Source organism: Lampetra planeri, chromosome 65 (genome assembly GCF_965212315.1).
Source record: "Lampetra planeri chromosome 65, kcLamPlan1.2.h2, whole genome shotgun sequence".
In the NCBI taxonomy this organism is placed as follows: Eukaryota; Metazoa; Chordata; class Hyperoartia; order Petromyzontiformes; family Petromyzontidae; genus Lampetra; species Lampetra planeri.
In genome coordinates this window covers 1394583-1517709 of record NC_136171.1, presented here as the reverse complement: position 1 = coordinate 1517709, position 123127 = coordinate 1394583, and the positions used below count along the sequence as shown (strand labels likewise).

At 50.9% G+C, this 123127-nt stretch overlaps 4 protein-coding genes across 9 annotated transcripts; 2 read left to right on the top strand and 2 right to left on the bottom strand.

Annotated features, from left to right (window-relative positions):
• Positions 1-31864: 31864 nt before the first annotated feature.
• On the bottom strand, positions 31865-46697 carry LOC144737131 (uncharacterized). 4 transcript variants are annotated; one of them, XM_078619828.1, is made up of 10 exons: positions 46636-46697; positions 45296-45470; positions 44173-44257; positions 41053-42320; positions 38621-38708; positions 36743-37531; positions 34798-34972; positions 34067-34216; positions 33508-33629; positions 31865-32000 (listed from the first exon to the last, which is right to left on the bottom strand). In XM_078619828.1, exons 2-10 carry the CDS (start codon positions 45320-45322, stop codon positions 31984-31986), a joined length of 2721 nt encoding a protein of 906 aa, XP_078475954.1. In that variant the 5' UTR covers positions 45323-45470; positions 46636-46697; the 3' UTR covers positions 31865-31983. The 4 variants fall into 4 exon arrangements, with proteins under 4 accessions (XP_078475954.1, XP_078475953.1, XP_078475955.1 ...); XM_078619827.1 differs by lacking the exon at positions 46636-46697 and having other exon boundaries at positions 45296-45923; XM_078619829.1 differs by lacking the exon at positions 46636-46697 and having other exon boundaries at positions 37094-37531; positions 45296-45923.
• A 304-nt stretch (positions 46698-47001) lies between these two features.
• LOC144737173 (uncharacterized) lies at positions 47002-63309 on the bottom strand. Its single transcript, XM_078619895.1, has 5 exons — positions 63125-63309; positions 58715-58784; positions 55003-55093; positions 51957-52041; positions 47002-47445 (listed from the first exon to the last, which is right to left on the bottom strand). The coding sequence occupies exons 2-5, from the start codon at positions 58777-58779 to the stop codon at positions 47168-47170; spliced, it is 519 nt and encodes a 172-aa protein (XP_078476021.1). The 5' UTR covers positions 58780-58784; positions 63125-63309; the 3' UTR covers positions 47002-47167.
• Positions 63310-83893: 20584 nt separating this feature from the next.
• Positions 83894-97544, top strand: LOC144737174 (hyaluronan synthase 1-like). The gene is made up of 6 exons (XM_078619896.1): positions 83894-84742; positions 88036-88476; positions 89314-89658; positions 89998-90223; positions 93602-93734; positions 95307-97544. Exons 1-6 carry the CDS (start codon positions 84386-84388, stop codon positions 95971-95973), a joined length of 2169 nt encoding a protein of 722 aa, XP_078476022.1. The 5' UTR covers positions 83894-84385; the 3' UTR covers positions 95974-97544.
• Positions 97545-101377: 3833 nt separating this feature from the next.
• On the top strand, positions 101378-117843 carry LOC144737127 (F-box only protein 6-like). 3 transcript variants are annotated; one of them, XM_078619821.1, is made up of 6 exons: positions 101378-101474; positions 104621-104990; positions 107557-107677; positions 109053-109148; positions 110814-110952; positions 112417-117843. In XM_078619821.1, exons 2-6 carry the CDS (start codon positions 104645-104647, stop codon positions 112552-112554), a joined length of 840 nt encoding a protein of 279 aa, XP_078475947.1. In that variant the 5' UTR covers positions 101378-101474; positions 104621-104644; the 3' UTR covers positions 112555-117843. The 3 variants fall into 3 exon arrangements, with proteins under 3 accessions (XP_078475947.1, XP_078475946.1, XP_078475948.1); XM_078619820.1 differs by having other exon boundaries at positions 101411-101889; XM_078619822.1 differs by lacking the exon at positions 101378-101474 and adding an exon at positions 101896-103139.
• Positions 117844-123127: the final 5284 nt, after the last annotated feature.

The following is a 123127-nucleotide window of genomic DNA, read 5'->3' as shown; positions in this document are numbered from 1 at the left end:
GGGGCCTTTAGGAAAACACGTGGGGTCTTTTAGCAAACCACGTGGGGGCCTTTAGGAAAGCACGTGGGGGCCTTTAGAGAACCACGTGGGGGCCTTAAGCAAACCACGTGGGGTCTTTTAGCAAACCACGTGGGGGCCTTTAGGAAATCACGTGGGGCCTTTAGGAAACCACGTGGGGGCCTTTAGGAAACCACGTGGGGTCTGTAAGAGACCACGTGGGGACTTTAAGTTAGAGGTGAGGTCTTTGAGTGTCTCTTAAAAGTTGAAGGTTGGGTGGGAGGTCGCTACGGGGAAGCCTCTCCAGGTCCTCAAGTTCAACACACATACGTACAAACAGTGAAGTCTGTGGGGGTTGGGCGAATAGACACCTGTGGTAGCCCCCGTGGGGTGGCAGTATTTTCAGCATCTGCTCGCGAACCCCGCTCAATACACTGCTGGATGAAGGATTCTTCACACCACGTATGTGTAGTGTATCAATCTGCGATGCACTAAGAGTTGGAGGCGCATCCTTTATTCTGTTCCATATAGTCACAGGGGATATCTACACACGGTCCGTACGCTACCCGACCAGCGACACCGAGGAGGTGAAGACGAGGACGGCGGCAGCACGACGAGTTCCTTTCCCAGACGAAAGCCCCGACTGAGTGTTGGAGCCTCCCTTTGATCCTCCTCGGTGTGGCCAGGCTCCACCTTCGGCCACGCCCCCTTCTGGCTCTCATCAGAAGGTTCCAGACTCTGCCCACGTGTCTCACTGGCAGACCGGGCTGCTGTACCCATAATCTTCCTCTCTCCGAGCATCGCATGCTACGTACTCTAGTGACTCGTTCTATGTCACTACATCTGTATGTTGAACTTCTTTCGCACCATACATAGACAACCGTGCTAATCTGATGTGGGTATGGAAGGACACCTATCTAAACACAGCAAGCAGTTGGAAGTAAATTTATTTTTAATCTAGTATAGTGTGGTCATATCGTCGTGTAATGACATGATGACACCTGCTGGCTGGGAAAGGGAAGCACGGGCACGGTTAAGATAACATCCAATCGGAGAGGGAGAGGTATCTGGGGCAAAGGTAATGGGCGGGGTTGGCCGAGATGCTCCGGAAACCTGCTCGAAGGTTCCACGAGAGGGCGTTGCCGGAGGCGGGGCCTAGCCACGCCTGGGGAGATATAAGGGCGAGTGGACCTGGGGCTCGGGGTTCGTGGGTCTGGACTGCATCGCTGCTCGCCGTCATCTCTCTCCATCATCCGGCCACGTGGAAAATCTCCTGCGGGGTTTCCATCGCCATCGTCACGCCGCCAGCCAGCAGCGTAGCCGAGTGAGGGCGGTGGGACCACGCCGAGTGATCGGCTGTGTGTAGCCAGTAGAGACGTTAATATCTAAGTGTTGTACTCAGAGTGGTAAGAAACAGGTTGGCCTGTGTTGTGCCCGTGTGAGAAATAAAAGAAGTACACTCTACATGACGTGTTGCGGAAGTCGCTCATTACAGTAGTATAGTGTATAGTAATGTTGTGCATAGTGTAGTGTATAATGTGTATAGTAGTGTATAGTGTAGTGTATGTATGTTGAACTTCTTTCGCACCGTACATAGCCAACCGCGCTAATCAGTCTTGGAAGAGGAGGCGGGGGTAGGGGGGTTGTTTTTTTACCATACTTCACCACGCTGGTCAATGCGGGTCAGTGATGAATGCAGAGGAGGGGATCGGGGGAGGTGGGGAGCCTCAAGGGAACGACTCAGATTATCTCTCGCCACTGCGATGTGAGCAGTGCTGGATTAAGCTAGTGCAGGGCCTGTAGCATATGTTATAAATAGGCCCTAAATAAAATAAAAACATAAATATTAAAACACATACTTTTTTTACTTGCATAGTAAATTGTATTTTTTCATTTCCTATACGTCCAGATAATACGACAAATCGCTAACCTTAAACACCCAGTCGTTCATAAAAGTTGAATGCAGTATAGTACTATAGTAATAGAGCAAGTGCAGAATCACTGAACCGGAATTGATGGCTTGAAAGCATTTAGCGCGGGGCCCTTGAAAGTGCGGGGCCTGTAGCATATGTAGCTACTTTTGCTACAATGATAATCCGGCACTGGTTGTGACACGTAAACCGTGCCTGGGATTGAATTCACAAAAAAAAATTGCTGGGGTTCGTTGCGCAGCGAGCTAACCCACTACGCCACCGCTCCCTTACGCCCAGACCCGCAACATTCCTGCACCTGTTTTTCGCAAATTACACTGCGCGTGTGTGTGCCGTGTTGTATGTAGTGTGTGTAAGGGATTTCTGTCCTTGTGTGTGTCGGTCTGTCTGTCTGTACGTCTGACTGTATGGCCTGTCACACATCGCTCGTTGTGTGGCAGGCCAGCACTTTCCCCAACAGTATGTTAAAGGCTAGTTGCCTGATGAAGCTAGTTGTAATTACTGGCAAAACGTCGTACTCAGATTCGAAATGGTGTGGCTTTCTCTCCACCACACCGGTATGCTGTACTCATGTCATGACAACTTGACACACTTCACTTGCGATGGCACTTTATTGAAGACACGTTCACTTGACATTAGGCGGAGACCCCACTGCAACAGCCCTGAGTCTCCCGCGCATCTCCCTTATATATTAGCTGAGGCCATGCCCTCCTTCCCGAACCTTCTCGCAGACTCTGGACGCTCGCTCCACCGGCAGACTCAACCGTTCTCTTCCGTCACCTGACCACGCTCCCTTCTCAATCATTCCCGTAGTCACCAGTCCCTTCGCACTCACAACTGATACCCCTGCCATTACCTCCCGTGGCCACTAGTGCAATCGCACTGAAGGCTGACTCCCCTGTCATTACCTCCCATGGCCACTAGTCCACTCACACCGCATGCAGGCTCTATTGTCAGTACACTAATGTAGTGTCAGTGTGGGTCTCTTCTGCTTGTTCTCTTCTGCTCGACGCTCGAGGCTTGTGTGTGCATGCGGGTGACGCGCATCGCACACACACTCAGTCGGAGGCGAGGTGGTCGCAGGAGGCACCGTCCTCCCCTTTTATAATTGTTGAGTTAAATCGACCATTTGGGCCCCCTCTCTCTCACAACCATGCTGCCGCACGACCCGGCCCAGACACGACCTTGTCCGCGATGCACCGATGGCAGTGACGGGACAGCTAACTACTGTCTGGCCGCGCAATGATTGGGCGAAGGCGGCAGCGACGAGGGCGGCGACGATGACAGCGACGATGAGACGAGTCCAATCCCAGAACCTGCAGCCAGGAGCTTTCACTCTCCGCTGCTTTTATTCTCCTTGGAATATATACAGCGACTTGGCTCCGCCCAAGCCGCGCCTCCCTTCTCAAACCTTCCAGAGGGTTCCAGGGGCTTCCCCATGAGGTCTACCATGACCCTTGCCCCAGTTCCTCCACCCTGCCGGCACACCCGCGTATATGCTCAGCGGCGTGTTCGCTAAGTGCCCAACTGCAGTTGCAGCTGCTGTACAACAGTCAGTGCTATGTCACTCTACTGGTAATGAATTGGCATGTTCTGTTTGCGTGACAAACCTTACTAATTGGCTGTTTCGGGTGGTGGCGGGTTTAACGACACTTTTATATATTTACATGATCTAACCCAAAAAAACTGTTTTATGGATAAAGAGGATTACATCTGACACTTGTGACGTCGAAGTGCATAGTCCCCCAAAATGTGGGGTTCGGGGCAGCCACCCCGATTCTCCGTATACCCTCGGGACGCTGGCTCTGCCTAGGGCAGGGGTCTGCAACCTTTAAGACATAAAGAGCCACTTGGACCCGTTTCCGAAGGAAAAAATAAACTGGGAGCCGCAAAACCATTGCAACATTTAAAACAAATATAACACTGCATATATTGTTTCTTACCTTATTGCTATATACAGGATCGTGCAGTCAGCTGTCAATCTGAATAAAAAAAGGACTTTTTCACTTAACAATGTAAAATATATTTTTGGCAAATTAATAGCTAAATTACCTGGTTAATGGGATTTTTGCTCCTGAACCTCAGTGCACAGTGTCTGCACATCAGGGCTGTAAGACGTCACCTTCATTTTCACACAGGCTTGCAAGCTGTCATCTGTGAGGCGTGATCGATGTTTGTTTTTAATATAGTTCATGTTGGAGAAGACCTGCTCACATACATATGTGGAGCCGAAGATCGACAGGACTCCAAATGCATACTTTTTCATATTTATATAAGTGTTGGGGATGGCATTCCATGTTTCGAATACAAGTTTGTCCTGTTTGGGAAGGTTTTCAATATCACTCCATTTATGATTCTGAGCCAGAATGGCCTTCTGACGGGCAACATCCTCAAGAGTAGCGGTCAAGCATTTGAACTTGGACACCCATATATCTTTGTCGGCTATATCGGCCAGTTCCATCTCAAGATCAGGTTGACTTACACCTGCAAATGCAGTCATATTCAATAGGGATGGATCGATCGCCAGGGGAGTGACAGGGAAGGATAATGTCGTTTTTTCCTCTCTGAACTCACAGAATCGTTTCCCAAACGAACTTTGCATTGTGGTGATTGCAGACTTGAAATATTCCAAATTTATCGTATCATGACTTTGTTTGAACTCTCTCAAAGAGGGAAAGTGAGACAGTGTACCTCTCTGTAAATCTTTGACAAACACTGTCAACTTGCGCTCGAATGCCAAAACCTCCTCCAGCATGTGCAGGGATGTGCCTCCTTTCCCCTGAAGGGTTGTATTTAGCGTGTTTAGATGTGCTGTCATGTCTACCATAAAATGTAATTTTTCCAGCCACTCTGGCTGTTCCAGCTCAGCAAAGGTGAGCTCTTTGCTGCCCAGGAAGGTTTTTACTTCTTCCAAACATGTGACAAAGCAACGGCAACGTTATTGCCTGTCACCGGGCGGGCAGTGTGGAGCGGAGCGGCGACCTGTCAGCAGCGGCAACGCCAGAGCAGGTGTCACAGTGCGCCTCCTCCCCTCGCTAGCATCCGCCCCGGAGCCGCGGTCAAGGTTCAAAAGAGCCGCATGCGGCTCCGGAGCCGCAGGTTGCCGACCCCTGGCCTAGGGCATATACGTATGTTGAACTTATTTCGCACCGCCGTACGTAGCCAATCGCACGCATTGGATGGTGCGGGATTAGAATCGCATTAGATTGATTCGACTCACACTATGCTCATGTTGAATATAAATACCAGCCTGCTCTACTCCAAATACTGTAGCAGCTCGTAAAACTCTTCATACCGAGTCATTGGGTTCAGGTGATGATGTTGTCTTGCTCTATTTAAGACCGGAAGCAGGTGGATTGCTTCACTATTCTGGAAAATCGCCTGACGATACTGGATGTAATTACCAGCTAAACGTCGTATTCAAATTGTAAATTTTGTTTATTACAACACACTGGTGGGCTGAAGTAGTAACTCATTGGCGCGTCATTTATGTGACAAACCTTACTGGCTGTGTCGGGTGATGGAGAGGTACGACACATTTATACTTACGCGATCTAACCCAAAAACCTTTATTATGATTAAATATTGGTCGGGAAAGCCCACGTGTTAAGCGGGTCATTGGATATTGAACGAATCCCTATCACTTATTTTTTTTTGTATGGCTGATGTAGATGCAGAGCAACAACAATAATTTCACATTCAGGTGGTCAAGCCCAGATAACCACGTCAGGAGCAGTCGTGGAGTGTATCGCTGTGATGTTTTCTTTGTATTTGTGGATCAGGGCATTGCGTCGTTATACGTTGTGTTATGGTCTGTTCTGGATGACCACAGTCACACACTCCTGAAGAGTTTACAATTTTCCATTTGTCCATTATCAAGTATCCGCATCTGCTGCCATTGTTTGTGCAGTGGACGTGATTTAGGGTGGACCATGAGCTTGGTGGAAGATCAAACCCCAGGGATCTTCTGCGTTGGGTTTTTCACAACAAGGTGGTGTTTGTTAGTTTGTGAGTTCTTTTGAACTCCACTGAGCTCTCCAACCTTCATCGGGGTTGAACTCGCATCGTCGAAGGATCAGTGCATGGGTCCAAAAGGCATATCACTTGTGCCCTGGAACAACAACCCCCATACACATTCGCCTGTCTGGACCGTCTGGGATACGCGCTTAAAGGAAAGCAGACAGACTTCAAGAAAATATGGGGAACCCTTTTTTACATCGAAGGACGAATTCCGGTTATCGTCGCAGCAGCGGCTTTATGCTGGCCATCGGACAACGATGGTCACCACATCATGCACTTTCGGGTGCACTTCTGCAGCCATCTTGAACGCTCTTCCGATGATAGAAAGCCACTGGGAGCTATGCACTTTCAAATAATCTAGATTGAAAACTCCTTTATTTAAAACTATTTGTATTTAGTTAATTGTCCTTCCCCACGCACACCTCCGATTAGCACGGTTGGTTATGTACGGTGCAAAAGAATGTCAACATACATACAGATATATGGAGAGTTAGTTAGTTAATCTTCTTCATCCCCTCTGGGACATAAGGCCGCAATGAGTTTCCCTCCACGTCTTCCTGTCCTTGGCAATTCGTTAAACCTCGCGCCCAAGAGAGTTTGACTGCTGATGCCAGCTCGGCCTTCACAGTCCTGCGCAACGTGGTATTGAATATCTTAATTTTCACGGCGGACTTGAGCTGTCTTTGACGTCTCGTACATAGTGCGTACGTTCCACGTACCGATCCTTATCTTGGCTTTAGGACACAGTAGGCTCTCCTTCACACTCCTGACTTCCAAAAGGCTTTCATCGGGAGTGGTCATACTGCATGTAGGTGGGCTGGAGCCCTACTTTGGCCCCAAGTGTTGGCTCTACGGGTCAGCGTTGTTAGCACTACGGCCAACTCCCATCTTGGAGGTACCAGTATGCTGTGGTTTGTCACGCCCCTCGCCTGAGAACAGTCCGGTATGGTTAAACTCTACCGGGAGCCAGACACCCCCCAACAGTATAGCTCTCAGTGTCATTAAAGCACGCAAGCCTCACCACCGCAACAAGGTTACAGCAAGAGTTTGAGGACAGATATATTGATAGCCCTTTTAAATCCCCATCCATACCTCCCTTACTGGCCACGTGAGTTACCTCTCAGGCCAGCATGTGCGGGCTCATCACCCTTCCATGTAAATATCTTCCTCCAAACGATCTCCCGAAGCAGAAGATTAAGTTCTGGATACGGCAGTCACATTTGTAAATGCGATTTGTAACTCTGATCCTTACCCGCTCTGTAGTATCGATAGTTCAATGTGAACGTGCCAGCTTCTTGAGAAACGACTCCTGCTGTGCGGTGTTTTTCTTGGTGTGGTCTGGGACAGTTTTTTTATGCCTTGCCCAAGCTTGATAAATTGTGCTTATGTGATTAATTTAATTATATTTATTAATTTGCTTACCATTTTCTTTATTTTTGAACTCCTATAATTGTTGTTGTATTGTGTTTGCTGTTGTAGCTTTGCTGACCCCGTGCCCCATACTGGGACATCTGTAATAGAAGAGCTTCATAGCTTATCGGATTCCTCCTCCTCCGGTCTAAATCGAGATTCTAATTCTAATATTGAGCATTCGCCATCTCCCACCTTCTCTCACCTCGCCTCCCCCCTTTCGGCTCCCCCCTTTCGCCTCCCCCCTCCCCTCATCCCCCCTACGTTTATATAGAGTACAGCAATCCCTCGCCAACCGCGGGGGTTAGGTTCCTGAAAACCCCCCGTGGACCCAAAACTGCGGTTGGCAAGACTATAGGCTTATGGAAAATAGGGGGTTAGGTTCCACGGCCACGGTTTAATACTCTAATCGAAGCCCAACTACGTATCCTATGCTTTCAGTAAACACTAGAAAAGAGTACAGTACTGACTGTACTGCAGTACCCTGTATTAACAAAATACCTTTATTATGAATAGTGACCAAAAATAATTGTCATTACCTTTAATATTGATCGTGAAGTCCAGGTAACGATGACAGTGTACGTGTACATATACATCAATTACACGCTTGGCCAACCCTGTAGCATTCCAATCATGAACACTGAAGTCAGCGATGCTTTCGACGATTTCACTGCAGGGCAAAGTGATTGTTTCTTGGTACCACGCAACAATAAAACAAAACGATCACACGGCTCCACCATGACTAATGCGGGCTGCAGGCATAATGCGGACACATAATTGCGAGGGTATTTGAGAGGTAGCGACAGCATGGAAGTGTCTTGAACCAGCAGTGGACTGATCATGGCTAAGGCTTGTGATTTTATCTGAGTGAGTTTTTGTAGAATCGATCACGGCCGAGGTTTGTAAACTACTATGAAAAGCGAATATATTGTATTATATTAGGTAAGGCCGCACTGAGCTATGGAGCTCTTATGTCAGAAGCGACCTGGCCACAAAAGATAGCTCATTGAAGTGGCTCATCACGTGAAAATGCATAGCAGCCAAATACTCTAAACGCGTGTTTCTAAACGTAGAGGGAAACCCTGGAGGACCCGGAGAACATTTCACGCGACCAGCCGGCCTTAAGGGTCTGGATCGAACCCACGACCTCTTGCATACAAGGCGAGGGAATTAACATCTCGCCACCACGACGCCTCTAAGTATGTACTTATGTTGAACTTAATTCGCACCGTACATAGCCAGCCGCGCTCATCGGTGGTACCTGTGGAGGTGGGGGGGGAACGGTGAATCACGGGAAGAAGACCAGAATAAGTTTGGGGCGGTGCCCCACCTAAGCATTCACAAGTTTGACTAACACTGCCTATTATATTGAAAACACGTCCAGTGCTTTAGAACACCTGAGCGAGAAACTGAGGAATATGGAAGGGGAGTTCATCGAGATCTGGGGCCCCCTCGTGAATGCCACTCCAGAGATCCTGAGTTTATTTGACTGGACTTGAAATGGCATTGACTCCCTCCCCTCCCTACCCTCTCTTCCCCCCTTCCTTCTCTGAAGAAAAATAATCTGACGCACCACGTACCGCAGAACGCTACGGTCCTACACGTCCACGTTGGTTGTCTGTCCGAGCCGCCGATCCCGCTACGCACCACACTCACCTGTCGCCGAAGTTGTACACCCCCCCCCACACTTCCAGTAACTGAGTGTGAAGGAGGGATCGACTGAGGAGTTAACGCAGCACTGTTTATTGATTGACGGTTTTGTCTTTTCGTGTGGCGTTTGTCTATATACATAAAAAAAGAATTGTGAATATGTGTGTCTGTTCGAAATGTTTAGCATACTTCCCAACATGCAACAAACTTGAAATTTGGCATGTGGGTAGCTTCCAGACTGTACACAATGCAAAAAATATAAAAATAGACTTTTGTATTTTTTTTGGGGGGGGGGGGGCGCAATAATGGATATATTTTGTACGGCAGCGTCACGCAGTGTGCCTGCTGACGTCAGGCATCCCCCCACCCTCCGCGTAGGCCGTGTATTAATCCAAGACAACAATCCAAGTCTCGGGCGAAGCCGGGTAGTAACGCTAGTAATAAATTAACGAATACAAAAACAAACAGGAGTGCTACAGTTCTTATGTTTAAATGTCGGTGGCGAGATGTTAACTGCCTCGTCTGGTATGCAGGAGGTCGTGGGTTCGATCACAACCCAACAACATTTAAACATACAATTGTTGTGCTTAAATCTTGTTCGCCATTCCACGGCATCTCGGGGTGGTAGTTGAGTGGAGCAGTCCGCTCGCTCCACCAGCGGTGGCGACATGTTAACTACCTCGTCAGGTATGAAGAAGGTTGTAAGGTTCGATCCCAACCTGTTGCATATTTCGAGTTTGCATGTTCTCCCCGTGGCCACGTGGATTTTTCTCCGGGTCCCCCGGTTTTTTTCCTTTCACATTTAGAATCAACATCACCCGTTTAGAGTATTCGGCTGCTATAAATGTCCACGTGATAAGCCACTCCCGTGAATTAGTCCCCTTGCGTAAATCGCGTAGGGATTCGGAAGCTTCTCGGTTCTACGCAATTAATAGAATTGCGTAAGCCCCAGAATTGCATAAGTCGATCGGCACTTGCGCCCCAGGCGACAATACAGAGAGAGATCACGTGTCCATGTATCTTGTCGACGCAGCGTTAGCAAGGCGCTTCGCACAATCCTGGCAAAATCGCCCGATTGATACTGGATGTAACTACCTGTGAAACGTCACAGTACTCAAACTGTAAATGTTGTGGATTTAGTCTCAAACACACAACCGGGGAGTGCTGAACTCGTAAACTAATCGGCACGTTTTGTTTATGTGACAAACCCCGACGAATTGGCTGTGTAGGGTGGTGACAGATTAACGACACATTTATACTCTTTGGTTCTTTCGGTAAAGTCACGTAGGCAGAAAAATAGAGTATGGATTCCTGCAGTCACGAAAGCTTCAAATCAAGACACATTTATACTTACGCAATCTAACCCACAACAAAACGCATTGATTATGAACACCCTTGGGGCGTTGCCCTGCTGCGGCTTATGTGGTGGATTGACTCATTGATTCATGACCTTTGGCTGATGTGGTGGATTGACTCCTTGGCTCGTGACCTCTGGCTGTAGTGGATTAACTCCTTGGTTCCGTGACCTCTGGCTGATGTGGTGGATTTACTCCTTGGCTCGTGACCTCTGGCTGATGTGGTGGATTGACTCCTTGGCTCGTGACCTCTGGCTGATGTGGTGGATTGACTCCTTGGCTCGTGACCTCTGGCTGATGTGGTGGATTGACTTCTTGGCTCGTGACCTCTGGCTGATGTGGTGGATTGACTCCTTGGCTCGTGACCTTTGGCTGCGAGATTCCCCCTCCTCCAGGACTGACGTCAGCCCCCCCCCACGCCCCGTGGCTGCTGCTGCTGTTGTTGTCCGTGGTAGGGCTCGTCTCGTGTGTTTGTCTGTGTATGTTCGTTGCCTGGCGACTGACTGGGTGTAACCCTGTACCATCCTGAAACCCAGAGCCCCAAACCAGCATGTCCAGTCGTCACTTTGAGTCCCTATCCTAAGGGGGTCTCCTCCTTCGTGAGAACAATTCTGTTGGGTCACCCATCGTAGAAGTAGACTGGGGAACTTACGGCCCCCTAGGCCATGAGTGTGCGTGTGTGAGTGAATGCATGTGTGTGAGTGTGTGAGTGAATGTGTGATTGAGTGTAAGTGAATGAGTGTTTGTGAGTGAATGAGTGCGCATGTATGAGTGCGTGATTAAGTGTGAGTGAATAAGTGCGTAAGTGCGTGTGTGATTGAGTCTGTGTGAGTGAATAAGTGTGTTATTGAGCGAGTGAATGAGTGTGTGGGTGAATCAATGAGTGTGCGAGTGGTGTGAGTGGGTGTGCGTGTGGAGCTGTAGTGGGGAGCGGTGGTGTAGCGATTAGCGTGCTCACGGCCACCATCACCAGTGACGATTATCTGACTAGTCCTGAGCCTCCCCGAGGTAGACTCAGCCTAAAATGAGTACCTGGTACGGTGTGTAAACATCACCACTGGGGAGACAAAGGCGGCCGGGCGTGGTGCTGGCCACCTACCCCCTCGTGTGCCGTGGTAACCTTCATAGGTGGTCGCTAACAGCACTTGCTGCTCCAGCCAGTTGAGACTATACTGGGGATTTTTGTGCGTGCGTAAATGTCTTGAGAGAGTGTAGTCTGTATGATTTTATTACTACACGCTTTTATTAACGCGTTGTATCCTCAAATCTTGTAACTCTATTTTAACCCACTTCCCAATGTGGTATCGACTGCAAACTTGGTTTACTTATGTCATACTGATGACAATACTATATTCTAGCATTACAAATAAAAAAACATATTTTTAAACATTATTTTTTTATGTTATGTTTCGGCTTGGGTCTAATTGTCCACGCTCAACTGACATTGGCTGCAAATCACCACGGTCCCTTACGTTATGGCAAGCTTCGGGGCCACTTCCTGGAGTCGTGAAGTTCTTCCATTACTAGTACGGTACATTTCATTAAAACGTGTTTAAAAAAAAGTTTTTATATTACTTATTCCCCTGTTCTGCAGTGTGTGAGTGGAGTTAGCATGTACTCCCGCTATTTTAGAGCATGAATGAGTGTGAGTTAGTGGAGTTGGTATCTTCCCTACCCTGTTCTGCAGAGTGTGTATGTGACATTGAGTGTATGTAGTTTGTATGCTGTCCCCTTGTTCTGCAGTGTATGAGTGCGTGTACTTTATATTATTATCCCCCCTGTTTTCGCATGGATTTCCTACGATTTCTCCAGTTACCTCCCAAAGCTAACAACAAAGATCGCCCGTGTAGCCTTCACAGACTGTTGGGGCAAGTGTTGTTAGTGAGTAGCACCTATGAAGGCCGGCACGGCACACGAGGGAGTGGGTGGCAAGCGCCACGCCCGGTCGCCTTTCTCCCCCAGTGGCGATTATTTGACCTCGGGGAGGCCCAGGACCAGTTCAGATAATCGCCACTGGTGTTGGCCGTGAGCGGCGGGTTCGCAGCGCAGCGCGATAACCGCTACAACACCGCTCTAACAAGCCCAACAACACACCCACACACACAGTGTAACTGGTGTAGAGATTGTGTTGTGACGCCGACACACGTTCTCGCTTTACTAAGAGCCTTCATTGTGGACACCAACACTGTTCTTTAGGCCCAAGACTTCGGTTATCGACGCACGGATTTCGCCTTCTCTCAGGCCGGAGCACGCGTACCACACACATGTCGGTGGGGAGCCGGAAAAGCCCTCTGTACCAGCGTGGACGGCACCCTCGTGTTCACCTTCTGAAACGCTCGCTCGTCACCGTGGCGTGCGCGATGACCACGTGACTTTTCTTTCTTGTTATGCGCGCTGCATTTAGCGCCACAGCGCGTGGATTTATAGCGTGTATTTGTTTGCTGGTGACTTTGTGTATTTCATATCGGAATCGCCTCCAGTGCTGTTGCTGCTGGCGGCAATAAAAGTTGTTAAAAAGTCAAAAGTCTCTCCAAGCGTCCGTTCCCCTCGTGTGCGCTCTATCTCCCCTTTTATATCCCTCGAGCCCCCCTTCTGGAAGGTTCGCTCCACCCCCATTTCCTTCAGCCAATCCCCGTCCTCCTCCTCCTCCTCCAACGGTTGTCAACCGTCTCTCCGACAGCCAACCCTCGTTTCCCACCGTTTACGTTTGAATTTCTCTCCCAATAATTTCAAACCTCTGCCCTCAGCCAATCCTCTTTGAATCTTGATTTGAAGCTTTCATGACTACAGGAATCCATACTCTTTGGTTCTTTCGGTAAAGTCACGTAAGTATCAAATAAAATCAATCACGACGTTTCGATCGCAACACAAGCGGTCGTCCTCAGGTGGAAAACATATAATCCAGCAGTGGAACTGCTGAACTAACGAGAGAGCAACGTTTAACCTACTCACGCTGGCTTGTGCCCGCCCTCACAGTCGGCCATATTTGCAGAATACACCACGCCGCCATTGACCGAGCAACCCAACGTTCCTACCAGCTCCCTCCGTAGGAATGTGTTTATGAGCGGGTTTTTTTTTTCTTCATCACTGGGATGTTTATATGCTTAATACCAGTGCATTACCAGTGCAGTGACAACCGACACAGGAGTCTTCAACAATCGTCTTTATTTTTTCCAAGGGGCCGTCCATAAATGACGTCACGCACCGGGGGGGGGGGGGGGTGAGACCTTCGTGACGATGTGTGACCAGGGGGGGGGGGTTTGAGAAATGTGACGTCACATCAAAATGCACGACGCCGTGTGATGCACATGTGGATGCACGACGCCGTGTGACGAAGGGGGGGGGGGTCAAAAATCGTCCAAAATCGCGTGACGTCATTTATGGACGGCCCCTTTCCCGATTTTCCGTTGCACGCGGTGGTGTCCACTACGTCAGGTGAGCATCGTTGGTGGGTCATACAATTATAACGACCGAAAACAACAAGACCAGCTCACCTGACGTGGCACGCGTGCAAACCGGACAGTCGGGAAGCGTGTCGAGACCTCTGATGGGCGCAGGTAGGCCTCTCTCCCTAATCCCTTTCTGCCTAATGGCACCACGGGGTGATCAGCCCCTCCCCACTCAGCCCCTCCCCACCCAGCCCCATCCCTCCCACCCCCCACCCAGCCCCAACCTCCCCACCCAGCCCCTCCCCACCCTCCCCACCCAGCCCCTCCCCACCCTCCCCTCCTCTCTCCACCCAGCCCCACCCCTCCCATTTTTGGATTCACGACGGACGGACGGACACAATAATCCCCTGTGGGCTGGTGGAACCAGGTGGTTCCTACCAGAATTACTAAAACTGGGACCACACAGCAGCAGCAACGTGGCCTTCCTCCCGCGAAAACGTGGCAGGACCCTCCTGAGAAAAATAATCTTGAGACTCAGTGAGGCTTTCTTGGGCAAACAGCCGTCACGATAAGTACTTTTACTGTAATCTTCATCGCTTGTTTACGGTCCTCTCATTCACTTCCTCTTGCTTATCTATGTTGTACCTCCTCTCGGACATTATCTCGGTATCTCTCTGCGAGCCATTATCGGGCGGGGTGGCGAGATGTTATCTCCCTCGCCCGGTATGCAGGAGGTCGTGGGTCCGACCCCAACCCTGACGCCTGCTGCTGCATATTTGGAGTTTGCGGTGTTTCTCTCTCTCCCTGTGGTCGCGTGGATTTTTCTCCACATTCAGAATCAACGTCACGTGTTTAGAGTATTTGGCTGCGATACATTTACACGTGATATGCCACTTAATTTGGGCTATCATTTGTGGCCATGTCGCTTTGTAAAAGAGCTCCACAGCTCATAAATGACGTCACGCACCTGGGGGAGGGGGGGGTCAGACATTTGTGACGATGTATGACGAGGGGGGGGGGGGTTGAGAAATGTGACGTCAAATCAAAATGCGCAACTTTAAATAAATATAGACAACACGTTCTACTTAATTAAATAAACTTGTTAATACATGTTTTCTCCTACAACGTCAGAGTGCAGCGCCACATTAAATACGCACTACAATGATAATCGTTTAAAGCGGTTTGAAGCATGTTTTATATATTTTTTGGGGGGGAGGGCAGAGCTTTGTGACGTCATACTTGAGGGGGGGGTCTGACTTTTTGTGACCCCGTGTGACGAATGGGGGGGTGGCGGGTCAAAATCGTCCAAAATCGCGTGACGTCATTTATGGACGGCCCCTTGTTTAGTTTAACAGTTTAGTTTAAAGATCATTATCGGTCAATCGCCTTCATTGTGTAATAAAAGACTTGACCACGATCTCTGGCTCAGTGTCCTTTATTTGGTCCGTACTGTATTACCCACACGGCTGTCTCCTCTTTGCTCAGTCCCCACAGTGCTGACTCCGATGTCTCTCTCTTCTCCACCAGCAGCCCCTCTGTTGGCCTCTGTCGCTCCTGTAGCCCCCACAGCAGCTCCGCTGCTGTTACTCACTCTCAGCCCCCCTGGCTGTAATCGCTGCTGCTCTTCTCCCTCTTGCTTACTCCGCAGCGCTGACAGCCTCGTGCTGTCTCTCTCTCTCTCTCTTCGTCGCTCCTGCGACTCTCTGCAGCCACCCCGCTGCCTCCGACACACAGCCTTCCTGCTCCTGCGACTCTCTGCAGCCACACCGCTGCCTCTAACCCACAGCCTTCCTGGCTGTACTCGCCGCAGCTTCTCACCACCCTTTAGCTCCCTGCTATTCTCCGGGGTTGGCTCCCGCTGGCCAACGGTGCCCCCTCCTCACGTTCGCCCGCGCGGCCCCACTCTTTTCCATTCACACCCCGACTGACTTCTCCTTCCGGTTTACCCACTTAAGGACCCCAACCTTTTCACCCACGTCACCTGGCTCCGCCTCCCCGTGACGTCACATCCGGAAGGTCGCTTACGCCCGCATTACACCACCCTCCCCCGTAGAAAAAACCCAGCCGACCTCGGCTGAACAATACCAAAGCGTAATGCGGTGAACCGACCTTCCGCGCTAAAGGACACCAAGCATGCAATATAACAACAGAACAATAACAACAAGTAACATCAACGGACGTACAGAAAGCATGCAATAAATACAAGGGTAAGAACAAGAACAACAACACAACATACAATCAACGAAACGTAAGTGATTTAGAGCGTGTGCGGGTCGCCGGACCGTCCCGGACGGTCGGCGGCCCGCTCGCAGAATGGGAACGCGATGGAACTCGATGAATGACAGGGGGTAATTCTCCTGTCGCGGTTGGAAGTCCACCAACGTCCCGTGTTCCTGAAGAATCAGTCTTGGCCGTGTCCTTCGAATGTGCCTGCGGCGGGGTCAGAAGGGCTGCAGGGCTCGAAGGTCTCGCAGAGCTGGCAGGCGCCCTCCGAGCAGGGCACCTCGTCCCCCTCGGTGTCACGGCCGCCCTGTCTGGAACAGGTACGACAGGCGCTCTAGCAAGATCAGTGGACGCAGGCAGGGGAGAGTCGGCGGCAACAGACCCCGGCAAGGCAACATTGGGAGATGACGCATCACGTAGGGGAGCAACATATGGTTTCAACCGCGACGTATGAACAAACCATCGGCGAGAACCAATCTGAACGCGCGCCGACTGTGGATTGGGAACCTCAATGAGGCGCACAGGACCATGCCAAGGTTTGTGCAATTTAGGAGAGGTCCCCGGCCGCACCTGCGGGCAATGGAGCCAGGCCAGGTCTCCAACCTTCCAGGGGCACTCCCCCTCGGACCGCCGAGCATACCGCTCGTTCCGGGCCTGGGCTTTGGCCGTAGCTACGCGGGCATTTTCCCGCGCCTCCGTGACCCGGCGAACCGTGTCCTGAATGTATTCAGGAAGTGGTTTACGAGGTCCCTTCACCCCAGTACCCAATTGCACATCCACCGGAGGCACGTTTTCCCGACCATACATTAGGTAAAACGGCGAATACCCTGTAGCCGCATGAGGCGTCATCCTGTACGCCGAAAGCACTCCGGGGATGTGCAGATCCCAATCTGATTGCTGTTCACTCACAGTATGGCAAAGCATGGCAGACAATGTCCTGTTCAGCCGCTCGACCATACCATCCGTCTGCGGATGGTATGAGGATGTCCGTATTTTCTTAGTCCCAAGGCCCGCGCACACTTCCGCCAATAATTTAGAAGAGAAATTTCGGCCCTGGTCCGTGAGGAGTCTCTCAGGCGCCCCCTTATCCATAATGTACCCAAACAAAAAGGCGTCAGTGATGGCTGCGGCCGACTGATCGGGCAACGGCCAGGCCATCGGCCAACGGGAGAGATACTCAACCCCTACCAGCAAATATTTATTTCCCCTCGCCGATGGTGGGAAGGGTCCCAATATGTCCAGTGCCACCAATTCATTGACTCGAGACACCTGAATCGACTGGAGAGGCGGCACGTAAGGATGTTTAGGCGGCTTACGTCGGGCGCACTCAGGGCACGCGCGCACGTGCCCTACGACATCTGTCGCCATGCCGTGCCAAAAATAATGACGTTGCAACGTCAACAAAGTCTTCTGCACCCCTAAATGTAAGAGTGTCTCACAATGGAGAGTCCTAATCAACTCGAATCGCAAAGACGTCGGTACCACCACACGCCAGCTTTCCTGGACCCCTTCTCGCCACATAAGCAGACCATCTCGGAGAGCGGTTCGCGGCCCCACAGCCGAACTCGGACTCCCATTGTCCCTCGTAGACCGCTTCCGCATGGACAACAACGACTCATCCATCATCTGTTCCCGAATCCAGACAGACCGCGGCAGATTCAAAACCCCGTCAGTCGGTCCCGGTTCCATCGGAGTATCCGACTTCTCGACGGCCAACGTAAGCGGCTGAGGGGGGTTTAGAATCGGCGAACACCTATGCGTCCCCGACTCACATTTGCAAGGGGCTCGCCGCGGTAATCTGGAAAGTGCGTCAGCGTTCGCATGGCGCACCCCCTTCCGATGTTGAATTTGGAAGGAAAATTCCTGTAGCGTGTCCAACCAACGTGCCCACTGTCCGGATGGCTGGTCCATTTTAAGTGCATATTGCAAGGCCGCATGATCCGTTCGCACAACAAAGGAACGACCGTAAAGGTACGGTCGAAATTGCCGTAGGAAAAAAACAACCGCCAAAAGTTCTCTACGAGTGACACAGTAGCGAGTTTCCGCAGGAGACAAGACTCGGCTACCATACGCCACGACGCGCTCTACACCCCCTTTAGACTGTGATAACACCGCCCCAATACCTGTGTCACTCGCGTCCGTATCAAGAATGAATGGGCGATCAAAATCGGGATAATCCAATGTTGGGGCCGTTGCCAATAGATCACGCAGACTCCGAAAGGCCGCCTCTTCCGGCTGTCCCCAAACAAACTTCCGTCCTTTACCCGTAAGGAGATGCAAGGGCCTCGCAATCGTCGCAAACCCCGGCACAAATCTTCGATAATACGAGGCAAATCCCAAAAACCGCCGAACATCCCCCACGGTGGCCGGAGTCGGCCAATCCCGGACGTACGCCGTCTTTTCCGGATCCGTGGACACCCCCTCAGCACTCACAATGTGCCCCAGATAACGGACGGACCGTTGCAGTAGGTGGCATTTCTTTGGTTTAAATTTTAAATTCGCAGAGCGCATCCTCGTGAACACTGTCTCCAGCCGTGTTAAATGTTCCTCAAATGTGCGGCTGAAGACAATGATATCGTCCAAATATATAAGACACGTCTCCCACTGCAACCCCGTCAAAACGAGCTCCATCAATCTTTGAAATGTGGCAGGGGCCGCATTCAATCCCATCGGGAGGCAGTTAAATTTAAATAACCCCTGCGGCGTACGGAAAGCAGTTTTCTCCCGTGAGGACTCGTCAAGGGGGAGCTGCCAAAATCCCGAAGAGAGGTCCAGTGTGGAAAAGAACTTAGCCCCCGACAATGCGTCAAGGGAGTCGTCCATACGCGGCAGGGGGTACGCATCTGCCACCGATATCTTATTCAATTTCCGGAAATCAACACAAAATCGCAAGTTGCCATCCTTTTTCTTAACCAAGACCACAGGAGCGCCCCATGGGCTGTTAGATGGCGATATGATGTCCGCAGCCAACATGCCTTCTACTGCCCCCCGAATGTGTTCTCGCTCCGCAGGACTCATCCGATGCGAATTTAATCGAATAGGGGCAGCGTCGCCCGTCTCAATGTGATGGGAAAGCAACGATGTGCGGCCCAGATCCAAATCATCGGAGCTGAACACATCCGAATACGTCAACAACAATTTACGCAGCGCATCACGTTGCTCCACGGACAGGGAAGAATTTTCGTCACATAAGTTAGCAATCCAACGATTATCCGAACCCCTCGGCTCGGAAACACCCGCGACCACTCCCCGGCTATGCGGACAATCGTGCGTCGCAAACGCCGTAGTGGCATGTGCCACAACCGTACCAGCCGGAACACGGATGTTTTCCACCCCCGCGTTAAGCACCTGTAAAAACGGTAATTGATCCGGCCGGACAATGGTCTGTGCCCCAACTAACGCCAATCCTGTTGTTATCGTGGCGGATGGCGACAACAAGACCCCTACTGCTCCCAGACGATTAGGCAGGGGCTTCCGATACCGCAAGGGTATAAGCATCTGTGAACCAGGTGGGATGTCCACAGATGCGACGGACAGCGCCTGCACCTGTACGGCCGAAGCAGGTCGCCCCCAGGGCGACGGCAGAAACGATATTTGACGGCCACCCGGCAATTCAATACAATTCTCATTGATTTTGATCAAAATGGGCATTCTAGCCAAAAAATCGGTGCCTAATAAGCAAGGAACCGCCAAAGATCTTGATATTAACACAACACCCGAAGCCGACACATCCCCAATAGATATCTTAGCATCCACCTGGCCCACGATACCCATACTACCCCCGTTCGCAGCGACGCACGACCCATAAACCGGGCGCACAGCCCCCGGCGGGATGCCCAACAGATGGAAAATGACATCCGATATAATAGTCGCAGACGCTCCAGAGTCGACCAAAATGCGCACGTCCACCCCTTGTATAGACCCCGGTACAGTGGACGAACCCGTAGCGGCCGCGACGACTCTCCGCGCCAATTTGCGCCACTGCGTCACCGAGCGACAAGGCCCCGTCGATGGCCTATCATGAATAACAACAATAGGGTCGCGCAACGAAGGTGATGGGTGAGGTGCAAAGCCTTGCCGGGCGTCTGGTGTGTGCCGACATGCCTGTTTCGGAGGGTCTTTGGGCGTCTTGTCTGGTACAGAAACCTCCCGCTGCGGCGGACCCGGGAAGCGGGCCCAGCAATCCTTGGCGTAATGGCCCCTACGGCCGCAGCGGAAGCAGTCGGCATCGTTGCGCCGAAGCGCAGGTCTTGCATCCCGGCGGCCCCGTTCCGATGGCGTAGCACGCGGACCAGGGCCTTCGCGTCCCGACCATGGAGAGGAGGCGGCCGTCAGCTCCCGAGGACCCCGCTCATCCGGCACATAGACCGCCTTTGTGGGGTCCCACCCCATCGCGCCTCCTTCCTTGACGGGCCCACCCGTCCATGCCGCCACTTGCTTCCAGCGACGGAGATTAAACTGCGCATTCAGACACTTTGCTGCCGCTCGGGAAGTGAGCTTCTCATGCCCACACACAGGCATGGGGATCCCCAGATCCCGAGACAGCTCCAGCATTTTGCCTAATATGAGAGGCTCGAGCAGGTCCTGTGGCGTCTCCGGATAAGCTGCCATGGCCAGCTCCAGCACCGCACCTCTGAACGCCACGGGCGATTCCTCGGGTGCTCGCTGTCGTTGAGCGAATCGCCGATGCGCATCGTCAGGTGGCTCATAAGCGTCGGCCATTTCTTAAAAAACTCCGCATAAGGTCTTCTTTTTGTCGGCCGTTATGGAACGGAAAAATCGAACAGATTCATCGTCCAGTAGAGTCGGCAACACTTCCAAGGCCTCAGCATCGGTCCATCTTGCGGAACGTACCGCCGCCAAGAATCGGCAGGCGAAAGCGCTCCAATCGCCCCCGATGGAGAATTCCTTAACTGTGGTGAGGTGGCGACTCCGACTCCTCTTCACGTTCTCTTCAATTGTTGGTTGTTCTGGAGGCAAATTCAAAAAGGCGTCGGCCCGCGGCGTGTCCAAGATGGCGGTTTGGCGCCGCGGGACGCGCAAGATGGCGGCTTCTTGCCGCGTGGCTAATGGCGGCGGCAGGGCAGGCAACGTGGCGGCCCGTGGAGCACCTTCAGCTTCCTCCGTCGTCCTCGGCGTGACGAGTTGACATAGCTGCGCCAGGACGTCCTTGAGTGCCTCCAGTTGCACCGCCATCTGTTGCCATCTCTGATCAGCGTCCGATGATGTTGACGGCCCCGCCATCGCGCCGACATCTTCCACACCCGTCCCCATGCTCGCTTCAGCAGAGCTCTCCTCCACCATCCCAGCAGGATCCATGGTTGGAGGGAATTCGTCGTCGTCGGACGATGAAGCTGATGCTGGCGGCGGAGTAATCTTCTTCCTCACTTGCTTCGACATGCCGTTTCACTTCTGGCACCAGTGTAATAAAAGACTTGACCACGATCTCTGGCTCAGTGTCCTTTATTTGGTCCGTACTGTATTACCCACACGGCTGTCTCCTCTTTGCTCAGTCCCCACAGTGCTGACTCCGATGTCTCTCTCTTCTCCACCAGCAGCCCCTCTGTTGGCCTCTGTCGCTCCTGTAGCCCCCACAGCAGCTCCGCTGCTGTTACTCACTCTCAGCCCCCCTGGCTGTAATCGCTGCTGCTCTTCTTCCTCTTGCTTACTCCGCAGCGCTGACAGCCTCGTGCTGTCTCTCTCTCTCTCTCTTCGTCGCTCCTGCGACTCTCTGCAGCCACCCCGCTGCCTCCGACACACAGCCTTCCTGCTCCTGCGACTCTCTGCAGCCACACCGCTGCCTCTAACCCACAGCCTTCCTGGCTGTACTCGCCGCAGCTTCTCACCACCCTTTAGCTCCCTGCTATTCTCCGGGGTTGGCTCCCGCTGGCCAACGGTGCCCCCTCCTCACGTTCGCCCGCGCGGCCCCACTCTTTTCCATTCACACCCCGACTGACTTCTCCTTCCGGTTTACCCACTTAAGGACCCCAACCTTTTCACCCACGTCACCTGGCTCCGCCTCCCCGTGACGTCACATCCGGAAGGTCGCTTACGCCCGCATTACAATTGTAAGAGCCCGTGATAAAATTCGTGCTGTGTATTCTCTTCCGTTTTGCTGTTGACCGAGTGCCCACATCTTGACAGAGACTCTTGCTGCCTATAATGGACATGTGGCGGCTCCTCTGCATTGGCTCACGCAAGGCTGACCCTGTCGATGCGACAATAGCACGTCGCGAGGACGGTCCGGAGTTTCGCTCTGTGTGGCAGAAACGCTGTTGAAATGTACGCGCGCATTCCAGAAAGCCCTTGTGCGTGGTGGCTGAAGGGATGTGCAAAGGGGCCGTCCATAAATGACGTCACGCGATTTTGGACGATTTTTGCCCCCCCCCTCGTCACACGGCGTCACAAAAATTCCGACCCCCCCCCCCTCAAATATGACGTCACAAAGCTCTGCCCCCCCCCCAAAAAAAATTATGCTTCAAACCGCTTTAAACGATTGTCATAGTGCGTATTTAATGTGGCGCTGCACTCTGATGTTGTAGGATAAACATTTATTAAAAAGTCTATTTAATTAAGTAGAACGTGTTGTCTATATTTATTTAAAGTTGCGCATTTTGATTTGACGTCACATTTCTCAACCCCCCCCCCCCCTCGTCACACATCGTCACAAATGTCTGACCCCCCCCCCCAGGTGCGTGACGTCATTTATGGACGGCACCAGAAGAAAATGATACGTGACTTAATATGTTTGTACGCCGGTTAAAATAAATACATTTAGGAATTCAAAAATGAAGGCTGAGTTGACCTCGATGAGGTAGTCCGGGACGGGTTTCGATAATCGTCACCGGTGTTGACCGTGAGCGGGAATCAAACTCGCTAGGTTCGTAGGCGCAGCGCGCTAACCGCTTCACTACCGCTGTCCACAGCCGCGTAACCACCAACAACAACAGCCGCCACGGCGCTTGTGCCAGGCTAGGTGCACCTCAGGTCCGTCACAATGAAGTGTGGAAGGCTCGCTGCTGGTAAGACGTCACGGGATAGACTCAGGTGTCGTAACTGAGATGACTTGCGGATAGATGCACTATCTGTACCGACCTCGCTGGTTTTTATCCCCCCCAGCGCTCCGCTCGTTGTCGTGAGCATCGCTCCTCCGCCCTCCGTTGTTGCTGGAAGACGACTGCCCAGCAGCGTCCTTCACGAGCCTCCTCCACCGAGGCCGATCTAGACACCGCTGGAACCGGTAATTATCGAGAAGTCCACTCAACTCCACACCCCCCCCGCACCGCATCAGCTCCATCACTTCTCCAGCCCGTGCCGCGCCCGTTAAGCCCCCCTCTATCCGGCCCAACAGAAGCTGCTGGGGCATGCGGTGCCTGGGCATGCGAGATTACATGACCCGGCCAAACGCAGATTTCTCGCCTGTACAACAACCACCACCACCCACTCTTGGCACATGCTCCACACGTAACGTAATGTGTGTGTGTTGAACTTCTTTCGAACCTTACGCATATCTGTCCACCCATACGGTTTACGCCGTATTCTTGTACAGGGAAATTGAGTTTTCAGGTCCATACGGCGTACATCCGCTTCAACACGGGCAACAACATTTGTGTTTGTCTATGTGTTTGTGTTTCTCACCTTGTGATGGGGGCACGGGGTTAGCCAATAAATCTGAATTGGTCTGTGATAAGGTAGGGCACTGATAAATAATGAATAGCTTGACAGGTTTGCCTGCATAGCCAAGTATACTAGTCGGAGTTGCGGGGGAAGGACAACAAACTAAACACACGCACGCCTCACTCTATAGTGACGGGTCGCAGTGTTGACACGAATCCGCACAACAGTGAATTCTTTACGAGGGCTTCGCTGGCAATTGCGACACTGAGAGGCAGTGCCATGACGGGGGGGAGGGGGGGAATTCCCCCCCTCCTCTGCCCCCCGAGGGTGGGAGAGGGGGGCACCCCGCGTGTCACGTGACGGTTCATCTCGCAGAGGTTTCGAGGGATTGAGAAGTGCCGCAGCGGCCGCCCTGGACAATAACTGCAACACTCGTGATGGGCGGAAGGGTGGCGCTGCAGCGGTGACACTCGCGGCGTCGCAGCCAATAAGGTGACTGCGTTCGGGAGTGTTGAGTGTGTGAATGGTGTGCGAGAGTGTGTGAGTGAAAGGTGTGTGAGTGTGTGAGAGTGTGTGGTGTGTGAATGGTGTGTGAGTGTGTGAGTGAGTGAATGGTGTGCGAGTGAATGGTGTGTGAGTGTGAGAGTGTGAGTGAGTGAATGGTGTGTAAATGGTGTATGAGTGTGTGAGAGTGTGCGAATGGTGTGTGGAAGTTAGTGTGAATGGCGACTCTGTGTGAGAGTGAATGGTGTGTGTGATAGTGAGTGTGTGTGAGTCTGCGTGCGGAGTGGGGGGAGCGGTGGTGTAGCGGTTAGCGCACTGCACGACAAACTCGGCCACCTGAGTTCGATTCCCGCTCACGGCTAACACCAGTGACGATTATCTGAACCGGCCCTTGGGCCTCCCCTAGGTCGACTCAGCCTCAAATGAGTACCTGGTGCAGTGTGTAAAATCATCGCCACTGGGGAGACAAAGGCGGTCGGGCGTGGTGCTAGCAACCCCCCTCCCCCCCTCGTGTGCCACAGTGCCGGCTTTCATAAGTGCTACTCGCTAACAGCACTTGCCCCAACAGTCTGTTAAGGCCATACGGTGGATCTTTTGTCTTTGTTGTGTACGTGATTTTAGTCTAAACTAATGCGAGTCTTTCAGTGCGAGTCTGAGCCCGTGCGTCTGTAACCTCGGCTTAGAGCGGAATTTGGTATCTGTACTTCGGTCGAGGCGACCCTTGTTTAAGGATGCCCGTCGCCGTTTGCGGCTGATACACGTTGCATGCCCTGACCCATCCTTCTTACTCAACAGGGGGTATTGTTTAAATGACGTAGATCTGGGCCGCGTATGTTGAACTTCTATCGCACCATAGGAAGCTAACCGTGCTAATCGGAGGTGGGGGGGAAAAAACAAACTTTTTTTTTACTTTACCAAGTAAGGCCCCACTAAGCTCTGTGGCTCTTTTTCAGAAGCGACCCGGCCACATATGATCGCTCAACCAGGTGGCTTATCATCCTGTGGACATTCACAGCAGCAGCGTGGAGGGGAAAAATACCGGAGAAAAATCCACGCGACCACGGGGAGAGAGAGACACCGCAAACTCCAAATATACAGCAGGCTTCAGGGTCGGGATGGAACCCACTACCTCTTGTATTCATAATAAACGTTTTTGGGTTAGATCGCGTTATTTATAAATGTGTCGTAACCCACCACCACCCGACACGACCAATCAGTAAAAAAGTGTCACGTTGACAAAAGACAAATATGATAATTGGTTTTTTACCCTTCTATCTGGCAACAAAACTGACACCTTTTTACAAGGAGTCATGTTTGCATAGACCACAATACCTGCAGTCATAATGCAAACAAAAAAACATAACTCTGATAATGTGCACTGTCCTTGAAGTTGATTGGTCCACACCCGAGACGGCTTTCTTTAGAGCCTAGTCCCCATTGGTGTTGGACCAGATGACACCAGAAGGCGTACAACTCAAACACAGTGCAATATCAGAGTATTGAGAGCTCGGGGTAAGCATTTACACTATGAGATCTCTTTTACCAGTGGCAAAATATAGTAGTAGGTTTTTACCCTCTTAAACTGGTACAAAACTGACACCTTTATTCAAGGCATCATGTTTGCAATAACCACAACACAAGTAGTCAAAAAAGCAAACAAAAAGAAACAACTCTGATAATAATATGCACTGTCCTTGAAGTTGATTGGTCCACACCCGAGACGGCTTTCTTTAGAGCCTAGTCCCCATTGGTGTTGTTTGTTTGCTTTTTTGACTACTTGTGTTGTGGTTATTGCAAACATGATGCTTTGAATAAAGGTGTCAGTTTTGTACCAGTTTAAAAGGGTAAAAACCTACTACTATATTTTGCCACTGGTAAAAGAGATCTCATAGTGTAAATGCTTACCCCGAGCTCTCAATACTCTGATATTGCACTGTGTTTGAGTTGTACGCCTTCTGGTGTCATCTGGTCCAACACCAATGGGGACTAGGCTCTAAAGAAAGCCGTCTCGGGTGTGGACCAATCAACTTCAAGGACAGTGCATATTATTATCATTATCAGAGTTGCTTCTTTTTGTTTGCTTTTTTGACTACTTGTGTTGTGGTTATTGCAAACATGATGCCTTGAATAAAGGTGTCAGTTTTGTACCAGTTTAAAAGGGTAAAAACCTACTACTATATTTTGCCACTGGTAAAAGAGATCTCCTAGTGTAAATAGTTCACTAGTTTAGCCCACCGGTGTTGAAGAGTGAATCCACAACATTTACCATTTTTGAGTACGACGTTTCGCTGGTAATTTTCCAGAATAGTGAAGCCTTCACTTGGTCGCGAAAGCCTTCGTGTTATGTCTCTTGAAGATCAGGAGAGGTAGTTAACATCTCGCCACTAAAAGGCACCTCTAAAGAACTTTTGACAGTCGAGATAGGTTCCCGTCAGACCGGGGAGTCGAGCCGGTTATTATTTTTTTTGTCATCAGCCGAGCGAGAAGGAAGTTTGCGCAGATTTTTTACATTTTTTGTATTTGATGGTGTGGCAGGTTTAGTCGAGCAGGCCCGTGGAGAAGGAACGGATGAGAGAATTAACTCCACGGATGTTTCCATTCTTTTACGGAATTTTATTTTTTAAACCCCGACACGTCGCCATGTGTACCAAAAAGGTTTTTTTGTTTTGTTATTTTCGTGCCCGACGACGGTAGTACCTACAACGCCAACGTCACGCAGCGTCCTTCAAAACATGAGCCAGGGTGGGACATTCCACATTCCCATGGCAGTTTGCGTCCATGTGTCAAACGTCCTTGGCTTCCACGCGAAGTGGTTGCTACTTTATCGACCCCCCACGGGACACGTGGTGATGGTGAGTGAGGTGGAGGTTGCCTCAGCCTCAAATGAGTAGCTTGGTGTGGTGTGTAGTAAACATCGACATTAGGGATACAAAGGCGGCCAGGAGCGGTGCTAGCCACCCACTCCTCTCCTGTGTCCTGCCGGCATTCAAAGGCGCTACTCGCTAACAGCACTTGCCCCGAAAGTCTGTTACAGGCTACACGGGGGAAGCTTTGGAGCTCCGCGATGCCGCGACGGGTGTGATGGTAGCAGCCCACGCGACTCGATCTTCAGCAGCAGCAGGAGAAAGCGAGATGCACCACGGTTAGTCTGCGATGGGGGCAGGTCGCGTGCCGGTGAGGTAAAATAATTTTTTTCATTTGACCAGGTAAGGGGCCCCACTGAGCTGTGTAGCTATTTTTTAAGAAGTGACCTATCACAAATGATAACCTGACGAAGTGGCTCGTCATCAACGTGGGAATGTATAGCAGCCAAATATTCTAAGCGCAAGGATGTTGATTCTCAATTTGGAGGGAAACACCGGAAGACCCGGAGAAAAATCCACACGAACACGGGGACATGCAAGCTCCAAATGTACAGGCGTCATGGTCGAGATCCATCCTACGGCCTCCTGTATACAAGGCGAGGGAGTTAACATCTCACCACCGCAGCACCCCTATTTGAAACGGTACTGTGCCTATCGCTAGGATAACTTGGCCTTAACATCACAACCTGGTGGTGTGCTGTGTAAACATCAGCACTGGGAAGACAAAGGTGGCCGGGCGTGCGTGGGGTTGTGTAGTCTTGGCGTTGTGAATGATTGACTCTTGTAGAATTCCTCGTGACCATGAGTTACTATTTAACTCGCCACGGAACACTATAGACTAAACTATGTTTATTTTACCAGGTACGGCCCCACTGAGCAATGTAGCTCTATTTCCGAAGCGGCCTGGCCATCAGAAATTATAGCTCAACGGAGTGGCTTCTCATCATCGATGTGGAAATGTATAGCAGCCAAATAATCTATGGAGGGGAAAAACCGGAGGACCTGGAGAAAAATCCACGCGACCACAGGGCGAGAGGCACGCAAACTCCAAATATACAGCAGGTGTTCAGTCGGAATAGAACCCACGATTCTCCTGCATACCGGGGGACGGAGTTTAACATCTCGCCACCGTGGCACCCCCGTGACTTCTCAACACTGAGCGAGCAAATCCCAAACCTCCAGGGGTGTTCGCTTGTTTGAGGAGTTGTGGACAAGGTGGGCGAGTTTAAGCCATGGTTATCCTCGAATCAAAAGGGAGCCGGGCTAAGGGACACAAAACGAGGCTCAACAGATTTTACCAGCAGACGCGATGGCGGAGAGGATTGAATGCGGCGCGATTCGTTCTCGATTTTAAAAAAGAAATTCACTTTTATTGTTTCGCTAAAGCAGTTAAAACAAGATCTAAACGAGTGCCTCGGCACCAAGGCGATTCCACACAACTCACACAGATTCCACCCAGTTCAGCCAGACAAACCCCACGGTGGGCAAGCACTGCTAGCAAGCACCCATTAACCAGAACCGTTAACCAGAACCGTTAACCAGAACCAGTGCTGGCGTTTACACACTGCATGAAGTACAGTCTATTCTCATACAGCGCCTTGTATTAATAAATAATGCGATGGATGTATCAGGGAACGAATTTTTTTACAAGGCGGACGCGAATGGTGATATATAATGCGATCCAGCGAACAAAACTACGTCGCAGCGCGAGTAGGGATAAGCCGTCGTTCGGCTGCCTCGGCGTAGCATCATCATCGAACAAGGCATTGGGATGCTGCTGGATGCTTCCGAGATGCTACCCACGGCGTCTGAGTCTTTGTTCGGCCTGCGTTACGCATCTCGCGTGACGCGGGCAGTGATTTTACCACCTATATTACTTATTACAACACGATTTTTCCACAACGCGGTGTTCTTCGGGAAAGCAACCGCGACGACTATGACTCCCGCGTTATAGGAGAACAGACTGTGCTCATTTAAGGCTGCGTTCAACCTTGGCGATGCGGACCCAGGAGTTAAACAGAGGTCCCCTGCTGGGACCAAGTGCGCCGCGTTGCCCCTTGCGACCGCATCACAGCGTCGAGCGAGAACGCGTCGATGGCAGGGTCAGGATTTGTTCGTTTCGCGGCAGAGGCCAGTGTGCCGGTGTCTGCTTGGCGATGGGGCGCGAGGGGTATGGCCCCGAGGGGGGTCTGCGTGGACGGTGCGGTCACACCAAGACGGTCACCAACGGATCGTCGTTGCGGCGCTTACGTGTGGCGCTTCTGCGGCCGTCTGGAACGCTCTTCCTTGCGATACTAGGACGCCGCACTTTTAAATCATCTAGATTGACGAACGGGGACGCACGACATTCATAACCTCTCGAGTATCAATAAAAAAAAAGCGTGATATTTACCCAGGAGAGCCCCACTGAGCCTTAGACTCTTGTTATCGAGAGGGTCCTGCTACAAGCTTACAATGCTGTAGTGTTTTCATTAAGGGGGTGGGGGTTTGGAGTTCGCAGTGCAATGAAAAGCCCCACAAAAAAACAGAGATCCCCCGTATAGCCTTAACAGACTGTTGGGGCAAGTGCTGTTGTAGAGAGTAGCACCTATGACAGCCGCAACGGCAAACGAGGGGGTGGGTTGCCAGCACCACGCCCGGCCGCCGTTGTCTCCCCAGTGGTGATGTTTTTACACACCACTCCAGGTACTCATTTGAGGCCGAGTCGACCTAGGGGAGGCCCAAGGACCGGTGCAGATAATCGACACCGGTGTTGGTGGCCGTGAGCGGGAATCGAACCCGGGTCGCCGGGTTCGTAGCGCAGCGCAAGCGCTAGCAGATACGCCACCGCTTCCCGCACACACCAACACACGCAGAGGGGAGAGTGCACGGAACCCTGACAGACGACAACTCTCAAGGAAGCTCGGTGCTCTCCGTGCCGCGAGCGCCGTGAGGCATGGGGGTCTTCTTCTGCATGTTGTGCCACAAGGCGTCTTTCTATGTGTACGTGACGCGAATCTGCATTTGTGTGTGCGTATATCTTGTCTAGGAAAACAAAGGCGGCCGGGTGTGGTGCTGGCCACCCACCCGTGAGCCGTGCCGGCCTTCATAGGTGCTACTCGCCAACAGCACTTGCCCCAACAGTCTGTTAAGGCATAGCTAACCGTGCTAATTGGAGGTGCGAATGTGCTTTGTTTTCTGTTTCCTGCTACGCGTGTATCCTGTGTATGACAAAGCCGTGTTTACTGTGTCTGTGTGTACTATGTGTGTACAGTCCCGTTCTCCTGTAACTAGCCTTGTGTTTTCCTAACGCGAATTGGATTAGAACCACTGGCGGAGCCAGTGGGGGGGGGGGGGTGGGGATCTGATCGAAATCCATAATTTCGATCGGATCATTGGGTTTTATTAGTAATAAATCGGCATTTTGCGACCCCCACTGCCACTGTGTAGCATATTATTACGTGCCAGGGACTCCATGAGATGATAGGACAATAGTCTGAGTCCAAAATTGGTAATAAAAGCGGTTATAAGCGACTCACAGAATTGTGCACAGTTGCGTATACAGCACACGACTTTCCTGAAGGCATTCACCTTCAGCGAGCGCGATGCCGACCACACATGGTTCGAATTCGACCCTCGATCGATGGCTGCGCTATCGTCGCACATGCGTCGAATAAAAAGCAAGGGACAAGTCCTTACTTACAACTCCTCTATCATTTCATTGCTGGAGGGGTTGACCCCCCGACCTGAAAATCCTGGCTCCGCCATTGATTAGAACGCGATGGATGTATTATAGGGAATAGGATGCGAATCAGATATTACGCGATTGAGCGAACAGAACTACGTCGCAGCGCGAGTAGGAATAAGCGGTTGTAACGGCTGCCTCGGCATAACATTACAACAGAATATCCTTCGGATGCTGCGTGTCTGTACGCGTCCTCTACGTGTCTACGTGCACCGTGTGTGTGTCTCCGTGCATGCTGCGTGCACCGTGTGTCTCCGTGCATGCTGCGTGTCCGTGCATGCTGCATGTCTGTACGCGTACCTAACGTGTCTACGTGCACCGTGTGTGTGTCTCCGTGCATGCTGCGTGTCTGTACGCGTACCCTACGTGTCTGTATGTGTCTGTACGTGTACTCTACGTGTCTGTACGCGTACCCTATTGGTATATGCGCACCGTGTGTGTGTCTCCGTACATGCTGCGTGTCTGTACGCGTAGTCTAAGTGTCTACGTGCACCGTGTGTGTGTCTCCGTGCATGCTGCGTGTCTGTACGCGTACCCTATGTGTTGATGTGCACCGTGTGTGGGTCTCTGTCCATGCTGTGTGTCTGCACGCGTACCCAACGCGTCTACGTGCACTGTGTGTGTGCGTGCGTCTCTCTAGGCCCCACGAGAGACGAGTCCGTGCTGTGCCAGTGCGCGGTACAGCTCGTGCAGGTAGGTGAACACGCACTTCCAGTCGGGCTCTCCCATGTCCACCAGGTCCTCCACGTCCAGCAGGGGGCAGCAGCCCACACGCCGCCTACAACGCGCACACACAACGCAGAGCGCGCACATTCGTATTTCTATTTCTGTGTTGAATGTTCGGGTTTTTTTTTGGGTTAGATAACGTGAATATCAATGTGTCGTTAAACCCACCACCACCCGACACAGCCAAGTAAGGTTTGTCACTTAAACCAAAACGTGCCAATTAGTTACTAGTTCAGCACACCGGTGTATTGGAGAGTAAACCCACACCATGTTTTGCTTTGCATTATAGGAAAAAAGACGATGTACGTGTGGTTGAAGTTTTCGCACCGTACGTAGCCAACCGTGCTAATCGGAGGTGCGGTTGTGGTGAGCGGTGGTGTGGGGTGGTGGGGTGTGGTATGGGGTGGTGGGGGTTGGTGGGGTGGTGGGCCCACGCACTCGGCGGTGGAGAAGGCGAGCGTGAAGTTGTGACGGCGGTCGTGCGGCTCCAGGCGGGAGAAGTCGAACTCGTCAGGAAAGAAGTTGTGCACGAGGGCGCAGAAGGCGAGGCCGTCGCTCCAGCTGCCCGAGAGGTCACGAACGTCCACGTGCTGTACGCACGCACACACACACACACGTCCACGCGCTACATCATGCACGTCCACGCGCTACATCATGCACGTCCACGCCCGCACGTTCATGCACGCACAGACAAGCACGTCCACGCACGCACACACATGCACGTCCACACGCATGTCCACGCAGTCCATGCACATCCACACACATCCACACACGCGCAGTCCACGCACGTCCACGCACACGCACAAGGCAGGATGCTGTTGGATGCTTCTAGACGCTATCCACGCCGCCTTGGTCTTTGTTCAGCCTGCGTTACACATCAAACATGTTATTGCGGATTGTGCTTTACCCCCTATATTGTATATTATTTATTACAACACGATTTTTACGTAACGCAGTGTTCTTCAGGAACGCAACGACTGTCACCACGTTACAGGAGAACAGACTGTGTTTAGTTCGATTCCCGACTCTGCGGGTGCCTTTCTGCGTGGAGTTTGCCTTCTGTTTTCCTCCCCGTGTTCTGCATCGGCTTCCCTCCCATAGCCAAAAGCCACCACACAATGCAAACCGGTCCTGGGGCAAAATATCCCAGTGCTGATGAATAAATATCTGCACATTGCAAAGTTGGGATGAAACGCAGCAGCAAACATCGCCCCCTTATCTGCAGCCCCTATTCTTGTGGTGCTAAATTATTGTAATCGCAATTAAACAAGAAAAAACATATTTTGAGACCACTGAGCTACGTAGCTCTTTTTCACAAGCGACCTGCACACATTTTATCCAACCGATTGTCTATTTGTGGTGTACGCGGTTATACCGCTGGCGGTGGAAATTTGAGAAACAATGTTCGACCACTCTTGCTGCTCAAGGATGAAATTGAAGCCATGATTCTTAAGTCCGTTCTGCAAACCACTACCGTATAAACCACTACCAGGCAAACCACTACCGGACAAAACATCATAACACAAACCACCACAGCACAAATCAAGACAGCTAAATCCACTCCAGTACAAAGCACTACAGCACAAAGATCCCCTATATAGCCTTTACCAGATTGTTGGTGCAAGTGCTGCTAGCGGTCACCTATAAAGGTCGGCACGGCACACGAGGGGGTGGGTGGCCAACACTACGACCCGGCTGCCTTTGTCTCCCCAGTGGCGATGTTTACACACCGCACCAGGTACTCATTTGAGGCTGAGTCGCCCTAGGGGAGGCCCAGGACCGATTCAGATAATCGTCACTGGTGTTGGCCACGAGCGGGAATCTAACTTGGGTTGCCGGGTTCATAGTGAAGCGCTACACTACCGCTCCCCAATTCGTGACACATGGTGTGACACAAAAGACAAAGTTAGCCTTTACAAACTGTTGGGTCAAGTGTTGTTAGTGAGCACCTATGAAGATGGTGTGACACACGCACTCGGTGTGACACACGCGCAAGCAGTGTGACAGACACACACACACACGTGGTGTGACACTCACACATGCGGTGTGACATGCACACACACGCGGTATGACACACGCACATGCGATGTCACGTACCTCGTAGCCGCGCGTCTTGGAGCGGCACCATTCCAGCAGCCGCTGCTTCGCCTTCACCACGCCACCAACGCCGGCGGCCCCCCCCGCCGCCCCCCCGAGTCCGTGGAGCCGGAGTTCCCTGCCTGGGATCGCACACAAGCAGCACATGGACCCCTACGGTTCAGCCTCACACACACTGGCGGGGGGGGGGGGGGCTCACAATGGGCCCTGCCAGACACTCTAAGTCGGCTCCGCTGAGCTCCTGCATGTAGCCACCTGGCTCAGAGGCACAGCTGGGGATACCTGGACCTCACCTGATACGCAGGAGGTCGTGAGTTCGAATCCAACACCGACGCCTGCTGTATATTTGGAGTTTGCGGCGTCTCTCTTCCCGTGGTCGCGTGGATTTTTTCTCCACGCGACCACGGGGAGCTATGTAGCTCTTTTTCAGAAGCGAACGTCTCCCAGCCACCGTGGCGACCCTGCGACAACCGAGTGTGACGACCGCGGCGCCACCGCCACCCTCCGCGTTGGCTCCCATAACCTACAGGGGGTGGGGGAGGGGGGGCGCCGCTCTCACCACGCGCTCCGCCCTCCCAGCTTCTCCACCAGCGCCAACCGCGCCTGGCCTCCCGCGGGGGTCACGACCTTCGGGGTCGCGAGCCTCGGGGTCGCGAGGTCGCGCGACGGCCCAGCTCGATGGGGGGTCTCATCCTCGCGGTCAAATACACTGTGGGGGGGGGGCAGAGGGGGGGGGGGGCGAGGTGAAGGTGAGTATGCCCATGGTAGCTTGAGAATCAAATAAATAAGAACTGAGGCATTGGTGCTCTCATCTCTCATAGGGGCGCCATGGTGGCGAGATATATGCATGTGTTTGAACTTCTTTTTCACCGTATGTAGCCAACCGTGTTAATCGGAGATGTTAACTGCCTCGTCTGGTATACAGGAGGTCGGGGGTTGGAACCCGACCCTGACGATGCCTATATATTTGGAGTTTGCATGTTTCTCTCTCCTCATGGTCGCGTGGACTCTTCTCCTGGTCCTCTGGTTTTATTCCCCTCCACATTTAGAATCGACATGTGTTTAGAGAGTATTTGACTGCTATAAAATTAAACACGATAAGCAACTTCGTTAAGCTATCATTTGTGGCCAGGTCACTTGTGAAAAACAGCTATATAGCTCAGTGGGCCTTATTTGCTAAAATTAAAAATTGTTTCGTTTTCCTGACTTGCCCACACAGTGGTAGTCATTTTATAGACCCGCCACCACACCTTAGCCACGCATCGCCATCATCGCCAGCATCATCATCACCTGCCGATCTTCTTCGCACCGGACCGTTCACCCAGAGTCGATGGTTTGGTAGTGGAGGTGATGGCAGAGGCCGCGTTGGAGGTCGCGTTGGAGGTCGCGTTGGAGGTCGCGTTGGAGGTCGCGTTGGAGGTCGCGTTGGAGGTCGCGTTGGAGGTCGCGGTGGAGGCGATGACGCCTGAAACAATCGTAGAGAGGTCCAGTGAGAAGACTGACGGCCAACCCCCCCCCCCCCCCCCCCACTGAAACGAAGGTGATGCTACGGGCTACGCTACGGCACCTGACTGGCGACGACACAATCACACCGGCGTCACACGCAAATGCAGTCGATCTTCGGCCCATCGCAGGGGGCTTTTCCCATCGTGGAGTTGACCATTCCCGACAATTTCATTGAGGCACAGTTTTATGTAGAGTAACAAAAAACCAAATAAAAAGGGAGTGTTATATTACGAACCGTGAATCAAACCCTATTTTTTACACGCTTTCTATTAACTCACTCTGTTGTTGTCGTCGTATCCTCAAATCTTGTAACTCAATTTTAATCCACTTCCCAATGTGGTATCGACTGCAAACTTGGTATACTTATGTCATACTGATGACAATACTATATTCTAGCATTACAAATAAAAAATATATATTTTTAAACATTCTTTTTTTATGTTATGTTTCGGCTTGGGTCTAATTGTCCACGCTCAACTGACGTTGGCTGCAAATCACTACGGCCCCTTAGGTTATGGCAAGCTTTGCGGCCACTTCCTGGAGTCGTGGAGTTCTGCCATTACGAGTACGGTACATTTCATTAAAGCGTGTTTAAAAAAAGTATTTTTAAATATTACTTATTCCGATTTGTCTTTGAGTTTGCGGATGCCACGAAGAGATGTGGACGAGACATGGGCTGGCGTAGAAGAGACACGGGCATTATCCCCACAAAAACAAGGCATCTCAATGTGGATTTTAGGTCATCAATTACTGCACCCCCTCAACTCCCCATGAGTGATGGAGTGCAGCTGTGGAGAGAGTGGAACGCCGTGGGGAAGCTACCTGCCTGTCGCTGCATACGAAGCGCCGGGTTCTTCTCGGCCACAGTCATGCTATCCCTTCTTTATGCGTGCAAAACGTCGACCCCTTTTAAAAGGAACATCTGCGCTGGTTCAAGCTGGCCTGCCTACATTCCATCCTGGCTTTAACACCAGGCTGGATTGTGTGAGCTCACAGATCCTTGAAAAATCTGGGCACAGTCCTCTGGCAGGCAAGGCTGAATTAGCTGGGTCACGCAGCCTGCATGCCCAGCAGCTTGTTTGGCCTGACAGAGGGGGCTAAACGGGCATAGCACGGCCTAGAGAAGAGATTGTCTGACATGGTACAGGAGGATATGGAGCTGAGTGGACTTACTGAATCCTGGTATCAGCGGTGTCAAGATCAGCCTCTATGGGGGAAGCTCGTGAAGGACACTACTGGTCAGTTGGGAGGCAGTCGCCCTCCAACAACAACGGAGGGCAGGAGGAGTGACGCTCACAACAACGAGCAGAGCTCCGGGGGGCTAAAACGCAGCGAGTTGGCAAAGTGGGGAGACCAGGTGGCGCATGTCAGCTATCACAGGCAGTTAACCCACAACACCTGAGTCTGTCCCATGACCTCCTGTCAGCGAGCCTTCGACACTTCACATGGTCTGAAATTGCACCTCGCCTGGCACAAGGGCAGTGAAGACATCATCGCCACCAAGTGGTAAATGGCTGGTGTTGTGTTTGTGTGGCTGTTTGCATCCGAGTGACGGTGATTGGGTAAATGTGCAAGTGACCGTAACTGATTGTGAGACCGTGTGAATGTGAGTGACCGTGTGAGTGATTGTGCGTCTTTGTGACTGCGTGTGTACAAGTGTCTGTTTGTGCGAGTGATTGAGTAACTGCGATTGTGTGAGTGGTCGAGTGGCTGTGCATTGAAGATGCACCTGCTACAGGCGTGCGTAGGGGCTGTGCAGAGGAGACTTGGGGTGTGGAAAAGACACGGGCGGGTGTGGTGGAGACACGGGCGGGTGTGGAGGAGACACGGGCGGGTGCGCAGGAGACACGGGCGGGTGTGCAGGAGACACGTGCTGGTGCACAGGAGACACGGGCGGGTGTGCAGGAGACACGTGCTGGTGCACAGGAGACACGGGCGGGTGTGCAGGAGACACGGGCGGGTGTGCAGGAGACACGGGCGGGTGTGCAGGAGACACGGGCGGGTGTGCAGGAGACACGGGCGGGTGTGGAGGAGACACGGGCAATTGTAGAGGAGACACGGGCGGGTGTGGAGGAGACACCGGCAATTGTAGAGGAGACGTTGGGTGCGGAGGAGACGCTGGGTATAGAGGAGACACGGGCGGGTGTGGAGGAGACACGTGCTGGTGTAGAGGAGACACGGGCGGGTGTGGAGAAGACACGTGCTGGTGTAGAGGAGACACGGGCGGGTGTGGAGGAGACACCGGCAATTGTAGAGGAGACGCTGGGTGCGGAGGAGACGCTGGGTGTAGAGGAGATGCTGGGTGTAGAGGAGATGCTGGGTGTAGAGGAGATGCTGGGTGTGGACGAGACACGGTCTGGTGTGGAGGAGACACCGGCAATTGTAGAGGAGACGCTGGGTGCCGAGGAGACGCTGGGTGTGGAGTTGACGCTGGGTGTGGAGAAGGGGAGCAGCCCCGTGTGGGTGCTGTGCAAGGAGCTCCCAGATGCATGGCCAATCAACGTCCCCCGTGTCTCAGCTGCACCACATACACACACACGTGTACGCAGTGCAAATGTAAAGGGGGTAAAAGTGCAACCCTGCAATTACTTGTTCACGTTGCTGTCAGGAAAGCTAAGTAATATAGAGGCCCCATGAAGGGTAAAAGGCCTAAGTCTCTCACGCTGGCCAGATAATGGACTTTACTCCACCATACGCGGACATGCCGATTCGACCGCGGTGAACCCACTAACACTGCTGGGTGGACAGAGGCGGTGGGGGGGGATTTAATACATTTTTCCCATTGTTATCAACTGCCGTGCTGGAAGATCAAATCCAACCAGCGACCTCCGGACTGTAACCCGAGCGTGCCAACCATTAACACCACAGTCGCGTCTAACATGGTATACGTATCCATTAGAGGTTTGTTGGGTTAAATCGCGTAAAAATAAATGTGTCGTTAAACCCGCCACCACCCGGCACAGCCAATTAGCAAGGTTCGTGTCAGATGGTACGGCTTTTCCGATTGGTGGAGATGTTCAAAGCATTGGGGGGAGGTGCCATTTTGCGTCCGGGTGGGAAACGTCTTTGTTACGCTGCAAGTGCAACGCAGAAGCCACTGTGTGTCCATTCTTCCACAGTGGAGCAGCATTTGAAACCGTCCACTGTGGCGAGGAGATGTTAACTATCTCGCCTGATATATAGGAGGTCGTGGGTTCAATCCCAACCCTAATGCCTGTTGTATATTTGGAGATTTCATGTTCTCCCTGTGGTCACATGGACTTTTCTCCGGGTCCTCCGTTTTTTTCCTCGATATTTCCAATCAACGTCTCGCGTTTTAGAGTATTTGGCTGCTATAAATTTCCACACGATGAGCCACTTCGTTGAGCTATGATTTGTGGCCAGGTCACTTGTGACAAAAGCGCTATACAGCTGCTCAGTGGGCCTTACCTGGTCAAAAAAAGAATAGTTTAGTTTAAACAATCGGTTCGACTCCCTGCCCAGAGCCACAGCTCAAACCCCGCAGGATCTCAGAAGCGCTGGCTCGGTGACTCATGGGGATCCAGGACCTCCTGCCTCCTCACTGACACACGGGGATCCAGGACCTCCTGCCTCCTCACTGACTCACGGGTAGCCAGGGCCTCCTGCTTCCTCCTGAGCGCTCTCCGCGCCGCTCGGATCAGAAGCCTCTGCTCGCACTCCTGAGTCTGCTCCAGCTGTGAGAGAGGGGGTGGGGGGGTAGGGGCGACAACATGGCAACTATAAAAATGCGCGACGTGACCTTATAGCGGGAAGCGTATGCACACTCCGTTTGTCTTGGCTGTGATCGAGTTTGCTTATCGATTCCTTCACCCATGTTGAGCACCCAGTTTACCAGACAATTAATCTTTTTGTCTAATCCACACAGTGTTCAACCTCCACCACACTTTGTGTTTAGTGTTGTTGTCCTTTGCTTGCACCTCCGATTAGCAAGGTTGGTACGTATGGTGGTATGAAATAAGTTCAACACGCATACATACACTGCCGGTCACAACCACACACTCACTCATACACAAATCCACTCACTCACCCATACCCTCAACCACTCACTTACTCATACATACAAACACTCACCCACCAACCCACCCACACATTTACCCACCCACCCACACCCTCAACTACTCACTCCGATTCACTCATACAAACACTCGCCCCACCCACTCGCTCACACATACCCACCCATACACCCATTCACACATTTACTCACTCCCTGACTCACACTCAACCCACCCATTCACTCCCCGACTCAAAGATGTAAGTCACCTCACTTCTCTTTCCTGGCAGTTGTTCCACGATGGAACTCCCTCCTAGCATCGTCTATTTCCTCCCACACCGAGCTCTTTTACGAATATAGCCTTGCTCAAATCTTGAAACAAACTACAGGCGACCCCCGTACCTATGACCTAATTGGTTCCTGGACGGTCGCAAGTTGAGCCATCATAAGTTTCCCATAGGCGTAATGTTATACATTGGGGTTCTGTTTCTGGAAACCCATCACATACCGTAAAAAAGACCAAAATTAACAAAAAATAAATGAAAATAACTCTAGAAAACATTTATTGTAACAACTTTTGATAAACATTTATATTCAGTAAAACTTATATTTCCTCTTCTCAGATGTAGCGAAAGGCGAAAAAAAAGTTACATTTTAATAAAATTTACAAAAAAGTGAGGAGCGTTGTGAAAGACGCTGCTGCGTTCGCTCTAGGCACAGCTGCAGCCTGACGGCTCCACTGTGCATACCCATACGGAAGAAGAGCAAAGCAGCGCCAATCGACTCGGTATCGGGAGCAGTCACACCATTGGAACCTCATTTGCCAGTAAAAATATGAAAATTTTTTACCCTTCTATCTGGCAACAAAACTGACACCTTTTTACAAGGAGTCATGTTTGCATAGACCACAATACCTGCAGTCATAATGCAAACAAAAAACATAACTCTGATAATGTGCACTGTCCTTGAAGTTGATTGGTCCACACCCGAGACAGCTTTCCTTAGACCAGATGACGCCTTTTGGCGTCATCTGGTCCAACCCATGTGAGACTAGGCTCTAAGGAAAGCTGTCTCGGGTGTGGACCAATCAACTTCAAGGACAGTGCACATTATCAGAGTTATGTTTTTTGTTTGCATTATGACTGCAGGTATTCTGGTCTATGCAAACATGACTCCTTGTAAAAAGGTGTCAGTTTTGTTGCCAGATAGAAGGGTAAAAAAACCAATTATCATCGGTAGCAGTCGTTCGGCGGTCGCAGATACGAGATTTGGTCATTATTGTGGGGGTCTTAATTACGATAAGGTCGAAAATGCAAGGGGGTCGCAAGCCGAGCCATCATAAGTCGGCGGTCACCTGTATTATCGATTGCAACTATAATTGTGCTGTTTGTTGCTGGCCGCGTGGCATGTTAGGCCTGTGCTTTGCTACTGTGATCAAATAACTTGGACAACACGCGTGCATAATATATAAACGAAACTATTAAAACTAAACTATTTTTATTTCATCAGGTAAGGCTGAGCTATATATAGCTCGTTTTCAGAAGCGACCTGGCTATCACAAATGATAGCTCAACAAAGTGACTCATCGTCACGGGGGAATTTATAACAGCAGCCAAATGCTCTAAACGCGTGATGTTGATTCTAAATGTGGAGGAAAATACTGGAGGACCTGGAGAAAAATCCATGCTATCACGGGCAGAACACGCAAAGTCCAAATATACAGGTGAACTCGGGTCGCCGGGTTCGAAGCGCAGCACCCTAACCACTTTGCTAACGCTCCCCCATACACACACACGCGTGCATATCCTGTGGAATCTACACCACAAATATGGCACAGAGGGCAGCGGTTTGCGCCTCCTCAAAATCCACACAACCACAGGGAGAGAGAGAGACACGCCAACTCAAAATATACAGCAGGCGTCAGGGTCAGGATTGAACCCACGACCTCCTGTATACCAGGCGAGGTAGCTAACATCTTCCTGCCACCGTGGCACCACCGTACATATTCGTGGGAAGCCAACACTCACCATGGCTGTGAGCGCGTCCTCATCCTCCACCTGGCTCAGTTGAGCCAGCGAGGCTCCTCCCGACTGCTGCTCCTCCGTCCCAGCTCCCCTGGCGCCCAGGGCCCCGCTCCAAGCTGGCGTCGTGTCGCTGCGGGGACCGCGATCCCCATCCCCGAACCCTCCCCAACTGCTCCCTCCCTTGCTGCCCGCTCGGTCCGGCCCGGACCCCACGCTCTCCTCCTCGCGTGACCGGAGGAGACGATGATGATCGGCGGACGAGGAGCATCCACTCCCCCCGTCCTCCTCCTCCGGCTCCTGCGAGCTTGTGGAGACGGTGGATTCCTCCTCCTGCTGCTGCGTAGCTGCCGAGGGTTCCTCCTCTTCCGCTCTCCGTGCCGCACGTTCCTGCGCCCCGCGAAACGCCGCGCGTCTCCCGGTCGCGCTCGCCGCCGTGCGCTCCTTCCACGCACGCGCAATCGTGCGCTCCTCCCCTTTGTTAGTCGCGTGTTCCCACTCCCCCTCTGTGCCGGAGGCCATGGGTTCCTCCACCTTCTGCGAGACCGTGCCTTCCCCCACTTTCTGCGAGGCTGCGGGTTCCTCCACCTTCTGCGAGGCCACGGGTTTTTCCACTCTCTGCGAGGCCGTGCGTTCCTCCTCCTCCGCATGATCCATCGCCCCGCGGAAGGCCGCGCGCTGCTCCCGCGCGCTCGTGCGTTCCCTCACCGCACGCGTGAACGTGCGCTCCCCACCGCTCTTGGAGAGTGAGGCCTCCGCGGCGGCGCTGTGTTCCCGCCACGCGCCCCCAGCAGCCGTGCGCTCCTCCTCCGCCCCGTTTGCAAGGGGGGCGGCCGTGGCGGCGCTGCGTTGCCGCCCTGCGCTCGTAGGCGGCAGCTCCCGGCCCGCTCTCTCGGCCCACCGCTCCTCCCTCCCGACGAGCGAGGAGGCTGTGTACTCCTTGGGTGGGCCTGGCGCGGCGTCTCCCATCGCGCCGTGGGCTTTGCCGACGTCGCGACGCGGTGGGGAGGGAGATCCCTGCCGCTGCTGCCGCTGCTCCTGTTGCTGCTCCTGTTGCTGCTCCTGTTGCTGCTGCCGCTGCTGCTCCTGTTCCTGCCGTTGCCGCCGGGACGCGCGCTGAACCTCGGGCAACACCGGGGAGCTGGTGCTCGGCCAGAGATTCACGCTTAGGGTTTGACACGGAGCCCGTAGGGCGGCGGGCGCGGCGTCGGTGGCGTCACAGAACTGGCGCGCGCGCTCACGTACGGACAGCAGCAGCGGGTGCGGGGTGGAGCCTGCACGACGACACGCGGAAGAGAGGGGGTGAGGAGGCGGCGGCAGGAGACATGGTTCGCGGTCATAGGACAGCAACACCCAGGGGGTTTTATGGAAAAATAAAATCGCCTGGCCAGGGCCTGCGAAGACGATAGCTGCCCTGTGGCAGCCGTCGGAGTGGCACTGCTATGGCAGTGGTGGCCGATGATGCGAGCGATTCAGATTAAGACACTGGGGGTTTTTGGAAGTTCATGTACACGTTGAATCTTGAAGTTGAAAAAAGTTACATGCGCTACAGCAGCTCACAGTATTGGACGGAACTGCTTCATAGGACGGCGGAGGTTGTGAATACGTCTGTAAATTTAAAAAATCGGCGGAGGATCTCTTTTCACCGGATTGCAATTATATCTGTGACATAGTAACAATAATAAACGCAAATTATAAACGCTCGCATATTTCGTGAATCAAACTCAATGTTTGATCGAGAACTCGGAGGTGCGGAGCAAGAGCTCAGAGTCTCTCTTAAGGCAGCTTGAAGATGCGAGAACTTGAAAATGCTGAACGGGTGCAAACCTGAACATGTGAGACCACGGGGACAAAGACATGCGAACTCCAAAAATGCAGCAGGCGTCAGGGTCTGGATCAAACCCATGACCTCCTGTATACCAGGCGAGGTAGTTAACATCTAGCCACCATGGTGCTTTGCACCACCACACGCAAACTGCCCATTGCAGATGGAACTCGGTTGTCCCCCTTTGTACGGCGGCTGCTGCTGCTGGGTGGACAGAGGCGGCGAAGAGAGGAAGGGATTTGAGAAACTTGTGCCACTGATCCAATCGCCGTGCCGGGAGACAGAGGCGCGCGCGTGCCTCTGTGCGCCCTGCGAGCGAGCACGCGTACGTGGCCGCTGTCGCGACAGCGCGGGGAGAGCTGGCGACGCTGCGTGAGACCGTGGCATCTCGGGGGAGACGGCAGGAAGGGTGTGGTGGGGGTGGTGGTGGGTGGGGGGGGAAGAGTGGAAGTGCGGTTTCGGTGGCTCCACACGATCGGCGGAGAGGAGGAAGGAGGACCGGCGCCACCAGGAACAAGACAAACAAACAGGACGCGCTTTCGGCGCTGTTAACGATCGCTCTGGGAGTGCCGTGTGCCCGGCTATATTTAATGCTGCGCAGGGGTTAGCGGCAGGGCAGAGGATCTGTACGTCGATTAGCGGGAGAGATCAAACGTCGTTTGCAGTAGAACCTCTGGCCTTGCGGTCGAATTATAATCTGCAAGGATCTTAGCCACACTAACCGGTGAACTGGTCTCAAGCCTCTCCTAGGTTAACTCAGCCTTCAATGAGTACCCAGTGCAGTGTGTAAACACCAGCACTGAGGAGACAGAGGCGGCCGCGTGTGGCGTTTGCTGGCCACACCACCCCCTTGTTCCCCATGACGGCCTTCAGATGCTCGCGAACAGCACCTGCCCCATTAGTATGTTCAAGGCTGTAAGAGGCGTTTTGTCTTTGTCCAACAAGGTGATATGTTGTGTGCTGTGCGCGTGCTGTGTCTCCCTGCTGTACTGGCTGTGCTGTGCGTGCCGTGCGTGTGCCGTGCGCATGCTGTGCCCATGCTGTGCGTGTGCTGTCTCCGTGCAGTGTGTGTGTGCTGTGCGTGTGCTGTGCGTGTGCTGTGCGTGTGCTGTGCGTGTGCTGTGTCCGTGCTGTGTCCGTGCTGTGTCCGTGCTGTGTCCGTGCTGTGTCCGTGCTGTGTCCGTGCTGTGTCCGTGCTGTGTCCGTGCTGTGTCCGTGCTGTGTCTCCGCGCCGTACCAGCCGTGTTCTGTGCATGTGCTGCGTGCGTGTGCCGTGCCCGTGCCGTGTCTCCATGCCGTACCGGCTGTGCTGCGTCGCTGCCCCCGCGCCGCCCGTGCCGGTGTTGCAGAGCTTCCATCTGAGGAGGAGGCGGCGCCGCGTCCCCGCTGGCTCACGGAGCCAGGGGAGGGGGCACAACGGGAAGGGAGGGAAGGGAATCCGTGGGCGGTGTTACAGGGGCAGAGCACAACAACAACAATAGGGGCGGCGGTGGATAGATGTTAACTACCTCGCCAGGTATGCGGGCGGTTGTGGGTTCGATCCCTACCCCGACGCCTGTATATGTGGAGTTTGCGTGTTCTCCCCGTGGTCGCATGGATTTTTCTCTGGGTCCTCCGGTTTTTCCCTCCACATTAAAAAACATGCGTTTAGAGTATTTGGTTGCGATACATTAAACACATGATACGCCACTTCGTTGAGCTATCGTTTGTGGCCAGGTCGCTTCTGAAAAAGAGCTATTTAGCTCAGTGGCGCCTTAACTGGTAAAATTTAAATAATTTAGTTTAGCTTAGAGTGAGAGCTAACACTGTGTCCGTCCAGTGCTCGCCAAGCTGCATTGGCTCCCGGTTGCTGAACAAATCCATGATAACGTCGTGCTCATTATACACAAAGTGCTTGCCGAAAATGAACCTCACAGCAGCGGCTTTTGGCTAGCCGTCGACCAAAGACAGTCACTGCATCGCGTGCTTTGAGATGCCCTTTTGTGGCCACCTGGAACGCTTTTCCTTCCGATATATTAGGAAGCCAATGGAGCTATGCACTTTTAAATCATCATGTAGATTGTAAACTCATTTCTTAAGAATAGATTTTTGTGTTTAGTTTGTTGTCCTTCCCCTGCACACTCCGATTAGTGCGGTCGGCTATGTACGGTCCAAAAGAAGTTGAGCATACGTACATACAGACTCTGAGTGAGTGAGTGCGATTGTGAGGGTGTGTGGGGAGCGGCGGTGCAGCGGTTAGCGTGCTGCACTACGAACCTGGCCACCCGAGTTCGATTCCTGCTCACGGCCAACACCAATGGCGATTATCTGAACTGGTCATGGGCCTCTGCTAGGTTGATATAGCCTCAAATGAGTACAGAGTGCAATGTGTAAATGTCTCCACTGGGGAGACAAAGGCGGTTGGGCGTGCTGCTGGCCACCGACCCGTTTGTGTGATGTCCCGGCCTTCATAGATGCTGCTCGCTAGCAGCACTTGCCCCAACAGTCTGTTTAGGCTATACTGGGGATCTCTGTCTCTGTAGTAGGAGTGAGTGGAGTTTGTATGCTCTTCCCCTGTTCTGTATTGGTTTCCTCCGGATGCTCCACTTTCCTCCCAAAGCTAAAAGAAAAAGACCACACAACGTATGCATGTGTAATGACAGGGTGCCACCTGTTGGCCTGAAGGGGTAATCGCGGTTATGGGCATGTTACGTCATGTCTAATTATCAGGGGGGCGTATCTGGGGTAAAGGTGAAAAGCAGAGTCAGTCGGGAAGCTCTAAGAACCTGCTCAAAGGTTCTAAAATTACTGAATTTGGATTACACAGAACAGCAGCAACATCTCCCCATTACGGTGAAAGAACTTGGCAGGGCTCTCCTGTAAATTACTCTTGAGGCTCAGTGAGGTTTCCCTGGGTAAACGAGCTGGATAATAATCATTATTATTCAGGGCGATTATAATCACCCTGGGTGTGTCCAACTGTGTCAGATCTGGGAATTCTCATTTTTTTTTATTGAGCTATGGAGCTCTTATACTGGTAGAAACCTCCTGGTTACACCAGCCCACAGAGGAGTATTGTGTCCGTCGTGCAGGGAGGGGCTGGGTGGGGAGGGACTGGGTGGGGAGGGTGGGGCTGGATGGGGAGGGGCTGGGTGGGGAGGGTGGGGCTGGGTGGGGGGGGCTGGTCACCCCGTGGTGCCCTTATAAAAACTCAACGTTTAACCGACTCACGCCGGCTTGTGCCCGCCCTCACAGTTGGGCATATTTGCGGAATACACCACCACGCCGTTGACCCTGGCCATTAACTGAGCAACTCAACGTTCCTACCAGCTCCCTCCGCAAGAATGTGTTTCAGAAGTGACCCTGGCCAACAACAAAGTGGCTCATCATCAGGTGGAAATTTATAGGAGCAGCCAAATTCTAAATGTTGAGAGAAAAACCGGCGGACTCAGAGAAAAATCCACTCGCCCACAGGGGGAACATGCAAACTCCAAATACACAGCAGGCGTCAGGGTTGGGATCGAACCAACGACCTCCCGCATACCAGGCGAGGGAGATGACATCGCCACTGCGGAGCCTGCCTGCTCAGCAGGAAGCTGAGTGAGTCGATGTGAGCGAGTCGACCGTGTGACTGCTTCTCCATGTACTACCGCAACACAGCGCACTACACCACAGCACACACCACACTGCGTCTCACCTGCACCACACCGCAGCACACTGCGTCTCACCCGCACCACACCGCGTCTCACCTGCACCACACTGCACCGCACCACACCGCGTCTCACCTGCACCGCTGCCGCGCCGTCCTCGTCTCCGTTCCCCCTCGTGTCTCCGCTCTCCACCTCGGCCACACTCCCCCCCGCCTGGCCCCCACCTCTCACCCCCAACCGGGAGCGCCCCTCCCAGCCCCTCCCCCTCCAGCAGCCGCCCCCCTCCCTCCCCACCAGGCCAAGTGCTGCACCCCTCCTCGCCGCCCCACATCCTTCCTCTCCTCCGACGGCTCCTCCTCGCTCTCCTCCCTCGCTTCCATCCTCCTCCTCCTTCCTCTTGGCACCACCCATACTCAGGTCGTCGTTCCCTCTCTCGCGCTTCACTCTGCTGCTACTCCTCCGCCCCGCGTCACCACTCTCCCGCTTCTTCTTCTTCCCCTCTCGGGTGCCGCCTCCCTCCTCTCCCATCCCGCGTCTTCCTCTCCCAGCACCTGCAGCCAACAACCCTCGCTCCTCCTCTTTTTCACTTCCTCCACCACCTCCTCCATCGCTCGCGGGCTCCTCCCGCCCTCGTTCCGGCTTCCCGCCGCCCCTGCCGGCCGCGGCTTCATCTCCCTCTCCTCCCCGCGGCCTCGCGACGGCGTGGAGATCCGCTACGGCCTCGCGGCGGTCCCTCTCCTCCGCCGGCCGCCCCCCCCGCAACGCCCCGTGGCAGCTGCGGCTGCTGCCGCTCGGCCCTCTCTGGCGCCGCACAATCCCCGTGACGTTTGGAGGAGGAGTCGCCGCGCCTCACTCGGGCCCCCGGGGTCCCGTGCACCTCTCCCTGCCCTTGGCAGGCCCCGAGGGCCTCCGCCACGCGAGCCCTGAGAGATGCGCGCGAGAAACCTGGGGGAGGGGTGCCGTGTATTGCGCACCGCCAGAGTTAGTCCACAAAATGTTTCTTTGCCAAATTCGGAAAAAGAACATCGCAAAAGTACACAATTGGGCACCTACGATTAGCACGTATGGCTACGTACAGCGCGAAAGAGGTTCAACATATATATATATATACACACACATAAGCAATCATCGGCCCCCTACTGACAAACTTATGCACACTTGCAGGCCGGGTGCTGAGTCACCTTGTGCCATACAGGGAAAGCTGCCACTAGGCCACGTCTGTGAAACACAGCAGTGTCTTCCGTCGTAATAAACAGATAGGGACAATTGTAATTGCACGCCGTACTGACAGCGCACAGGTGATCCAATAGGAAAGCTCCGTGGTTATGACTCATAATTGGCTTCCTTTGGATAAGATGGCTGTGGAGGTCTGTCAATGTTTACTTCGAACCTTAACCCTCCCAAGGCCCCACAAAGCCAACCAAATTAAGCTGCCAACATGGCCAAGGGTGCCAATCGATTTGGATTATCGGCAAAAAATCCAAAGGATTGTTGAGACGGCAACATTTTGGCAGGTTAATATTTTGATTGCTTACTCTTTGGTTCTTTCGGTAAAGTCACGTAGGTGTAAAATAAATCACGACGTTTCGGGCGCAACACAAGCGTCCGTCATCAGGTGGGAAAGCATGGTCTGCTGCTCAGGCAAACTGTTTTAAAAGGTTTGAAATGGGTGTAGCCCAAGGGTCATAAAGAAGTGGCCAGGGCTAGTGATGTCAATGTGAGAGATTAGCATGTAACTGTAAGATAGGAGGAGAGCGGCCTCCTGGACAAGGGCACGGAAGTGGCTATGTTAATGTTAGAGATTAGCATGATGTTAATGTGAGAAATTAGCATGTAACTGTAGAAAAGGAGGAGAGCGGCCTCCTCGACGAGGGCACGGAAGTGGCTATGTTAATGTGAGAGATTAGCATGATGTTAATGTGAGAGATCTAAGAGAGAGGCATAGAGAGAGAGACACACAGAGAGTCGGAAATGAGCAATCATTGGAAGGACGTTATTAAACAGGTAACGTCTTAACGGACTGTGATGTTTCCATCCTACCAGCCTATGTTAGCTGTTATTTCCGAAAGATGTTCAACGCATATCAAATTATTTTGTCAAGGCGCTCTTCCTCCTCCCTCCCAGCTTAAATAGACGCTCCAAGCCTGGAGTGTGTCATTCAGACTTTGTCTTCTCGACAGACCTGTTCTTCACCTGATGACGGCTGCTTGCGTTGTGGCCGAAACGTCGTGAGAATAATTTTATTATGTTTAATTGTTATTTTTATTATTTTATTATTTCCATTCTACGTGACTTTACCGAAAGAACCAAGAACACTCAGCCGATGCGAACATTTCCGTGGACCACCCAGACCCCCACCTCTGGTGGCAAAAAAAGCATTCACTCATTTGTTTAGGGTGGCATTTAGGGCACCGTGATGGAGAGATGTTAACTAGCTCACCTGGTATTAGGGGTCGGCACGGTTTGAACCGACTCAAACTGGTTTCAAATTGAGCAAGCCAAACCAAACCAAACCAGCGACGACTGAACCAAACCAAACCAAAACCAAACCAAACTAAGCTAAACCAAACCTCTTGAGTTGGCTTGAACCGAAAAGATGCTCGGCAAACAATATTCGCATTCAATACAAATATCAAGTGTATTAATCGCTAATTTCTACGCAGGCTTTCTTCATATTGAGATTCACTAGCAAGTACTGGACGACGATGTCGTCCACAGCCATCTCCTCAAGCTTGGCACGCCCAATGTCCTTGAACGCAGTGTGGTAGTTCAATGGCAGTGAAACCCCAACACTAGGCAACATCCGCGCCCACGAGCGCACACACATCTCGGCCTTGAACGTGCACTTGTGCAGGTTTGGTCGGTCGAGAAAGGAGCGCTTGGCGGCCGAGTTTGCTCTCTCGGAGGGCACGGACGACGCCGGGATAGGCAAATAGTCGAGGGCCACGCGTCGTAGGCGCGGGTACTTGCCGCCGTACAGCTTCCACCACTCGACGACGTCCATGCTCAGGTCCTGAGTCGGCTCAAGCAGGAAGCGGTCGACCTCGGAGGCGGCGCCGTCGTGAGCGTTGGGCGCGTAGACCATGTCAAAGAGGATGTTAATGCCGCCACGCGGCGCCGCCTTCGGCGCCGCGTCCGTCGTCAACGCTGGGTAGCGCTGGTTGAGAATGTCCGTCATCATGTCCTTGATATTGCTGTACTCGGTGCTCGAGGCCGCGGGCTTGGGGTGGCGCAGGTCGAGAAAGCGGGCGACGCGGCTTGGTTCGGACGAGAGAAGGTCGCTGTACTTGACCATGTAGTCGGAGATGGTCACGGTGGCCGAGCTCACGACCACATGAGGACTCGGGCGGTGGGTCATGCAGTGGCTCAAGAGAGCCTCCTGCGCCGTGATGGCGTTCGAGATGGTGCAGAACGCGCCGAATGAGGCCTTGACGCCGAGGTTGACGCAGTGCGCGATGCACCGCAAGCAGCACGTCGAGCGCAGGTTGCTCCCCTCGAGGAGCGTGAGGGACTTGGCGGATGCGACGGCGTCAGAACCGCTGTCGGTGACGACGGCGAGCAGGCGCGGCCACACGCCAAAGTCGTCGAGCAGCTCGTGCAGGCGCTGCGCCATGCGCTTGCCCACGCCTTCGCCCGGGGCCACCCAAAAGAAGTCAATGATGCAGTTGCACATGGAGAACGACGCCGGGTCCATCTAGTGGAGGGTGACCGAGAAGAAGCCGGTCATGGCGTCGTTTGTCCAACCGTCGTAGGTCAAGGAGACGCAAGAGCCAAAAGTAGTAAAGTACTGTAGCACGAGTAGCTTGAGGACGACATACATCTCGAGCATGCGGCGCTTGACCGTGCGCTCAGACTTGGGCTCGTAACCCGGGGCAGCTCGTTGAAGAAGAGTCGTAAAGGGATCCGATGTTACGTGTTTATGGCCTAGACCACTCGTCGCGATGTACTCGGCGACAAAGCTGTCCATGGCCTTGCTCGCGTGCGCTGACATGGGCGTGGCCATCTTGGACTGCACGAGCAAACCCTTCCCCGTCGGCGGCGACGTGACGACCGTGGGCGACTCGGGGTCGACGATCCCATGGGTCTTGAGATGCTTGATACGGGTGCCCGAGGAGGTGGAGCCCGCGTACTGGAGGGTGCAGATCTTGCAGGTCCGGCTCTGCACGTCGCCCGCGGCCTGGCTCGTCTCAAAGTACTCGTCGTGCCACAGCGCTCGGGACACACGGGCCTTCTTGGGCTTGGGCTGCGTCGCGGTCTGCAGCGCTGCGGCGCCGAGGGTGCGCATGAGGCTCTGCCGCGTGTCGCCGCGCGTGGCGTCCGGGCTCTCACGTTCGCTCGCCATCGGCTCCTCGTCGCTACCGGCGTGTTTGGTCTCTTCCACGTCGTGGATGAGATACCTTGTGATGCTGGAGCCGCCGGGGATGGCGCCGTCTTGAGCCGCTCGAGCCATGGAGATGCAATTGCAAAGTGAATTCGCAGGCAAAGGCAACTACAGCATGTCCTTTCGTGTCGCCTTTACAACCAACCAAACTAGTTTGAGCCGGTTCCACCCTGTCCGAGCCAAACCGAGTCGGTTTTCGTAGCCCCAAATCAAACCGAACCAGTTCAAACAGAGCCAAACCAAACCGATTTGGTTCGGTTCAAACCGCGGTTTGGTGGTTTGAGCCAAACCGTGCCGACCCCTACCTGGTATACAGGTCATATTTGGAGTTTGTATGTTTTCCCAATGGTCGCATGGATTTTTCTCCGGATCATCCAGTTTTTCCCACCACATTCAGAATCAATATCACGTGTTTAGAGCAATTTGGTTGCAATAAATATCCATGTGACGATGAGCCACTTCGTTGGGCTATCATTTGTGATGGGCAGGTCGCTTCTGAAAAAGTGCTAAATAGCTCAGTGGCCCTTACCTGGTAAAAATTTTAAAAAAAGTTTAATTTACTTAGTTTTAGTTTAGATCTTAGGGTCACGGTAGTTTAATCAGGGTAGTTTACGTAACTTATTAAATATAAGTAAAATATTACGTCCGAAACAAAAAGGTATAAAACATTGCTATTATTATTTCCACATCAAGCTGCGTTTGCATCACAGCCACCGCAGAACCACCATGGAAGGACCGCCACAACCCACCGGTGGTACCGGGTGACCACACCTTGAGGACCACCGCTCTAGATTATCTCTGTGATCACGGATTCCGATGGGACGTGATGTTCCGTGCACCCCACCTTGAGGACCACCGCTCTAGATTATCGTTGTGGTTACAAATTCTGATGGAACCTGGTGGTCTGTGCACCACACCTTCAGAACCACCGCACTAGGTTATTGTTGAAGTACGGATTCCAATAACATGTGGTGGTCCGGGTGACCACACCTTGAGAACCACCACTTGAGATTATCATTGTGGTTACGGATTCCGATGGGACGTTGTGTGTGTGAGGTGGTGGAGGTAGGTGCACCTGGCGCGGGTGTCTCGTCATGGCACTGCTTGCGGATGGCAGCGCGGATGAGCCGCCGCTCCTCATAGGAGCTTGCAGACAGCAGCTGCCAGGGGGGGGGGCGGGAGCACACGGGCGCACGGGCGTCAGTCAGGTCGGACAATCTCTTTGCATGTCAGAACCGCTACTACGGGGCCTGCACCAGCGTTTCCTCTGGCCTCGCCCTGCCCAGATATTATTCACCACGCCCCCCGCCCTCAGTTGGCTAAGTAAGGTGCAAAAGAAGTTCAACATACATACATATATAGGGTGGCGGTAACTTGGGAAGGCCTTTGTCCAGGAACGGACTAATCATGACCGATAACGACGAGCTTTATATGGGAGTGGTGTGGCGCCGCAGTGGTTAACGCAACTGCGCTATGAACCCACAAACTGAGTTTGATTTATGAAACTCATTGGCGGACTGATTGATGCATGGCCACGGTGGCGAAATGTTAACTACCTTGCCTGGTATACAGGAGGTCGTGGGTTCAAACCCAACCCTGACACCTGCTGTATTTTTGGAGTTTGCTGTGTCTCTCCAACTGTGGTCACGTTGATTTTTCTCCGGGCCCAACGGTTTTTCCGTCCATATTTCGAATCAACGTGCGTTTGGAGTGTTTGGCTGCTATCAATTTCTACGTGATGATGAGCCACTTTCGTTGAGCTATCATTTGTGGGCAGATCGCTTCTGAAAAACAGCGACTTAGCAGCTCAGTGGGGCTTTACCTTGCAAAATAATAGTTTTTAAATCGCTTTATAGTGAGAGGTGGCAACCGCTTGGGAAGGGAGGTCTATTGCCAGAACGGTGGGTTGATCGCGATATCAACGATGACTGTAGATCGATGGCGATGATAATGCAGATGCGCGTGCTGCGAGTCGCTCTCCTGGAGTGACTCAAGTGCCATGCAACATCTGCACAGCGACGTCCGCTCCTCCTCCTCGTGCGCACCTGCCCCGCATCAATACTTAATGTGGCCATTGTCGGAGCGGGTATGGGTGTGTGAAACCGGCTTTCCCCTTCCATACCACCCCTTTCTTCCCCCCCCCCCACCATGTGTGGGTGTATGTACGTATGTATGTAGAACTTCTTTGGCACCGTACGTAACACAACCGTGCTAATCGGAGGCACGGCGGGGAAAGGGGGGCGGGGGGAAGTACAACAAACTAACGCTCACAAAAGCAGCTCTAAAAGAAATGGGTTTTCACTCTTGCTCAACACTTTAGCTTTAGCGCCCGTGTCCCGCGCACAATGGAACGCCTCCGCTTCCAACGTGGCGCCACTGACGGGTGGGGGGCCGACGACTCTCCCATCAATCGTTACTCGACACGACACGCATGCCCCGCTCCGCGAGCAACAGCACCGCCAGCGGTGCGCTCGCAAAATGATGTGCCGCTCGGCTTGCGTCTAGCCAGGAAAGTCTCACCGGCAAGTGTCACACGTACGCGTGCACGCTGAACTTCTTTCGCACCGCGCGTAGCACAACCGCGCAAATCGAAGGCGTGGGAGGGGATGGGGGAAGTACAACAAACTAGCACACAAAAGGCAATTCTAAAGAAATTAGTTTTAAATTTAATGTAGTTGTGTATTATATAGAAGTGTAGTGTATATTGTATGCTGCGGTAGCGGCCACCCTCACAACGTCACTTGCCGTCTCGCTTGCGTTTTAGCCAGGAAAGTCTCACCACCGAGTGTCGTACGTTTCCCGAATGTTGCATAGGGCGCAAGATAGAAGCAAGCGCTGCCACTATTACACCAGGGTTCTCTCATATAGGGCGTGTGACTATGTTGAACTTCTTTCGCACCGTACGAAGCACAACCGCGCTAAATCAGAGGTGCGGGGGAAATGACAACAAGCTAAACACACAAAGCAGAGGATCAAGACTGTTCCAGGCGGGTCGTGACAGTTACATTGTATGGGTATTTTTTTTTAGCGATGGGGAGGAAACTGGGGAGGAAACTCACGCAGGACAGTGGGAGAAACGTACAAACTCCGTAAACTTAGACAGTCTCACATGCTCACACTGACACAATCACACTCTGTAGAACAGTGGGAGAACGTACAAACGCCACGAAGAAATAGCGCCCGAGTCGGTTGTTGCAGTAGGGAGCAATGTTGCTGTTGCTGCTGGGTCTAATCCCAATTAAGTTATTGCATGAAATTTTTCAGCATTGGAATGTTGTTTGGGCTAATACCAGTTGCATTTGGGTTTGTTTTAGCTGTGGGAGGAGACCGGAGACCCCGAGCAAACCCATGCAGAACAGAGAGAAAACATACAAACTCCACTCACTCACACTCTGCAGAAGAGGGTAAGAGACCATACAAACTCCACTCACTCACTCTGTAGACCAGGGGGAGATCATACAAACTCCACTCACTCACTCTGTACACAAGGGGGAGATCATACAAACTCCACTCACTCACTCTGTAGACCAGGGGGAGATCATACAAACTCCACTCACTCACTCTGTACACCAGGGGGAGATCATACAAACTCCACTCATTCACTCTGTAGACCAGGGGGAGATCATACAAACGCCACTCAACTCACTGTAGACCAGGGGGAGATCATACCGTCTCACACTCAGGGGGAGATCATACAAACTCTGCTCACTCTCACTCTGCAGACCAGGGTGAAAACATACAAACTCCACTCACTCAGTCTGCAGAACAGGAGGAGAAGATATAAACTCCACTCACTCAGTCACACAATGTAGAACAAGGGGAGAGACCATACAAACTCCACTCACTCACTCTGTAGAAAAGGAGATCATACAAACTCTACTCACTCACTCTGCAGACCAGGGGGAGATCATACAAACTCTGCTCACTCACTCTGTAGACCAGGGGGAGATCATACAAACTCCACTCACTCACTCTGCAGACCAGGGGGAGATCATACAAACGCTGCTCACTCACTCTCACTATGCAGACCGGCGTAGGTAACCGGCGTGGGTGTCCGACTCCTGAGTGACCGGCTCCGGGATGACCTCGGAGCCTGGGTGAGAGTTGGTGAGCGAACTCACCAGGTTGGTGAGCTTCAGCAGATCCGTCTCGCATTCGAGCCTCTCCCCGAGCGGCAAACATCCGTCCCCTTCCTGCCCACTCATCCGCATCCTGGCCCGGCGACACAAAGACAAAGATCCCCAATGTAGACAGGACAGACTGTTGGGGCAAGTGCTGTTAAGCGAGCTCAACTAAAAACTAAACAATTTTATTTTACCACGTAAGGCCCACTGAGCTACGTAGCTCATTTTCAGAAGCGACCTGGCGACAAATGACAGCTCAACAAAGTAGCTTATCATTATCACGTGTAAATTCAGAGATGCTAAATACTCTAAACACATGACGTTGATTCTGAATGTGGAGAAAAATCCACGCGACCGCGGGGAGAGAGAAACACCGCAAACTCCAAATATACAGCAGCAGGCGTCAGAGTTGGGATCGAACCCACGACTTCCTGTATACCAAGCGAGGTAGTTAACATCTCCTAGCCACTACGGCGCCCCTTGAATGCCAGTATAGCATAATAAGGGATGGTGTGGCAAGCACCATGCCCGGCCGAGTTGACCTAGGGGAGACCCAGGGGGAGAACATACAAACTCCACCTCACTCACTCTGCAGACCAGGGGGAAAACATAGAAACTCAGATATCACTCGCCACCGATGTCAGCCGTGGCTGGGAATCAAGTACGCCGACCGCTGCGCCATCACTCGTCACATATACAGATTAAGACCCCCGTATAGCCTTAATAGACTGTTGGGGCAAGTGCTGTTAGCGAGCACCTTTGAAGGGCGGCATGGCACAGCAGGGGGTGGGTGGCCAGCACAACGACAGGCCGCCTTTGTCTCCCTAATGGCGATGTTTACACACTGCACCGGACACGCCTTCGAGGCTGAGTTGACCTAGGGGAGGCCCAGGACCGGTTCACACTCAGCCTTGGTGTTGGCTATGAGCAGTAATTGAACTCGTTTCACCGGGTTCGAAGCACAGTGCACTAATCGCTACACCATGCAAAACAGGGGGAGAGCACACAAACTCCACACAGAAAGGTATCCGAGTTGGGAATCTAACCCTGGCCCTTCTTGCTGCGAGTCCAAAGTGTAACAACTGCACTGCAAATCTGCTGCCCAACATGTAAACGCAACAGGTGAACGAACTGAAGACTCGACTGATGAACATTACATTAAAGAGTGAACGAGAAGATGAACAGATAAATCCATCAACACAAGAACAAGTGGACGAACATGGGTAGGCAAACAGACGAACGCATGGGCCGACGAACGCATGGACCAAACGGACAGCATGGACCAAACGGACAGACCGACGGACAAATGTGCAGATGGACGGACGAACGAACGGGCCGACGAATCGATGGACTAACAGACGGACGGACGGAGGCAAGCTCGCCAGAGACCACGTACCTCTCCGTACGCCGCGGGTCCGTCGATTGCAGTGCCGTCGCCACACTGGGGCACAGAGCTCCCTCCCTCCCCTCCTTCCCCTCCCCTGCCCCATTCACCACCATGCAGCACGCAGCAACACTGGGGGGTGGGGGTCGATGGGCAGCACAGGTGTTCTCCCAACACCCCCTCCCATCACGACTCCTCACCCCTCCTCACCACGCTCTCCCCTCCCTGGGGATTTTGTCTACCCGTGCAGCCCCCTCCCCACTCACCACAACCCTTTGATAACACACAATCCCACACCCAGCACAGGGGGCGGGAGGAGCCTCACTCATCCTCACCCGGGGTCGTATGTCCTTGGACTCTCACACTTGGTGGTAAGAGTCACACAGGACTCTCACACTCAGCCCTGGTGGTCACAGCGTCACAACATTTACAATTCGAGTACTCCAATTGTAGATGTTGCAGTGGGTTTACTCTCCAACACAACGGTATGCTGAACTAGTAGCGAATTGGCACGTTTTGTTTACGTGACAAACCTTACTATACGGCTGTGTCGGGTGGTGACGAGTTTAACTAAACATTTATTTTTTCAGGCTCTAACAAACCTCTTTTATGGATATTTTTTTATTTTACCAGGTAAGGCCCACTGAGCTATGTAGCTCTTTTTCAGAAGCAAACCTGGCTATCACAAATTATAGCTCAACAAAGTGGCTTATCATCGTGTGGGAATGTATAGCAGCAGCCAAATACTCTAAACGTGTGACGTTGATTCTAAATGTGGAGGGAAAACCGGAGGACCTGGAGAAAAATCGCTGCGACCACGTGGAAAGAGGGAGACACGCAAACTCCAAATATACAGGAGGCGTCAGGAACAAGATCGAACCCACGGTCTCCTGTATACCAGGCGAGGTAGTTGACATTTTGCCAAAGTCGGGAATTCAATCCAAGCACCACTTGCTGTGAGGCACAAGTGTTACTACTGTGCTACCCTAGCACAGATATGTGAAACACCAACCGTTCTTTATTTATTTTCCCTTTCAGGGTCAGCGTTATTGAGGAATGCGTTCGTGAGCTACTGTCAATCCAGTCTCATGGAGTCAGCACGAGAGATACATTTGCAATTAGACCCAGCTCTCCCTTAGCGAGGGAGAAAACCTGCTGGTCTTTCTGGACTCACTCTCTTGGTGATAAACTCGGGGTGGAATGGTGGTGGTGGCGAGCCTACGGCCTACGGCTTCACGTCGAACGGCCCGCGGAACATGTGAGGCCCGACACCACATTGAAGCAAACGATAATGATCCATCACTGCACCCAGCATCTCCAGCCGCACTAATCGGCCACTAAAAGGGCTGAATATATACACGGAAACACTCGATGTCGAAACGCTTGCTGTGACTCGTCAGGGTTAGTAATAGGGTTAGTTAGGGTTTAGGGTTAGGTTAGTATAAAGGTTAGGGTTAGGTTAAGGTTCTGGCCATTATTTTTTCAAATTCATAAGACGACTCCCATTTAGGCACACACAACTTCGCTGTTGAATACGGCTGAGAAGTGCCCCTAGTGTCATCGCACAGAAATAAATGGGGCCTGGTTGTGCAGGCTTCCACTATGCAAACGTTTTCTTTAATAACTCCGAAATTCAACATCGCTGTGTTTACAATTATATCGCGCGCCAGTCTTTCAAGTAGTTCTGAGCCTAAGGTCGTGATAAATCACACACAAAGTGCTTGCCACAAATTAACCACAATACCTTGCTGATCTCTTCAAGGAGCATAAATCATCACGCGAACTCCGGTCATCCTCAAAGCGGCTTTTGGCTAGCCGTCAGACAAAGATGGTCACCGCATCGCGTGCTTTCAGATGTGCTTCTGCGGGCGTCTGGTTCGCTCTTCCTTCTGATATTAGGAAGCCACTGGAGCTGTGCACTTTTAAATCATTTCGATTGAAAACTCATTTCTTTAGAACTGCTTTTTGTGATTAGTTTGTTGTCCTTCCTCCGTACTTCCGATTAGCAAGGTTGGTTATGTGCAGTGCTGAAGGGTGATCCGGACAACCGCAGAAGCGCACCTGAAAGCGCCGCGCGATGCCGATGACCGTCTTTGTTCGACGGCTCGTCTAAAGCCACTGTTGCTGCGAGGATGACCGGAGTTCACGTGATGATGGTTTATGCTCCTTGACGAGATCGGCGTCAAGGTATCGTGCTTCATTTGTGGCAAGTCCTATTTGTCCATCAGCAAGGGGCAGGAATTACCAGCCGCCACGTGACAGACACAGCTCGTTCCTCCGTCCACGACGGACACACGGGGAACTCGCGAGCCAAAAGAAAATCACCTGTTGTCGTTTTCCTTGTTTTCTGGACGGAATCTCTTGGCTTCACGATTCGGAATGTCCTCCATTTCTGCTGCACGCACATACACGGGCAATACGGGGTGTTACAAACAAACAGGGGGAGAACATACACACTCCCACTCACACATTCACTCTGCAGGGCAGGGGGAGAACATTCAAACTCCCACTCACACACTCACTCTGCAGAGCAGGGGGAGAACATACAAACTCCCACTCACACACTCACTCTGAAACTCAAAAATCCTCCATGTAGCCTTCAGCAAAGTGTCAGGGAAAATGCAACACACCCGGCCACCTTCGTCTCCCCAGTGGTAATGTTTACACACCGCACCAGTACTCACTGAAGGCTGAAAAAAAATCTAGGGGAGGCCAATGACCAGTTCAAATATTCGTCACTTGTTATAGGTCGTGAACAGGAATCGATCTTGGGTCGCCGGGTTTGTCACGCAGGGCACTAACCACTGTGCCACCGCTCCACACGCTAACCACTGCATAGACACACAAAGATCTCCCATATATCCTTTTAACAGATTGTTTGGACAAGTTATGTTAGAAACTATCTATCAAGGTCGGCACAGAACACAATAGGTTGGGTGGCCAACAACACGTCAAGCCTCCTTTGTCTCCCCAGTGGTGAGGTTTACGCACCACACCAGGTACTCATTTGATGCCGAGTCGAACTAGAGGAAGCGTAGGACCGGTTCAGATAATGAGGCACTGTGGCGAAGAGATGTCATCTCCCTCGCCTGGTATTTCAGGAGGGCGTGGGTTTGATCGCGATCCTGACACCTATATATTTGGAGTTTGCATGTTTTCCCCGTGATCACGTGGATTTTTCTCCGGGTCCTCCGCTTTTTCCCTCCACATTTAGAAACATGCGTTTAGAGTAATCGGTTACTATAGATTTCCACATAATAAGCCACTTCGTTAAGCTATCGTTTGTGACCAAGTCGCTTCTGAAAAAGAGCTACATAGCTCGGTGGGCCTTATCTGGTAAAATAAAACGTTTAATTTAGTTTTAGACAATCATCACTGGTGCTGGCCATGAGCGGGAATCGAACTCGGGTCACCGGACTCGTAGCGCAGACAATAGTGTCACACACACACATAAAGACAAAGAACCCCACCCCTGCATGGATAGCTATTATACAAGCTGTTGGGGAAAGTGCTGCTAGCAACAAGCACGCCACCATCTCCCTCGGTGCGCTAGTACAGCGCACGAGAGAGGGTGATGTGGCAAGCACCGGGTCTGGCCGGCAGTGCCAGTGTTTGAGACATTGCACTGATGAGGCTGATGTGAAGGTACGGGAAGGCTTGCTGTTAGCAGGAGCTCATGAGACAGACCCAGGTGCTAATTGGTTAAATACACCTGTTTCTTCCCCCCATTATACATCCCACTGCCATGGCACTTTGGTCTGTGCCGTGACCTCCTACCGACGGGCGTTCGACACTCCACGCGGCCTTAACGTGCATATAGCCTGGCACAAGTGCCGCGGTGACGTCACCGCCACTTAGTGGCGAATGTGGTTGCAATTGGAGACTACATATCCAGTGTATTGTGATTGCACGAGAAAAAAAATCTCCCCTGCGGAGCCTACGGCAGGCTGTTGGGAAAGTTCTGTTCGCAAGCACTTAAGGCCGGCAAGGCACATTAGGGCAACGGTGTGGCCAGAACCACGCGTGGCTGCCTTGCTATCTCCCCCAGTGTTGAAGTTTACGCACCACACCGGGCGCTAATGCAAGGCTGGTTTGGTGTTCATAGCTCACAGTCGCACACAGGAGAAATTGTGTTTTCCGCTTGTGCATTAGGTATCCACATCTTCCTTTGTTTGGATCCAATTAGGCGATTCCCGTTGAAAACAACCAGAAAACATATCACATTTAGTTTCTCACCGATAGTAGCTCAAGTCCAGCACTGAAACTTCGAAGAATTATATATTTTTTATCAAACCTACTGAAGTCACGTCAGAAGTATCTCTGTAATGTCATATTGCTGTACGGGTGAATTATATTACAATTAAACACATTGGTTAATTTAATAAACAAAGCAAAAAAATTAAGTCATTCATCTTGTCACAATCAGAATATTTATTGATACTGGAGGAATCCGATGAGCTATAAAGCTCTTCTTCACAGATGTCCAGTAGGGGGCATGGGGGTCATAACGTTACAACAAACGTAATACAAAAACGCAATAGGAGTGCAAAGTATAGGAAAAGTAAACAAATATCTTTTCAAAATATACAAAACTAACTTTTTTTTTACCTTAGCAGGTAAAGCCCCCATTTTTCAGAAGCGACCTCGCCACGAATGATAGCTCAAAAAGGGGTTTATCAGGTGGAAATGTATAGTAGCAGACAAATCATCTAAACGCATGATGCCGATTCTAAATGTCGAGGGAAAAACCGGAGGACCCGGAGAATAATACACGGGACCACGGGGATCAGCACAAGCACACTCCAAATATACAGCGGCAGGCGTCAGGGTCGGGATCGAACCCACGACCTCCGTCAGACCAGGCGAGGTAGTTAACATCTCGTAGCCACCGTGATGATGAGAGACACACCGCAAACTCCAAATATACAGCAGCAGGCGTCAGGGTCGGGATCGAACCCACGACCTCCTGCATACCAGGCGAGGTAGTTAACATCTCCTAGCCACCGTGATGATGATGACGGAGAGACATGCAAACTCCAAATATACAGCAGCAGGCGTCACAGGGTCGGGATCGAACCCACGACCTCCGTCAGACCAGGCGAGGTAGTTAACATCTCGTAGCCACCGTGATGATGAGAGACACACCGCAAACTCCAAATATACAGCAGCAGGCGTCACAGGGTCGGGATCGAACCCACGACCTCCGCCATACCAGGCGAGGTAGTTAACATCTCGTAGCCACCGTGATGATGAGAGACACACCGCAAACTCAAAATATACAGCAGCAGGCGTCAGGGTCGGGATCGAACCCACGACTTCCTGCATACCAGGCGAGGTAGTTAACATCTCGTAGTCTCTGTGGCGCACAAACACCGAGGCAACGAACGCACTTCCCCTTCCTGTGCACTCCGCTCCCCTACAGCCATTATTCCGATCTTCACCGCAAGCAAAACAGGAACTTGGCCCCGGGGCTCCCTCGGGAATAACCTCCAGAGACACACGGCGGGTCTCTTAGAAGCGAGAGTCGCAAAAAAACATCTCGAGAGACACGCGCGGGGGCAGTGACGCAGGTCAGAGGCAGCACAGCAGAGATACAAGATTCAAAGCCAGGTTTCAGACTGTGATTAACTATAAACTAAAGCGATTTTTTTATTTAGCCAGGTAAGGCCAAACTGAGCTGTCTTTTTTCAGATGCGACCCTGACTATCACAAATGATAACTCAACGAAATGGCTTATCATCAACATGGACATTTATAGATGCCAAAACGGTACTCGAAATGCACGACGTTGATTCTAAATGTGGTGGGGAAAAACCCGGAGGACACGGAGAAAAATCGACGTGACCACGGGGGGAGAGATGACACGCAAACTTCAAACATACAGCAGACGTCTGGGTCCTGATCGAACCCACCACCTCCTCCATACCAGACGAGGTTAGCTGTCATCTCCTAGCCAACAATCATCATAATCACAGCACAAGTAGCCGCTAGAGACATTTCTCTTCAGATGTCATTCCATTCGGTGGCAATGTTTTATCAACTTAACCCATGAAGCATCGCGCAATTTTGTAATTGAATTAAGTTATTTCCTCTCTGCCAACCGATGGCACTGCCCCACTTTGGAATTGTGTCCCATCGCCTTAGACCCACCAGAGGGAGCTCCAGAGATTGTCCCCCCCTCTCCCTGCCGTGGCATTTGGCCTACTCTTCCACGGTGACCACGGTACGTGCTTGTATGAAGAGGTGAGAGCAGAGCAGAGCGTCAAATCTATTGTGAAATATTTCATTTAAAAAAGGTGGAGGGGGGGCGTTTACATAAAGCAAAGCATTAAAAAAACAAATAAATAATGAACGAAGTAAAGTGCCGACTACACCGAGCATCTTCTTGTTTCCTTTGATCGTAATACAAAATCACGATTTGAGCCCCAACATACGGCGAGATGCCCCATCGACGAACGTCGTTTTATTAAAACTGCCGGTGCACAGAGGCGGCGTGGGCATTTAAGATCCCTTTCAAGTGCTTCGCCGGGAGATAGAATCTCACGGAAGCCGAGTTTACGTGCTCTGCGTAATAAACAACAACAACCACATTGCTGTTTCGAGTTGTGCTAGGTCTGTTGCTCAGCCGAACGTGCCGCTTCAGCTGAGTTGCAATGACCGCGATACGCACGGCAGAACTTGTTATTTGTACGACAGAGGTAAGAGAGGGGCATTACAGGCTGCGTCTGTAATCACCTGGGAACGTTTCACGCGGCTCGGGACCCGTCAGGCTCCACCGAAGCCGCCGCCGGAGCCACCAGCGCCGCCGCCGCCGCCTGAACTTTTTGAAATCTCGGCCCGCCCGGGCAGCGGTCACGTGATGAGTGATACGAGGAGTCGCGCGTCCCCATTGGCCGGATTCAAATCTGTCAACGTAAACACAAAACAACAACAACAACCAACCGTTGCCCGCCTCGCGCCGCACCCCCCCAAGCCCCTCCCCCCCAGCCCCCCCCCAAGCTCCTCCCCCCCAGCCAACCCCTCCACCACCAACGGTCTCCACCAGAACGCGCCCCCCCCCATCCCCAAGACCCCGCCCCCAAGATCCACCCAACCCCCCCAAACCCCACCCCCGACTCCCAACCTGTCTCCGCCCCCACCGTACAGCACCCCCCCTCCCAGCCCCCCTCCAACCCCCCACCCCCAACGGTCTTCACCGGCACGGGCACCCCCGCCCAACACCCCCTCCCCGTACAGCTCACAACCCCGCCCCCAAGCCCCATCCAACCCCTCCCAACCCCCCCCCACCCCCAACGGTCTCCACCCCCCCACCGACCCCCCCGCTGTACAGCACGCCCCCCCCAAACCCATCCAAATCTCCCCCCCAAGCCCCTCCCAACCCCCACCCCCCTCAGTTTCCACACCGCATGCCCCCCGGATCCGTTGGGAGGTACCCTTCCCCCCACACGTGACGTCACTCCCTCTTCGCTTCCCCGCCTAATTCCTCTGTGGGTGACGTCACCTCGTCGAGCGGTTGCGGTGGTGGTCCCGTGACGTCACCATAGAGCTGGGACCCCCCTCCACCCGCCACGTAACGTCACGGGCTTATGCGGATTCTCGACAAGAGAAGTATGACGTCATTTGTCTCCGCAAAGGCACAGATGTGGTGATTTTGGTGATGGTGGTGGTGCAATCATCCACCCCTATGCAGGAGGCTCGTGAAGGACGCTGCTACTGCGGCAGTTGGAGGCAGTCCGCACTCCAACAACAACGGAGGTCGAATGAGCGACGCTCACATCAAAGAGCGGAGCGCCCAGCGGTTAAAACGCAGTAAGTTGGCACAGCAAAGGGAGCACAGATGATGTGCATCTGCCAGTCATCTCAGTTTGTCAACCCATGGATTCTGTCCCGTGGGGCCGTCCATAAATGACGTCACGCGATTTTGGACGATTTTTGCCCCCCCCCCCATCGTCACACGGCGTCACAAAAAGGCAGACCCCCCCCCCCTCTAATATGACGTCACAAAGCTCTGCCCCCCCCCCCCCAAAATAAAGATGTTTCAAATCTTGATTTAAAGCTTTTGTGACTGCAGGGATTCATATTATTGGTTCTTTCGGTAAAGTCACGTGGAAGGGAAATAATAAAATAAAAATATATAAAACAACAAAAATGATCACGACGTTTCGACTGCAACACAAGCAATCAACATCAGGTGTGAAATCCACAGCAAGAAAATTTGAAAAAAGTGGCGGTTTTTCCGCCACTTTTTTCAAATTTTCTTGCTGTGATGATGATTGCTTGTGTTGCAGTCGAAACGTCGTGTAAATTTTGTTTTATTTTATATTTTTATTATTTTATTATATCCCTTCCACGTGACTTTACCAAAATAACCAAGAATATGCTTCAAATCGCTTTAAACTATTGTCATTGTAGTGCGTATTTAATGTGGCGCTGCACTCTGATGTTGTAGGAGAAAACATTTATTAAAAGTAGAACGTGTTGTCTATATTTATTTAAAGTTGCGCATTTTGATGTGACGTCACATTTCTCAAACCCCCCCCCCCTCTCGTCACACATCGTGACAAATGTTTAACCCCCCCCCCCTAGGTGCGTGACGTCATTTATGGACGGCCCCCGTGACTTCCTGGCAGCAGCGAGCATTCGACACTTCACGTGGAAGCCTCAAAGTGTACCTGGCCTGGCACATAGTGGGTTGTGGTATTGCAGTCATCCACTCGCTCGATTGTGATGGAGCCGGAGCTGTTATGGTCCCCCTCTACTGGCAGTTGACCGATGCCCACTTGCAGGATCGGGTGCCGAGTCCTTCTCGTGCCGCACAGGGACAGCTGCCACTGGGGCGTGCCCTCTGAAATGTCGATTCATCATTATCTTATTATTTTAAAAAGAGTAAAAAAAATGCACGTGAAATTCGAGCAGCGTAAAATATGTGTTGTACGACCGTCTGACACGGCCAATTACTAAAGTTGTAACATGAACACACGAAAATTAAACTTTGTTTTATATTATTTGACTAGGTAAGACCCACTGAGCGACGTAGCTCTTGTTCAGAAGCGACATGGCCACAAATGATAGCTCAACGAAGTTGCTCATCACGTGGAAATTCATAGCTGCCAAATACTCGAAACCAGGGACGTGCGGTCAGGGGATGCAGGAGAGGCACAGCCTCATCTGTAATACTCCAATGGAAAATAGCTGCTACTAAAAGTAAAAAAAAAGAATAGTAAAATAAATATTAAGATTTTTCCACTGATCTGTGTTATAAATGTCATTTCTGTACGATTCCGATCATTTTTATAGTCAAAATCGCCACATTTGCGGAGTTCCGCTGCAAATACAGGAAGAGACGAGAGGTGAGGCAGTGACGAGCTCAGCCTCCCCTCTGATTGCACAACCCCTCAGTAACTGGATAGAGCACGGGCAATAAGCGCGTGCCTGTTACTATCTCAGTATGTCACCAATGTAATGTTTGTAGACCCCTTCATTTCATGTCCTTGCCTTCCATACTCCAGGTAACTTATTTCACGAGTGTGTATAAATATATTTAGGCTCGCTGGTCTCGTCATGAAATTGCAATGAAAAAGCACCAGGGGAGGCAGCTATCACATCTGCCTCACTGAAGGTGGCGTGTCTAACACACACCCCTCCGTGGGGCCACGCCCCCTCCGTGATGCCACGCCCCCCTCAGCAGCAGGCATCCGGGTGGAGATCAAACCCACGACCTTCTTGCATACCAGGCGAGGGCGTTAACATCTCCTAGCCACACGTTCCAATGTACAGTATCACTGTTCATCTTGCCTGGAGGCTGGCGGTAATCAGGGCTGGAAATGGGAATACAGGACTGGGGGAACTCAATTATATTCATCACCACTCTCGCTAGATATTGTGGTGCCACGACCGCGGAGCAGCTGAGCAAGCGCCGCGATTGTCCACTACCCCCCACCCTGAGCACACACACACATGCAGCACTTGCACCCACTTAGTGTCCTGGCGGGGGATTGCCTGGCACATCGGGTTTTAATCCGAAGGGCCCCTAGAGGGAGAGTCCTACGGTTTCCCAGTGCCAGAAGATTGGTCAACCCTCACAGGACAGGTTACATTGTGGTGCCCCTAAATTGGCTTAAAATTGTGTTGTGTTGCTAATGACGACGCGGAGGCAGGTCTTCAGGTAAGGGCTTGTGCCGGTTTATTAACAAGGAAGGTGGGAAGGAAACACCAGGGGTAGGTGTCCTACACTTGGTCCTTCACGTGGACCCTTGGTTCTATCTACTGCTAGCCTCGGCTATCTCTTCGGGCTTTCTCACTCGAGTCGGGACGGGGGTTCAGCCAACACCGCCCGACCGAGGAGAGCATCACCTCCCGTAACTACAGCCGGCTTCTACAACCTTCTTGAGCTCTACCCCTGGCTATCTCTTCGGCTCTCTTCAACCGCTCACCATCCCAGGCTCCCACAACGACCCCGCTTTCGTCACGGGGCCCCCCATAAATGGTGACATGACGTCATAATTCAATCTCCGAAAGTCCACACAGAACCGCAAACTCCCGTCCTTTTAAACCAGGAAATGGGAGCACCCCACGGACTGGTTGACGTGGAGATTATAATCAGCGGCCAACATCTCGTCGACCGTTTGACGAACGTAGTCCTTATCATATTTTTTGGGTCTTTCGGTAAAGCCACGTAGATAGAAAAAAATAATAATAACATTATCACGACGTTTTGATCGCAACACAAGCATTTGTTTCACCTGAAGATGATTGCTTGTGTTGCGATCGAAACGTCATGATATTGTTATTATTTTTCCTCTTTTTTTCTATCTACGTGGATTTACCGAACCACCCAAAGAATATGAATTCCTGCAGTCACGAAAGCTTTAAGTCAAGATGTAGTCCCTTTCCTTCGGACTAACCAAATTAGTTCTGACAAATGGGAGAGGCACCACCCGTATCAATATGGTGATGCAGCAGGGACGTGCGGCCCACATCGAATTTACCCTTACTAAATACATCAGAGAATTCCCGAAGCAATGTCCACAACTCGCCCTTCTGCTCCAACGATAAATCAAGATTACCCATGCACAACAGATCCATCCAACACTGTTTCCCGTTCAACAGCGGCCACGACCCGAGTGGTTACATCATCCGTATCCTCACAACACGCAGCCGTCGCGTGGGCCAACACTGTCCCAGCCTGTATGACCGCGGTGTCCAGTCCAGCATTTAACACTTGCAGGAAGGGCTCCTAATCCCCCCTCACTCTCGTCTGAGCCCCTATCAAAGTCAGCCCACAAACTGCTCTATTTTAAGGGGTTAAAAGAACCCACCCCCAGTGATTTTCTGGTCGAGCCGCTTCCGCAGCCTCAAGGGTACGAGCATCTGTGCACCCGGGGGAACCCTAACAGTTTCACGCACCAGGGCCCAAACCACAGCGTTAGCCATACACCCAGTAGGGGACTCCAAAAATCCTCAAACGATGCCCCGACGATAACTCCACACAACTCTGGTCAACTCAAATCCGGAGGGGCATCCTCTTAAAAAAAATCCGTCCCCAATAAACAAGGCACCACCAATGAACGTGAAACCAACACCGGGCCCATCCTTTCAATATCGCCAATTCGTATCGATGCCTTAATTTGGCCTACAATGCCTAAACTCCCACAATTAGTGGCAACACACGGATTATCTTCTTGGTTATTTCGGTAAAGTCACGTAGAAGGGAAGTAACAAAATAATAAAAATAAAACATAATAAAATAAAATAATTCTCACGACGTTTCGGCTACAACGCAAGCAGCCGTCTTCATGTGAAGAATGAGACACTACCAAGCTAGGAGCTTATATATAAGCTGGGTTGGAGGTGGAAGAGCGCCTTAACAAAAAGAATGTGCATATGAAGAGGAATTTAGCATTAACATCCGCACTTCAACACTCTGCCCGGACCCCCGTGGCCAACCATTACGCACCGAAGCACCATCTTCGTACCCCGTATCCCTTTGAGGGGCGATGGCATGTGCACCCGACACTGACTGCAATGGGGATGCATGAGGTGGCTGTGTCGGCCGGGTGTGTGATGCATCGCGATCTGCCTTTGGACCCAGAGGAGCGGAGACCGGCAGGGTGGAGGATGGCGAATCCAGAAAAAACCGACCCAAATCAGCATGGCAGCCCCTGCAGATGTAGCCCGGCAGGCCACACCTGAAGCAGGTAACGGGGCCCCGCCATGGTGGAGGCAAGGTGTGTCGTCGTCCCCCCGCCCCCCGCTGGTCCCGCCGTCGTCCCCCTCAGACTCTCCCCCGCAGGCTCCAACCACCCGACGGGCAGACACAGGGAGACTCTTTGTGCTCCTGGTCACCCTTTTCTCCCGGAAATCCAGCCCCGGCTGCCACCCCGGCACGTCGTCGCAGGTTACAGTGGGCCTGGAGGCATCAGGCTCCCTGAATCGAGGACAGGTCATCCTCCTCTGTGGCCGGCAAAAAAAACGTTCATTTCCTGAGCCAGTGCCAACAGTTTCTCTAGCACCATAGAATTCAGTCCTGCCTGCTCCATCCTTGGGTACGCATCCTGGGCCAGTGACAGTAGTGCGCTGCGGAAGGCGAGGGGCGTCTCGGTCTCCCCCTGACTTCGCATCACGAATTTCCACCATGCGTTGGACGGCGGGTCAAAAATTGCCGCCAACTGGCCGTACACCTGACGCAGCATCGTTCTGTCTGCTTCGGGAATGGAAAAAAACGCTGCCAAGGCTGTGTCGTCCAGCGTGGTGGGAAGAATACATAGCGCCTCCGTATCGGACCATCCTGCGAGCTCACAAGTGGCGGGGAACCGCCACCGGAAGGCCGCCCAATCACCCCCCACAGCTGAAAATTCCTTGACAAATGGCAGCCGCTGTGCGAAGGAAGGCGCCCCCAGACGAGCCGTCCGTGACAAGTCGCTTTCGTTGGGACTCGATACCAGCCCTTGGTCAGCTGCCCCCGATTCGCAGCCCCCTCCACCCGGCTCTTCCTGCCCAGCTGCCCCACCAGTGCTGTCATCGCTCCACGATGCGTGCGTTGAGTGCCTGCAGCCCTTCTCCAGCCGGCCGCGGTGCGGGATCGTCATCCTTCACCCGCTGCTCCGCCGGGACCGCCACTCCGGGACCCCCCGCTGGGGCCTCGACAGCCAGGGCTGCCCGAGAACTCTGCTTGCAGTCATCCTCTTCGCTCGAGGACGTTCCGTTGAAAACCATCCTCTTCGTGGATTCCCCATAGATTCGAAAGGAAAAAAAGAAAATTCCTAACAACCCTACTATAGATATATATACAAAAAATCGTTAACACTGCTGACACCAAATGTAGTGTACTAATTCACAGACACTAGTAGGAGGTACTCTCTCTCTTTTATTCCGGCCTTCACAGCCTTCAGGGGATAACCACCTGCCGGTCGGGACAGCCAACATGCTGCCAAACCCACAGCTTCAAGAGGGTGAAGATCACAACGTATTTAAAAGTTTTATTCCAACTATGTACGATCCACTGTATGGAACAATTGCCGAACAGTACCAACAACAACAACCAGCATGAGGAACATTGCCGCGAATACAGGGTCTTTTACAACACCTTCAACCATGGAGTGTACCGATCACGAAAACTTTGCTGGCCCATCCACTATATTTCAAAAGAAGGGTCCGCGGTTGCCGGACCTAGTCTCGTTCCTCAATTCCCGGTGCTATGGCAAAGGACTTTTCCTAGTGCTGCTTGTGTCAACCTGTGCCACATGGAGGCGGAGGCCACTGCCATTTCTTTCTTGCTGCGTCCCAGCCTATTTTTGCCTTGTCTACCTCCACCACCCGGCAAATCAGCCTACAGGTCAGGTAGTAAACCTCGGTAGGCGTCATGTAGGTACCTTGGAGCATCAGACCTCTCGCCCTCCACAAGGCTTCTTTTATAGCTCCCACAACGGCACATGCCTGGGCCCAAGCCCTTCCTGGTTTCCGCCGAAAAACTCCCCAAATAACATTTGGCAATGTGACCTTGAGCAGATAAAACCGGGCTAGCAAAGGCTGGAATAGCTCCCACACCTCCAGCGCAAAGGGGCATTGCACAAAAAGATGACTCGTGTACTCGTCCGAATTACAGCCCCTTGGGCATTTAGCGGTGCGGGCCATATGGCGGGAATGCATAAACGCCCTGCATGGCAACCTGTCCCAGGCCGCCAACCAAGATATGTCCCTTTGCGTCTTCGTTAAGGCCTCAGATGCCACGTTCTCCCATATTGGATGGTGGAGGGCACTCCGTGTGCCTGGTACCTCTGCGCAAGTTTCCCTTTTGCCAATCTCGACAAGGACACTCCGTGGGTGCCATGACTCCCTTACCAGGGTCAGCGTGTATTCTGCAATATACTTGTTTACCGCGGCACATAGCCACCCTTGCGTCCAGGTGAGGGGCTTTCCGCGAGGCAATGGAGCCATCCCTAATCTATGAAGGAGCCATGCCAGCCGAAACTGTAAAAAATTAGGCCTTTGCCTGGGACCCATCTGAAAAAATAAGCGGAGCGTCAAACAAAAATCGTAGTCAGGGTACGCACGACGTTAGGGGCTCCCCTCCCACAGTTCGCAGGGTGTTTGTGCACGGTCTCCCTCTTCACCTGGTCCATCCCGCCTCCCCAAATGAACTCGAAAAACAATGTCTCCAAACAATGCAACATTTTTGCGCCTGGCGGGAAGATGTGCGCCAGGTAGTTGAGCGTAGGAAGCATTTCTACCTTCAACATCAATATCCTCCCTTCCATGGTGAGGCTTCTGGTAGTCCACCTGGCCAGCCTGCCCTTCACTGCCTTTATTTTTTCCTTCCAGTTCTTTTTTGCAGATTCCTGTCGATAGGTAACCCCCAGGATCTTAATCCCTTCTTCCTTCACTCTCAGTGGTATGGGCCGACCTTCAAAAAACCTAGGGTCTCCAAAAATCATCATCTCGCTCTTACCCAGATTAACCCTTGATCCTGAGGCCAAATGAAAAAGTCGTGCAAGTTCCAGTACCTCCCAAACCGAGGAGACATCCCTGTAGAACACCACAACATCATCCATATACATTGCTATCTATGCCTGTTCTTTACACCCCGGGATGTGCACTCCTCGAATTCTCTGATTGGCTCTGACCACCTGGGCAAACGGTTCCATGCACTTGACAAATAGGATTGGCGACATGGGGCACCCCTGTCTCACGTCCGATCTAACTGGGATTTCTTCAGAAAGGACCCCGTTTATCAAAAGCCTGCTAGAGAGATACTTTATAGCTTTTTCACTCTTTCACCCACCCACATAACGCTCTCCTATCCCCATGTGTGCGGACACCGAAAACAAATAATCATGCTATATGCGGTCGAAAGCCTTCTCCTGGTCTAAACTAATGAGCCCCAGTGGTCTTCCCCCATCTAACATGGTCTCTAGGACCTCCCTTAGTAAGATAAGATTGTCTAAAATATGCCTACCTGGGACCGCACATGTCTGGTCTACATGTATTAGTTCTTCTACCACTTTCCCTAGTCGTTCTGCGATGGATTTGGCTAATATCTTACAGTCCAATCTTAATTTTAGAACTTTCGTGACTGCAGGAATTATTATTTGGTTCTTTCGGTTAAGTCACGTCTAAAGATAAAAAATCGTTCTTGCAGCACCAATTGATATGCAAATTTTTTCTCTAACCCCCCTCCCTCTCTCTGCCTCCGCCCTCCTCTGTCTATTTAAGGCCACCACACAGAGACGATCACCCCTCTCTGTTACCTGTGTTGCTCTCGCTATGTATATTGGTAATATCTGTCTGCTAATATGTCTGTCTATAGTTTTCTGGTTAGATTTTATGTCGCTATTTCATTATACCTGATGATGATTGCTTGTGTTGCAATCGAAACGTCGTATTCTATTATTTAATTTAATTTATTATTTTATCTTTAGACGTGACTTAACCGAAAGAACCAAATAATCTTACAGTCCGTATTTAGCAGGGTGATTGGGCACCAGCTCCCAAGGTCGCTTCGGCCCCCTTCCCCTTATATATAAGAGATATTACCCCAAACTTTGGACTCTGGTACTGGACCCTCCGCCAAAATTTCCCTGTACAGTTGTAACAAGTCATGCTTGATGGTGTCCCGGAATTTAACTTAAAAATCGGCCGGTATTCCGTCATTCCCTCGTGTCTTGTACAAACGTAGACCTCTCACCGCCTCATCCAGTTCCTCCATTTGAATTTGCTTATTCATCTCATCAGGAGCCATGACCTTCTGTTTAATTTCTCCAAGAAGGAAATCCCGGGCTTCTGCCTCCGATGTCTTATGTCCATACAGGTCCACCTCAACGATGCCTTCTGTCTGCGTCAGTCTGCCCAGACTAGGGCTGGCTAGCTCATGGATTATGCTTTCCGGCTTTCTACACTTTTTTTAAAATAATTGCGTGCGCTTTTCCCCCTCCTCTACTGTCCTAACCCGTGCCCTAAAAACGAGCTCTGCCACCCATCTTTCAAGCAACAAGGAGATTTTATCGTTTAGATGTCTTACTTCGTCCATCACTGGGAAACCCAGTTCCTGCAGCCGATACACCTTCTCTAGCTGATCATGCAGGCCCCTCAACTCATTTCTGACACTCATCCTTTTGCTGTGTGCCTGAAAAAATCCCTTGGTCCGGCTTTTGACCATTTCCCACCATTCCGCCATAGTGCTAAAGCAGCACTGTAGGCTTCTCCATTCTTCGTAGCGTTTGATGAAAGCCCTTGTCACCTTCTCATCCGCTAAGACACTCACGTTCATCTTCCAGATCCCTTTCCCTAACCGTAATTCACCCGGAATTCGTAGCCTCGCGGTTTCTATGCGTGTCTTCGGGTCTCTGTGTGTGTCTGTGGGTCTCTGAGGGTGTCCGTGGATCTCAGAGCGTGTCTGTGGGTCTCTATGTTAGTCTAGGGGAGTCCTGTTGATCTGTGGTCAAACAAATAATAAAAAAAGGTTGAATGCTTAACTCCTTTCCAGAACCCAGTCACATGATTTCCAATGTTCACGCCCACCACGGCGTTCCGGCCCATTCCCACCACTGGCTGTAACTACCAGCGGAGACGTCGGAACTACCAAAATGTTAAAACGCGAGTGGATCGCTCTCCAACACGCGCGAACAATGAACGAGACGCCGCTGAGTGACAATGAACGCACGCAGTGCTCATCACATCGGTGTCATTGCCCCGGGCTGCGTGAGCCTCACCCTGGCCACAATCACCGTTGACTTGAGCTCGAGTAAATCCCATAATCGCCTCGTTGTCGTCGTCAGCCATGATCGATCCACTGTTGAGTGAAGGCCTTTTCCCCCACCCACACCCACCCACGCTGTCGGGAACCTCTCGCGGTCCCCCCGCGATGCCTCCGCGGGCCACAATCCACGCGGCGCCTGCACAAGGAGCTACGGTCTGCGTTCGTGCGTACGATGGTCGCCGCAGCAGCATGAATCTGTTCCGTAGCTCGATGCCAATGTGGAGGAGGTGAGCTGCTGGCCACGACGAAGAGGGACTTCAGGTGAGAGAGAGGAGATGGAGTTCGTTCGCGGAGTGTCGCTAATTCCTCCTCCATCGAAGGAGCGCAGTTATTATTTTTTGCGATGCGCTCGGTCCTCTAGTTTGGGTTGCACGGCCACAGTCGTGCGACCGTGGCCTGCCTCTTCAGAGTTTCTGGTTCACGAAGGAGATGGCGCGCATTGGCCTGGTGACGTTCCTGGATCATCGACATGCGGACAAATTGTCGCATTCTTTAAAAAAAAATGTGGACCGTAACGCAGGCACCACACAACTAGCCCAGCTCGTTTCGAATGACCGCCGGATCATCTTTAACATTTGCCGCGAGTGAAACAGACACGGCATATTTACAGGAGATACATATGCACACGCGGTATTAACCGGGGGCGGCACGCTGGAATTGAACCGCGAGACTCTGAAACGAGCGGGCGGTGAAACGCGATACCGCTGGATACCCCGTCACCGACCCACACACAACGCCCGCATCTCGGTACCATAGTCCCCGTGGCACACCCGGGCCACCACCAGCACCACCACCGACACCACCAACACCACCACCAACAACACCGACATCACCACCAACAACATTACCACCAACAACAACAACACCAACAACACCACCGGCACCACCCACACCACCAACACCACCAACACCACCACCATCAACAACACCACCAACAACAACACCACCAACAACACCACCAACGCCACCACCAACACCACCACCAACAACACAAACAACAACACCACCACCATCAACAACACCACAAAGTGCCGCGTGGACAATGCCCTGCAGCTCAATTGCGCGCTGCCGCAATTGCATTGTGACGAGTCGGCGATGGCATTGTGACGAGTCGGCGTCTCCGTGATTGTGATCGAGCGGGCGGCACCTGCGCGATTGTGCCACGCCAGAAAGGCAACGAACGGGGAGGGCTCCCCCACCCCTACACCTTCACAAAGACAATGGGGTTCCCCCGTATAGCCTATTGACAGTGACAGACTGTTCGGGCAAGTGGCTGTTAGCGAGTGGCACCTATTTAAGGCCGGCTACGGCAAACACCACGCCCGGCCGCCTTTGTCTCCCCAGTGCTGGTGTTTTCCGCACCGCACCCAGTAAGGCTACCTAGGGGAGGTCGCCAAGGACCGGTTCACTTTTTATTGGTCGTGAGCGGGAATCGAACTTGGGTCGCCGGGAGTTCGGAGCACAGCGCCCTAATCACTGCGTGGGGAGCGATCGCGGTGTAGCGGTCAGCGCTACGCTGCGCTACGAACCCGGCGACCCGCTCACGGCCAATACCAGTAACTATTATCTTAACCATATTCTTGGTTCTTTCGAAATAACCAAGAATATGAATCCCTGCAGTCACGAAAGCTTTAAATCAAAATTTATTATCTTAATCGTTAACCGGCCTCCCCTAGGTCGACTCAGCCTTAACTTAGTACTTGGTGTGGTGTGTAAACATCGCCACTGGCGAGATAAAGGCGAGTCTTTGTGCTTTGATTACTCCACTACTTCTCCCCATACATACATCTCGTCAGACACGCTTTGCTGATGAGACCCAGAAAGTCGAGCAAGAGCTGAAATAGCTACTATTCTTAAGAATGCTAAGAAACCCACTAGTAACATCAGCAAAAACGAACGCTCTGAACTCGCGAATTTAAAAAAGAGAGATGATATAGTCATCCTCTCGGCAGACAAGGGCAATGCCACGGTCATCATGGATAAAGATTCATACAACAACAAAATCCTGGACCTGCTTAATGATGGGAGTTACTCCAAAATTAAAAACGATCCCACTAAAAGCCTAACGACAAAAACCAACAGTATCATCACGAGTTCGACTTCCCTAATCGAACCAAGCAAACGTCCCTCTCTAAAACCATCGGCGGCAAGACCTCCCAGACTCTATGGTCTTCCCAAAATCCATAAAGAAGGCACCCCGCTACGACCCATCGTGTCGACGATAAACTCTCCGACGTACAAACTAGCCCGTTTTCTATCAGATACTCTGCTCCCCTTCACAGGCAAGACCTCTTCGGCAGTACTCAACTCAACCCAATTAGTCTCTATGGTTAAGGACATGGTACTATCTCCTGATGACATCCTCGTCAGCTTTGATGTAGTATCTTTGTTTACCAAAGTCCCAGTACCGGACACCCTAACAATAATTGAGGACTTAGTCCAACATGGATTGAATTCTGATGTACCTGCGCTGGTTAGGCATTGCCTCACCAACACCTATTTTACCTGGAATGGCACCTTCTACAAACAGAATGAGGGTACCCCTATGGGCTCCCCCTTGTCACCAGTTATAGCCAACATGTTCATGGAAAAGTTTGAATCAGACGCCATCCAGACATCCACCCTGCGTCCTTCCCTGTGGAAGAGATATGTGGATGACACTTTCGTCATCTGGCCACATGGCCTCCCAGCATTGAACCACTTCTTGGACCACATCAATTCTAGACACCCATCTATCAGATTCACCATGGAAGTGGAGAAAGACGGTAAACTACCATTCTTGGATATTCTGTTTAAGAGGAGGCTTGACGGATCCTTGGGACATTCTGTCTACAGGAAAGCCACCCACACAAATTCCTACTTGAAACCGGATTCCCACCACCACCCATCTCAAAAGAATTCTCTCATCAAAACGCTATACCACAGAGCCCATGGCATTTCTGACCAACACCACCTGACTGATGAATTAAGACATGTACATCGGGCCCTCAGGATGAACGGATACTCTGACCGCACTATCCGCCAAGCTGTCTCTCCCACCACACAGAAACAACCACATGAAACTCTGACCAAAACTATCACGTTACCATACATAGCAGGCGTGACCAAAAAGATCTCCAAAATTCTAAACAAACATAAGATCCAAGTCCGATTCAGTACAGTGCATAAAATCCGTGATCTGATTCCATCTGTGAAGGATGTCGTTCCTGACTTACAGTATCCTGGAGTCTACAAATTGAGTTGCATTTGTGGTGATTGCTACATTGGAGAAACAAAACGTCATGTTGCTGATCGTGTCCGCGAGCACAAGTCAGATCTGAAACACGGCAGAACTGATTCTTCGGCCGTTGCCGATCATTGCTACAACTCGGCGGGCTCTCATGAAATTGTCTTTTCCGAGACCAAGGTTCTCTGCAAACCTCCGGGCTACCATCAAAGGTTTGTACACGAAGCCATACAAATATACAAACACAGACATAATTTCAACCGTGATGATGGGTACAAACTCAGTAATCACTGGAAAGATGTTATTAACCACGCAAAAAAGACTTAATTACACTTTTTGGACCATCTTATCTGACAGGCACTATTTTAATTTACTTCACCGAGTGTTAACATCCACAGTGTTTAACAGTAATCTCTTCATTGTTCTTTGATCACCGCTCGCCACGTTTCCATTCATTGTGTTGAGCACTACGTGATGTCTTTGATCACCGCTCGCCCTCCGTCCCGGCGCGTCTCCATTCATTGTGTTGAGCACTGCGTGCAGTCTTTGATCGCCGCTCGCCCTCCGTCCCGACACGTCTCCATTCATTGTGTTGAGCACTGCGTGCAGTCTTTGATCACCGCTCCTCCTCCCTCCCGATACGTTTCCATTCATTGGCTACCACTGCCTGATAAGCTCTCCCCCCCCCCCTCTCCACCTCCCTTCAACTTGCTTATAAGGGATTACATCTTGAATCATTGCTTCACTTGATGCAGCTAATTCGGCTGTGACGGTCCCACCTGATGACGGAGACTTGTGTTGCCTCCGAAACGTCGTGAATTTTATTTTGTTTTGTTTTATTTTACTTTCATTAATTTTAATGTTTTTACCTACGTGACTTTACCGAAAAAACCTGAGAATATGAATCATTGCAGTCACGAAAGCTTCAAATCTAGAAATAAAAATAAGGCACCGTGATTTCTGGCTCAAACGAGAAACGAGACATTGGTGCTCATGTCCCGTTTACAGCCCTGAACCAACGTTGGAATTTCCACATTGTCATGGCGGGGGCGTGTTTATTCATAGGACAACCAGCGACTTCCACCCAAAGTGGTGCTGCATTCATTGTATTCACCCCAGAAGATCAGCAGTAGAACGAGCGACTCGCAATAGTAAGGTTGTGAGTTCAAATCCGGGTTGGGGCTTGGGTTAACTCAGCCAATCATCAACACCCCTCTTCAGGGTCGATAAAAACGAGTGCCACTCTGTGTGTGGGAAGGGAAAGTCACCAGTGGTAGCCCTGTGGATAGACTTGCCTCTCCCGCTATTGCAATGTAGAATTTCCACCACTGGCTCTGCAGGACTGTAAACGAGACATCATAAAACATATTTTTGTCTGAGCTATGTGGCTCTTTTCAGAAGCGACCTTGCTATCACAAGTGATAACTCAAAAAAGTGGCTTATCATGAGGAAATGTATAGCAGCTAAATACTCTAAAGGCGTGTTTCCAAGTTGCGGAGGAAAACCCCGAAGGACCCAGAGAAAAATCCACAGCACCACGGAGAGAGAGACACGCAAACTCCACATTTACAGCAGACGCCAGGGTCGGGGATCGAACCCACGGAGCCTGCCCACCACGCGATGGAGTTAACATCTCGCTACAGCGGCATTGGTGCATGAGCATGAGCACCAATGCCTCGCTCGCTTGCTCAGTCGAGCAGCAGGAAGTCATCGCTTTGACACTTCTGACCCGGGGCGCCCGCGGTATCACCGGCGGAACGCAGTGGAGTTGTTTGTGACGCGTGCCAATGATCTACGCAGCTTCCATCCCACGCGACGTGGCGCTTTATCTTCGCGGACAATGGCTTCATGGTCGTCCGTTCGCCCCTCTGTGACGCAGAGACCACAATTATTATAATGGCGCTGATCCTCCTGCTGATAGCCTTTAGCACGCAGAGCGCTCGGCACTCAGCTGTTGCTGGTGGTGTAACCATCAAGCACATCATCATCATCATCAGGACGTCACACAGCTCCTTCGCGAACGGGGCATTCAAGATGCAATCCACGGTCGTGCGATTGTGGCCACGTGACACAAACAATGGACCGTAGAGGACAATCACCGTGAAGTCGGCACTCCTTCAACGGAGGAGGAAGAGAAAAACGACGCGAACTCTCCCTCCCTCTCTCTCGCCTGAAGCCCTCTTCGTCGTGGCCAGCAGCAGACCTCCTCCGTCTTGGCATCAAGCTACGGAACAGATGTATGCTGCTGCTGCGAACGCAGTAGGCTCCTTGTGCAGGCGCCGTGTGGATTGTTGTCACCATTCGGACGAGCGGAATAGAAATTGGTTTCGGGTGTTCCATCCGCGTAACACAGGCGAGCAATGACCTCACGAGATTTCCGCCTCAAGATTGTCACCGCCACGAGCTCCCCTTGACGTTGGGAGTTGAGCGATGCTGAACCGAAGGCAGCGGAATTAGCACCAAAATAAATTAAAATTCGCGCAGCTCGTGGGATGTGAAGAGAGAACACGTGGAGCCCTGAACTCAAGGTAAGCCCCGGGGGTGGGGAGGTTTCGACATTCAGGGTCTCATCAGCAGCAGCAGTGAGCAGCCTTGCGTTGAACCAATGCTGATGAATCTGACAGATGAGTATGGTGAGTCGTGGCTTCACGCGTGTTCACACAACGCGTTTGTACAGGCAATGATTAGTTTCGACATTCAATGTTATAGCCAGTCCTATGTTTTTGTTTGTGTTAAACCAAATTTTGGCGGTGTTGTGCACACCCAGAGGGCAGGTCGCGCGCGGGTAAAAATAGCCGCTTTTTGACGCGTAGAGACAGATATGGGAAGTGTGGAGGGAAATCGTTCGTTCGAATCCGCTTGTCCTGACGAGGGTCGCGGCGGCAGCGCGTTGAGTGGTGGCGGTCCACACCTCGCTTTCCCTGGCTACAGACTCCAGCACTACCACACTATACACTACTATACACTATACACTACTATACTATACACTACTATACTATACACTACTATACTATACACTACTACACTATACACTACTACACTATACACTACTACACTATACACTACTACACTACTATACTATACACTACTATACTATACACTACTATACTATACACTACTACACTATACACTACTACACTATACACTACTACACTATACACTACTATACACTATACACTACTATACTATACACTACTACACTATACACTACTACACTATACACTACTACACTATACACTACTACACTACTATACTATACACTACTACACTATACACTACTACACTATACACTACTACACTATACACTACTATACTACACTATACACTACACTATACACTGCTACACTATATACTACTACACTATACACTACTACACTATACACTACGACACTATACACTACTATACTATACACTACTACACTATACACTACTACACTATACACTACTATACTATACACTACTACACTATACACTACTACACTATACACTACACTATACACTACTACACTATACACTACTACACTATACACTACTACACTATACACTACTACACTATACACTACTACACTATACACTACTACACTATACACTACTACACTATACACTACTACACTATACACTACTACACTATACACTATACACTACGACACTATACACTACTATACTATACACTACTACACTATACACTACTACACTATACACTACTATACTATACACTACTACACTATACACTACTACACTATACACTACTACACTATACACTACTACACTATACACTACTACACTATACACTACTACACTATACACTACTACACTATACACTACTACACTATACACTACTACACTATGCACTACTACTCTATACACTACTACACTATACACTACTACACTATACACTACGACACTATACACTACTATACACTACTATACACTACTATACACTACTATACACTACTACACTATACACTACTATACACTACACTAAACACTACTTTACACTATACACTACACTATACACTACTATACACTATACACTACTACACTATACACTACCATACACTATACACTACTATACACTACACTATACACTACTATACACTCCTACACTATACACTACTATACACTACTACACTATACACTACTACACTATACACTACTATACACTATACACCACTATACACTATACAATACACTACTATACACTATACATTACACTATACACTACTATACTATACACTACTACACACTACCACACTATACACTACTATACACTATACACTACACTAAACACTACTATACACTATACACTACTATACAATACTACACTATACACTACTATACATTATACACTACCATACACTACTACACTATACACTACACTATACACTACTAAACTATGACACTATACACTACTACACTATACACTACTACACTATACACTACACTATACACTATGCCACTATACACTACTACACTATACACTACTATACACTACTATACACTACTACACTATACACTACACTATACACTACTACACTATACACTCCTATACACTACTACACTATACACTACACTATACACTACTACACTATACACTACAACACTATACACTACTACACTATACACTACTATACACTACTATACACTACTACACTATACACTACTATACACTACTACACTATACACTACTATACACTACTACACTATACACTACTATACACTACTACACTGTACACCACTTGACTATACACTACTACACTATACACTACTACACTATACACTACTACACTATACACTACTAGACACTACGATGCACTACTACACTATACACTACTATACACTACTACACTATACACTACTATACACTACTACACTATACACTACTATACACCACTACACTATACACTAGACTATTATACACTACAACACTATACACTACTATACACTATACTACTATACACTACACTACTATACGCAGACTCCAGCACTACAGTATTGTACACTACTAGACTACTATACACTATTATACACTATACACTACAGTAACACTATGCACTACTATATACACTAAATACGTTGATTCATTAATCCCCTCCCCCCACTTTGCGCAAGAAGAGTGCACAAATGTTGTCACCACATCTACGCCTCTATATAAGGAACGAAACAGGTGGACTTCTCCACAAATCTGGCTGTCGCCTGATGAAGCTAGTTTTATTACTGGCGAAACGTCGTACTCAGATTGTAAATGTCGTGGCTTGGCTCTCCAACACACCGGTGTGCTGTACTAGTATACTACACTATACACTACACTTTACACTACACTATACACTACACTATACACTACGCTATACACTAGTGCTGTACTAGTGATGAATTGGTATGTTCTGTTTACGTGACAACCCTTACTAATTGGCTGTGTCAATTAGTAAGGGTCTAACCCAAATAACCTGTATTATGGATGACATTGGTCACGAAAGCCTACATGTTAAACAAACTACTATACACTACACTATACAAGACTATACACACCACTCTGATACACAGACTCTAGGCGTTCCCAGGCCAGCCGAGCGACGTAATCCCACCAGCGTGTCCTGGGCCGGCCCCGGGGTCTTTGACCAGTTTATATTGTTCCTTGCAACAACAACAAAACAGAGTTGCGCGTGTCTCTATTATGGAGCAACCGGTTGCACAATTGCTCGCATCGGATTACAGAGACGTCTGTGCATAGAAGCGTTTCGGTTTGAATTGACGAGTGATGGGAAGGTGACGTCTACGTGTGTACGTGTATCCATAAGAGGGGGTTTTTTTTGGGGGGGGGGGGGGTTAGATCTCGTAAATATAAATGTGTCGTTAAACCGGTCACCACCCAAAACAGCCAATTAGTCAGACTTGTTACATAAACAAAACGTGGCCGATTCGTTTCTAGTGTAGTGACATTGAACGAGTCACCGTGGCGCGTACCGCTGGGACATTGGTAGACAATGGAATTAGGGGTAACAGCCCATTCTACCAGTTGGATCTGTGGGCAAGGTACGGAGCCCTCTGGGGGATCCAGAGGTGTGCGGGGCCGAGGGCGGAGCCTGGCCACGCTGGGCAGGATATAAGGCGAGCTCCAACTCGGAGTCGGGGCTGCTGCGATCTGGAACGGAACTCGTCATGCCGTCGTCGTCGTGATCTTCGCCCTCTTCAAGTTGCGGGTCTGGAAGCGTGTTGGCTGTCCCGACCCGGTATTAAGTTATCCCCTAAGGCTGTGAGGGCCGGAATAAAGAGAGAGAGTACCTCCTACTAGTGTCTGTGAATTATTACACTACACTTGTACAGCTCATCGGTTGTGTGTTGGAGAGTTAAACCCACTAGAACATTTACAATTCGAGTAACCGTGACGTTTCGCCGTTAAATATAACAACAACAACGAGCATCATCAGGCGACAGCCAGAGGATTGTGGAGAAAGCCTCCACCTGTTTGGATCTTAAATAGATAGGGGGTAAATACTGATGCCATCACTTGCGAGCCAATCAGGTGCGAGGACCAGAGGGGGGGGGGGGGGTTAATGTATTCATGTAAATTACAAAGGGTAATCATTATGGTTGGGTTATTCCCACCATTGGGTTATTCATAGGGTAATCAACATACATGATACGTATGTACGTGTATGGTGAACGTCTGTCGCACTGTACCGAGCCAACCATGTTAATCAAAGGGCAACAAACTAATAACAAAAAGCAGTTCGAAAGAAATACGTTTTCAACCGAGATGATGATTTAAAAGTGCGTAGCTCCAGTGGCTTCCAAATATTGGAAGGAAGAGCGTTCCAGACGGCCACAGAAGCGCATTTCAAAGCGCTGCGCAGTGCGGTGACCACTTTCTATGGTAGATCGCTCACCAAAAGGCGCTGCTGCTGCTGTTGCGAGGATGACCGGAGTTTGCGTGGTGGTTTATGCTCCTTGACGAAATCAGCAGCGAGGTATTGGTGGTTCATTTGTGGCAAGTACTTTGTGTTGTATTACATTACATTTCTAAGTATACTAGATTTGTGTTTCTATTTCATTTATACCTGATGATGATTGCTTGTGTTGCAATCGAAACGTCGTATGCTAGTATTCAATTTATTATTTTATCTTTATACGTGACTTTGCCGAAAGAACCAAAGAGTAATTCCAGCAGTCACGAAAGCTCCAAATTAAGTAAGCACTTTGTGTGTAATGAGTGCGACATTAGAATGTATTCGTTCGGCAACGTGAAGCCAATGCAGCTCAGTTAGCACTGGATGGACACGGTTGGATCTTGCAGACCCCGTCACGACACGTGCCAAAGAATGTTGCCCACGCTGCAGCTTGGTAATGTTTTTGCCAGACATCCCGTAGAGTAGTGAGTTGCAATAATCGAGCCTTGTCAATACTCCGCTACACGTCACCTTGTTGGCTATGTCACGACCCAATTGTGGTCGAATGTGTCATAGAGCCCTGACATGGAAATGTCAGGACCTGACCACATTTGGGTGATATTTGGGTGATGAATGGGATTGGTAAGAGAATAACAGTGGATGGCGAGAACATACCCAGCAGGACAACCACCGCAGAGATGGAGCGATCAGACCAGTTTATGTGCCGGATTGAGATGGATTGTGATATCTCAGACACGGCGGTGTCTCCCAGTGTATCCTTGTCATGTCTCCTCCAATGTGTCAGCTCCGATGTCACCCCAGTCTCCCGGTCTCATCCTCTCGTGTCTCCCACCGACCCCGTCACGACACGCGCCAGAGGAGGGTGCGCACGCTGCAGTCTACGCACGGGGCACGTAACCCAGCACTGTGGAGGCAGCAACGAGGGTTGGTGGATCACCACACAGATGGGCTGTGGAACTCCTTTCGTACGTACGCTTGACGCACCCCCGCCCCCCCCCGAATCCTATAGAACGGCCGATATTTAATCCACGCAGAAATGATCAATGATTAAAAATATTAATGTGTTTAAGCAAATAGATAGTCCACCGCCGGCTGCATCATTATCGAAGCTTCACCCCCCCCACCCCGTTTCCTATGCGTACGTGCATTGTCAGTAGACCCCCATACGCAAGCGTACGCATTTTGTTAACCCCCCTCCCGCCTCCATGCGTACGCATTTTGTTAACCCCCCTCCCGCCTCCATGCGTACGTATTAAATGGATGGCCCCTATACCCCTGGCTCGCCACGAGATGGCGGTACAGCAACAATGTTGACTCCCAACTGTCCCGTCTGTGTGGGGACAGAGCGGTGGTTCTCAGCCGGGGGTATGCGGGCCCCTGGGGGTACACGTGGCAATGTCCCAGGAGGTGGTCGGTGAGTTGATTTTTAATTGCGTGGAATTATATCCTACGTGAGAGTCATTGGTGAATGATCGTGTATGAATACGCACAATGATAGAGTATTAATCCGTGTGGTAACCTTGACCAGTGGTTCTTCTTAATCTGGTGTGAAAGGCATTGCCAGATTTTTTTAGAATGTAAATAATCTTAAACACAAATAAAGCCGCGGGCACGTAAGTTACAACTTCCTTTGTTTAATCAAACCTCTTATGTATTTTATAAACATTGTACATTTCACTATGAGATCTCCTTTACCAGTGGCAAAATATAGTAATAGGTTTTTAAATGCTTACCCCGAGCTCTCAATACTCTGATAGTGAGCTGTCTTTAAGTTGTACGCCTTTTGGCGTCATCTGGTCCAACACCAATGGAGACTAGGCTCTAAAGAAAGCTGTCTCGGGTGTGGACCAATCAACTTCAAGGACAGTGCATATCATTATCATCATCAGAGTTGTTTCTTTTTGTTTGCATTTTGACTTCTTGTGTTGAGGCTATTGCAAACATGATGCCTTGTATAAAGGTGTCAGATTTTGTACCAGTTAAAAGGGTAAAAACCTATTACTATCGTACATTTCTTAACGATTGAGAAGCAAAGGGGGTAAACGCCGTCGTAAAGGTTAAGAACTGCTGACCTAAACTCATTGATCGTAAACAATGTTGGTTTCCAAGAGTAACCAGCGAGCGTGAACACATCACGTCACGCGCGTGGGGCGTCCGTTGATTTTTTTTCTATTTGCTTGCAGTTACTTAGCTAGTTAGGACAAACCTCACATGGACAATCGGTAAAAAATATTGATGATGTTCAAAATTCATACATTTATTTCTCAGAACCACGTTTGGCCAGGCAAGGGGGATATACTCAGTGCCGGATTATCCAAGTAGCAAAAGTAGCTACATATGCTACGGGCCCCACACTTTCAAGGGCCCCGCGCGAAATGCTTTCAAGCTATCAATTCCGGTTTAGTGATTCTGCACTTGCTCTGTTATAATAGTACTATACTGCCTTCAGCTTTGATGAACGACTGGGTGTTTAAGGTTAGCGATTTGTTGTATTATCTGGCTGTATAGAAAATGAAAAAATACAATGACTTTACTGTGCAAGTAAAAAATGTGTGTTTTAATATTTGTGTTTTTTTATTTAGGGCCCCTTTTATAACATATGCTACAGGCCCCGCACTAGCTTAATCCGGCACTGGATACAATAAGAATAGGGTTGACCCTTACTGGAAATAAAACGGGAGGTATTAAGATGTTCAAAGACCAAATAGATACACCGTTTGGTTGTTTCGGTAAAGTCACGAAGAAAGAACCAAAGAGTAATTCCTGCAGTCACGAAAGCTCCAAATCAAGTCCCAAATAGAAACCTTTTGCAAAGAACCAAGTTCTGCATTAACCATAGACTGTACTTGCGGTGACCATGCAAACAAAACATGCTTTGATAATAAACGCATTGTCTTTTAAACCGACTGGCCTGCACCAGGGACAGCCTTCTTTATGTCCTTGTCTCACCAGTGTCAGACCAGGGGGGGGGGGGGGGGGTTACAGTGGGGTACAGTCGCCAACAACGGGATAGAGTGTTAGAGTGATTGAGTGTTAGAGTGATTGAGTGTTAGAGTGATAGAGTGTTAGAGTGATAAAGTGTTAGAGTGTTTACTCCTAAATTCATAAACGCTCATCGCGAATTGGCCGAGAACACCTTCACAAGTAGAGGACAACAGAGCTTCGGCAATCGTTGGTAGCGCCGGCTCAAACACCGCGTGGCTGCTGCTGCCGCTGCCTTCCCGCTCCTGGTCTTGCGTGGCTCCTCTTTGCGGCTCCGAACCGCTCCTCTCTTTCCTCTACGAAAGCGAACGGGACATTGCGCCTCTCGACTGGTATACAGGAGGTCGTGTGTTCGAAGCCGACCCTGACGCCTGCTGCTGTATATTGGGAGTCCGTGCGTCTCTCGCTCTCTCCCCGTGGTCACGTGGATTTTCTTCCGGGTCCTCCGGTTTTTCCCCTCAAATTACCGAAAGAACCAAAGAGTATGGATTCCTGCAGTCACGAAAGCTTCAGATCTAGTATTTGCCTGTTCTAAATTTCCACATGATGATGAGCCGCTCATTTGAGCTATCATTTGTGATGGCCAGGTCGCTCCTGAAAAAGAGCAATATAGCTCAGTGTGGACATTACCCTGGCAAAGTAGAAATTGTTTATAGTTTACAAGTTGACATTATTATTACGACAATCAGGGGTACATCTCTGGGGCATGCGGCAGCGTTATGCGATGCATAGGAGGCCCAGTCAGTTACAACGGGGGCCCAAATCCACAGATAAACACAAGTACAAAAACAAGGTTAAGAAAAAAAAATATTTTAAAATATTTCATTCAAAATTAAATGCAGTCTACCATGGGCCGAGCCCGATGATGAAGGCATCCTGGCTTCATCACATTAGTAGAGCAGCATTAAGTTGCGCGATCCACCCCCTTTTTTAGGAAGTCCTAGACCGATAGGGCCGAGCATGAAAGCAAAGATGTGGGACAACTCAATTGTGAAGATTGTTACCGTTATATCTTTCGTACATTAATTCTCACTCAGGACTATTTTCCTCGAAACCCAATACACGGTGCGGCAACTAAAATACTAATACATAAAGAGTTATTGTTATACGGGGTTAAAACCCATCCGTAGCTATTGCAGCGAAAGTGAGTCGGGAGAAAGAAGTGGGGGCCCACAGTCGGATCTTGCCATCCCCCCCAACCCCCATTGTAAGAGGTCGTTGCGCCCCTGACTGCTATTGTCCGCTTGCTTATGAGGCCTCCTCCCTCTGTACTCAGGTAGGGGGGGGATCTGGGCTAGTCCCCCTCCCACTCATCACAGCACAGCAGCAGCTGCCACAACCCACGATGGCCGTGACTGTCGAATCGCCGCCACCCGTGCCACCGCCGCTGTGCCGCCGCATCGCCACCGCCCTCTTCGCGCTGCTGGTGGCGGGCGGCCTCACGTGGACCTACGTGCAGGGCGCCGACCTGTGGTCAGACGGCGAGCGGCTGGTGTCGCTGGGTCTGTACGGCGCCTTCCTGCTGGCGCACGCCCTCGTGCAGAGCGGCTTCGCCTACCTGGAGTGGCGCCGGGCGGAGCGCGCCCGCGACGGGACGCCGTGGGAGCCCCGGCGGAGCGTGGCGATAGCCATCGCGGCCTTCCAGGAGGACCCCGGCTACCTGCGCGGGTGCCTCGTGTCCGTGCGGGACTCGTCCTACCCGCGGGACAAGCTCAAGGTTGGTTGGCCACGCGCACGCACACTCGATTCTCACGTACACCTCTCATCTCTGAGATCAGTGGCAAAATCCCCCAGGTGTTGCCACGGTATTTTTGTAAATTGTTGTAAAGTATAGAACTAAACTATAAATCATGAGTGGGTGATGTCACTCCGCATGGAGAACCCCCCCCCCCCTCATTAATAATCATGAGCACGTGACATAATTCCACATCGAACAGGTGACGTCCTCCAAATGGACACCCCCCTCCATTAATAATAATTAGCGGGTGACGTCACTTCACATGGGGGGGCGAGGTGCCTCCTCCCCCCTCCTCGGCGTCAACTTACAACCCTCACTACAAAGGCAGAACCCTCACATAACGTGATCTCCGTAACGCTGTTGAGACATAGAAGTAAAAAGGACGTCATGATGAAAAAGGGATTATAACCTTAAAATGAAATAGGTTCGTGCCACCGCGCCCTTACAAATTGCACACGAATGGATGCAATACCACGTCGCGGTCTGCTTTTCGCTTGCAAGTTTCAGATTTACTGTAATACACCCATCCTTGGTCGGGCAAAAGGCTAGTTTATAATAGCCAAACAGTACTCTAAACGCACATTGTTTTTAAATTTGGTGGATAATAACCGGAAGACCCGCAGACAAATCCACACTACCACAGGGAGAGAAACACCGCAAACTCCAAATATACAGCAGGCGTCAAGGTCGGGATCAAACCCACGACCTCCTGCACACCAGGGGAGGTACCTAACAGCTGCCTGCCGTGGCGCCCCATCCCAACAATACCATGCATAGTAGTAACGTTACGCATTGCCCCCGTCGCGACAACCGAAGGTCGTCATGGTGGTGGACGGCAACGGAGCCGAGGACGCGTACATGATGGAGCTCTTCCGCGAGGTCTTCTGCGACGAGGCGGAGGAGGATGCGCGCACCGTAGTGTGGCGTGGGAACTACCACACGTCGGAGCCGCGGCGCCAGCGACCCGAGTGGTCCACCACGGCCGCGGAGGGGGCCCCCGACCGGGACGCGGAGTTGGAGGAGGAGGCGGCAGATCGGCGCGAGCTCGAGGAGGCGGTGCGCTCCGCGCGCTGCGTCTGCGTCATGCAGCAGTGGGGCGGCAAGCGGGAGGCGATGTACACGGCGTTCAGGGCGCTCGGCGCGAGCGTCGACTACGTGCAGGTGAGCAGGCGGCATCACCACTACACGCGGCATCGCGACTACACACGGCATCGCCACTACACACGGCATCATCACTACGCACGGCATCGCCACTGCACACGGTATCACCACTACACACAGCTTCACTACACACAGCATCAACACACACAGCATCAACACACACAGCCTCATCACTCAGCATAAACACACAGTATCACTACACACAGCATCACTACTATACGCATCATCACTACACACAGCTTCACTACACAGCATCACACATAGCATCACTACTACACACAGCATCACCACACACGTGTATGCATTCAGTAACAGGTGTGCCATTCGGTTTGGTAACAGGTGTGCGACTCGGACACGAGGCTACACTGCGACGCCACGGCGGAGCTGGCACGGCTGCTGGACGCGGACGCGGGCGTGGGCGCTGCGGGCGGCGACGTGCGCGTTCTCAACGCCTCCGAGTCGTTTATCAGCTTCCTGAGCGGTCTCCGCTACTGGATGGCCTTCAACGTGGAGCGCGCCTGCCAGTCCTACTTCCACTGCGTGTCCTGCATCAGCGGACCCCTGGGTGAGTGGGGGGGGCAAAGAAGGCAGCGTGGCGCTGCCAATTTAAAACCACAACTCAGTTTTAGTTCAATTTATTTTGAATTACCCTGTGAGCCAAGAATTTCTTAAATCGGGTTTCATCAACAAAAACAACGCCGCTTCCCCGATATACGCAACGTCACAGTAAAATAAATCAATAATAATCAATAGCAGATAAGCAAATAAAAAAGTGATAGCAAATCATAATTGCAAGAGAAAAACTTAAAAAAACAAGTAAAAAATGGATTGTTATCAAAATAGCACTTTATCTAAAAAAAATACTAATTTAAATCTGCCATATTTATTGTAATGCAGATACGGCGTAAAACACGATGGCATTAGAGTGAGGAATAAAACAGCATCCGTAAAACACGTATTGTAAACAACGCGCTAAAGTAGTCGTTTACAGGCAATGAAAATTTGTACTATGGCAGTAAGGCTCTCGATTATCCGCGTGCGGTTTAACCACATATCGGACAAACCCGATTAACAGCAACCCTGGCTATCATATCAATAGAGCAGCATAACGTTGCGTGATCCACCCCTTTTGAGAAAGTCCTAGACCGATGGGGCTGGCATGAAAGCAAAGATGCGTGACAACTCAATTGTGAGTATTGTTACCTTTACGTATTTAATCTTGATTTGAAGCTTTCGTGACTGCAGGAACCCATACTCTTTGATTCTTTCGGTGAAGTCACGTAGGTAGAAAGAAAAATAATAGATCACGATGTTTCGATCGCAACACAAGCAATCGCCATCAGGTGGGACAACCACAGCAAGAAAAAACTTTTGAAGTAGGCGAAAGATCTGCCGTGGCACGAGGTTATATAGTAGGCCTCGGCAGTAGGGGGGAGAGAGAAGGGAGGAGGAGGCGGGGCAGAAAGTGGTCCCCGCAATAGCACCCGGGTCACTGGAGTAAAGTGGACCACCGCAGCAGCACTGGTGAGGTCGATTGCAGGGGGGGAGAGAGAAGGGGGAGGAGGCGGTGCACAAAGTGGACCCCGCGGCAGCACCCGGGTCACTGGAATAGAGATCGGTGAGAGATGCACAGAGAGAGAAAGACACACAAAGTCGGAAATAACAGCTGATATAGGCAGGTAGGATGGAAACATCACAGTCAGTTAAGACTTTACCTGGTTAATGACGTCCTTCCAATGATTGCTCAGTTTGTATGGATGGCTTCATGAACAAATCTCTGATAATAGCCGGTGGGTTTGCAGAGTACCTTCGTCTTGGAAAAGTCAATTTCGTGTGAGCCCACTGCACTAAAACAATGATCAGCAACAGCAGAGGTATTGGTCCTACCGTGTTTCAGATCTGCCTTGTGTTCGCGAACGCGGTCCGAGACATGTCGTTTCGTTTCCCCAATGTAACTGTTGCCGTAGCCACAACTCAGTTTGTATACACCCGGGTATTGCATATCAGGAATCGCATCCTTTACAGATGGGATCAAATCACGTATTTTATGTACTGTGTGGAAACGAACCTGGATCTTGTGTTTGTTTAAGATTTTGGAAATATTTTTAGTAACCCCTGCTATGTATGGCAAAGTGATGGTATTGGTTGGATCCTCAGATGGTTGTCTCCCCATGGCTGGGGAGACAGCTTTGCGGATTGTACGGTCAGAATATCCGTTCATCCTGAGGGCTTTGTGTATGTGCTCCAGCTCACTGGCTATGGTATGCTGGTCGGAGATGCAACGGGCCCTATGGTGTTTAGGGCCAGCCTAGCTCTAATCTCAGAGAGAATAAGATTGCTCCGATTTGAACTTGATCATTTAGACTCTCTGTGTCTCTCCGATCTCTACTCCAGTGACCCGGGTGCTGCTGCGGGGTCCACTTTCTGCCCCGCCCCCTTCCCCCTTCTCTCTCCCCCCCTACTGCCGAGGCCTATATAACCTCGTGCCATTTTCTTAACTTCAAAATAATTTATACCTATATTCGTGGTTTTTGGCATATAGATCCACGGAAAATGGATATCGTATGTTTGGATTATCCACAATTTTTAATTATAATCCGCGACCGTCCTTACCATTATTAGCGTGGATAATCGAGAGTCTACTGTATTTTTTATTTTACCAGGGAAGGTCCCACTGAACTGTAAAACTCTTTTTCAGAAGCGACCTGGCCATCACAAATGACAGCTCAACGAATTGGCTTATCACGTACTAGCAGGAAGTACCCGGCATTGCACGGGTCCAAAAAATATTCTAAACCTACTCTCAAAAATCTAACAGCAGTGCATACTGACTGTGGTGGTACCTGCCATGATTACAGCAGTGCATACCGACTGTGGTGGTACCTGCTATCACTACAGTAGTACATGCTGACTCTAGAGCAGTATTTATGGACTCTATAGCACAAACTACTCACCTGACAGAGTGGCGTGGTGAGGCCTAGTCCGGTGCAGAGCCTCCGGCCTCGCCGAGATTGTCCAGCCAGCCGAGGTGGCACCTTGGCAGGCTGGGCTGCTACCCCTTACCCCACCCCCCAGCCACGATCTCCCCGGCCGCTCTGCAGTAATATGTACGGCCTATAGTGGTAGCATCTAGCGACTGTATAATAGTAATAACTGCATGCATTGGGGTGGGGGGGACATCACACTGAAAAATTTACATCAGCGTTTAGTGTATTTTATAGCATTTTTAACGCGAAAGAAAATGCCCCCGTCACTCCCACCAAAGGCGTGCAACTTGGCATGGGCCGTCCCCCCCCCACCAAAGGCGCGTGAGTTGGTATGGTCGTGCAGGCATCATAAATAAATAAATGGGAAGCACACAAAAATCGCACTAAATCACTAATTAAACAAATTTTAAGTTGACGGATGTGAACAAGGAATAGCGCTTGCTCACCGTGGGGCTTACGGCGTGATACCTGGCTATTTTATTTTCACGTAAAACCCCACCGTTGGAGAGCCAAGTGCGCGACCACACAAACCCACACACAAACCCCGCCACAAACCCACACACAATTTTTTACTTTTTTATAGAAAGAAAGATAGCAGCAGCCAAATACTCTGAACGCGTGATGTCGATTCTAAGCGTGGAGGGAAAAAAAACGGAGAACTCGGAGAGAAAAATCCACAGCACCACGTGGAAAGAGAGAGAGACACGCAAACTCCAAGTATACAGCAGGCGTCAGGGTCGGGATCGAACTCACGAACCTCCTGTATACCAGACGAGGTAGTTAACATCTCCTCGTCACCGTAACGCCCTCTTGTCGTGTACCTGCAGACCGACGTTTGCATTCAGCTCGTGAACGCATTGCTGCCGAGCACAGAACAGAGTAAAACGATTCTCGTGAAATTTCTTTGTGTGACCCCCCCCCACCTCCAACACTGCCCTGCGCCCTACCGCTACCAGGCCTCTACCGCAACACGCTGTTGCAGCAGCTCGTCGAACCGTGGTACAACCAGACGTTCCTGGGCGCTCGTTGCACGTTCGGGGACGACCGCCACCTCACCAACCGGGTTCTCAGCATGGGCTACGCTACGAGGCGAGGCGAACCGCAGCGGCAACCCCCTGCGTCTGTCTCCTTTCTCTCTCTCCGTCTCCGCGTGTGTGCGCGTGGGGGGAGCGGTAGAGGTGTAGCGGTCAGGGCGCAGGGATTGACGCCAGCGTGGAGGGGGTAGGGAATGCTGATGTTGTAGGGACCCTATGGGAACCTCATTTGCTAGTAAAAATATGATAATTGTTTTTTTACCCTTCTATCTGGCAACAAAACTGGAGGATTCGTACGGTGGAGGATTCGTACGGTGCGGTATGAAGTCTTCGCTTGACACGTCGTGTTCACATGATGCATTTTGGCTGAAACGCGGTTCTCCTGCTCAGGAACACTTTTCGCACAACGTGCAATACACATCCTGTTGTAAGGCGGAACGTGCATCCTGTTAAAAGGCGGAACGCGCACTGTTATTACGCGGTTTCTGAGCAGTTGACGAACTGCTTTCGCGAGCTGCGCGGCTGAGCGGTAGAGTATAGGGTGATACAGTCGGCATTCCCTCACCATCTCAGTTATTTGTCCCTCACATGGGATAACTGCAGGCTAACGTCGCAGTGAAAACATGATTCACATTAGCATTGTTCATGATGTATTCCCTGTAATGTATATATATGGTATACAACTATCTGGTTTTAAAAATATAATCGCACATTGTGCCCCTGATACAGCCCCCTACTGTGAAAACCTGGCAGGACCCTCCGCAAAATGAGTCTTGAAAGTCGGCAAGGCTTTCCTGGGGAAGGGGGGGTACTGCAAGATCCGACTGTGTCAGTCCAGTGCTCGATGAACTGCATTGGCGTCCAGCTGCTGAACGAATACATTATAAGGTCCGCAACCAATATGATGCTGATCTCGCCAAGGGGCATAAACCATCGCCATGCGAACTCTGGTTATCGTGGCAGCGGCTTTTGACTAACCGATGAACAAAGGCAGTCACCGCATCGTGCGCTTTCAGATGCGCTTCTGCGGCCGTCTGGAACGCTATTCCTTCCAATATTATCTGTATTGACAAACTCATTTATTTAAAACAGATTTTTGTGTTTAGTTTGTTGTCCTTCCCCCGCACCTCCGATTAGCATGGTTGGCTACGTACGGTGCAAAAGAAGTTCAACACACACGTGCAGCATAAACCATCACGCAAACTCCGGTCATCCTCACAGCAGTGGCTTTTGGAAAGTCATAAAAACAAATCAGAACATTACTCGTAATCAAGGTTTTTGGGTTAGATCGCGTAAGTATAAATGTGTCGAAACCCTCCACCACCCGACACGGCCATCAGCAAAGGATTTGTCATGTAAACAAAACGCCAAATAGTTACTACTTCAGCCCACCGGTGTGTTGAAGAGTGAATCCACAACATTTACAATCTGAGTACGACGTTTCGCTGGTAATTACATCAACCAGCATCATCGGGCAATTTGCCAGACTTAAGCGATCTAACCCAAAAACCTTTATTATGAATAATATTGGTCGCGAAAGCCTATGTGTTACACGTAACATTACGCGTGCTCTCCTCCTCATGCTCCCTCCTCCTCCCTCCTCTTCCTCCTCCTCGTCCGCCACCAGGTACACGAGCCGGGCGCGCTGTCACACGGAGACACCCGCCCAGTACCTCCGCTGGCTCAACCAGCAGACGCGCTGGGCCAAGTCTTACCACCGTGAGTGGCTCTACAACGTCATGTGGTGGCACAAGCACCACATATGGATGACGTACGAGTCCCTGGTGGCCGGCATCTTCCCCTTTTTCGTCGCCGCCACGGCTCTGCGCCTCTTCTACAGCGGCAGCCTGTGGGACATCGTGTGGGTAATGGTCGCCATCCAGGTGGTGGCACTCGCCCGGGCCCTCTATGCCTCGCTGCTGCGCAGGAACCTCGTCATGGCCTTCACCGCATTCTACTCCGTCCTCTACGTGAGCAGCCTCGTTCCCGCCAAGCTCTTCGCCATTCTTACCATTGCCGAGGGAGGCTGGGGCACCTCGGGCCGCCGGAGGATCGTCGGAAGCTACGTGCCCCTCTTGCCGCTGTCCGTGTGGGGGGCGGCACTGGCCGGGGGGCTCTGCTACACGCTGGTGCAGGAGGCGCGCTCGGCCCGTTTGGCGTCCGAGCGGGTCGTGCTGGCATACGGTGCGGTGGCGTACGCCGTTTACTGGCTCCTCATGGTGGTGCTGTACCGGTGCCACTCGAGGCGGTGGTGCCGCCGGAGGGAGCCCGAGTCTCATGCCGTCGAGGTTTGAGGAGGAGGAGGAGGATGATGATGATGATGTCATAATGGGTGGCCATGAAGCGCACCGCTGTTACAGCACACGGCCTGTGTGTGGCCCGCCTTCTCGAAGCTCCCTGCAGATTGCCCTCCTAAAATTCGCATTCTGTTGCACAATGTGGAATATATTTCCATGGCAATTACATCTGGCATATTTTATGAAATCCTCGCCTCCCCTCTCTGTGACTGATCACTTGCCGGCTCACAAAAATATTTTGCCCTTGAGGCTGCCACACACGGTGCACTCGAGGATCTGCACTTTATTTCTTCCTTGCGTGTACTCTGGCACCATGCCCAGCAAACTCTGTCGCCAGTGCAGTGTGCGTTTCGTGAACAGTTTGATTCCTGTACCCAAACCATAACTATTCACTTCGGGTGCAGCTCTCACGAGTGCCCGTCAAGAACTTGCCCGTCACGAACGATCCAGAGCGCTGTGTGAAACGCCAAGTTGCTGTCGAGCATTGTGAGTCAGCAGCAACATCCGAAATTTGGCTCAAGCCTCGAACTATACTGCTCTGCCAAACATCAACGGTTTTGTTTGACACGTTGTGGGCCCTTTTGCAACCAATGCAGGTATCCCTCGAATAAAACACGCATGAAACGAAATTTCATGAATTGGAATAGCTTTTCCCATGGTTGGCTACATACTGTACGAAATAATTTCAACGTACATACGTACATACAGGTGTCGTGGTGGCGAGATGTTAATTCCCTCGCCTGGTATGCAGGAGGTCGTGAGTTTCCATCCAGACCCTGACGCCTGCTGCTGTATATTTGGAGTTTGCGTCTGGCTCTTTTTTTCCCCCATGGTCGTGTGGGTTTTCTCCGGCTCCTCCGGTTTTTCCCTCCAGAATCAATGTCATGCGTTAAGAGTATTTGGCTGCAATAAATTTCCACGTGATGAGCCACTTCGTTGAGCTATCATTTGTGATAGCCAGGTCCCATCTGAAAAAGAGCTATATATCTCGGTAGGCCTCACCTGGTAAAATAAAAACTAGTTTAATTTTTCATAGTAGTTACTTACATACCGCGGTTGTGATCAGTTTTACAAAAATAACCCGGATGAAATCACAAACCTTAGCCATGAACAGTCCACTGCTGGTTGAAGACACCTCGTTACCTCCTCACCTTTTTCACTTTTCAAAATACGAATATAATAATAAAGAACATAAATATTAAAACTATTGAAAGATACTAATTAATAAAAAAAAATGTTTAGCCTTTTCAGGAAGCTCACCAATAGGTCTTGATGCATGTTGGAATAACTGGCAAGGCGATGGGGAGGCGTTACCATGGCGCTCCAGGGACACCGTGACGCTGTCGCGGATGGATGGATGCCGCAGCCTCCCGGGTGGCTTCTCGTTTAACGATCTTGCGGCACGTGCCGTAGTGAAATTTCGTTCACGCGGAAATTACGTTTTGTTAATCGACGAGTATCCACAATATAATTTCTAGAATGCGTTACACGCGAAAATTTCGTAAACCGAACGTTTGTAAGTCGAGGGACGTCCCGAGTTGTTATTCATAATTAATATTTGGACCAGATGGTGTGAGGAAAACATGCGATGGACACCCTCCTCCACCCGGTCCTGCCAAATATTGTAAGTAAATTTGTCACGTGATGAACAAATGCACCTATTTGTTCATGCTTTTGAGTGCACATTGATGACATCACACCACGTAATTAAGGCCCAAGACTGCAGGATATTTACAGAATTCTGGAAACTACTGGACAATGCTGGTGGTAACCACCAGCGAAATATCAGTAACCCAATTCTTAAATGTGTGTGGATTCTCCAACGTACCAGGGTACTGAAGCAGTGATAAATTGGCGTGTTTGTTTACATGACAACTTTCTTCATTTGGCTGTGTCGGTTGGAGTAGGGTGCACAACACAACATTTTCCTTGCGCGGCGATCTGACCAGATAATTAGAAGTGGGTTTGGCACCAAGTGCTTCTTAAATACTTCCACTATTAGATCGGCATACAGCCACAACCCTGATCAGATCTGTGTGATTGCTGCCAGCTCAGACATCAACGTGTCGGTGTTGACTCTCAGACGTGATAACCACAAAATGGAGTGGAAGATGGCAGCAGTCTTCACGTGGCCCACTTTGTTCAGTAAGAAATCACAACGAATGCCATCAACGCGGCGACTGAACATCGATCATCGATCTCCCGGTTTCCAGAGAAACAACACAAGCAAAGCGCCAGATAGACCCTGGGACAATGAACCTCCAACTGAATATTGAGAGACACTCCCGGGCGAAGTGTGAGTAGCTCGCGAACACAACATTGATGTCCTGATGCTCAAATAAACTTATATCTTGGATGCCCTACATGCCAGTCGGTACCGCATCCATGGATGCAACCTCATGACGAGCCACTACCACCCGAAATATGGCTTCGCCTTATACGCGAAGAACACCATCACAGAGTTCTACGCATTCTCACCAACTGAAAGAAGCAACCTACAACACCAGCATCAAGTTGGGGAGCTGCACATCTCCAACCTGTACAAAGCCCCTAATTCAAAATGGCCATAGCCAGCAGTCCCAAGTGCACCAATCCCAGTCCTATAAGTTGGTGACTTTAACAGCCACCGTACTATGTGGGGCTATGCAGTGAATCAGGCCGACGGCGAAGACCTCACCGACTGAATGTCCGCTGAAGATCTGCACTTGGTTGTCGATCCCAAGGAGCGAGCAACTTTACACTCTGCTCGCGCAGCAACGTGTCTACAACCCAGACCATACCATCATTAACAAAGATCAAAGTGGGAGCATGTTTCACACATCCCACAATACTCCCAAGCTTCCCCAAAAGCCAACATAGGCACATCATCACCCATATTGGAATTGAAATCCCCGTGATTGTGTTAAAACGAATACCAAGGTGAAACCTGGTCAAAGCTGACTGGAATCGCCATAAGGTGGCTGTTTAGAGAGTGGCGAGTCGAATTCCCACAACACCGGAATGATATCACCGTTTTGTTGGCATCATTACTGCAGCCGACCAGAAGTGCATCCCCAGAGGCTTCCAGAGAGAATCCACTCCCTGCTGGACAAACGAGACCCAGGAGCTGCTCCGACAGTGCAACCAGCCGGGCAGCCCACAGGTTGCAAAGGCCCTGCTAGTCCTTAGACTCTAGCAGGGCCAGATTCCAGCGGTGGATTGAGTGCGTTAAAGGACTTCACACGCTCCAGCCGCCATGCCTGGGCCCTACTACAATGCCTGGGTGCTGCTAATCCAACAGAATACCGGAGTACTGCCTAACTCTATGGCCTCCAAACTAGTGGAGAACACAAAAGGACCGCTAGACAAAAACATCAAGTGAGAGATTCATCGCCAATTACACCAGACAAATGGCCTTAATTTCTTCACAAGACCCCACCGCCATCAGCACAGAGGAAGTTACGGAGGGTCAGGGCTGCAATGAAAAAAGGCAAGGCTGCCGGCAGAGATGGTATCCACCCCAGTATGTCTCGATCACTTAGGCCATAGGGGACACCAATGGCTGGCAACCCTGTACACAAAAACCATGAAAACCGGTTGCATCCCAAAAGCATGGCGGGAGGCGATGGTGATTGCCATAGCAAAAAAAGGGCAAGCCAACCGACGACCTGGGAAGATATAGGCCGATATCACTCCTGTGCACCACCTATAACATCCTGGAACGCCTGGACGCAGATGCTGTGACCAAGTTTTGGCCCTTGCAACACACACCGAGGCCGGATTCTACCTGAAGGGCCTGAATCAGGGCAAGGGCCCTGATTCAGGCCCTTTTGACGAATATGTTGAGTTTTTAACGCGTTTACTTATTTATTTAGGCTGCTATAGGGCTACAGTTATATGCAGCAGAGGACTGCAGGAAAATCCATTGTACATAATAAAAGTTATATGGGGTTAGATCGCGTGAATATAAATATGTCGTTAACCCACCACCGCCCCACAACAGCCAATTGGTAAGGTTAGTTACGTGACAAACTTTACTAATCAGAATATTTATTCTGGAGGAATCAGATGAGCTATGAAGCCCTTTTTCACAAATGCTCTGTAAGGGGCACGGGGGTCAGAACGTTATAACAACAAACACAAACACAATAGGGGTGCAACATAAAGGAAAGGTAAACAAATCCCTTTAAACATATGCAAATAAAACTAAACTATTTTTATATGTTACCAGGTAAAGCCCAATGAGCTATGAACTTTTTTTTTCAGAAGCGACTTGGTCACATAAGGGGCCGTCCATAAACGACGTCACGTGATTTTGGCCGATTTTTGACCCCCTCCCCCCCTCGTCACACGGCGTCACAAAAAGTCAGACCCCCTCAAATATGACGTCACAAAGCTCTAACCCCCTCCCCCCCCCAAAAAAAAATAAAACATGCTTCAAATCGCTTTAAACTATTGTAATTGTAGTGCGTATTTAATGTGGCGCTGCACTCTGATGTTGTAGGAGAAAACACGTATTATTAAGGAGGCGTTGGAAAGCTGAAATTGAGCATAAAATTCACTTGAAAATATTCAACGTCTAACTAAAACTGGAGATGTTCATAATATATTGAAATTCTCTTATAATTATAAAATATTAAAAGCAATTATAACTATTAAAACATACTTTAAACTTTGTAGTAGAACGAAGCAAAATGGAGAGTACAATTATAACAATTACATATTCATTCCACAGAATGAAAAGCCTGGGTAGAATCATTAAAATCAAAATGTTTAATAACAATAATTCAAAACATTTACAAAATGTATGCTTCTCCATTCTCCCATAGAGAAGCAAAATGCTCCTTCATGGAATAAATAAATAGAGGTGACCTCAGTAAATTTAAATAATCAAATAGTTAATAATGAAAATTAATACAAATTTGTGTTGTTATAACAATTCTATTGACTCAAGTAGAACGTGTAAAATTTTGCAAATTTTTTTTCACGAAAATTAATTGTCACGCACAACGAGTCTGTGTGGAAAATGTCAGCTCGATTGGATCACGGGAAGTGGGTTAAAAAACGACCGAAAGATTTGCACGGTCGTAAGCGCGCAAGCAAGCGAACTTAATATAAAGGATTTAAATAAAAAACGACTGAAAGATTTGCACGGTCGTAAGCGCGCAAGCAAGCAAGCAAGCGAATTTAATATAAAGGATTTAAAAATCGGAGCATCCGGAGAAAAAATCCCCACGTGATCACGAGAAGAACACTCAAACTTCTAAACCCAGGGATCTTCTGACACCCGTGACGACGAGGCGCGCGCCATGCCCCCCCCCCCCTCAAGCGCGGGGCCTGGGACGGTCGCCCCGATTCCTCGGGGCCGCCTCTGGCTGGAGGTGACAGGGAGCGCCTGACGGGGGCCGCTCGTCACGTGGTCCGTCATCACTTCCCCCCCCCACCGCTGTGAAGTCACGTGACCCACACTCCGCCCCCGCGTCACGTGACTCGGAGATGGCGGCGCCCTGCGAGCAGTGGTGATCCGCAGCATCTCCTTCGTCACCCACTCCTCACCCTCACACTCTTCACCCTCACCACCCTCACACTCATCACCCTGATACTCGTCACCCACTCCGCTCGTCACCCTCACACTCCTCTCCCTCACACTCCTCACCCTCATACTCCTCTCCCTCACCCTCGTCACCCTCACACTCGTCACCCACTCCTCACACTCGTCACCCTCCCGCTCGTCACCCTCACGCTCCCTTCCTCTCGTCACCCACTCCGCTCGTCACCCTCCCACTCCTCACCCACTCTCCTCTCTCTTCCTCTCGTCACCCTCCCGCTCGTCACCCTCACACTCCTCTCGTCTCCCTCCACTGCCTGGATCTGAGAGGCCTTCCCCGCCAACACCGCCACCATCACCACCCCCATCATGCGGTGCTGCGCCAGGTGAGGAACCACGCTCGGTCAGTCGACCCGTGGCACCTGCTGGCTCTGCCCCGTGACCTCCTGCCAGCGGCCGTTCGACGCTGCACGTGGCCGCAAAGTGCACGTAGCCTGACACGAGCGTCGTGGTGACGTCACCGCCACTTAGTGGCGAATGGCGGGTGTTGTTGTTGTGTACGTGGGGAGCGGTGGTGGAGCGATTAGTGCGCTGCGCTAGGAACCTGGTTAACCCGGGTTCGATTCCTGTTCACGGCCACCACCAGTGACAATAATTTGAACCGGTCCCGGGCCTCCCCTAGGTCGACTCAACCTCAAATGAGTACCTGGTGCGGTGTGTAAACATCGCCACTAGGGAGACAAAGGCGGCCGGGCGTGGTGTTGGCCACCCACCCCCTCGTATGCCCTGCCGGCCTTCATAGGTGCTGCTCGCTAACAGCACTTGCCCCAACAGTCTGTTAAGACGTACAGGGGGATGTTTGTCTTTGTAGTACAGAATCATCACAATAACATCGGCACCACATCCCCTATCTCTCCAAGCTCTCTTATAATCGCCTCGCTCACATCCACAACATTAGTAATGAAAACGATAAATTCTCAGCAGGGATGAAGTGTTACACGTCCAGCAGCATCAGCAGGCCTGTTGTCCTATCCCAGTGTTTACTCAACTTTTACTTTGTAGTCTACTGGCTGTAGTGTTACGTGCAGCATCAGAAGGTCTGTGGTACTTTTCCACCACCAACCCCAGCATCCTCACCCCATCCGCCGTGACAAAAACGCTTTTACTTCTCTCTCCAAACACTAGGAATACAACATTATTACAGTGGTACCTCGGTATACGACCGCTTTGGAATACGTCGAATTTGGTATGCGTCGTGTTTTGACGAGAAAAAAATGTCTTGGGATACGACGTCTTGCTTGGGATACGACACGCTTGCTAGAAGTTGTACGAGTCAGGATGAGTCACCGCGTACCCGCGTACACAATACTGTTACAGCTCTAACAAGCCGTAACAGTATTGTGTGGAATGACCTGACCATGTCACACTTCAGGAACATTCTTAGAAGAAGGCAAAAACAAACTTCAATGGACAGGTTTTTAGTAAAACTCAAACCCGGTGAGCCTCAACCAGGTTCAAGTCAAGAAAAAAGACAGAAAAGAGAAAAAAACCCACAATTTCAGCTTCCTGAAGTTTTAATCCTTCTCCTCCCCTTCCTCACCACCATCCTCGTAGGCTATCAACTCCTCTCAGCAAGGTAAAGTGATGTTACTTTTTATTTTATTTTAATTATTTATGCATTTATTTTAATCTATGCATTTTAGTAATAAGTAGTGTCTAAATTATTTATACAACCCCATGAATGTATAATATGCCATATAAAATATCATTTCTTATACTCTGGAACGGATTATTTCCTTTCCCTTTATTTCTTATGGGAAAAATTCATTTGGTATACGTCATTTTCGGTATAAGTCCTACCTTCTGGAACGAATTAACGACGTATACCGAGGTACCACTGTATTCGTATTACCGGAACATAAACAAAAAAATTGTATTATCAAACGCAGCTATAATTTTTTTATTTTAAAGCTGGGCTCATTCTCTAGCCACGTTGATCGACCGGTCACGCGGGTTTGGCCCACACCTGGTGTGGTGTGACCTGTAGCGCAACTCACGACATAACCGCCGGCGACGGCAAATATCCAAACAGCTCGTGAGCCTCTGGACCCCATCAACCCCTAGGTCGACTCGGCCTCAAATGAGCACCTGGTTGCAGGTGTGGTTTAGTTTATAATCAGCACTGTCTGAGGCGTGGTGTTGGCCACCCATCCGCCACCACCCCCTTGTGTGCCGTGCCGGGCCCTTCATAGATGTTCGTGAAGAGCATTGCCCCAACAGTCTGTTAAAGGTTTTATGGGGGACAAAAAGTACCCGGCGTTGCCCGGGGGAAAATATATTTAAAAACTTCTCTTATACACTACACTTATATACTACACTGCTATACACAACACTACTATACACTCCACGACTATACACAAGACTACTGTACACTACACTACTATACACTACACAACTATACACTACACCACATACACTACACGACTATACACTACACTACTACACACACCACTTCTATACACTCTACGACTATACACAACACTACTATGCACTACACTACTGGTTTAACACGTAGGCTTTCACGACCAATATCACATCTATGCCTATATAAGGAACGAAACAGGTGGACTTCTCCACTAATCTGGCTGTCACCTGATGATTACTGGCGCAACGTCGTACTCAGATTGTAAATGTTGTGGCTTGGCTCTCCAACACACCGGTGTGCTGTGCTTGTAACGAATTGGCCACGTTCTGTTTACGTGACAACCCTTACTAGTTGGCTGTGTCGGGTGGTGGTGAGTTTAACGACACATTTATATATTAAGAGATCTAATCCAAAAACCTTGTATTATGGACACTATACACTACACTACTATACACTACACTACTATACACTACACTACTATACACTACACTACTATACACTACATGACACCACTATACTAAATTGAAAACTAATTTCTTTAGAACTGCTTTTTTGTGTTAGTTTGTTGTCCCCCACCCCCGCACCTCGGATTGGCACGGTTCGCAACGTACGGCTGCGAAAGCAGTTCAACGCGCACACAAGAGTGGCAGCGCCGGTGTTAATAGCGAATAACGTCTTCCCGCTGCGCCCAGGAGTGCGTAGCACTGGCACACCCAATGGGTCAGAGCGCGACGCGGCCGTCCGTCGCAAGCCCCGAGGACATGTCCACGCCGTGCCTCCTCCCGCTCCTCGTCGACCTGTCGGCCGCCCCAGACGACGTCCTGCTGGAGATCCTGAGCTGGGTGCCGGAGGCCGACCTGAGCCGGCACTGCCGCGCTGTGTGCTCCGCCTGGCGCCGCCTCGTCGACTCGGGCGCCCTGTGGAAGCTCAAGTGCCGGCGCGAGGGCAAGTGGAGTGATGCCCGCTGCTCCAGGATGCCCCTGCCGCCCGCGTTTGACTGGAGGGCCTTCTACCTGAAGGGCCCGTTCAGCAGGAACCTGCTGCAGAACCCCTGCGCTACCAGTGAGCATTATTATCATCATTGTGATCATTATATTTATTATCATCATTTTCTTGGTTCTTTCGGTAAAGTCACGTAGAAGGGAGGTAATAAAATAATAAAAATAAAACATAATAAAATTCTCACGACGTTTCGGCCACAACGCAAGTAGCCGTCCTCAGGTGAAAACCAGGTCTGTCGAGGCGACAGCGTCTGAATGAAACAGCACACGCGCTTGGAGCATGTATATAAGCTGGGTTGGAAGGGGGGAAGAAAGGGGGAGCCTTGAAAAAAGAATATGCATATCAAGAGGAATTTAGCATATTTATGGGAAATGCATGTGTGCATATGCAGTACTAATCACACACCTGCATTTCCCATAAATTTGCTAATTTCCTCTTGATATGCATATTCTTTTTTCAATGTTCCCCCTTTCTTCCCCCCTTCCAACCCAGCTTATATACATGCTCCAAGCGCGTGTGCTGTTTCATTCAGACGCTGTCGCCTCGACAGACCTGGTTTTCACCTGAGGACGGTTACTTGCGTTGTGGCCGAAACGTCGTGAGAATAATTTTATTATGTTTTATTTTTATTATTTTATTACTTCCCTTCTACGTGACTTTACCGAAAGAACCAAGAAGATGAATCCCTGCAGTCACGAAAGCTTTAAATCGAAAAATGATCATCATTGTGATTATATTTATTATCATCATTGTGATTATTACGTCGCTTGTGGCCGCCACCACCATCGCGAGGACTGGGCTTGGGGTCCGCCTTAAACGCTGATATCTCGTCATTGTCTCCATCGGACACTATAAGTGGGGACTGGATAGTGGATGAGGGTGCCCCGGTGGTTAGGAGATGTTAACTACCTCGCCTGCTATACATGAGACCGTGGGTTTAATAACCGACCCTAATGCCTGCAGGACACATTTGGAGTTTGCATGCTATCCCGGTGGTGGCATGGATTTTTCTGCAGGTCCTCCAGTTTTACCCTCCACATTTAGGGCCAACCTCGTGCATTTAAAGTATTTGGCTGCGATACATTTCCACGTGATAAGCCACTTATTATTATGATTATTATCATCATCATTATTATGCTGCTTGTGTTTACCCTGCAGGAGAGTCGTGGTGGCTTGGAGATGTTAACTACCTCACCTGGTATACAGGAGGTTGTGGGTTCGAACCCAACCCTGATGCCTGCTGAATATTTTGAGTTTGCGTCTCTCACTCTCCCAGTGGTCGCGTGGAGTTTTCTCTGGGTCCTCCAGTTTTTCCCCTCCACATTTAGGATCAACATCACACGTTTAGAGTATTTGGCTGCAATACATTTCCACGTGGTAAGCCTCCTCATTGAGCTATCATATGTGGCATGGTCGCTTCTGAAAACAAGCGAAATAGCTCAGTCACCCTTAGCTGGTGAAATAAAAAACTAGTTTAGTGAGTGTTGAAAACTTGCTAACAGATCACAGGACCAACTCGGGTGCCACGGGTTAACTGACTGAGACGACTTGCAGATGCCCTCCACTTGTGTTCCCCATTGTGCCAACTTGCTGCGTTTTAGCCGCCCAGTGTTCTGCTTGCTCTGCTAAGGCCCATACATCGCTCCGTGGTCCTTACTTGGTCAAATAATTGAGTAATTCGTCAGGTATATTTGTTAGCATTGGGATGTTTTGACCGATATCAGTTTTGTATATTTTTTCTTTAATTACTGAAGGAAAATGGAAAACCTGGAGAAAACCCCATGCAGAACAGGGGGCAGAACATACGAACTTCATTCACTCACGCTCACCAATACCCGCCATTCGCCACTAAGTGACGGTGACGTCACCACGGTGCCTGTGCCAGGCTAGGTGCACTTTCAGGCTACCACTTGAAGTGTCGAGATTATCGCTGCTGATAGGAGGTCACGGGACAGACCCAGGTGCCACACGGGTTGACCGACTGAGATGACTGGCAAGATGTACCAGCTGTGCCCCCTAATGTGTCAACTTGCCGCATTTTAACCTGGCGCTCCACTCGCTGTTGTGAGCGTCGCTCCTCTGCCCTCTGCTGGTGCTTGAGAGCAAATTGTCTCCCGCTGCCCAGTAGCGTCCTTAATGAGCCTCCTCCACAGAGGCTGATGTTGACATCGCTGGTACCGGTTTTCTGCAAGTCCACTCAGCTCCATATCCTCCCGTACCGCATCAAGCTCCATCTTATCTCTAGCCGAGTGTCATGCCCGTTCATAGCCCCCTCTATCCGGAGCGAGCTCACTGATGGGAACGTGTACAGATCACCCTCACACAGCCATTCTGATATACTAGGAAATCCTCACTGGGTCTTAAGTATTCACATCAGGGGACGATCTTGCCTGCTGCTGCTGCTCTATGTTCTCCCAATGGAGTGATTTGGCAGATAATCTTTGAGAATTGAGATGTTTTGGCTAGCAGCGGTTGCATTGTGTGGGTTTTTTTTGTTTTTTTAACTATTGTAGGAAGTTTAACACGTAGGCTTTTGCGACATGGCCAGTCAGTAAAAAATGTGTCACGTTGACAAAAGACACTCTCTCCTCTTGCCCCCCTCACCCGTGCACTCTGTACGTGCAAGACCAGTTTGACGGTTGGCATATCACGAGCAACGGCGGTGACCGTTGGAACGTGGAGGACGTGATGGTGCCTCTTCCAGAGCCGCACGCCCACATCACCAAGTCCTTTGTGTCGTCCTACAAGTACGCTCCCTCCCCCTGCACCCGTCGCACCGCAGTCCTATCATGGCCCGCATTATTCTTAAGTTTCAACTCGGCTCAGGCTCGACTCTGGCTTGACTGGCTCAAATGAGCCAGCTCAAGTAAGCCAAGTTTAACTTGAGCTGGCTCAATTAGAGCGTGGTCCCAGTCGTGCTCAGAATTTCCATGGGGCTGAGCCTGAGCCATAGCTGAGCCAGCCGCTCACGCCTCTTTAAAAGCCAGTGAGTGGCTCAAGCCAGAGCTGAGCCAGAGCCGAGCCTGAGTGTTGGAGGCTGAGCCAGAGCCGAGCCTGAGTGTTAGATATTGAGCCAGAGCCGAGCCTGAGTGTTACAGCCTGAGCCAGAGCCGAGCCACGACCTGGAATACAGTGGCCCGTATCTCCGTTTGGAGCTCTGTGGCAGCGGAGTGCTGAGCTGCACTCGCGTGGAGAACGGCCCCCAGAAGTGGTTCTCCTGCTCACACATCTGCCGCGTGCGTGCGTTGTGTTTCGTTATGCTTTTTTTGTTTGTTCAACGTTCCTGAGCATGGGCCCAAAAAGGTGAAATAGACGAGCAACACACAGCGCCGCCAAAGTTTTAATACGTAAGATTGCAAAACCCTTTTAATGACTTGTGCAAGGTGATTATTGTTGTAAGAGCTTTGATGGGGGAAAAGCGATGACGATGATGATGGGAGGAAGGAATTCCACAGTGGAACAGTGCGAGGGGCGATGCAGAGAGAGGCGAGGTGACCTGCAGTGTGGCGAGTAGGTGTGAGTGAGTAAGTGTTGCGGGTGAGTAAGTGTGAGTGTGGGGAGCGGTAGTGCGCTACGAACCTGGAGACCCCAGTTCAATTCCTGCTCATGGCCAACACCGGTGACGATTATCTGAATGTTTCCTGGGCCTCCCCTAGGTCGACTCGGCCTCAAATATGTACCTCGTACGGTGTGTAAAACATCGCCACTCGGGAGACAAAGGCGGCTGGTGTTGGCCACCCAACCCCTCGTGTGCCGTGCCGGCCTTCATAGGTGCTCGCTAACAGAACTTGCCCCTACTGGTCTGTTTAGGCTATACAGGGGATCTTTGTCTTTGTTGTGTGTTGGGTAGCGGTTGGCGCGCTGCGCTACGAACCCAGCAGAGACCCCAATTCGAATCCCGCTCATGGCCAATACCAGTGATGATTATCCGAACCGGACCCTGGTGGGCCTCCCCTCGGTCGACTCGGCCTCCCAAATGAGCACCCTGTGCGATATGTAGTTAACATCAAAGGCGGCCGGGAATGGTGCTGTCCACCCACCCCCTCGTGTGCGGTGCCTGCGTTCATACAGATCTGCTGCTCGCTAACAGCGCTCGGGATCTTTGTCTTTGACGTGTGTCAGCTGGTGCGGCAAGGAGCAGGTGGTGTCCCTGCTGGCAGAGGGGCTCTGGGTGGAGCTGCTCGACGAATACCAGCCCCACATCGCCGTCTCGGACTGGTGGGTGGCACGGGGGCGCCTCCCTTCACATACGCCCGCCGTTTAAGGCGATGTCCGCGCGCTCCTCCGACCCTGTCCCGATCTCACGGTCGTGCCGCTAACTCCGCCGCTGCCGCCACTGCTGGCCATCGAACGGGTCCAGTCTCGATCCAACGATAGGCAGCACTCGGGAGGGAACGAGTGTGACGAAGCCTGCCGAGACGGCGATTGGAAATGTTGGGACGATGAACGAAGCTTGAAAGTTGAAAAACACGGCTTCCGATTTAAAGGGATGCCAATAATCGGTGCGATGAAGCACACCCAGCTGTTGCCAGGCCAGGGGTAGAGAGTGTATGGGAAAGCCTCCGTTGACTGCCCAATGAACATTGCATCTTTGCTAGCCTTAGAACAAAGAAGCAGTCGCCGCCATCGCGCACTTTCAGATGCGCGCCTACGGCCGTCTGGAACGCTCTTCCCTCCGATATTAGGAAGCCACTAGAGCTGTGCGCTTTTAAGTCATCGTCTCGCTTGACAAACTCATTCTTTTTAGAACTGCTTTTTGTGCTTAGTTTGTTGTGTCTTCCCCCCTCGCAAATTACTCCGTTGGGAAACGCACTGCGGCATTTATCGCCCCACGCTACCGCCAAAAAAACCTCACGGGGCAAGAGTCTTTGAGACCCGCTGAGGCTTTCCCGAGCGAACGAGCAATATCAGTCAGTCAACGAACCTGCCTTCGCGTTGTTGGAAATGATCGCGAAAATAATTTTGTTTATTTGGCATTGGTGCCGTCGTCCTTATAGCGACCGTCAAGAGGAAAGGCGCCGCTGTGTTTCACGTGCACACAGCCTGGAGCGGCTTCACGGTCGTCGGCAATGCTGCTGCTGCCGCTGCTTTGTGCAATTTCAATTGAGTGATTTACCGGTGTAAATGAACGAATTTGGCAAATTTGGACGGTGACGGCGGCACGCGGCGTATCTGCGGATGTACGTTGAACTTCGTTTGCACCGTACGTAGCCAGCCGTGCTAATCGAGGTGTGCAGGGGGAAGGACAACAAACTAAACGCACAAATAGCAAGTTCTAAAGAAATGAGTTTGTCAATCTGGACGATTTAATGGTGCGTAACTCCCAGTGGCTTGCTAATGTCGGAAGGGAAAAGCGTTCCAGACGGCCGCTGAAGCAGCCGCATCTGAAAGCGCCGCGCGATGTTGCGGTGACCACCGTCTTTGTTCGACTGCTTAGCCAATGCCAGAGACCACGTCTTAGCGGGTGTACGTTGAACTCCTTTCGCACCGTACGTAGCAAGCCGTGCTCATCGGAGGTGTGCGGGGGGAAGAACAACAAACTTGAACACAAAAAGCACTTTTAAAGAAATTAATTTTCAATCTAAATTTAAAACTGCATGGCTCTGGCGACTTACACACACACACAACAACCCCCCATAAAACCCTTAACAGACTGTTGGGGCAATGCTGTCGTGGCGTGGTTAGGTACGTTGGGACGGTGGCTGTGTTGCGAATGATGGTAGCGATCGTAACGGTGATGATGGCGATCGTGACGGTGACGCCAATGATGGAGTGGTGGCTGTATGGTTAGGTACGCCGCACGCTGAGACCGTGGCTATGTTGTGAATGATGATGATCACGATCTTAATGATGATGACGATGGAGTGGTGGCGGTGCGGTTAGGTATGCCGCACGCTGGGACTGCGGCTGCGTGTACGAGCTGAGTGTGACGCTGCTCGCCGAGGACAAGAGCCGAGTCCTCGCGCGCTTCGACCACAAACCCAAGCCCATCCCGCAGTGGACCGACGCTTGCTGGAACCAGGTGAGGGCCCGCAACCTGTAACGCGTTGCCACCACACGGTAGTCGCTCGCTCTCGAAGAGCGAGCGAACGAAAGAGAGAGTGAGAGAGAGAGAGAGAAAGAGTGAGTGAGAAAGAGTGAGCAAGAAAGATAGAGTTAGAGAGAGAGGGAGCGAGAGGGAGCGAGAGAGAGAGTACGACTCGGAGGTTGCGGGAAGGAACCACAGACCAGCGGTGAAGGCGGCAGCAGGGTGGTGGTAGAGGTGGCGGTGGTGGTGGTGGCGGGTCGTTCCAGTCACCAAGCCAGTTTCGGCGTTATTTTTTTATTTAGAGGCGTAGAAGCAGCAGCAGCACTGTTGCTTTTCGAAAGACATTGTTACTCACAACGCAGAGGAACGGAGCGGCACGACCGCCACCACTACGATAGCCGGCGCCAAAACTTCGCCATACACGCGCCCTACCGCATGGCCTTGTGGGAGCCTCGTTACCGATGAAGGTTATTTGATTTGTTTTCTTCCGGTTCCGTTTATAAGAAATACCAGTGATGTACACAGGCGTGGCGCTGGCCACTCACCCCCTCGTGTGTCGTGCTGGCCTGAATAGCTGCTCGCAAACAGCACTTGTCCCAAGAGTCTGTTAAGGCTATCCGGGGGATCTTTGTGAGTGAACGAATGAGTGGGTGGATGAATGGGTAAGTCGGTGGGTGGGTCAATGGGTGGGTGAGTAGGTGAGTGAGTGGGTGAAGGAATGGATGAGTAGGTGGGTAGATGAGTGGGTGGGTGGATGAATGGATGAGTAGGTGGGTGGGTGGGTTGGTGAGTGGGTGGATGAATGTTTGAGTGGGTGAGTGAGTCGGTCGGTGGGTGGGTGGGTGGGTGAGTGAGTGGGTGGATGAATGGATGAGTAGGTGGGTGGGTTGGTGAGTGGGTGGATGAATGGGTGAGTGAGTCATTGGGCAGGTGGGTGAGTGGCTAAGTGAATGACTGAGTGCGTGGATGAAGACTGAGGACGTGAGTCGGCCGGTGGTTGGGTGGATGGATAGGTGAGTGAGTAGCTAAGTGAATGGCTGAATGAGTGGGTGTGTCCTGTGCAGTTGAGCCATGTGCTCACTAACAGCCCCGAGAATCTGTTAAGGCTGCACGGGATTTTTACTGAGTAAATGCATGAGTGGGTGGATAAATGGGTCGGTGGGTGGGTGAATGGCTCAGTGAGTGGGTGAATTAATGGATGAGTGGATGGGTGAGTGAGTAGATGAGTGGGTGAATGAATGGCTGAGTGAGTGGGTGGATGAATGCGCGAGTCGGTTGGTTGGGTAGGTGAGTGAGTAGGTGAGTGGCTGAGTGAGTGGGTGGTTGAATGGGTGAGTAGGTGAGTGAGTGAGTCGGTGGGTGGGTGAGTGAATGGCTGAGTTAGTGGATAGTTGAATGGGTGAGTAGGTGAGTGAGTGAGTCGGTGGGTGGGTTAATCAGTGGCTGTGTCATGCGCAGGTGAGCCACGTGTTCCGCGACTACGGGCCCGGCGTGCGCTACCTGCGCTTCGAGCACTCGGGCAAGGACACGCAGTTCTGGTCCGGCTGGTACGGGGCCAGGATGACCAACAGCAGTGTCACCGTGAGCATCCACTGAGAGGCTCGCGGCAGCCTCCTGCTGCAACGCGCCTGGATCCGAACCTCCAGAGTGTGCGGAAGCGGAGCGCGGCACTCACGGCACCGGAGCCGTGCAGCAAGAAGCGCCTGGGTTTGATTCCCAACTCGCACACTTTTCAATTTTTATTGGACGTTGTACGTTCTCTCTCCCTGTTGTTCTGCTGGGAGAGAGAATGTTCCACCTCCGATTTAGCATGCTTGGCTACGTACGGTGCGAAAGAAGTTGAACATACACGACAATATTCCCTCGTTGTTTCATGAGGGATACGTTCTGGAGATGCTCGTGAATGGCACATTGCGCGGATAATGATTTTGGCTTAGGAAAAAACTATCTTTTTAATAAATTACCTTAAATAAATGCGTAAATAAGCTAATAGCTATGAGAGTTATCTCATCACTTTATCTCGTTACTTTCATCACTTTATCTCTCTTCACTTTATCACTCATCACTTTCTCTCATCAATTTTTCTCATTTTATTTCTCATCACTATCACTCATCACTTTATCTCTCGTCACTTAATCTCTCATCACTTAATCTCTCATCACTTAATCTCTAATCACTTTATCTCTCATCACTTTATCTCTCATCACTTAATCTCTAATCACTTTATCTCTCATCACTTTATCACTCATCACTTTATCTCTAATAACTTTATCTCTAATCACTTTATCTCTCATCACTGTATCTCTCATCACTTTATCAATCATCACTTTATCAATCATCACTTTATCAATAATCACTTTACCTCTCGTGACTTTGTCTTTCATCGCTTTATCTTTCATCGCTTTCTCTCTCTCTCTCGACGCAGCAGTCGTGTGGAGCTCCAGATGCAATTCGCTAATATCCAAAATTGCGAATAGCGAGTTCGTGAATAACGAGGAAATACTGTACATACGTACCTACATGCAGAGTGTTTTTGAGAGTGTATAACGGGAGCGGCGTAACAGTGGTTAGCGCACTGTACTACGAGCCTGGCTACACGGGTTCCATTTCCGCCCACGACCAATAACGGTGGCAAATATTTGAAGGAGCTTGGGCCTAGCTGGGTCGACTCTGTTTCAAATGAGTACCTGGCGCGGTATGTAAATGTAAGGTACATAAACATCAGCACTTGGCAGACGAAGGTGACCTGGCGTGGTGCTGGCCAACCACCACCCTCCCTCGTGTGCTGTGCCGACCTTCATTGGTACTCATCCAGAAGAGTTTTGTTTTTCATTGGTGCTGCTTGCAAACAGCACTTGCCCCCTGCGGTTTGTTAAATGTTATACGGAGTGGTGGGGCGTCTTTGTCTCTGTGCGAGTGTACGTAGAGTTTGCAATGTTTCTCTCCATGTTCTGCGATTTGTTTCCACTGGGTTTTCCAGTTGCTTCCCACAGCTAAAACAAAATATCTACACAATGTACCAGGTCAGTTAAACACGTAGTAGTAGTAGGAGGCGGCTTTCACGACCAATATTATCTATAATAGTTTTTTTTGGGTTAGACCACGTAAATATAAATGTCGTTAAACCCGCCACCATCCGACACAGCCAATTAGTAAAATTTGTCACGTAAATAAAACGTGCCAATTCGTTACTAGTTCAGCACTAATTACTCTCGAGCTGTAACCGGTGTGTTGGAGAGTAACGAATTGCCACGTTTTGTTTTCGTGATAAACCTTTACTAATTGGCTGTGTCGGGCAGTGGTGGGTTTTAACGACACATTTATATTTACGCGATGTAACCTGAAAATAATAACAACCTGTTATGGAAACTGTAACAGGCATTGGCCAAACAACCCAATTCTGAAGAAAATACAACAAAAAATCTCAACAAAAATCATTCAACTGGGGTCACACTCAGCAGCGGCAGCGTCGCACTCCCCCCCCCCCCGCCCTACTGCGATAACTCGGCAAGAGCCTCCAGAAAAAAATATTCTTAATGAGACTTACCTGGGTAATCGAGCGGAATAATCATGCTCATATAAATTTTGTATTTATTATCTATGCCTCGATTCTCCTGGCTGGCTGCTGGCTGGGCTCCTCTGCACCCCAACAATAACTTTATTGTTCGTGGCCACGGGCCGTGTAACTGGCTACAGGGGATTAAATCAGTGCTGCAAATGAAATTCGGACGTACGGGAGAAGTTGGGAGGAGAGGCGGGACAGTATTCGATAGCGACGCTGAAGAGGCAGGAGTCACGAATACAGAAGACTCACCATGCAAGGTTATTTAATGTCGCTCGGACTTTTCAACCTGTGCTCCCTTTTAACCCTTTCCCATTCCGATGACGTACGTCACGGAACGTAATCAGAAGTACAAGGCCATGCGAGAGGGCGTGTGTGGTACGGTTTGGCGGCGGCATTCAACGGCGTTGCTACGACTACACCTCTCCTAAATAAAATGAACGCTGAACCCGCTCGTACGTTCCAAGACTCGGCGGTGAACGGGATGACCCACCACACCTCGCAACTTGCAGACGTCTCGGAGCGGGAAAGGGGTTAAGGTAATTCTTTCTCCAGAATCCTCTTTAAATCCTGGAGAATATAGATATAACAAAAAAAACCTCTCAATAGTTATTATCTTGGCATTTTATTACGACATCAAACGGAAGATTATTGTCGGTGGTTTCGGTATAAGATTGTGGCAAGAGTAGTAAAGTGACAGCTGTTATATTTTCCACTGCAGAGCAACGAGTTCTCCACTCGTGAGATGTTCACTTCCTCACCTGATATGCAGGAGGTCGAGCGTTCGATCACGACCCTGACGCTTGCTGTATATTTGGAGTTTGCAGTGTCTCTCTTTCTCCCCGTGGTCGATTGGATATTTCTCTCCGGTTTTTCCCTCCACACATTTATAATCTACATAGTTTTAATGTAATGGGGCGTGCAGCCAATGGCTTGGAATGCCAAAGCCCCACCCCCATGGCGTGGCCGCGCCCTTTCCCCAGGTGAATGGACACCCGCCGATGTTTAACTATTATAAAGAGTTTGTGCATGTCGACTGTACATACATGCGTACCCAGACCTGTCAACCTATACGGTTTACCCCGTATTCTTGTGCAGGGAAATTGAGTTTTCAGGTCCATACGGCATCCAGCCGTTTCAATTCTGGCTTTGTAGGATGAACGTTGAGATTTATAAGGGCACGGGGCGACCAATAAGGTCTGAATTGGTCTGTAATAAGGTTGGCACTGATGAGGGGTTGACGGGTGTGCGTACATTATATATATCACTCGCTATTATGAGACATGAATAACTAGTCGAATGCGTTTATGGGAAATATAAAGGGTTCTGGTTGGATTATAAAGGCGTGAGTTCCGGGGGGTGATTTTTTTTTATCTCAACTTGGTTCATTCGCTGAGGTTTTGAGGATTTTTCTCTCCATTACCCCCCCCCCCCCCGCAGAAGTCGTGGGTCCAATGTGTGGGGTTGTGTGGAGCGTTGGGTGGCTAAAATGCAGCAAGTTGGCACTGGGGGGGGGTTACAGCTGGTGCATCTACCGGGCATCTCAGTCAGCCACCCATGGCACCTGCCGGGTCTGTCCCGAGACCTCCCGGCGAGCCTTCGACACTTAACGTGGCCTCAAAGTGCACTTAGCCTGGCACAGGCCCCGTGGTAACGCCACCGTCACTTAGTGGCGAATGGCGGCTGTTGGTATTGGCCAAGGGGGCCCTTTCTGAGCCAAAGAATAACGGGCGACAGAGCCGTGACGTGTTTCTGTGTCGGCACCGAACGTTTGATGACAACGCTCTCCCCCGACAGGTGAAGCGACGGCCAATTTCAATGGCGGTGGTGGGTATGGCAACATCTGACTTGTGGGCGACCCACTCGTTTCACCCCGACTCTTACTCAAATGGCAACGGATGTTATTTTTTTTGTAACCCCGTATATACAACAATCTGGGCTGTAACTTTCAGTCGACTCTCGATCCACGCTAATGACGGGGAGGACTGCCGCGGATAATTCAAAGTCGCGGATATAGTTCAGAAAAAGAAGCATTTCTCCACGGGTCTCTATGCCAAAAACTAATGGTCGACCGATTGATGCGCGTGCTCAGTGATGACACTTTCCTGCTCCCGCGCAGAAGACTCGGCCCACGAATTGGATGACGGCAGAGCCACGCCAATCAACATCAATCAAACTCCACCTCACTGTTAAGATATTGCAACTACTGTACTGTAGAGGCGATCATGTGGATTTCAGATTAGCCGGATCACACATTTGTTCGGTTTAAGCACCATGTGGCTTGTAATAAACATTCCCAGGAGTAACAATGTATAATTGTTTTGAGATTACTCGCCTTTTGCCCGTCCAAGGACGGATTTATTGCAGTAAATCTGAAACTTGCAAACGAAAAGCAGACCGCGTCGTGGTATTCATTGCATTAATGCGTGTGCAGTTTGTAAGGCCGCGGTGACACAGACCTATTTCATTTAAAGGTTATAATCCCTAATTCATCATGACGTCCTTTTTAGTTCTATGTCTCAACAAGCTTTATGGAGATCGCGTGACGTGAGGGTTCTGCCTCTGTAGTGAGGGTTAAAAGTTGATGCTGAGGAGGGAGGAGGCGCCTCGCCCCCCCCATGTGGAGTGACGTCACCTGCTAATTGTTATTAATGGAGGGGGTTGTCCATTTGGAGGACGTCACATGGTCATGATTATTAATTAGGGGGGGGGCGGGCAGGTCGACGGAGTGACGTCACGAGCGTTAAGGACAGACATTCCTGGGTGATAGGAGGTATTCGTTTGGGCTCGAGGGGAAATCCACGAGTTATTAATTGACGTCATAATCTCAGGTGTCGTGCGGTGAATCCGCACATTGGATCAACTGCACGCGGACAATCGAGTGTCTCCCGTTCCTCTTGTTTAGTTGCTGCACCGCGTATTGGGTTTAGCGGAAGACGGTCTCACAGGGACAGTATTAATAAAATATGTCAAGGTAACAATGCTCAATTAAGTTGTCGTGCGTCTTGATTTCATGCCTTCCCCATCGGTCCAGGACTTCCTCAAAGGGGGTGGATCGCGCAACTTGATGCTGCTCTGTTGATACGACCATAGCCAGATGCGTTAATTATCGGGCTTGCCCAATGGTAGAATGCAGGGATTTTTTTGTCGGAAATTTGTAATCATTTTTCTTAACATGTTTGTACTTGTGTGTTTATCTGTTCATTCGGGGGTCCCCTTAGTGGCTGATCGGGCCCCCTATGCGTCGCATAACGCTGCCCCCCCCACCCCCCACAGTTGCTCCTCTGTGTCCCGGTGACTCTCAAATAAAGACAACGACCGATCCACAGCGTTTGTTGTGTCTCTGTTGCACCGCTGCCTGATAGGGGATGGTCACGTTTTCTCGACTCTTTGAGTTGGGGGGGGGGGGGCTCTAAACGAAACAAGTGGCCACATTCAGTTATTGTGAGCTGGTGGTCTGGACAAGGCTGAGAAGAGCCTCTTGTACAAGCAATGCTGTGCACACACCTATGAAATAAGTCTGTGTCACCTACGCACTTTCAAGGGCCCCGCGCTAAATGCTTAAGTGGTTGTGCTTTCGCTGCGTTGTCCCCGCCTGAAGACGGACGCTTGTGTTGTGCCCGAAACGTCGTGATTTAGTTTAGTTTTCATTTTTTATTTTATTTTTTAGCTACGTGACTTTACCGAAAAAAACAATGAGTATGCTTTCAAGCTATCAATTTCGGTTCAGTGATTCTGCACTTGCTCCATTACTATAGTACTATACTGCCTTCAATTATTTTTTTATGAACGGCTGGATGTTTAAAGTTAGCGATTTGTCGTTTTATCTGACGCTACTCGCGAACAGCACTCGCCCCCAACTCTGTTGAGGCTACACGGGGGATCTTTGTCTTTGGTGCAGTGGTGTAGCGGTTCGTGCTCTGCGCTACGAACCCGGCCATCCGGGTTCGATTCCCGCTCACGGCCAACACCACCGACCCTAGGTCGACTCGGCCTCAAGGTGCTCAATGGGCGGCCGGGCGTGGTGCTGTACCGGCCTTCATCATCCTCGCGGACACCACTCGTCCCCAGCAGTCTGTTGAGGATGTGCCGATGGATCTTTGTCTACGGTGCAGGGGTCAGCGCGCTGCGCTACGGACCCGGCGACCTTGAGTTTCGGTGGTGTGGATGGCGGCTTTGGCTAAAAAATGTTTCCCCTCTCCAGGAATATCTTCAGGTGTCTCTGCTCGCAGTGGAATAATGCCGAAGAGATGGCGGGGGGGGGGGGGGTCCTGAGTCTCCCCTAGGTTGACTCAGACTCAAATAATTTCCCCGGTGCGGTGATCCTCGATGCTGGTTTACAGGCAGCCACCATTGCCCGGTGGAGCGGAGTTATGGATGCCCAACGCGCGCTTATGATGGATGGGACTGAGACCGTGAGAGGGAACACGCCGATGATGGAGCCGCAGCACATCAGAGGCGCCATTGGCAAGAGAACCAGTCCGCGGAAGTAGCTTTGGGGCCGTCCATAAATGACGTCACGCACCTCGGGGGGGAGGGGGGGTCAGACATTTGTGACGAGGAGGGGGGGGGGGTGAGAAATGTGACGTCACATCAAAATGCGCAACTTTAAATATAGACAACACGTTCTACTTAATTCGACTTTTTATTAAATGTTTTTTCCAACAACATCAGAGTGCAGCGCCACATTAAATACGCACTACAATGACAATAGTTTAAAGCGATTTGAAGCATGTGGGGGGGGTCAAAAATTGTCCACAATCGCGTGACGTCATTTATGGACGGCCCCTTTCACAGAACTGCAGAGAGACGGTGGGGGGAAGGAATCCCAAAGTGCAGCAGTGGGAGGGAAGAAGCAGAAATAGTGTTTCTGATCTGCAGAGTGGCTGGGTGAGTGAGTGGGTGAGTAGGTGATTGAATGGATGAGTAGGTGAATTTGTGAGTGTGTTGTGACCTGCAGTTTGGTGGTTGAACACAGTATGGATAGTTTAGAACGGGAGTATAATGGGTGAGTTTGTGGTTCAGTTTGTGAGTGGGTCAGTGTATGGGTGGGTGAGTCGTTGAGTGGGTAAGTTGAGTGGATGAGTTGAGTGGGTGAGTTGAGTGGGTGAGTTGAGTGGGTGAGTTGAGTGGGTGAGTTGAGGGGGTGAGTTGAGGAGGTGAGTTGAGTGGGTGGGTGGGTGGGTGAGTCGGTCCGCGTGTGAGTTGGTGAGTGGGTGAGTGACTGGGTGGGTGTCTGGGCGAGTGTCTGGGTGAGTGACTGGGTGGGTGAGTGGGGTGAGTGGGGCGAATGTCTGGGTGAGTGACTGAGTGAATGGCTGGGTGAGTGACTGGGTGAGTGACTGAGTGAGTGGCTGGGTGAGTGGATGAGTGACTGGGTGGGTGTCTGGGCGAGTGTCTGGGTGAGTGACTGAGTGAGTGTGTGAGTGACTGAGTGGCTGGGTGAGTGACTGGGTGGGTGTCTGGGCGAGTGTCTGGGTGAGTGACTGGGTGAGTGTCTGAGCGAGTGTCTGGGTGGGTGAGTGACTGGCTAAGTGACTGGGTGGGTGACTGGGTGGGTGTCTGGGCGAGTGTCTGGGTGAGTGACTGGGTGAGTGACTGGGTGGGTGTCTGGGTGAGTGTCTGGGTGAGTGACTGAGTGGGTGAGTGACTGGGTGGGTGAGTGGCTGAGTGAGTGACTGGGTGAGTGTCTGGGTGATTGAGTGTCTGGGTGAGTGGCTATGAGTGACTGAGTGGGTGAGCGAGTGGGTGGGTGAGTGACTGAGTGGATACGATTCCATCAGTAGTCGGGTAGTTTGACCCCTCGACACGAGAAGAGTGAGTGAGTGTGTATTTCGCCACACGGGTGAAGCACGCGTCTCGTTCGCCGGCGTGACGCGAGCGGGTGACCAAAGCGAAGTGAATCTGCGGCTGTGAGCGAGAGGGCCGCTCCTGGCTACCCCCCCACCCACCACGCGGGCCATACCATCGCTGGGGGTTCAGTGCGGGGGGGAGGGGCGCTGCGTGACGTCACGGGCGTGTGCGTCTGCCCTGGCTCGTGGTGGCCGCGATCGTGAGTCGCAGTGTCGGCGTCTCTGTGAGTGCTAGTCTCAGAGACTCCCTGCCTCTGTGAGTGTGAGTCTCAGTCTCTGTGTGTCTCTGTGTGTGTGAGTCTCAGTCGCTCTGAGTCTCTGTGTGTGTGTGAGTCTCAGAGACTCTCTGCCTCTGTGTGTGAGTCTCAGTCTCTGTGTGTGTGAGCCAGAGGTGGGACAAAGTCATTGTTATGCAAGTCCAAGTCGAGTCGCAAGTCATCAAATTCATGACTCGAGTCTGACTCGAGTCCAAGTCACATGACTCGAGTCCACATCTCATAGGTGGGACAAAGTCATTGTTATGCAAGTCCAAGTCGAGTCGCAAGTCATCAAATTCATGACTCGAGTCTGACTCGAGTCCAAGTCACATGACTCGAGTCCACACCTCTGGTGTGAGCCTCTGTGTGTGTGAGTCTCAGTCTCAGTGAGTCTCTGTGAGTGTGAGTCTCAGATACTCCCTGCCTCTGTGAGTGTGAGTCTCAGTCTCTGAGCCTCTGTGTGTGCGTGAGTCTCAGTCTCTGTGAGCTTCTGTGTGTGCGTGAGTCTCTGTGTGTGTGAGTCTAAATCTCTGTGAGTCTCTGTGTGTGTGTGAGTCTCAGAGACTCCTTGCCTCTGTGTGTGTGTGAGTCTCAGTCTCTGTGAGTCTCTGTGTGTGCGTAAGTCTCTGTGTGTGTGAGTCTCAGTCTCTGTGAGTCTCTGTGTGTGCGTGAGTCTCAGTCTCTGTGAGTCTCTGTGTGTGTGTGAGTCTCAGAGATTCCCTGCCTCTGTGTGTGCGTGAGTCTCAGTCTCAGTGAGTCTGTGTGTGTGCGTGAGTCTCTGTGTGTGTGTGTGATTCTCAGTCTCTGTGAGTCTCTGTGTGTGTTAAACTTCTTGTCTGCTTGCGTGTCTCATTATGTCTCTGCAAGTGAGTCTCCATGGAGAGCGGTAGTCGTGTAAGCGGTAGGAGCGCGCCTCGCCACTAACTCAGCCACCCGAGTTCGATTCCCACTGTCTGTCACTGACTGTACGGCACCCACGTGGAGTACTGTACACGCATGGGGGACTGTACACGTGGATACTGTACACGCATGGGGTACTGTATTGTACACACGTGGAATACTGTACACGTGGATACTGTACTGTACACACGTGTAGAGACTCCGCCGTGGCGCAGTGGTCAGCAAGCAGCGATGGACTTGCTGGCTCGAGTTTTATCTCCAGGCGCGGCAACTGAAACAATGGGGGGGGGGGGGGGGCTAAAGGCTCCCAATTCCTCCCTCCTGCGTCCAGCCAGTAGCGTGAATGGGGTTTGTGGGGGTAAAGTTAGGGTACACCCCGCCTCTGCCAAGACGTCTTGGCTCAGTGTGGAAGAGTAGGCCTAAGGCCACTCTAATCGAAGGAGGGTCCTCTGAAGAGAATCCAGAGCGCCGTCTTGTGGCGGAGGCCGCTTCCAACAGCAGTGGCGCGAGCACGCACTTGCAGGGACTGTGCCTCTATCGCACCAACATCGCACTGTGTGGTTGTGTGTCTTGGTCTCTGTGTGTCTTGGTCTCTGTGTGTCTTGGTCTCTGTGTGTCTTGGTCTCTGTGTGTCTTGGTCTCTGTGTGTCTTGGTCTCTGTGTGTCTTGGTCTCTGTGTGTCTTGGTCTCTGTGTGTCTTGGTCTCTGTGTGTCTTGGTCTCTGTGTGTCTTGGTCTCTGTGTGTCTTGGTCTCTGTGTGTCTTGGTCTCTGTGTGTCTTGGTCTCTGTGTGTCTTGGTCTCTGTGTGTCTTGGTCTCTGTGTGTCTGTGTGTCTTGGTCTCTGTGTGTCTGTGTGTCTTGGTCTCTGTGTGTCTGTGTGTCTTGGTCTCTGTGTGTCTGTGTGTCTTGGTCTCTGTGTGTCTGTGTGTCTTGGTCACTGTGTGTCTGTGTGTCTTGGTCTCTGTGTTTCTGTGTGTCTTGGTCTCTGTGTGTCTGTGTGTCTTGGTCTCTGTGTGTCTGTGTGTCTTGGTCTCTGTGTGTCTGTGTGTCTTGGTCTCTGTGTGTCTGTGTGTCTTGGTCTCTGTGTGTCTGTGTGTCTTGGTCTCTGTGTGTCTGTGTGTCTTGGTCTCTGTGTGTCTGTGTGTCTGTGTGTCTTGGTCTCTGTGTGTCTGTGTGTCTTGGTCTCTGTGTGTCTGTGTGTCTTGGTCTCTGTGTGTCTGTGTGTCTTGGTCTCTGTGTGTCTGTGTGTCTTGGTCTCTGTGTGTCTGTGTGTCTTGGTCTCTGTGTGTCTGTGTGTCTTGGTCTCTGTGTGTCTTGGTCTCTGTGTGTCTTGGTCTCTGTGTGTCTGTGTGTCTTGGTCTCTGTGTGTCTGTGTGTCTTGGTCTCTGTGTGTCTGTGTGTCTTGGTCTCTGTGTGTCTGTGTGTCTTGGTCTCTGTGTGTCCGTGTGTCTTGGTCTCTGTGTGTCCGTGTGTCTTGGTCTCTGTGTGTCTGTGTGTCTTGGTCTCTGTGTGTCTGTGTGTCTTGGTCTCTGTGTGTCTGTGTGTCTTGGTCTCTGTGTGTCTGTGTGTCTTGGTCTCTGTGTGTCTGTGTGTCTTGG

Coding starts and splice junctions, on each gene's coding strand:
- LOC144737127 (XM_078619821.1), top strand. CDS start 104,645: ATGGGTCAGAGCGCGACGCGGCCGTCCGTCGCAAGCCCCGAGGACATG. Junction 107,678..109,052: donor TCCTTTGTGTCGTCCTACAA/GTACGCTCCCTC, acceptor GACGTGTGTCAG/CTGGTGCGGCAAGGAGCAGG. Junction 109,149..110,813: donor CACATCGCCGTCTCGGACTG/GTGGGTGGCACG, acceptor CGGTGCGGTTAG/GTATGCCGCACGCTGGGACT.
- LOC144737174 (XM_078619896.1), top strand. CDS start 84,386: ATGAATGGGATTGGTAAGAGAATAACAGTGGATGGCGAGAACATACCC. Junction 88,477..89,313: donor ACCCGCGGGACAAGCTCAAG/GTTGGTTGGCCA, acceptor CGACAACCGAAG/GTCGTCATGGTGGTGGACGG. Junction 93,735..95,306: donor AGCATGGGCTACGCTACGAG/GCGAGGCGAACC, acceptor GTCCGCCACCAG/GTACACGAGCCGGGCGCGCT.
- LOC144737173 (XM_078619895.1), bottom strand. CDS start 58,779: ATGGAGGACATTCCGAATCGTGAAGCCAAGAGATTCCGTCCAGAAAAC. Junction 52,042..55,002: donor TGCTGAAGCTCACCAACCTG/GTGAGTTCGCTC, acceptor CCCCCCTGGCAG/CTGCTGTCTGCAAGCTCCTA. Junction 47,446..51,956: donor TGACGAGACACCCGCGCCAG/GTGCACCTACCT, acceptor CCCCTCCCCCAG/GTTTCTCGCGCGCATCTCTC.
- LOC144737131 (XM_078619828.1), bottom strand. CDS start 45,322: ATGAAGGCCGGGACATCACACAAACGG. Junction 42,321..44,172: donor GCAGCGACGCAGCACAGCCG/GTACGGCATGGA, acceptor GTCGTCGTGCAG/GCTCCACCCCGCACCCGCTG. Junction 38,709..41,052: donor AGGACGCGCTCACAGCCATG/GTGAGTGTTGGC, acceptor CCTCTCTCACAG/CTGGAGCAGACTCAGGAGTG.